The following is a 120,638-nucleotide window of genomic DNA, read 5'->3' as shown; positions in this document are numbered from 1 at the left end:
TCACGATCGTCCCAGGAAGATAAAGCCGAGGCCAACAAGGGGAGCAAAGCCTATTCCAGCACTGCGTTAGCATGCCTGTCGTTACTGTGGTCAGCCAGGGACGTCACTGTCCTTTGCTGTTTCCCCTTGGTGACCGAGTTAGCTATTTATTTTGGGTTGTTTTTCCCTAGTTTCTTGAAGTCTGTAGATCAGAGCCTGTGGAGCACTCGGCAGCATGGCTGAACTTTGTAATCTGCTCTTGAATGCTGCTCATTGCTAATTCTGGGTCTCTGGCTGGCATGCTCTTAACAGCGGATCGCAGTCTGGATCATGATTGACTTTGAGCTTTTATTTTTCACCTAGCCACTTGAAGTTTATTTAAAAGACTTTTTTAAAATCCACCACTGTCTCTGCCACTCCTTCAAACTTTGGGTAGTTGACTTTGGTTGAATTATGTTCTTGGAGGAGGGGTAAAGAAGTATTCCTACATGTCCAAGGAAGATGAGACTCGGTGGTTCTACCTGTTGGGGATATTACATGTCATACTTGTGCTATAGCTCATACAAAAATCCTTGTGTCTTCAGACTGCTGATCAGTAAAGCACCAAAACAAACTGAACTTTGGGTTCAGTAAAGGAAGCACCTGCATGTCGCTGATGTGGAACATGTTCCTTGATGGGAGGTGATCCTGTGAAGTCTCTCAGACTTATAGGTCCTTGCTTCTTCGAGAGCAAGCATGTGCAGAAAGAGGTACTTGCATTTCATGTGTTGAAGTCGAATGATACTGGGCTGGCAAACGTCTTTAACTACTTGTTCACTGCCCGAAGTCCGTGCTGCGTATTTGCAACGAGGACACTCCCTGCTCTGAAGGCTCCAGAATGAAGGCTTTGCTTTGGGCTGTTCACGTAGTTGACAGAGCAGTTGTGCTGTCTGACACGCAGCTTACAGAACTTCATAAATGATTGCTGTTGGGGCTTTTTTTTCTTGTTTTGCCTGAGTCTGTCAGTAAAGACCACTGCTGTGGCTGAGCTTGCTGCCTGTGTGTGCTGGTGAGCCATTGCGCTGGTCTGTCCTGGCATGTCCAACCCCCTCTGAACAGATAAGTGTCTCAAAAATGCACAAGGGATTTAGACCAGCAAATACTTGGCAAGCCAGGGAGCATGATTCAGGGTAAGAGTGTGTGTGTGTGAGTGCACATGCGCGTCCCTCTCCCTCCTCTCCGCTGACTACTAGGAGGAGCAGTCCCCTACTCCAAAGTGGTGAGCAGTACAGATGAGATTGCTGGGATGCTATTTAACCGCTTCATTACTCTCACTTAGTTACTCTTGGGTTACTAGCAATTCATATAGAAGGGAATCTAAAAATCCTGTCTGAAATAGCAGGGTAGAAACTAGAGCTTAGGGCAAAGAGCCTGCAGCTTGGTGCAGAAAGCATCTGAGCTGCCCCGAGAGTCCCCAGCAGAGCTCAGCAGCTTTGCAGCGCTTTTTCCCAGCCTCGCCAGAGCACGGGCCCTGGCTCTCTGTCGTCGTTGGTCCCCTCTCCTTTACAATGCAGCTTTATGTGCTTGTGCTTCTGAGTTTTCACAATCCCTCTGTGGAGTCAGGAAGGCGATTCCTTGGCACGGTCTCTCTTTGTTACTTTATCTGTGCGGAGGACGAGAAAACAACGTTGTTCTTCATTCCGGCTTCTGCTGTGCAAGCTGCAGTCCAAATTTGCTGAGCGTGTGGCAGGGCGGAGGAAGAGACCAGCACCCCGCGACCTGGGGACCACTGGTCTGTTTGCGTCCTCTGCCTTGCCCGCCAGTGGGTCGGGCTGCCGTGCCCCCCGAGCCGTGCTCCGCTCCTGTGCGTGGGTCACCAGCAGCTGCTGAGTGGGACCGGACTTGTGGGGTGTCAGGGGTGCTGGAAGCAGCCTAAGCTCATCCTCCTGCTGCTTCTCTCTCCCTGCTTTGCCTCCCCCTCTTGCACTCCCCCCCCCCCAAATGCTTTCGGGTGATAACCACCCTTCCCCACCACGCCTGACGTGGTTTTACCTTGCTTTAAAAGAAACAGCTTTTCCCAGATTGATGCTGAGAAATCACCTGAGGTGTGAGCAGCTCAGCAGTTTTAAAGGCTGCTCCAAGGGCGAGGCATTGGCAAACGGAGAAAACAATTTGGCTTTTAATGGGATCGCTCATGGCCCTGCCCAGGTACACCCCATCAGTACCAGTTTGGGGTGGCTGTGGGTGCCCACGGTGGGTGAGGACGGCAGCTTGGGGGGCTTCGCCTTGGCTAAAGCCCTGATGCCGCCTCAGTTGCCTGCCTGCTCCCAGCGCAGAGCTGGAGGCTTCCTGGGGCTGGGAAGATGGGATCCAGCATCATCTCCTGGCTGCCTGCAAGGCAGAGTGTGACCCTGGAGATCCCTGGGTGGAGACTTTGGTCAGTAAATCCTTTTTCTGCTCCGCATCCACTTCTGCTTGCAACTTCGCAGACCCTGTTTGTGCCTGGCCCTTCCCTTCGAGACGCCAGAACATCTGGGATAAAACCAGGGCAGTGCTGGAGCGGCCTTGGGGAAAAAATGCAGGAGCTGTAGGGGCTACTTAACTGGGAATTTTGAGGCAAAACACCCTGTCCTGGCCCCCCAGGGTGATGTGGAAAAAAAAGAAATTAGGAAAAAGGTAACCCCCTGACCGTTGGGACAGAACGAGCTGTTACTGGTTTTCTGAACGTTGCTCCCCCAAGCTGCACGGTGCTGCCCTTCAGCTCATGTCGTGACTGGCGGTGTTGCAAAAGGAGTTTGGTTTAGAGCTGCCGGTAATTAAACTGGCCACATGCTGTGGCTCCCGTCCCCTCGGCACGTCTGCAGGGATGCTGCTGCCGGCTCCTGGCAGCGTCTGCCTGCAGATGTGCTGAGTTAAGTAAAATCCACGGAATTTTTTTGCAATGGCTTTTCCTCTGCCCTTGCAGGATTTTTTTTCTCTCTGTGCATCACCGAGCTCGACCCGGGCAGCGCTCGTACCTCACGTGGAGCCCGGCTCTGCGGCCGCAATGCCTGGAATTCTTATTTAAGGGTCTCACAAGAGAAATAGTCCTTGTAGGGCTGAGGTCGTGGGGTCCGTGGGCCCTCTTGGTGCAAGGTGCTGGGGCCAGGGATGCTCCCGGTGAGCTGGGAGCTGGATAGACAAGGGACAACCAGGCTCTTTCCAGGGGACTTGTGCTAAATTTTGGAGGGAAGCAGAGGGAGCGAAGGGGATGGGGCTGTGGGAGGGGGAATAGGGGGGCCGGGGGAGCCCGGGGCTGGGCCGTGCCGTCTCCTGCGAGTGCCCTCGGCTTTCTTCTTTCTCGCAGAGAAGGATATTTTCACCCAAATGCGATTACGCTGCTGCTGCTGCCGCAGGCTTTCTGCCTCGGCGGCCGGCCCCTGCGCTGGTGCCGCCGGCAGCGGTTTTCGCTGCGGTGTCGCGGGTTGGTAGCTAGCAGGGGGAGTGGGAAATGGGTTTAGATAAAGCCAAAGAGGGAAAAAGGGAGAGATGGGGGGAGCGGGCCAGCCCCGAGCAGCCGGGGGGGCTGCAGGGAAGAGGGGTCCTGGCGTGGTGGGCTGGGAGGGACCTCGCTGAGCCCCTTGCTGGGAAACCCAGGGGTAAAAATAACCTCCCCAAAATAGCCGGGTGCCGCGGCCGGCCCCACCTGTCACCGCACGGCTGTGCCAAAACGAGAGACGTCTTCCCATCCCCCAGCTGGGGAAACTGAGGCAGGGCAAGGAGCGTCGGGACTCTGTGGCCCCCCCCCCCCCCCCCCCCCCCACGACCGGTGCTGCTCAGCACTGGGATGGACTGGTCCCAGTGGGACCCTTGGGCCGGGGGTTTGCGTTCACCCACCTCTCGCGGGGGGGGCCCCGCCGAGGGGTGCCGCAGGGTTCACCCTTCGTGTAGCTCAGCCCCCCCACCCCCCCCGTTTTCCCACCTTGGAGGCGACGCTAGCCCCCCCAGGCCCGACCCTGGCATCACGGGGAGGGGCTGCGGCTGCACCCAGGAGCTCCCCAGCACCTTCCCCCCCCCCTAGTTGGGGTCTGGGTGGGGGGGGCCCTCGCTCCTGCAGCAGCCGCGGCGGGGGGGGGGGGGGCACACACTTGCCTTCCAGCTTCGCCAGCCGCCTCCAAAGCCTGGGGGGGGTGTGTGTGTCTCCTCCCCCCCCCCCCCCCCCCCGCCTGCAGGGCCCCAGCCAGCCCCGCCGCGGCCGTTCCCCTTTAAGAGAGGCGGGTACCAGGCTGGGGGGGGAAGCCGGGGGGGGGGGGGGTCAGCAGGGCGGCAGGAGGCGGCCGGGCCGGGGCGATGCTCCGGGTCTTCATCCTCCACGCGGAAAATGTCCGCACGCCGGACGCGGACATCAGCGATGCTTACTGCTCCGCCGGCTTCGGAGGTGAGGGGGGGGGCGAGGGGGGGTTTGGTGAGGCTGGGGGGGGGGGTCTTCTGGGGGTGGGGGGGTTGCACAAGGCTCCGTCCCAGCGGCGGGAACGGCGCTGAAAGCGGCGTTATTGGGGGGGGTCCTGCATCTCCAGCCCCCCGCCCATCCACCCCCTTGCCCCCCCCCCCCGAGGGGTCCCACCATGCCCTCCCCCGTCGTCCCCCCCCGCCCTAGCCGATGTTCATTGTCCACGCAGCCCCCCCCGGGGAGCCCCCTGCCCCCCCTTACCGCCGGGGGGGGGGGGCATAGCTGAGCGGTGAGAGCACCAGCGGCAGCCGAGGCTATTTCTGGTCTTTGCTTTGCTCAGGGGGGACGGCGATCGCGGGGGGGCCAGGCACCAGGGGACACGGGGGGGGGGGGGCGGGATGCCCCCTCCCTTCCCTGTGACCCCCGTGGCTGAGGGGGGGGGCGGTTGCGTGTTGGGGACCTGCCTGACGTCCACCTTCACGGCCCCCCCACCCCGCTGCCTGCACCCCAACAGCCCGGCCCCCCCCCCCCCCCCAGCCATGTCCCCTTCCAGGGGTTTATTTCCAGCCCCCCCCAGGGTCACAACGGGCCCCATCCGGCTGCACCCCACGGTTGGGTCATTGCTGCGCCGGGCCTGGGGGCTTCACCCTGTGTCCCCGTGAGAAGACGGTGTTTGGGGCTGGGCAGGGTGGGGGGGGGCCGTGCTGGCCCCCCCCATACGTGTATGTCCCCGGTCCCCTGCGATGGTGACGATGGTCACGGGGGAACCAGCCTGCAACCTCCCGGGACCCATCCAGTGCCAGCTTGGCTCCCAAATCCTCCCCCCAGAGGGGTGACAAGGAGAAAGGAGGCAGCGTCTGACGCGTCACAGCTCATCTGCGACGCTCCGGGCACCCTTGGGATGAAAAAGCATCTTTTTGGGGTTTGGTGTAGGGGATGTGACAGCCGGAGAAGAGAGGCCGCGTGTCAGCGCTTGTGTGCTTGCGCCCGCATCTCCCAGGCAGGGGTGCCTGGCTCTGTGGCCGGGGGGGGGGGGGACCTTCCTTGTGCCACGGAGGTCCCTGTCCCACTGTCACGGTGTCCCCGCGTGTCGTGACGGCCGTGGGAAGCCCCTCGCCCGCTGGGCCTGAGCAGCAGCTTCTTCCTTCCCGTACGCCCTTGTCCTCGCCAGCCGGCAGCGTGCGGGGGCCGTGACAAGGGGTCGGCCCTCGCCTCTGCTCCAGGGGACAGGGAAAGGGGTGACGGGGGGAACGTGGACCCCCCCCCACCCCAGCCACCGGTGTCAGCTGGACCCAGGGGTGCAGGGGGCTCAGGGTGGGTGCTGGCTGCGCCTCAGCCCGAAGGGGGGTTTGCGGTGAGAGCCCAGCCGGGGTGCCGGTGCTGTGGGGTGCTCAGAGCCCCCACCCGGCAGTGGGACCCCCCGCCCCCAAGCTGGCGTGTCCCCAGTGGCGTGGCATCCCCGGGTGTGGGAGCTCCCCGGCTTGCACCGTCGCAGGGGTGCTGATGGTCTGCAGCCCTCTGGTGTGTCACCCCTGGGGGGTCCTGGTGCTCCAGCGTCACCAGGGTCTTGTGCGTGTGGCGTCTCCCATGTCCTGCTCCTCCAGCATCCCCAGGGGTGGTTCACCCCCGGCGTCTGCTATTCGGGCATCCCTGCAGCTCACGGCACCCCCAGGTCCGGGTGCTCGGTCACCCCGAAATTGCAGCACCCCCAGACGCTTGTGCTTTTGCACTCTTGGGGCTTGCAGCATCCCTGAGTCCAGATGATCTACCATCCCCAGGGCTCGCAGCGTCCCCGGGGCCCTGCGCTCGGGCACCCCCAGGGCTTGCAGCATCCCCAGTCCTGGTGATTTACCATCCCCAGGGCATGCCCGGGTCCTGGTGATTTGTTTACCAACCCCAGGGCTTGCAGCATGCCCGATCCCAGTGATTTATTTACCATCCCTGGAGCTCACAGCATCCCCAGATCCTGGTGATATATTTACCATCCCCAGAGGTCGCAGCACCCCTGGATCCTGGTGCTGGGGCATCCTTGGGCTTAGCAGCATCCCTGGTTCCCGATGATTTAATTTATCATCCCTGGAGCTTGCAGCATGCCCAGATCCTGGTGATGTATTTACCATCCCTGGAGCTCACAGCATCCCTGGATCCCGGTGATCTATTTACCATCCCTGGAGCTCACAGCATCCCTGGATCCCGGTGATCTATTTACCATCCCTGGAGCTCACAGCATCCCTGGATCCCGGTGATCTATTTACCATCCCTGGAGCTCACAGCATCCCTGGATCCCGGTGATCTATTTACCATCCCTGGAGCTCGCAGCATCCCTGGATCCTGGTGATTTATTTACCATCCCCAGAGCTCACAGCATCCCTGGATCCCGGTAATCTATTTACCACCCCTGGAGCTCACAGCATCCCTGGATCCCGGTGATTTATTTACCATCCCTGGAGCTCGCAGCAACCCTGGATCCTGGTGCTCGGGCATCCTCAGAGCCTGCAGCATCCCCCGATCCCGGTGATTTATTTATCGTCCCCAGAGCTCGCAGCATCCCCGGATCCCGGTGATTTAATCTACCATCCCCGGAGCTCGCAGCATCCCCGGTTCCCGGGTCTTTGGTACCCCCGTGGCTCCCGGCATCCCGGGTCTTGCAACCTCCGGAGCCGCCGCGCCGAGGCGCTTCGTGTCGCCTCCCGGGCACCTTCTCCACCCACCGGGGAGGGCCGGGACGGGGGAGGTGGCGATGGGGGGGGGACGACGACCGGATCCTGCCCCGGACTGAGCCCGGTTTGGCCTTACCGTGCCCTGCTCCATCTCCCAACCATGCTGCGTTGCTTAGTCCAACGAGCCAGCCATCTCCCCAACTTGGAGAAGGGGGACAAACAAAGCGACCCGGTGGCCAGCCTGACTTTCCGAGGTGAGGGAATCCCCAAATCTGGGTTGGGGTGGGCAGGATTATTGCTTTGCCAGACTCTTGTCTGCTTTTGCAGACCCCTTCTAGCAAAGCCCGGCTTCTGCGGGGCGCCCGGCCAGGACGTACGTCCTGGCCGGGCGCCCCACAGAAGCCGGGCTTTGCTAAAGCTCTATCCTTGTCCTAAATCCTTGCAAAATTCCTCCCCCTCCCCGCACCCCACTACCGAATGCGCCGTAGCCATCCCCACCCTCTGATGCATCCCGGTGCCATGCTCACACCGGCGTGTCCGAGGATCCCTGGGGTTGGGCTGTGAATTTTATTGCTCTTCCTCTATGATTTTGGGGTGCGCAGGGTCGTGGGCGACAGCGAGAAATCCCGTTGCCTCAAGGATTTTTCCCGTTGTGGGGGGGACGACGGGATTTGGGGACGGTCTCATTTAGCGTTGCCACCCAGTGTCACAGCATCTAAAATTGGTGGGGTGACAGGGGTGAGCCCCGGCAAAGAGGAGGATGCGGCTTTGCTGCAGGGTACTGCTGCCTTGGGTGCTCTCGATCGCTCTTGTGCTTTGCTTTCGTTACGGTCTTTTAATTACTAATCCGGGACTGATAAAAGTAATCCCTTATCTAGGGGGTTATCCCACTGCTGTGGGTACCGGAGGATGGAGGTCCCGGGAAGGGAGTGTTGCCTTTGCACCTCGAAAGCACTCACCGGAGGATGTTGCTTTTTTTTTTTTTGGCAGCCGTTTCCTGGCGGTGGAAAAATGTCCATTTTTAGAAAAAAAAAATAAAATAAGGAAACGAAAGGGATGAGTGGCTTCTGACCCAGCCTTTCCTGTGCTGCGTGGGGTGGGTGGGGGGAACGGTCCTGCCGCCGGCCCCTGTCCGGCCGGCTTCACTGGCCCCGGGACCCCTCGTGTGTTCATCCCACTGTGGGTGCTGGGTGCTGTCCCAGGGTGGGCTCCATCCATCCTCCGCCAAGGCAGAAGGCAGCTCTCGTCAGCCAAATCGTGGTCCCGAGAACGCAGGGGGAATTCCAGAGCTCTGCGTCCCATGAAGATGAGGCATAAGCAGGAGACGTGCCTTAAATCGAGGGTGTTTGATGTCTCTTGGGCTCGGTGACGTTGTCCAGAGGTGCCGTGTCAGGGCGATGGCAGCTCTGCCTCCCTCCCGGCCCCAGCCTGGCTCCGGCGGCCGCTTCAGCTCGGGGCTGGGAGATTTAGCAGAGATTCTTTAAAACCTGGAATAGGAAAAGGTTAATTTAGCAATGCTAAAATAAAAAAAAAGGAGAATATTTTGAGTGAGCGGCTTGGGCTCCCCACCAGCCCCGTGGTGTGCCGTATCCACAGCCTGGGGTACCTATATATATCTCTCTCTCTATAGGGACCTGCGGGGCGCCCGGCCGGTGTCCCCTGGGGTTTGAGTCACCGCTATTGTTTGGCTCTTCCTTTTCCTCTTCCCCCCGGTCCCTCCCGTGACGTGGCCCCTGGGGGCCCAGCGGGCGTTTGGCCAGATTTTGGTGTGACGTGAGGGTCGTGGTTTTGGGGTGCAGCTGGGGCTGGGGGGGGGCTCCTCGGGCAGGGCTGGAGCCCCCCCGGCACCGGGGCTCCTCAAGAGGTTGGCTTTGGGCTGCTTTTAACTGCTGCTGCCCGATTCCAGTCCCCTGGCTGGCTGTGATCCCGAGACTGGGTGACAGCATCCCATTGCATCGTTTGGGAGTGTCAGTGGGCCAACCCCCCCTCTTCGATGTTCAAGCACTTGACCCTTGTCACAGGGAATCTGGGTCCCCTCTGGGATTGTACTGAGGTTTGGGAGGAGGGAGGATGATGTCTGGGTCCTCCGTGGCACCTTCCAGCCCAAAAACCCACCCAGCAGCCTTTGGGAGCCTCCTCTCTGCCCTGCTCATGGGGAAACTGAGGCACAACCCACCAAGATGACTTGCCTGGGGTTTTCCAGCAAGGTTTGTGGCAGGGCTGGGGCTCGAAGCGGGGTCCCGGAGCCCATCTGTGCAAAGATGTGTGCAAGGAGCAGGGCCTGCTCCTGCTCCTGGGAGCTGCGGGTGTTGCTGGAGGCTCTCGACCCCACCTGTGCACGAGGGGGACTGGAATTTTGTTTTTTTTTTTCCCCGCGGTTTGGTGGGGAAACTGGTCTGACCCATGCGTGTTTCTCCCTGCAGGTGTGAAGAAGAGGACTAAAGTCATCAAGAACAATGTGAACCCCGTATGGAACGAGGTGAGCGTGTCCCTATCCCTGTCCCCATCCCTGTGGGGAACAGTTGGGGCACGGAGGGTGCTGTGGGTGCAAGCCCAGCAAGGTGCCCTTAGCACAAGGGGCTTGCGGGGGTCCAGTGATGCCTGGGGGTTGTCACCCCATGGAGGGTTTGGGGTCAGTCCTCATCAGGAGCAGCTTCGTATCCGAAATTCTGGGCACTGGCAGTGGAGGAGCGGGACCGAGCCAGCTCCACATGGCCCTTTGCTCCAGCCTCTTCCCCTTTCATCAAGACCTTATCAGGGCTAAGCACGCACATTAAAAGAAGCTGTTTAAAAATATTGCAGCTAGGGGGGAAAACAAGTGTGTTTTACTCATCAGTCTGGCCCAGGGGAGGCTATTTTTTCCAGCACCTTCTTCCTTCTAACCCTGACCTGTACTTTTGTGGGTCAAAACTAAAAGAAAAAGGGTTTTGGTGAGCAAACTAACACCTTTTTGGTGCAGAAACGCTGCGTGCCACCTCCCATCGTTTTGTCCTTCACTTTTAATCCATGATGAGGAGAAGGCCTTTGCCTGGCGCATATTTTTTCCGTGGCTGTGCCGGGAAATTTTGCTCAGGGCACACGTGGTGCCGAGGTTTGTGCCGAGGGGCCGGGTTGGAGTTGTCAGCACCGTGATGGTGAAGCCGGTCTGGCGTTTTGGTTCTCTTCCTCGAGCCCACGGTGGTGCCGGAGCCGGTCAATGCCTGCATGAGCATCACGGTCCCAGCTGGGCGCTGACCCTGGCTCTCCTCTCCTCCCCTCCAGGGCTTTGAGTGGGACCTGAAGGGAGCTCCGCTGGACCCGAGTGCTGAGCTCACCGTCGTCGTGAAAGACCATGAAACCGTGGGGAGAAACAGGTGGGAGAAGCGTCGGGTGCTGGGTGCGAGCCCCCTGCCCCGCTCCCATCACCGGCGCAGCCCCTGCACACGCGCGTGCATGCCCGAGGCTTTGCACAAGGGGGCTGGGGTGGGCGGCGAGGGGCATTTGGGCTCCCCAGGCTCCACGCATTGCTCCCCGGTGCCGGCTGCCCTTTGCGGCTGGTGGGAGGCGAGAGCCGCATTTCTGGGCTGCTTCGCTCAACAGCCGGGGTGAAAAACCAGCGTTTGAGGGCAGGGAGCACACAAGGGACCCTTGTGCCCGTTGCCTCCCCCGGGGTTGCCGTACCAGCACGGCCGCCTGCCCCGGGAGCGATGCTGGTGCCGCGAGGCCCCGGTGATGGGCACTTGGCCCGGGAGGTGTGAGACGGCGGCCAAGCTCCTTTCCCGAACACGCTTTGCCGCCGGAGCTGGGAAGGGCGGCGTTTGCAAAATAAACAGCCTGGGGCGGCTTCCTTTCTCACGGCAGCTCCTGGTGTCCCTCGCTCCAGTGGCAGCGGAGTTTTCCCCACGGGGACGGGGTCTCCCTCCTCGTAGCAGCTGTGGTAGGAAGGAGGGCGAGAGCAGACCGTGATGCCACCTTCAGCCCTGGGACACGCAGCCCGGCCACCCTCGGCAACCCACGTCTGCACGCGGGGCTCCTTCAGCTGGGATCGCTGCTTGCACAGGGGAAAAAAATATAGGAAGTAGTTTATTTTTGGGCAGCGGAGGGTGGGAACCTGCTGCCCTGCTCCGGCTGGGCTGGGGTGGACGGTCCCAGTGCGAAGGATCCCATTTCCAGGGCTGGAGATGATGCTGGATTTGCTCTTGGGCTGGAGGCCAAGGGAGGTGGAAACTGGGTCCGGTCCAGCTCGGTGGCGTTGTGCGTCTCTATAAATAGAGGAGGATGGGAGAAGGGTCCCAACTCCTGGCGCGGGGAGATTTTGGCTGTCTGTGTGGGGAGCAGCCGCTCTGCCACGGCCCACAGGGACCACGATGCTCTTGCGAATGGTCCCCTCTCTGTCACGAAGGCGATGGTGGATTTTTGCTTTTCCTTCCCTCGGGAGAAAATACCAGCCTGCCCGTCCACACGGGTGCTGCAAAGAGCAAATGGGGCACTTAACAGTGACAGGCAAGTAACGCCCTGTCTGGCTGCTGTTGCTATCTGAAATCACAGAATCACTGAACGGTTTGGGTTGGATGGGACCTTCAAAGATCATCTAGTCCAACCCCCCCTGCTGTGGGCAGGGGCATTTTCAACTAGATCGAGTTACTCAAAGCCCCATCCAACCCAACCCTGAACACTTCTAGGGATGGGGCATCCACAACTTCTCTGGGGAACCTGCTCCAGTGTCCCACCACTCTCATTGTAAAAAATGTCCAATCTAAATCTACCCTCTTTCACTTTAAAACCGTTGCTCTTTGCCCTGTCACTACAGGCCCTGGTAAAAAGTCTCTCTCTATCTTTCTTGTAAGCCCCCTCTATATATTGAAAAGCCACAGTAAGGTCTCCCTGGAGCCTTCTCTTCTCCAGCCTGAACAACCCCAACTCTGTCAGCTTGTCTTCACAGGAGAGGTGCTCCAGCCCTCTGATCATCTTCGTGGCCCTCCTCTGGACTTGCTGCAACAGGTTGGGGACCCCAGAGCTGGACGCAGTCCTGCAGGTGGGGTCTCACCAGAGTGGACTAGAGGGACAGAATCCCCTCCCTCGACCTGCTGGTCACAATTCTTCTGATGCAGCCCAGGATATGGTTGGTTTTCTGGGCTACAAGCACACATTGCCAGGTCATGTTGAGCTTCTTGTCAGCCAACACCCCCACATCCTTCTCTGCAGGGCTGCTCTCAATCCACTCACCCCCCAGCCTGTATTTGTGCTTGGCATTGCCCCGAACCATGTGCAGGACCTCGCGCTTGGCTGTGTTGAACTTCATGAGGTTTGCACGGGTCCACTCCTGAAGCCTGTCAAGGTCCCTCTGGATGCCATCCCTTCCCTCCAGCGTGTCGACCACACCACACACCTTGGTGTCGTCGGCAAACTTGCTGAGGGTGCGCTCAATCCCACCGTCCATGTCACCGACAAAGACATTAAACAGCGCCGGTCCCAATACTGACCCCTGAGGAATGCCACTCGTCACTGCTCTCCACTCGGACGTCGAGCCGTTGACCGCAACTCTTTGTGACCATCCAGCCAATTCCTTATCTACCGAGCTGTCCATCCATCAAATCCTTGTCTCTCCAATTCAGAGATGAGGATGTCACATGGGACAGTGTCAAATGCTTTGGACAAGCCCAGGTAGATGACGTACATTGTGCTTCCCTTGTCCACCAATGCTGTAACCCCATTGTAGAGGGCCACCTAATTTGTCAGGCATGATTTGCCCTTGGTGAAGCCAAGTCACCAGTCACCTCCTTATTTTCTATGTGCCTTAGCATGGTTTCCAGGAGGATCCGCTCCATGATCTTGCCAGGCACAGAGGTGAGGCTGACTGGCCTGTAGTTCCTCGGGTCTTCCTTTTTTTCCCTTTTTAAAACTGGAGGCTATGTTTCCCCTTTTCCAGTCAGTGGGAACTTCCCCGAACTGTCACGACTTCTTAAATATGATGGATAGTGGCTTAGCCACTTCATCTGCCAGTTCCCTCAGGACCCGTGGATGCACCTCATCAGGTCCCATGGACTTGCGCACCTTCAGGTTCCTTAGATGGTCTCAAACATGATCTTCTCCTACAGCGGGCAGTTCTTCATTCTCCCGCTCCCTGCCTTTGCCTTCTGCGTCTTGGGCGGCGTGGCTGGAGCCCTTGCTGGTGAAGACTGAGGCAACGAAGTCGTTGAATACCTCAGCCTTCTCCATGTCCCGGGGAACCAGGTCTCCCCTTTCCTTCCGGAGAGGGCCCACATTTTCCCTCATCTTTCTTTTATGACGGACCTACCTATAGAAGCTTTTCTTGTTGCCCTTGATGTCCCTGGCCAGATTGAATTCCATCAGGGCTTTAGCTTTCCTAACCTGATCCCTGGCTGCTCGGGCAATTTCTCTGTTTTTGTCCCAGGCTACCTGTCCTTGCTTCCAGCCTCTGTAGGCTTCCTTTTTGTGTTTGGGTTTGTCCAGGAGCTCCTTGTTCATCCACACAGGCCTCCTGGTGGTTTTGCCTGCCTTCCTCTTTTGTTGGGGTGCATCGCTCCTCAGCTTGGAGGAGGTGACCCTTGAATATCTGCCAGCTCTCTTGGGCCCCTCTTCCCCCCAGGGCTGTATCCCACGGTACTCTACCAAGCAGATCCCTGAAGAGGCCAAAGTCTGCTCTCCTCAAGTCCAGGGTAGCCAGCTTGCTGTGCGCCCTCCTCGCTGCCCGAAGGATCTTAAACTCCACCATTTCACGGTCACTGCAGCCAAGGCTGCCCTTGAGCTTCCCATTCCCCACCAGCCCCTCCTTGCTGGGGAGAACAAGGTCCAGCGTGGCACCTCTCCTCGCTGGCTTCTCCATCGCTTGGAGAAGGAAGTTGTCATCAACGCGTTCCAGGAACCTCCCGGATTGCTTGTGCCGTGCCATGTTGTCCCCCCAACACATAGGTACGGGGGTGGTTGAAGCCCCTGGAGGACCAGGGCTTGTGAACGAGAGGCTGCTCCTCTCTGTAGAGGCCTCATCCGCTCGGTGTTCCTGGTCGGGTGGCCGGTAGCAGACCCCCCCCGATGTCACCCGTCCCTGCCCTCGCTTTCATCCTGACCCGTGGGCTCTCGGTCGGCTCCTCGTCCATCCCCAGGAGGATCTGCTCCATGATCTCATCGTGCTGTTAGGACAGCACAAAGCGGTTTGAAGGCTTTCCTGGCTCTGGGCGAGGAGGAGCTGGGCAGCAGCGCTGGACCCGCTCCCCGGCCAGCCCTGGTTCTTCCCCGGGTGAGGTGGCACTGCTGGCTGGGGTGGGAGGTGGCGTGGCGCAGGAAGGGTTAACCAGAAGCTGAACACCAGGGAGGTGCTGAAACGCAATAGGGGATATATCAGTTTTATGGTGGTTTAAAGTCCTCCTGGATGATGGTGGCACAGAGACACCAGCCTCGGCTGCCAGCAATGATCTCACCCATCTCCAGTGAAACCCCCAACCCCTTGTGTCTCTCTTCTCCGCTGGCAAAGAAAAATCCGTCAGCGCTTCGGTTTATGGCTCCTGGTTCCTCAGCGTGGGCTTTTAGGTGCTTTTCCTTGATAAAAAGGGGACAAAGTCCCCAGAGATGCTTGCCCCTGGCTGGGTCAGAGTCACACGTTGCCCGTTCCCGTTCTCCCAGGGCAGCTGCCAGCCGGGGATGCTGGCGAGCGTGTCCCCCCCTCCTTGCCCCCCAGGTCGGTTGCTGGTGCCTGGGTTTGCACCAGCCGCGGCTCGTCGGCCCCTTCCCCTGTTGACTCCCCGATTGCTCTTCACCCCCAGGTTTTTGGGAGAAGCCCGAGTGCCCCTGCGAGATGTCCTGTCCTCCCCCAGCCTGGCGGCCTCCTACAACCTCCCCTTGCTGGACACCAAGAAGCAGAGCACCGGGGTGAGTCCCTCTGCGGGGACCAGTGAGGCCGGTTCAAGCAATATCCCTACCAGTTACAGCTCCCAGCTGGGGACCAGTCTGAGCAACGTCCCTACCAGTTGCAGCTCCCAGTTGGAGACCAGTCTGAGCAATGTCCTTAGCAGTTATAGCTCCCAGCTGGGGACCAGTCTGATCAATATCCCTACCAGTTGCAGCTCCCAGTTGGAGACCGCTGTGAATGCCGTTGCTACCAGTTACAGCTCCCAGCTGGGGACCAGTCTGAGCAATGTCCCTACTGGTTGCAGCTCCCAGTTGGAGACCAGTCTGAGCAATATCCCTGCCAACTGCAGCTCCCAGCTGGGGACCAGTCTGAGCAACGTCCCTACCAGTTGCAGCTCCCAGTTGGAGACCAGTCTGAGCAACGTCCCTACCAGTTGCAGCTCCCAGTTGGAGACCACTGTGAATGTTGTCGCTACCAGTTGCAGCTCCCAGCTGGGGACCAGTCTGAGCAATATCCTTATCAGTTGCAGCTCCCAGTTGGAGACCAGTTGTCCATCCTGCGCTTGACCACCCGGTGGCTGGGGCAGGGGGCAGCAGGAACACGCTCGGTCCGTGCTCCTGCGGGGACTCCTGCGCCGTGCCGGGAGACTCGTGTCCCTGCATCCCACGTGTCCCCCTCTCCTCCTCGCCCTGAAGCCTGGGAAGAGCTTTGCTGGGGACACCCCAGCAGCAGATGGGTCAAACCTCTTTGCAGGATGGATGTTGGCGGGGGCTGCAGCCTGTGCACCCGTGAGACAGGGGTGTCCTCGCCAGGCGGCCGGTGGGCTCTGCGGGGAGCACTGGGAGCACCCCTCGCAGCCCGTTAAATCTCGCCTCTCCCTTTCTGCAGCTCCCTTCTCCTTGAGCCTTTCCCTGGCTCTGCCTCGGCATCTCCCTCCCTCCTTCTCCCTTCCCGGCGGATGCAGCGTCCGGCCCTGGCTCAGCCCGGCCTGGGGCTGCCACCTAGCGGGATGGGGACCGGGTGGTAACCCCACTGGGACCCCGCACGTCCCTGGTGCTCCCGTGGGCCCTGGGACACTTCTCCCTGCTCTGACCCTTTTTCCCGGCGTTTGCGGAGTTGCTGCCGTTGTTTCGGCTGCATGCCCCACGCCTAGGCAGAACATCGTGGGTGGCATCCAGCACTGAGGCTCAGACGCCAGGAGAGTGTTTCTGGACACCCGTATAAAGATTATTTCCTTTTTTCCAGGCTTTCCTCATCCTGCAAGTGTCCTACATCCCCCCACCAGGAGCTGCCCCCTTGTTTCCCCCTCCGGCCCCCCCTGAGCCGGCACCGGCTGCTGCTGAGCCCGACACGGTCACTGGTAACCAGAAACCTTCACGTGTAGCACCAGGGGTGGATGCGTCCCCCCGTAGCACCACATTTTTCGCAGCCAGACCCCTCACCCTGCAGTCCCGCGAAGCCTGGCCCCACTTTGCTCACGTCTTCCATCTTCTTTCTCGCCCCGCGCAGAGACAGCTGGAGAGGAGGAGACGGAGGATCAGGCGGCAACGGGGGATGAGACGGAGCCCTCCTCCTCCTCGGGGCCGCCAGGATCCGAGCCCCCCTCGCTGCCCCGCAAGCCCCCCATGCACCACGTCCAGGGTTTGAAGAGGAGGAGGAGCTCTCCCAAAAAGCCTCTCTCCAACAAGCCGCAGGACTTCCAGGTGAGACGAGGCTGGTGAGGATGAGCTGCTCTCCTTGAACCCACCTCCCCAGGGCCCCCCAGCCTGTCCCTATGGGGGGCGGGTTCGTTACCTGAGACACCCCCTGAGGTGCCCATCCCAAGGGTAGGACTCACCCCAGTGACTCCCTGCCCTGTCCTCCCTCCCGTCCCAGATCAGGGTGAGGGTCATCGAGGGCCGGCAGCTCCCCGGGGTCAACATCAGACCCGTGGTGAAGGTGACGGCCGCCGGGCAGACCAAGAGGACGAGGATACGCAAAGGCAACAGCCCCTTCTTTGACGAGGTGAGGGGGGGGTGTCTCTGCTCCGGGTGTGCCTGGGGGTGTCAGGAAAGGCTCAGGAGCATAATGGGTTGGGGTCCCAAGTGATGGAAACCCCGGTGCAGCCCAGAGGCTGGGACGTGGCGATGGGGACTTCAACGGGAGAGAAGCTCAGACAGCAGCAGGGAGCCCTTTGGCAGGTCCAGCATCGCCTGCCTTCGTGCAGGGCTCATCTTGGTCACCTTCCCAAGGTGACTCATGTGTCCCAGAGCCACCAGTAGCATCCTGGTGGCATGCCCTGGGCAGGGCTGCGCACAGGCACGGGTGGGCAATGCAGCCGGGCTTGCAGGATGGGTACGCTCGGGCTTGTCCCCAAAGCAGATGCTTCAAGCCTGCCTTTTGGGATGTCCCCAAAGCCTGCTTCAACCTGCCCCTGTGCTTTATTTGGAGACTCCCAGGAGAGCTGGTCTGGATGTGCTTTTGTCAACCAGCCCAGCAAAATCAAACTGGAGGATATTGCTCCTCGGGGTGCATTAAAGTCACCCAGCACAGCCCCTTCGGGGGGGCTGTTGCTATTAATGGGGTGGGGGCTCTCCTAAGAGGAGGGGAAGAGGCTCCAGCCTGCGGAGTTGGGGGCATGGGAGAGGCTGGGAGGTGCGAACATGCCCTGGGGGGGAGGCTGGGGCAGACCTCCACCTTGCGCCCTCACCCCTCTTTCCTACAGACCTTCTTCTTCAACATCTTCGAGTCACCGGCCGAGCTGTTCGACGCACCCATCTTTATCACGGTGAGCTTCAGGAAATGTTGGTCCTGCCCATCGGGAGGGCTGGGGAGATGCTTGGGGCCATCGCCCTGTCCCCCTCCCCACAGTGCCCTGGGAAGCGTCCCCCCATTTCCCAGGCAGGCATGTAGCAGGGTCCTCCACCCTGGGAGGATTTGGGCTGTATTTACGGTTTTTCCTTATTTTCATCCCACAGGTTGTGGACTCTCGGTCTTTCCGGACAGACTCTGTGATCGGGGAGTTTCGAGTAAGTCCACCCTCTCTCCTCTTCCCCCCTGTTTTCTGCCACGCTGACCCATGGGGTGAACGCTGGCATTTCTTTTTTGTTTCATTGCACAGATGGACGTCGAGACCATTTACTCCGAGCCAAGTGAGCCCAGCGGGTGGTCGGGGTCCGGACCAGGGTTACCTCCCGTGGCTGGGTTGGGAATGCTCTGGGAAACCCTTTTTTTTGGGCCAAACATAGGGGATACACACACCCCCCACAGCTTTCTCATATATGAACCCAGACGTGTCCCTATATCCATCATCACCACCCATTTCTCCTCCCTTTCCCAAGATGTACGTCTTCGAGGCTTTCAAATCATTGTACCACCAACTCGCTGGCAGAAAGCCCCACCAGCACAGCCTGACTCAATGTTTTTTATCTTGAGCCCTGCTCATTATATCATCTTTTATTTTCTCTTGAAGATAGTTTTATCATGAAGATAAATTTCCTACCCTAATCACTGCAGAGAAAAGCTTGGTAATTTTAGCCATAAAAAATTAAGACCTACAAGGCAAATCTCTTCATAACGTGCTTTAACTTTTGGTCAGTCCTGAAGTGATCAGGCAGTTGGACTAAATGATTGTTGTAGTTCCCTGCCAGCTGAATCACAGAATCATAAATCATTTAGATTGGAAAAGATCATCGAGTCCAACTGTAAACCTATTCTATTCTATATAAAAGGAACATAGTATTTATTATAAAAAATAATAACCCAACAGCATCCTTGAAGCCATCTCCCTGCATGTCTGAGGACCAGCGCAGGGGTCTCAATCTCTTTTCTCCCCTAGAACACGCGTTCCTCAGAAAATGGCTGTTGCTCTCTGACCCAGAGGACTTCTCTGCGGGGGCCAAGGGCTATCTGAAAGTCAGCCTGTTTGTGCTGGGGCCTGGAGATGAAGCTCCTGTGAGTATTGCCCTGGCTGCGATGGGGGGACCTTCCAACCCTGGTACTCCGCTGCCCTGGGCCATCAAACCCCATAGCTGTTCCCAGGGAAGCTGCGGCTTTGATCTTCCTCCATTTTGGGGGCAAAGTGCTCGATTTTGGGATTTTGCTGCTCATTTCAGGACTTTTGGGAAGCGTGGTCATGTTTTCCTCTTGTCCTGTTGTCCCGCAGCTGGAGAAGAAGGAGGTCTCGGAAGACAAGGAAGACATTGAGGGCAATCTCCTGCGCCCCACTGGGGTCACCTTGAGAGGGGCTCACTTCTGCCTGAAAATCTTCAAAGCCGAAGACTTGCCCCAGAGTAAGTGTTTCCTTTGCTGGGCTGGAGCGCGCCGGATCCGGCCCTTGGCATTGTGGTGGGTTGCAACCTGCCAGAGAGGAGTAAGGGGACAGATAAGGAAACTTTATCCATAGCCTTGGTCCAAAGACCTTGCAGATACTGGTCAGTCGCAATGTACTGGGAGATAAATCTCTTACTGGTGCAAACTGGTATTTAGCCTCCTGACCATCCCCACCTGGCTCAACGGAGATGCGCAACCCGCATGGTGGGACAGCCTGCACGGAAAGCCGGGGCCATCTGGACACCATGTGCTTTCATGAACTTTCAGCATCTCTTTCCCCTCCCAGTGGATGATGCCGTCATGGACAACGTCAGGCAGATTTTTGGCTTCGAGAGCAACAAGAAGAACCTTGTTGATCCGTTCGTGGAAGTCAGCTTTGCGGGCAAGACGGTGAGCGGGAAGCCCCTCCGGGTCCCTGGGGCTGGGATGACAGCTGTGCACGGGGAAAGTTTGGTCCCAGCATGGGGAAAATTTGCTCCTTTGCTTTGCTGGAGCTTTTGCAAAGGTCCCATCAGTCCTTGTCGCACCCCATCTTCTTTCTCTCTGCGTTGCAATGTCCTGCAGCCCAGCTGGTGTCCCCAGCCCTGTCCCCACGCAGGCTTGGAGCCGAGTGGTGCTGCTGGACACGGCATGCTGGGCTGCACCGGAGTAATTTCTTTGTTGGGCTCTTCGTGGTGCTGTTGCACTAAAAATGGGAATGGAGAGGCTGAGCTCCTGGGGGAAGGGGGATAGTGCAGCAGCGGAAGGTTGTGCTGTTCTTGGCACTGCCTGAAGTGAGAGGCTGGCTGTCCCTACACCACCAAGTGTCCCCCCCGCCATGACCAGCCAGGATGTGGAGGTGGCTTTGGTGGCTTTGCAGAACCCTGTCCCACTCCCTTTGCTGCCGGGTGCCCTCCAGTGCCTTCGCCAAGTGATATGCCCACAAACTGCCACTTGTCTTTTGATCCGCAGCAGCGCAAAAGGGCTGAAAGTCTCCTCTGCCCATAAATCTTCCCCTGGGGACAGTGCCCGGGGTGGGGGGAACAGAGGCTCGGGACGGGATTCTGAGCAACCACAGTGGGAAAGGAGTGAGTTTCTGGTGGTCCTGGGCGGGGTGAGATCCCCGAGCAGCCCATAGCATCCTCTGCCTCCTGCCCAGATGGGGTTTGTCCGCACGATGCAGAGCCCCACCGGGCCACCCATCGAATGGAACCTGTATTTTGGGGGACCTGAATCTTTCCAGCTCCGTGGACGTGGCGTGCGGCAGCCCTGCTTTGCTGAAGCGCAGCCGTGAGTGAGCTGCAAGCGCTGGGGCAACGCTGACTTTTCATTCCCCGTCTCGCACCTCCAGCTTTACTCGAGGATCCTGGAGAAGAACGCCAACCCGCAGTGGAACCAGCGCCTGACGCTGCCGGCGATGGTGAGCGCGGGTGCCTGCTGCGCCCCCCCCCCCAGCCCGACCCCACCGCCGCTCACCACAACTCTCCCTCCCTCTTTTCCCAGTTCCCTTCCATGTGTGAGAAGATGAGGATCCGGGTGACCGACTGGTGAGCGGGGAGGGGGCTCGCTGGGGTGGGGACGGCTGAGCTGGCAGAGTGGGGTGGGCAGGGGGAGACCCCATGGGCAAACCCCCCCAGGTCCACGGTGCGACGGCATCACGGGTTGTGTTGCAGGGACCGTCTGACGCACAATGATATCGTCGGGACCACCTACCTCTGCATGTCGAAGATCTCGGCCCCCGGCGGGGAGCTGGAGGGTAAGGGTGGGGGCAGCAGGACGGGATTTGGGGTGCATGGCCATGGAGGAGCGCTGCATGCTCGTGGCTGGAGGTTGGTGTTGGCTTGGAGGATGTCACAGCCGGGATGGTCCCTGTCAAGTCGCTGGTGCTGGGGGAGACGTGGGATGGGGTGCTGGGGGTTGCTCCGTCCTGCGGTCTGTTTTTGGGCTGGATGTGGCCCCCCCGGTTTGTGGTTTTGAAGATCTCCAGGTCCTCCCGGGGGCGTTGGGCTGGGAAGCTGCAGGACCGTGGTGTGCCGGAGGTTTTGCTTCCTCTTTTCCTTGCTGAGCAGAGGTGGCTGTGTTCCCCCGTGAGGTTGGTGACGGGCAGTGCTGTCACCGGTGCCACGTCCCACCCATGCGTGCCCCCACTGGTGGCTCCTCCTCAGGTGGCATTTTGGGGGCTGTCACAGGGTGGGATGGGGGTTCAGGTCCAGCTTGTGCTGAGGGTGTTCTTTCAAGTCCCAGGGGCTTTCTGAACCAAAGGACCACCACGGAGGGGCTGGCAGGGCTCTGTTGGGTGACACCGACTGTGTCACTGGTGCTGAGCGGGAGGGCAGGGACCCGGGACACGGTCGTGAGGCTGCTGAGAGCCACGGCAGGGCCAGGAGCAGAGGTTGCCCTAACCTGTGTGAGCATCTCCTGCTGCTAATGAGCTTTGGTGGCATCTGTGACCCCATCGGGACTCCCCTCGCTCTGCTCCCTTTGCTTCGTGCATCTCTGAGGCTCTCGGGTTCCCTGCAAACCCCCACCTCATTGCGAGCTTCCCCACGCCGTAGGGACGGGACTGGTAGCAGCCGCCGGGGCTTGAGCTTGATGCAAAGCTGCAGCCACGTGTCCCGCAGCCCGCGTCCCCCCCCAGCGCTGCCTGGCCGTGCATGCAGGCATGGAGTTGGGGTGCAGCACTGGTCTCCACTGTGGTGCTTGTGTGTCCAGCCCCCACCTCTTCCCCAGTTAAAGTTTAGCTCCTGGACTGGTCTGGAGAGAGAGAGAGAGAGAGGCCGGGGAGAGAGGAGGAGGCTACGAGGGGTCTGCCTGGGACCAGGACACCCCACCCCACCCCTGAGACCTACTTGATCGTGAGGAGGTGCTGGGGAACCATGGGTCCCCCCTGCCCCATGGCTTCATCCAGCTTTTGCAACACAAGCAGCATCCTTCAGGGATGCTGAAATCCTCTTTCATACCAATCCCACAGGCTCTGGAAAGGTGATAGGGCTATAGAATCACAGAATTATTTAGGTTGGAAAAGACCTTTAAGATCACCGAGTCCAACCATAAACCTAACACTGCCAAGTCTACCGCTAAGCCATGTCCCGAAGCACCACATCTACACGTCTTTTAAATACCCCCAGGGATGGTGACTCCACCACTTCCCCGGGCAGCCTGTTCCAGTGCTGGGCAACCCTTTCAGTGACAAAATTTTTCCTAATATCCAATCTCTGTAACAACCTCCCCCTTTCTCTCTCTGTCTCTTTAGTTGGCACCAAAAGCCCATGAGAGCATCCACCCTCGTTTCCCATAACCCTCCATCCTTCTTCCACGCTCCTCTGCCAGCCTTTCCTAACCTCTCTCCATTTCTTTGTGCCTCAGATGAGTTTCCTGCTCTCGCGAAGCCTCTGAAAGTCTCAGACCGTACGTCCCCTTAGCCTCTCGGTTTGCAATCGCCGCTTGGTAATTGTTTTGCCGGTTCAGCTCCCGTTAGGGCTGCATCGTGCTCGAGCCTGGGACCTGGGTGGGAGGAAGGGACGGCTCCAGCTCAGCCTCCCCACTGCCCTTCCCCACAGCGGATTTGGGGTGCCCGTGTTGGGCAGCGTTGTCTTCATGGTCTAGCGCGTGTTGTGTGCTGAACCGGCTGTGTGCGGGGAGCAGCCGGCTCGGGAGGTCAGAGCAGGACCCTGCAAATGATTTCTGCCCCTCCGCTGCTCTTTCTGCTCGAGGTTTCATCAAAATGAGCGATTCTCTTCCAAGCACTCTCTTACTGTCTTAAGGGGAGTATGGGGCCAGCTCCTTGGCTGGTGTAAATCCCCTACGCTGGTTCACACCAGCAAAGCGATGGGGACCCTTCCTGGGATGGGGAAGCTCTGTGCCCCCCGCACAGCCCCACATCCACCTTGTCTTTCTCCTGCAAAAAGGTAAGCGGTTGTAGGACTCAAAGGGGGTGAAAAACTGCAGCATTTTGGTGGCCTCCAGCCGCATGCGTCTGGTCCCCATGGTCCTGCAGTGAAGCCCCGCGGGACGTGTCCCCGAGGTGCCTTCGGGACTCTCTAACGGCTCTTTTCCCCTGCGGTCCCCAGTGGACGATGGGCTCGGGTTCCTGCCGACCTTCGGTCCCTGCTATATCAACCTCTACGGCAGCCCCCGGGAGTTCACCGGCTTCCCCGACCCTTACGAGGCGCTCAATTTAGGAAAGGTGACGTCGGCTTCTTTCCAGCACAACCTAAACTAAACTACCACCCCTCCTTGCAAAACGAAAGCTGCTATTAACCCCAACTGGCTTTGTTATTAGGAGCCTGCACCGCGTTTTCTGCCCTGCACTGGCTATTCCTGCTGCCTAAACGCCTCCTGATATTGCCCTGCTGCCCAAACTCTCTCTACCTTCGAAGCGCTTGCAGAAATACTTTGCCTGATCTCGCTCCTCTGCAATGAAGCCCACTGAAAGCAAAGGCAGAGCTCGCCTGCGGGGAGGGGGGACCGGGGTCCTGACGCCTGTCCCTGGTCTACCCCAAGGGCGAGGGAGTCGCGTATCGCGGGAGGATACTGGTGGAGCTGGAGACCAAACTGGTGGAGCACGTGGAACAGAAGGTGGAGGACATTTCCGCGGATGACATCCTGCGGGTGGAGGTAACGGGGTCTCTGGGGGGTATCCGACCCCGTGGGCTCCGGGGTCGACCCTCCGGCAGCACGGCGTGCGGGGCACTAGGGAAGGGACGTGAGTGTTGGTCCGGGTGGGTGATGTCCTGTGGGTGGGGGAGTGGTGGGTGAGCTCCGGGAGGGTGTCTCCTGCTGCGATTCCCTCCCAAGGTGTCCAGCTTGCTCTCTCCGATCTGTTGCATGGAAGAGAGCAGACCATGGTGAACGTGGAGGAGTGGGAGATTTGCCTCAACTCAGGCGCTGTTGCAGATGTGCTCCTTCTGTTCCTTTCTCCAGGGTCAAACTGCGTTTTTTTGTGGGAAGTTCTAGCCGCCTCCTTTGTCAGTTTTTTTTCCTAAATATCTCACTCAAAATTCCCTTGCTGCAATGTATGCTTTTCTTCCCTGCAATAAACATTCCATCTGGGAGGCTTTGCTGGGTCGGCGTGTGCCAGGCAGAGTCTGTGCGCAGGAGAGCGATGTCTCCTTCGTTGACGCAGCCTTCTGCCTGTTGCAGAAGTACCTGCGCCGTCGCAAGTACTCCCTCTTCGCTGCCTTCTACTCGGCCACCATGCTCCAAGACGTGGACGACGCCATCCAGTTTGAGGTCAGCATTGGCAACTACGGCAATAAATTCGACAACACCTGCCTGCCCTTGGCCTCCACCACGCAGTACAGCCGCGCCGTGTTTGATGGTGAGCGACGCGGGGCTGACCAAGCGCGGGGATGGGTTGTCCAGGGAGGGTGTGGAGTCTCCATCCTTGGAGATATTCAAAACCCCACTGGATGTGGTCCTGGACAACCTGCTCCAGGTGACCCTGCTTGAACAGGGGTTGGACCAGATGAACTCCAGAGGTCCTTGTCCACCTTGGCCATGCTGTGAAGGGGTAATATGTGGCTGGGGAAGAGGGGGGAAGCCAGGACTACTCTCAGCTCTGTGCTGGCTTGAAGTGGTTTTTGGGTCCTAACAGTGGCCATTTCTCTTCAAGGAGGAGCCGGTGCTTTGGGGTGGCCTTTCCCTGGCTCCTCTGGGGCTCTCGCTCTGGCGTGAGATGTCCTCACCCCACTGGGGTTGTTCTGCTGGCTTCTGGCCTCACTGCTCTGCAGGGGCTGCTGCAGCCGTGGAGGTGGATGCACATCCCTTTGGGCCTTGGTGTGCATTGCTCTGTTGCGCATGGGTTTGGGGAACATAACTCCCGCCCTCTTGCTCCAGAAGAACCCCAGAGATGGGCTTCTGCCCAAGGCCAAATGCTGTACTGGCCCCCTTCATCTCTGCTCCGGTCCAGGGTCCTCCGTCGCCCCGATATCACAAGCTCACCAGTGTGCTCTGCCCTCCAGGCTGTCAGTATTACTACCTGCCCTGGGGCAACGTGAAACCCGTGGTGGTGTTGTCATCCTACTGGGAAGATATCAGCTATCGGACTGATGCCCAAAACCTCCTCCACCATGCAGCAGACAGGCTGGTGAGTGCCGCGGTGGCGAGGAGCTTTGTCCACCTCCTTTCGGCATCCTGCCTGGGGGAGCAGGGAGGGGACGGAGGCCGTCTCCAGGCTGGGTCAGGTTTGGGGTTTGATGACTCTTGTGCTGCGAAGGGGAAATCTGTCGGCGTCCCGGGTGCCCTGCTCAGCCTGTGGAGTGATGGAGGGAAAGGGACCACCCTCATCCCACCTGGGGTGGGAGTGGGGTATCAATGCGGTGCCCACCTGCCTACTGATGCAGGCACAGGAGGCAAGGACCTTCCTTCAGCTCCCGAGCTATTTATGGGATTTCTTGCCGTATTTTACTGTTGTTTCCCCTGGAGCTCCAACAGGAGCAAAAACGGAGGTGCAGAGCCATGGTGGGACCCAGGCTGGAGTTTTTGATCACGGGCAGTAGCTCCTGGCACTCGCTGGAAGGGTCCTGGACATGGGGTTCAGCGGGGTGCCGGGGGTTCCCCACTGTGCAGCTTCTCTTCCCTCCTACCGTGCAGGAAGCAAACCTGGAGAAGGTCCACCTTGCTCTCAAGGCCAACCGGTCGCCGAGTGAGCTGGACGCCCTGGGTGCCCAGCTGATGGATGACATCATCGCCGACTGCAGGTATTTTCTGCCAGTTTTGAATGTGAGCCTTTTCATGCCGTGTATTGCGAGAGCACTTATTTATCTTGGAAGGGATGACTTTTTTTTTTTTTTTTTTTACTTTTTTCCGCCCCCCCCTCTGAAAAACACCGGTCATTTGGTAATGTTTGCTTCAAAGGTTGCTGAGCCAAGGCACGGAGTTGAAAAGGTGACATTTAAGGCAAGTCATAAATTTCCAGCCTTCATGCAAGGGCTGCAGCGTGGCTTACCTGAATGAGCAGCATTGTGTTGGGGCAGGAGCCAGAGCCAGGCCAGCCCAGCCGGAGGAACGGTGGGGTTCGTGGAGTGAGGAGCCACCGATGGGGGTTCCTGCTTAAGTCTTGCGTGCACCATGTAGGAGGCACCCCTGCAGAGCACCCAAAGGGGTTGTTTGGCTGCGCATGGGTGTTGCGTGTCCGTCAGCTGGACCAGGGGGCAGGGATGTTGCAGGGCTGGATGGCACAGCCATCCCTCTGTCCCCATGGGCAGCACCAGCGGTATCTGCTGCTGCTTTGCTTTTCTAAGCACTTGAACATTCGTTCAAGGGAGGCTGGCAGGGTGCCACGGGCTTTCCCTCCACGTAGCCTGTTTTTAGGGACTTTGTGAGGATGAGGAACCTCTCCGGGGAGCATCGCTGCGGTATGACCACAGCATTTTATCCCAAGGACAGCTCAGCCCTCAGGAAGGTGTTTCAGGGACTGGCCTCATCAGGGTCTTTGGACCCAGGTATGCCCACGAAGATGATCTCCAAGTCCCATCCCATGCCCATGCCTGGCCACACAACTTTCCTGCAGCAGCTCCATGCCATCAATCTGGGGAAGGGCAATAGTAGGATCGTTGGTGTGTTTTTAGCCCTGGCAAGCCCTTACCAAGGGGAATTAAGAAAGCTGCCATGCCTCTTGGAGATTTCTTGCCTCGGGAGGCAGGCGGAGAGCAGCCGAGCTGTGGAGACAGCCCTGTACTGGGCTGGGACACCCCATTGGTGACAACCGGTGGCTGTGGCGGGTGGACCTCCTTGGCCACTGAGCTCGTGTGGTGGCTCTTGTTGCTTAGCCTCAGCAGAGAGCAAGAATTTGGCCTTCTTGCTTGTCCCTGAGGCCACCAAACCTGCTGGGACCAGTTGTCCCCTGCCCCTTCCACAAGAGCCACCAGCCTGCAGGACCATGTGCACTGTCTACCTGGGCTTCTGCCAGTCACCTAAGGTTGGGGAGATGGTGCTGAGCTTGCTGCCAAGCCCTAGGTCCCCCTTTCTGTCCCCCCTGCTCTTTGAGAGGCCCCAGGAGAGGTCATGGAGGTGCTGGGGTGCAGCGGGCATGGGGGTGCAACATCTCTAGACCCTTCCGTGACACCTGTGTGGGAACAGACACCTCCTTCTTTTGGGCAAGGAGACCTTGAACGAGCTGACCCTGCTCCGCAGACCTCCTGGAGGACACGCTTAAGAAAACACACGCACATACTTACAACCTCCCTATTTATTTGCTTTTGAGCCTCTTAAAGGAGACGTGTTTCACCCCCCCCACACGCTGGCTCTGCTGGAAAGGTCAGAGCCATCCCTGCTCCTGGGCACGCTGGACGGGACCTGAGGGATGAGCCACAGCTTTGGGTTTTCCAGAGATGCTGCGCCCTCCAAAACAAATTCAATTAACCGGGAGGGGAAAAATGTGGCCACGGGATGTGCCAAGCCCGTGGTTCCCGCTGGCTCCTGGCCCCGCTCCGTGCTCGGCTCCTGCAGGATGCGGCTCCTCCGTCTCTGCGAGGGCTTGGCGTGGGGACCGGGGCTGGCTGGCGAGGGTGCTACCCACAGTGGGGGCGGCTGGAACAGCCCCGATGGCTTTTTGGGGGGGTTTTGCACTCTCTCCATGCTCTCTGCCCAGGGAGGGGCCGAGCCGAGCCGTGCAGCTGGACCTGTCTGCGGGTCCCCCCATGATGCTGCCAAAGCCTGGTCTGCGTGCTCAGCCAGGGCAGAGGTCCTTCCATCGGGATTTTGGAGGGATGGGACAACCCCCTGCCGCTCTCCGGTGCTTCCCCATCCTCCTCCGGGTCCAGACCTCCCCATCTCCTGTTCCCAGTAGGAAAACAGTGATGTGCTGCCGGCATGGCCTTGCCCATGTCTTTTCCAGACCTTCGTGTGAAGAGAGGGAAGACAGCCCCACTCTGGAAAAGAAAAGAATTGGAAGTAGCATACAAATGGACAAGGTCAGGGAAAGATGAGTCGTAGCAAACCCAAGTCCCCAAAACGTTGAACTGCGGCCAGACCCAGGCGGCTCCTCCAGCTCCTTTGTGCTGGTGAGCGGCACTGCTGACCTGACGGGTGGGATTTGTCCTTCTGCTCCTGGCCCTGTCTCCCGTGGCACGAGCATTGCTCTGTGCTGGAGCTCAGAAGAGCGCTGCCTGTGAATTGACCCCTCCGCCGTTCCCTGCCAGAGCTGGGAGCACGGCAAAATATGCAGGGGGTGGCCAGAGAGCCCCTGCTGCAGAAGAGGGTCCGTGTTTTGGATCGTCCTTTTGGTCTTCCCCGTACTTTGTCCAATTCTGTCGCATCTTTCCCCAGCTGGAAGCACGATGTTCACATGAGGGTGCACCGGGCATTTATGTGCTGGCCCAGTGATGGTCTCAGTTCAGCCCTTTAGCTTTTTCCTAATAATCCGTGCCTGGAGTGGTAACAGCCAGCGCAGCACCCATCACTGCGGACAAACTCAATGCTCCTGTCTTTTGCCACCTGCCTTATAACCAGCTCTTTGCCCAGGAGGTGACCATCCTCTCGGTCCAGGGTGGCAGAGCATCCCTCCGCAGGGGAGCTCTCGGGTCCAGGCTGTCTGCCTCCCTGCTCTTCTCGTCTTAGTTGTGGTTTCTGCTAATTTGTCGGATGCAACTCAGACTTGCTGATGTCGGGTTCCCTGAGATCCTCCCGGGTCTCTTTGAGGTTGCCATCATGTTCCTTCTTCCAGTCCTCTAATCATATTAATAAAGCACATTAATCATGTTAAGCAATATTAATCATATTAAGCAAAAAGCTACAGATCGCACCCAACCGTCCAGCTGTTCCCTACCTGAAATGCAAACGATTTGCTGCTTGACTGATTTCCTCCCAGTCCTCTCCTCCCGGCTGCCAAGGTGGGATGGACCCTGCCCCGATGTTGTCCTGGCTCCCAGCTTTTTTTGCTATGAAAAATGCTGCTTCCAGCTCTGGCTCACCAGCACATGTTCCTCGTGTTGTTTATCCACCTGAACAGGGACAGTTTTTTGGGTTTTATGCTTTTAGTGGGGGGTCTTCCATCTTTTTGCCTTTTTTTTTTTTTTTTAACTACTTCACGGTATTTTTACATTTCATTTGGTGGAGTCTGTGGTCTTTTCCATTTTCCCATTTGAGCAAAATTTAACTTCATTTAACCGTTGTAGGTGTTACAGGTCTTCGACATGTGGCACATACCTCCAGGAACAAGATATCTTCAAACCGTTTCCATGCTGCCTGTAGGATTTAACCCTTTCCACTGCTCCTTTCCACACAGCTCTTTAACACATTTCCTCCTTTTTTTGCGTAGTTTTATAGTTTATCTTTCTGAAATGAAATTCAACTGCAGTGGGTATATTCAGGTTTTCCCCCCCGCTCTTTTTTTCTCCTGTTCCTGCAAGGATATTGAAGTACATCCTAGTTTCTGCCACAAAGTGGTGTTTGCTTGGTGGGTGAGCTCTGTCCTCCCCTGCACCAGTGGTAATGCAAGCCACGGCAAACGAGTGGGAGGTCAGCTTATTAGCAGCTCCCTCGTAATAAATACACAAATGAAGCGTGGACACACAAAACTGAGTTCACAGAGTGCAGTCAGTCTAACCATGGAGGGCTTAGGGCTGCAACCCCAACACAGTCTTTTAATTTAGCTCCTTGCACAGGATGCTACTGAATGGTTGGGCTAATTAGCAACACCCACAGTGCTTCGGCTCCCTTTGGAGATAAGAGTAAACCCAATTCTCTTTAAGAGAAATGAAAGAACTAAATTTCACCACCCCCATTTCTACCATCCGTCCCTCCTTAAGCCTCCTGTGACTTTGACTTTATGCAGAAAGTAGATATTTAATTTGCAGATTTGACCAGACCAGGTTATTAACCTGGGACAACCTGCACCGATGCCGTCCCGGTGCACGTCTGTCCCTGGCATGTCTTGATGAGCATAGCTGGGCAAGAAATGTTGTCCTTCTTATTTATCATGCAATGAAAATGGGGCTGATGGAGCCCAGTCCCAGCGCAAGGGAGGAACGCTGCGGCTGGCGAGGGGCCGCAGGTTGGAAGCTGGGAGCGAGAAGAGCATTTATAACAGCAGCACCGTAAATCACTGCATTTTACAGGAAAACCTCTAAATGGCTCAGTGCAGTGAAGATCCTCCCGGACTCCTGAAACATTTATCCAGCAGCTTGAATCAATTTATATTAAAATGTGTGTGTGTGCTCGTGTGCGGTGTGCACGGCTCAGCCAGGGCCCCATCCTGGCTGCTGTGGGTGGTGCGTGGGGGCTGCATGTGCGGTTTGAAGCTCCTTTGCTCTTGGCATTGCCGTGTTCCCCAAATGTATCTTCGGTGGCTTGTTAATCCTTCGGAAACTTGCTGAAAAGGAGAAAAAAAGATTTAAAAAAAGACAGCAAAACCCCCAAGAGAGGCTGAGTGAGCTGCTAACGCTGCGTCTCTGCCCGTCCCTGCAGTCTGACCCTGCCCGATGTCCTGGGGAGGCCGGCCAGCACCCACCTGGACCAGAACATGTACCGGTTTCGCAGCACCAACCTGGAGCAGATAGTGAAGGCAGCCCTGAAGCTCAAGCACGAGGATTCGAGCCTGTCGGCGGCCCTGGAGCAGGCAGAGGACTGGCTCTCCAGGCTGAAGGCCATGGCAGAGGAGGTAACGCTGCTGCGATGGTGGCAGGAGCTGCTTTTCACCTCGAGGCGGGGCAAATCTCATTTTTCCCAAGCTCGCCGTCACGCTGCTGTTTTGGTGCAATGGCCGTGAGCGCTTGCCCGGTGGTGGGGTGGGAAGCAGAGACTTCAGGCAGAGTCCCGGTCCCCCTGCGCAAGGGTTGGACCCGCGTTCCCCCCTCCATGACGTGAACCAGGTTAGGAAGGTGCCAGGTTTAGCACCCGGCCGTTGAGGTTTAGCCTCGTTCGTGGCAGAGCTTTACAGCACGGCCAGTAAACCCTCAACTAAAGCTGTTCTGCCCTCGCCAGACCAAGGTGGGATCTGGAGCTGCCGAGATGGGATTTGGGTCGACTGGTCTCGCTCCATGGGCTTGGGTCGGCAGCGGGACTCGGGGCATGGCTGCTCTCCAGCCTCCCGCATCCCTCTGCGGCTGATGCGCTAGTTCGGCGCACCCCTTCCCGGTCCGACACTACGGCTTTTGTGTTTTCCAGCCCCAAAACAGCCTGCCCGATATAGTGATCTGGATGCTGCAGGGAGACAAGCGCGTCGCGTACGCCCGCGTGCCAGCCCACGAGGTCCTCTTCTCCAGGAACATCTCCAGCTGCTGCGGCAAGAACTGCGGGAAGCTGCAGACCATCTTCCTGAAGGTACCTTGGCTTTGCGCGATGTTTATTTTTAAAACGTTTTCCCCTAAAAAAAAAGAGAGAGAAAATCAAGCAGGGAAACCTGAAAGCCCATCACAATGTTAACCCATGAGCACCTGGGGCTCCAGGGACCTCCAGCCCCGGTTTTGACCCTGTTGAAGCTGGTTCCTGCACGGTGAGAACCTGGTTGTTCTTCTAGTGGAGTTCAGCCCTTCTTACATGGATCTGCAGCAGATTCCCATGAATATCTTCATATTTTCTGCAAGTTCCAGGGAAGTGAAGATGGGTGCATTTTGGCTCAGATGGTGCCTTTTTAAAAAATATATTTTATTTTTTACTTTTTTTTTAAATGTTATTTTATGTTTTTCAAAATTCCTGACCCTCTGCCACCCCAGGAAATTTAAGCTGTGGCCTCCTTTGCCAGGCACTTACCGAGCTTCTCACATCTCAAATGATATTTCTTTGGCCTTTCGCTGCGTGCCAGCTTGGGAGCAGACAATCAGTGCTGAACAAGCTCTAAAAAAATAAAATGAAATAAAATAAACTGAATAAACCCCAAAACCCCAAGCCCAGCTGGCAGCAAAAGATGAACCAAAATATATTGGTTTTTTCTGTACTTTAGCTCTGGATGGAAAACTAGCATCACTTGAAGGGGAAAAAAAGTGACTGAGAGAGAGAAAAAAGGGCAGTGAGACATCTCCCTCTTTATTCTTTCTATTTTTGCTGAAGTATGTTGGCTGTGTCCTAGCCCTGAAGGGTGTCTCACCGAGACGCAGAAGCCCTGACCGCCGGGGCTTTGAAGCTCCTCGAGGTCATCACCAAAGTGCTCTGCACGCTGTCGATGTCCCCCCCCTTCCCGGGGATGCTCCGTGTCCCACCTCCCCCCCTGCCTCCCTGGCCAGGGCTACGGGGGCTTCGGACCCACCACCCCCAGCCTCCCATCCTGAGCATCCCCCTTAATATCCCCGGGGGGGTATTAATGGGGCTCTGCCTTTGGCAGTACCCCCAGGAGGAGGCGATGGGTCCCAGGATCCCAGCCCAGATCCGGGTCCAGCTCTGGTTCGGGCTGTCGGTCGATGAGAAGGAGTTCAACCAGTACGCCGAGGGGAAGCTCTCCGTCTTTGCCGAAACCGTGAGCATCTCGCAGCCACCACCCTAAAGGGGTTTTTTATTTTCCTCTCTGGTGTGGGCAGCAGCTCCACCATGGAGGGGTGGGGGTGGGCTGGACCAGGGGTGGGGGGAGTGGGGGGGTCACATCAGCCCCTACCAACTGTGAGAAGAAAGAGCTGTTTCCACCAGCATCCAGCCTGAAAGGCTGGGGAGAAGGTTGGTAATGAGCCATAAAACTGCATTTTCACTTCACATCTCCTCCTTCCACCTACTTCAGGGAGGGGGGGGGCAAAAATCTGGGGGTGCCCATGGGGGTGGCAGACTGGTGGGGGAGTTAGGTTCTTCCCAGGAGGCTCTGTCCTCAGGATGGGGCTCTACAGGAAGGAAGGGATTATTCATGGGATTTCAAAAGGATTTTTCATGGATTTTGAGCCTCTGATGCAAAACCCTCTCTGCTTTTGCTCCCCCAGTATGAGAACCAGACCAAGCTGGCGCTGGTGGGGAACTGGGGCACAACTGGCCTGACCTACCCCAAATACTCAGATGTCACTGGCAAGATCAAGCTGCCCAAGGACAGCTTCCGCCCCTCCACGGGCTGGACCTGGGCTGGGGACTGGTTCATCTGTCCGGAGAAGACGTGAGTGAGGGTTTTCTGCAAAGAGCAGAGCCTAGGTGGGCTGTCCTGAGCAGCCCAAAAACCTTAGCAGATGCTAAGCTGGTGGCAAGGTCACCCAGAAAGCCTCATGGAGGTCTGGCGTACCATGGGGCTTCCCCGTCTGCCTGCCCCATCCTTGGTAGGCAACAGCATTAATGCAAAAATGCATCATCTCGGCGCTGGGTGATGTCCCCAGGGTGGTGGGTGCTGCACAGGCGCTCACAGACGTGATGGCCCCAGCACCCAGGTCACCGAGGTGCCTGTGCAAGCCCCATGCTGAGGAGCTTCGGAGGTGGGATCCCAGCGGGGCACTGAGGGGATGGGAGGGGACCGGGGGATGCTCAGCTCAGCTCTGCCGTCTTCTTGCATTGGATTTCCAGCCTGGGTTTTGGGCTTCACCCGAGCTGAGCTGCTGAGGTCTTGTGGGAGCTCCGCTTGGTGCCTCTGGGGTGGAAAGCGGGTGTTGGGGTGGCACGGCTGGCCCTGAGAGGAGGGAGGAATGGGGCCGTGCTGCTGCCCACGCAGGGCTGGGAGGGCAGGAGGGGAAGCCCCTGATGCCGTCCGTCTCCCCGGGGTGCAGGTTGCTGCACGATGTGGACGCCGGGCATTTGAGCTTCGTGGAAGAGGTGTTCGAGAACCAGGTCCGGCTGCCGGGAGGCCAGTGGATCCACATGACCGATGCCTACACGGACGTGGTAAGGGCAGAGCGGGCAGGCGGGGGCTCAGCACCAACCCAGGCTGCGGTGGCAGGAAGCCCCGGGTGACTGAGGGGAGATGTAGGCAACTGCTGGGCATCGTTTGCTTGAAAACACCCCTGCGTCCCACAGAACGGGGAGAAGGTCCTGCATAAGGATGAGATTGAATGTCCTCCGGGCTGGAAATGGGAAGACGTGGAGTGGGACACGGACCTCAACAGAGCTGTGGATGAGAAAGGTATCGGACAACGGTTTTGGACATCTGTCCTGTTTTCATCCCCTTTACTCTGCCCATCGTGGTGTTTCCTTCCACGGTCCCTTCCAGCACCAGGGGTGATAACATCCCCTTCGTGGCTGTGGGAGCTGCCCCGCTGGCTTCAGGAGAAGGGGGTCAGGCCGTGGGGGTACCCTCTCCCCCTCGCTCTGGCTGAGGCTGGGACTGTGGGGTGCGCAGCCACAAAGGCAGCGCTTTCCTTGCTGCTGGGGATAGTCCAGGCTGTTCTTCTGGAAGACCTTACCTGGCTTCTGGTGAAAGAGAAATGGAAGGCATCAGGCCAGAGAGCATCCGAGATGGTCACAAGGGTTGGGGTTGCCTGAGGAAGGAAGGACAGAGAGGAGAGTCCCCAGGCTGTGACGTTGAGCCAAGGGCCGGTGGGACGCCATGAATCCATCCCCAGGGCATGCCCGGAGGGACACCCCCATCGGGTAGCAGCACGAGTAGGCAGCGCGTTGTGTCTGGACAAACCTTTGCTATCAGAGCTGTTCCAATCTGGATATGTGTGAAGAGAGGTCCCTGACAGGAGGCAAGGTGGGGGGGGGCTCTTCTCCCACCATCACCCAGGTGTTGCCTTCTCTCCAAGGCTGGGAATATGGCATCACCATCCCGCCGGACCGCAAGCCTAAGGCCTGGGTGCCGGCCGAGAAGATGTATCACACCAACCGGCGACGGCGCTGGGTACGGCTTCGCCGGAGGGACCTCGCGCAGATGGAAGCCGTGAGGAAGGTAGGATGGGGGCCGGGGAGGAGAGGGTGAGAGCGGGTCGGGGCCGTGTCCCTGTCTCTCCATGCGAAGGTGGAGATGCTTAGCCTTCTGCAGAGACCTGCTGTGCTTTGGAGCCCGGTCGCCCTGGTCTCCGTGCCGCAGCAGGCAGCAACCTCTGTGGTTTCCACCATGGTGAAGGGGGGGTCAACATCTCCCAGAGGGTGGAGACCACTCCAGGGGTGCTTGGTTGGGCTGCAGGGTGAGACTGGGACCTCCACCGGTGGGGAGAGCGGGACGGGCAGAGGTCCCCAGCCTGTCCCCTGTCCTGGTCCTGCTTCCCTCTAGGTGGTGCAATTGGACTGCAAATGCCACCGCAGCCCTGCCACTCTTCCCTCCCCCCTGCCAGTTCCCCCAGACACTTGCCTCCCTTTCCAGCACTTTTTTTCTAGATAATTGTGGCTGGAAAGCGTGGGGAGCCCCCGCCACCCCGTTTGCCAAAGGGATGCAATTGTCACAGGGAGGTGACACAGCTCTGGGGAGAAAAAGCCTTCGTGGCCTTGTAACCGATGCCCCAGGGAGAAGTTCTCAGTGGTGGCAGAGCCACGGTGGCCCTGGGAGGTGGGGGCAGGCAGTGAAGGTGGAGGCACTGGTGCTACACTGGGCTGGGCAGGATGCGGCCCCCTCCGTGCTCAGCACGGGCAGCCCAGCGACCCTTCTCCAAGCAGGGTTCACCCCAGGGGCTGGATGAAGGGCTGAATCCTCGGCGGTGGACGTGGCAGTGTTGGGTTAGCGGTTGGACTCGATGGTCTTAAGGGTCTTTTCCAACCTAAATGATTCTGTGATCCCAAGCTGGAGAGATACAGGGAGGGCACGGGGTGGGACAACCGTAGCGGGCAACAGCTTGAAGAGGCTGGACCCGGGTTTGGGTGGGCAAAACCTTGGTCCTGGAGAGCCCCATGCACAAGTGGCTTTACCCCTTGGCTGTGCCGAGGTCCCGCCATCGTCACCTGTAGAGGGGCTGTGGGGTGGTGGGACCGACCCCCCCCTGAGCCCCGGCACGTCCCTGCCCGGCAGCACAAGCAGGAGGAGCTGGACGGGGAGGGTTGGGAGTACGCCTCGCTTTTCGGCTGGCGCTTCCACCTGAAGTATCGCCGGACCGACACCTTCCGCCGCCGTCGCTGGAGGCGCAGGATGGAGCCCCTGGAGCGCACCGGGGCCGCTGCCGTCTTCGCCTTGGAGGGGGCCCTGGTAGGTACCCACCTTTCCCCCCAAAAAATTGTCTCTCGGGAGGGGGAGCCCGGTTGGGTCTGTGCCATCCCAGGGAGCGGACCTGGAGCAAAGCTCGTTATCTGCCCCTCGGTATCTGCCGCCTGCACCCACCGCTTTTTGTTGAGCTAATATTCTGGCTTTCTTAATACACTGGATTTCATAATCCTTTGGCTTTTCCAATAACTAAATGAGAACCAACCACAGCAGCACAAAGCCCCTATTATAGGGCTTTTTATTTTTTTTCCCCCATTTGGCTTTTTTTCCCTTCCTTCTCCGCTCTGTCCTTTTCCCTCCGTCCAGCGTTTGAACCCAGCGGCCCCTTTGGGACGCAAGCGGCTCCATGGTGTTTGCATGCATCAGCCCTGAGCTCACACCAGCCCCATCTCGGGGGGGGTGTCCCGGCTGCCGCCCACCCCCAGGGCTGCTGGCGGGACCCTGGCTTCTCCCCCATCACCCTGGGGCCTGTCGATGTGATTTTTTTCAGCCAGACTCTTCATCCCTCTGCATCTCGGCAGAGGCAAGCGAGGAGGATTTAGCTGGAAAACCCTGTAACATGGGGTGTGTGTCCATGCACACGGGTGCAGGAGCCGCCCGTGCCCTTCCCTGGCTCTGGGGGCGAGGGGAGGGGTGGGGGGGTGTCTGATGGGGCTGCCTTCGGTCTCTGCTCGGTCGTGCGGTTTTCCAAGGGACTCAGCCGTGCCCTCGTTTCGCCTTCGTTAGCCTGCAAATGAACTGGGTTTGTGAGCTTGGCTGCCGATGGACCCGCCTGCTGGGGGTACCAGGGGATGTGGGGGAGACCCGGGGGAGGAAAATCCCCTCCCCGTGCCTGTGGGGCAGAGGCTGAAGCAAAGGGGAAGAGGCAAAAAATGGCAATGTGGCAACTCGCCTGGGAGCCGCTGCTTGCTTCGCTCCTGGTGATGCTGACAGGGTGGCAGGGGGTCCCCGGTTGATTTAAGTGTTCCCCGGTGTCACTGGCATGCTGCTGAACCCCCCTGCCCCAGGCTGCCAGGGGCTGCCCCTTCCAGCCCTCCACCCCCAAAGCCTGTTAGTCCTGATGGTACCTACCATACGTATTTATTTTCCAAGCATTTCTTAGCCGTGTCAGTTAGCGTTGGGAGTCCCTAGTTCTTAGCAGCTTCCCAGATCTCTCCTTTTTCTTTATGCCAAAGTTACATCTATAACTTTTATTATATTATCATGTAACAAATCCAGTTTATTCTTTTGCTTGTTTTCTAACTGAAAAACAATTCTAGCAAAAAAAGCAGTGGTTCTGCCTTGCCTCGCTTTGCCTTGCCTTGCCATGCCATGCCTTGCATTGCCTTGCCATGCCATGCTTTGCAATGCCGTGCCTTGCCATGCCTTTTCTTGCCATGCCTTGCCTTGCTTTTCTCTCTCCTCCTTCCCCAGCAAACTCTGCCCTACACGTCACTGCTGCTCCTATATGACCCCGATGCAGGCATCCAATTCCGTCACACCAAGCAAAGGCCTGAACCACGAATTTTCCCTGCTTGAATGTCAGCAAAACACAAGAAAACCCTCAGCGGTGTCCTGGGTGACACCAGGGTCCCGGGGGAGCGCCACATCCCATTGCTGTAGGACCGTGCTGCTCCTGGGAGTTAAACTGTCGCCTGGGCAGGGAGATGCTGTCCGCCAAGGAGTAGTATTTACTTCAGGTGTGGAGATTTCGGGGGATGCTGTCCCCACAGGGTGACAGCTCAGGAGGGAACAGCCTGGAGAGTGGCAGGTGAATCCTTCCCCAGCTCTGGATCTGGCTCCCGGCAGCCCGGCGGGTGCAGGACCAGGCTGCCCGCCCTTTGGGCTCCGCTCACCGAATTCCCCTCCGCAGTAGGTCATTCTGGCTTGCCTTGGTGCCCTCATATTTGGGGGTTACTGGCCGCATTTTCTGTGGTCGCTTGGTTTTCTGTGGATTGCTTTATAAATGATCTGGCCATACTTTCTGGTTTTGCAGCTTCGTGCCTTTCCAGCTCTCCTCTCTCACTTGAATAACTTACGTATTTTTCCAGGATGCTCCGTCCCAAAATAATACCTAAATTTACATAGCGTCTCCTATCCAGCAACCCCAGACCCTCCGGACCTGCACAGGGTCAAGCCTTCCATCTGCTGGAGCCGCAAGCGGGAGGAGGGAGTCGGAATGACGCAGCAGAGCTGGGATCAGGGTGGTGGGGTGAAGTGGTGCCGAGGATAGGAAAATACGAGTGGGTGCTGAGGGCTGGGAAGGGTGGGCACGGATTTTTCGCTATATCTGTTTCTAACGCTTCTTGAACGCAGGCAGAGGGAGGCAGCTTTCGCAGGCTGAGGTGTCAGGGATGCCGAGCTGAGCAGGGCACCTGGATGGGGCAGCAGCTGGAGTTTGAGCTGCTGCCGCCGGCTCCGATCACGCCGAAGCAGAATAAAGATGCTGTCAGGAGAGGGAGCCTGGAGCATCCCCCAGCTCAGATTTTACCCAGGCCTGGGGCCAGGGCTGCCACTGGCATGCCGTGGGCTGCCAGAGCCTCCCGAAGCCCCTCCTGTCTGCTCCGTCCCGTTCCTGTTATCTGCCGCCTTCTCCGCGAAAGGCATTTGTGCAATTTTGTGGTTGTGGCACGGGTTGCCGTCCAGCAAAGGAGCCATATGGCGGTGCAGGGAAACCAAAGCGGAGGGAGGATTAAAGTGCAAAGTCAGACAGAACAAGCCAACACCCCAAGTGCTAATTCCCCGAGCTATTCGAAAGGGTTGGTTTCCAACAGGAAGATAATACCAAACATGACCAGCAGGAATGTGTCTTGGATGCAGGAATGTGCGGACGGTGCTCCTTTCTGGGCCTCCCTCTTCCCAGGGATGCTCAGCGTGCATCACTCTGGCCTTACCAAACCGAGCAATCCAATCCTTCTCATTAAGACGTGCTGAACCCCAACACCTCGGGGTCAGGGTGACCCGGAGCCGAGAGCAGCTGGAAAGGAGAGCCCCTGCGGGTTGCCCAGCTGCTGAGGGGGGTTTTGTAGGAGCTGGGTGCTCCTTGGTGGAGGCTTTCCTGAAAAATCCCACTCCATTGGTCTTGCCCCCCCAGAGCTGAGCAGCTGCAGCCCCAGGGCCGTGCGTGGGGCTCAGCATCTTTGCAGGGTGAGCTCAGAGTCTGTTCGGATGGACCCCGTGGGGCGCGAGAGTCCGTTCCCAGCCGGCTTGGCTCTCTGCAGTGGGAAGAGCCCGGGGGGACCTGCTGTATGACCAGGGCACCCCAGCTCCTGCCCCTCTGCATCATGAACACCCTCAGACCCACACATGCTTGCAGGCGCACGTGTGCATGATTTCTTTTGCACGCTCGCTCTCCCTAAGCATGTGCTTGCTCGGGCTTTTGCTCAGAGACTTTTATTTCACATGCTCACACGTGCTCCATCCTTCCCCTGACCCCAAACAACGGGGAGGGGAGGACGTCCCCCAGTCCCCCATCCCACCGGGAGCAGCATCAGGGCTGGGCAGCGTGGGTCGTGCTGCCCGAAGGAGGGCCACATGCTGCTGTGAGGGCTCGTGGTGCTGCCATGTGGCGCTGGGTTTCAGCTGCCTTGGGTACAATTAGCTTCATGGATTTGGGGTGCCTGTTGGGGTGGGTTGAGCTGCCTTGGATGTCGCTTCCCACTGGTTCACTTGCTTTCTCCTGCTGCCCCCAGCCATGGGCTCTCCAATGCAGAAGGATCGTGGCTCTTTCCTTCCTGGTATGCCGTTTTCTTGGCAGTCCTTGGAGCCTTCATGCAGCCACCCATGACTCGGGACAGTCCCCGGGTGTCTCAGGGCAGGACTCTGCTTAGGAAAGCAGACCCATGGTGAGCCCACAAGTGTCCTAGGCAAAGCATCCCGTCCACCGGGCCACCCCCTTTGCCCTTGCCATGACCACCCTGCCCTCTCCATTGCCTGTGATGGCATCGCCCTCTAACCCCAGGGACACCCACAAAGTGCTTATTGCTTCTCATGATGAGTCCCAGCTGACTAACAGGGAACTTGAGACCAAGAAGTTGGCATTGCAGAAGGCTTTTAGCACTCCCACCCGTACCTGAAATGCGGAGCCAGTGTAACACCGCTGTCTGCAGCGCTATCCTCTCATTTCCTCTCTTTTTGCCTGTATTTCCCCTGTGTATCCCCCCTGTATAAGCTGGGCAGCCTTCCTTTCCCTTGGGCTTGCTGGCTTGGCCATCACCTCCATCATCACCTTGTTCCTGGCTTTTCCTTTCTGTGACAGCACGTCCCAGCTGTTTTGGGATCTGCCATTTGGCAGCTTGCTCCTCGCCGATGGTCATTGAAAGAGAAACACCGCAGGACATGGTGTAGCCCCCAGGCACCTCTCTGCCCTCGGTCCGATTTCTGGGAAGCCCAGAGCCGAGCTCTGCGGCTTGAAGCCGTCTCCAGTTTCTGATGGAAAGCTCAGTGGCTCTGCCCTGGAGCTGTGAGCAGCCCTCCCACCCTGCGAGCCCCATTTCCTCCTGTCCTCCTCCAGAAATCAGCCGAGGGAAACCTTTGGCTGACTGAGAGCTTTGGGTTTTCCATGCCAGGCTGGAAAATCTTGCCTGTTTTCTGCTGGTGCTTACGCCCCAGCTTTGGCTCTGCACCAAGCGTGACTGAACCACCGGCTCCCCAGGCAGAAGAGCAGGGACGTGAGTTAAACCAGGGCGATGACAACCAGGGTGGGCACGTGGTGCCATTGGGGTTTGGCCAGGGTGGAAGGCACCGGTGCTGCAACTTTGTGCCCAAACTACCAACCGGGGGGGTCCAAGTGGGACCCCAGTGGTCCCCGCTGCACCAGGCGGGAGGGTCCTGGTGGGAAAGCCCGGTCGCAGAGGAGTCCTGCTTGGGGCAGAGCGGTGGGATGCCACCGGGACGAGGATGCCTCTGTCCCCCAGTGCTCCTACACCCGAGGCGAGTGGCTGCTACCGTGCGCGGGCTTCTGCTGCAGCACCCGGACCTTGGGAACCCCGCGGGGACGGGGCGAAGGGTGGAGGTGGAGGGGGTACTCCATCCTGCGTGGAGACCCCAACGGGTAAATCGCAGTCCTGAGAGACAGCGTTTGCCAGCTTGCCCTCTCCAAGGCGTGCTTTCCGTGGTGTTTTGGGGTGTGAGGAGCCCCCCTTCCCCGTGATGGATGGACTGGGGGGGTCTCCAAGCGCTTGCCGAGAGCTTCAGAGAGCAATCTCTGCTCCTGGTCTCCTTCGCTTTGCCCTTCCCCAGGCTGGCAGTGGGCGCAGGTCGGGGTGGGGGGATTGGGAGGACCGGCAGTCTGCCGGGCAGAAAGGTCATAAAAATAACTGAGGAGCTATTCAGCTCCTGCGGGGAGGGGGGGCGAGGAAGGGAAGGCAGTGCTGGAGGTTGCCTTGCAAACCCTCGGCGCGACCTCACCGCCGTAAATGCAGGGCAAACCCCAGGGCTTCCTCTGCAGACAATGTCACGGTAATTGCGATTCCTGCCTGGAAAGGCAAGGAGGGGTCTGCAGACCACCTAAGCTCCTGATGTGTTTTTTTGGACCAGGCGGCTCCGGGATCTGGAAACTCCATCCTGGACCCGCATTTTTTTTTTTTCTTTTCTTTTTTCCTTCTTTTCCTTTTTTCTTTGAACACCCCTCCTGTCTCTCCCTTGCATTCGATAATTGAAAAATATTTAAAGATCAGCTTTACGCTCTCCAGGAACTTACCTTTATGCTCCTTTTCCTGCTACTAAATATTTCAAGCCGAATGCAGCAATTAGGAGGTGATAAAAGGCCGGCTCTCGCAGGCGAACACAAGAAGAGGGAAGAGCGGCGGCCGAGGTCGGCCGAGGCTCCCCCCGGGCAGTGAATGGGGCATTTGGCTGCATTTGACACCGTCTGTATCACTGTTCACAAAGCTTATACTCCATTAATTTTGCTCGCAAGGGGACTTAGTGAAATTGCTTTAACTACTAACTACTGCTCCAAGAACGATGAACTTTATGGAGAGGCTTTTCCATGCTGGTGAGATGCTGGGTGGTGGGAGGGGGTGTGAGTCGGTGGCCCTGGGGCTGCTTTTGCTGTCCTGTCCTCTTCCCTCTGGGGTCTTCTCTGCCCTCTCTGGGACAGAAGAGCCTGAGGGTCCCTCTGTTGGCTGCCAGAAGGCACTGGAAACCCAAAATCCTCTTGGACACCTGTATGGATGATACCCTGGAGGACCCTGTCCCACGGGGAGCCCCAGCTGTGGAGGGGGTACCGGCATGACGGACCTTGCTCTGCTTTCTCTTGCAGGGGGGAGTGACAGACGACAAGAGCGATGATGGCAAATCCATCTCCACCCTCAGTTTTGGCGTCAACAGACCCACCATTTCGTGCATATTTGACTGTAAGGCCTGAGGGTCGGAAGGGAGGGTGAAATTCCCCTGCAGTGAGTCCTGGCGCAGGGTCTCTGCTGTGGGGATCCCATAGCCGAGCATTTCCCATCCTCTTCCTCTCACCCACCTTGAGCGCAGGTGGATGGAAAGGGGGGGTGGGCAAGGATGGGGCATGGCTTATGCCCCTGGGAACACCGACATGCTCAGGGCTCTGTGCTCTCTTGGGAAGCCATGGGAAGGATTAAACCAAGCTGCCCTCAGACAGGAGCCTGGGGCTGGTTAAAAACCCAGCTATTCACCCGGTGCCCTGCACCCATCCCTGGCCTCAGCTCTTAGCTGTTTCTCATTCCTCCGTGCAGATGGGAACAGATACCACCTCCGCTGCTACATGTACCAAGCACGGGATCTGATTGCAATGGACAAGGACAGCTTTTCAGGTAAGCCCAAATGCTCATGTCCACTTGTTTGTGCTTGTAATGACTGCTGTAATGAATGCTGGGGAGTAGTGGGTCTGTAAAGCAAATTTTGGGGTATTTATTGATGTGAAATGAGGGGTGTTTGGCAGCCAAACAAGAAAAGGCAGCGGCATGAGGCTTTCTCTAGGCAACCAGCCTGGTAGCTTGATTTCCCATCAGCAAAAAAATCAGAGTTTCAAGAACCCTTATGTGAGAAGCCAACCAGAAACCACAAGTTACCCAGGTCAGCTGTGAGTCAGAGCTGTTTGCTTTGCTAATAGCTCCTTCTCCCCGACCCGAGGTGACGCTGAAAGCCGGTGGCAAGGCCGGGTAGCAGACAGCTCAGGGACATGACAAATATAAACAGAGCGGAGGGCAGGGATGTTTACCGTGGCACATTGCCTCGAGCTGCCCCCCTGCACAGCGTGTGAGCTGGGGGATCGCAGGGAGGACGGAGGATGGAGCACAGGTCAGAAACCTCCATGAGATGTGCTCAGCAAAATTAAAAAGGGTGCAAGGATGTAATTAGGACCTCGGAGCAGACAGACACCTTCTTCTCTGGCATCCTCATGAATTTTCTAATCAGATTTATGTGCCCTCAGCATCTAGCATCCAGCTTGCTCCCAGCTGGTTGAATCCTGGCCAGCCCCTTGCCCACCCTTGCGAGGCGGTGGCAGGTCTCCTGGGTTTGGGATTTGTGGGGGGGGATTTGTCCTACAGTTTGGGAAGGGATCAAGGCTGAAGAAGGGAGACCCCGTTTGTTAGGAATGAAAGAATTGATTGAAAATATGGTTGGAAAGGAAAATACCTAACAGTGGCAAATCTGTAAAATGGTTCGTATTTGTTTTCACGACTGAACGTTAAATTGAGCTGCTGCTCCTCTGCTCTCCATCCTGGAAACTTTGCAGAGGGGCTGGGAGGCAACGTCTGGAGGGTTTCCTTGATGAAGCCAATGCCTGAACTGGGCATCCTTCAGATCAGACTAAAAAATGCCCCTTCATGGAAAAAAAGCGTGGTCCCAGGTGGAGAAAAGGGTGTCCCGGGCTTTCAGCAAGGACCTTTCCATGTCCTGCTGCTCGCCGCATCCCCGGCACAGCTTCAGGCACTTCTGAAACTGCTGGACTTGAGCTGATGTGGTCGGGACATCCCGTGCTGAGATCATGTTTTCTGGGTTAGGAAATCAAGTCAGAATAAGACGTGTCACTTTATCTGTTGGCAGCTCTGTTGTTCTTCGGTGCTGAAGGGTGCTTGGGTGTAGGTGGTTTGGTTTTAGGATCACTTCGTTTGCAGCAGAGGCTGAAGCGTGGCTGCAGAGGTGGGAGAACGTGCCAGGAATGGTCCTTTGCATTTGACCCCAGCAGGGACCAGCCCCGCCGGCAGCCGGAGGGTCCCACATTCTCTTCCCCATGGACTGGGCCATCCCAGCCAGGCGGCCCCACGGCTCTTTGGTGCTTGTGACCACAGCTGCCTTTGCCCACACCCGTTAATGCTTCGGAGGTGGGAAAGCAGGAGAGCGGGGATGTTGCTGACTACCTCTGAGTCAGAGCCGGAGCTGGGGCAATGCACGAAGTCCCCCGTCGGTTCTTTGCTATGGGCTGGGGACCACATCTGAGATGTGAGCAGGTCCTGGGACAGGTATCCCCGGAGCACCCGCACCCCTCCGCAGTGATGCCTGCGGGCAGGAGCCATCCAGCATCCCTCCAAGGTTGTCACCGGCTGTCTGCCGTGGGGATTTGCAGAGGGGCTGGGCGTGGGATTGCCCACCAGTGTTGGCACAGGGGTGACAGATCTCGAATGGGATATAGGGACAGACCCCAAAAGTGGTGCGGTGTGGGGACCTGCAGCGGGCAGCAGCCTGCAGGGACAGCTGGGCATCGCCGTGCCAGGCAGTAGGACCACGATCCCAAGGGGCTCCTGCTTCCCCCTGTATTTTGAAGCAGAGGGGCTTGGAGGGGGATGGGCAGAAATGCCCCGGAGAGGTGCAGAGCACCCAAACAATCACCCAGTGTCTGCACCCACCGAGGTCCCGTCTCCCCTCCGCCTCCACAAAGGATTTGTTGTTCGAAGCGGTGGGGACCGAGGTGATCTCATGGCCCCGATCGGCGGAGCGGGGAGGGGAGTCCCTTCCTTTGGAAAAACCTGGCCAAGGACAACATGAGTAACAACATGCCACAATGTGGAATTGTGATCTCCGCTGCCTTAACAAAGCATAAAGGAGTTCATTAAGGGGGCTTTACACAGTTATAAAAATAAACCTTCTGTGCACATGAGGGTCTAAACAAAGGGGCTTTATGGAGGCCTCCTTTAAAAAGAAGAGGAGGGGAAAAAAAAAAAAGAGCAAAAAAGCAAATCCAAATCCATGGTTTTTTTGTTTATTGTAACGCATTCTGCTTTCCTCTTACTGGAAAAAAGCGCGTAAGTGGAAAAGGTTCTTCCCAGCGTGAATAGTGCTCTCTCCAGCCGGCCACCTCGCAAACAGCCCCGGCTCATTAAACACGTCTGCTGCAGTCCGGACGCCAAGAAAGAAAATACACCCCCCTTGCCCCCCCCCATCCCTGGAAGAGGGGAGGGAGGGGGGGGGATGCCGCCCTGCTCAGCCAGCCCTGCCTTCAGGTGTCTGGGGGATGCTCCTCCATCTCCAGGGTAGGCAGGACGCCTTTTGCTCCCAGCACGAGCTCACGGTCTCCCGACAGTGCTGATGTTGGGGTTTGCACGCTGTTTCGCCGGGTGGGGGGACCCCTCCTGGGACCGTGGGGGCTTGCGCAGCGCCGAGCACTAAGGGTTGCGTTTGTAGGGTCTGCCACGCTCCTGGTTGCCTGTAGGTCTCTTGGGACTGGCTTTGGGGTGAGCCAGGTGGTACCCCGCTGCATGCTGGTGGACCCCCATACACTGTCCGGTGCATCTGTATCTTGTGGTGGCATGTCATGCTGGGTGCCAGGTGGAGAAGGTGGCCTGTGTCCTTCCAAAAAGGCCCGGGATGCCTCCTGCCACCGTGGAGGTTGGGCTTTGTAGGCAACCAGAGCTGAGGGGTCCACCTGGGACCGGTCAGGTGGGATGCAGCAGTCACGGAGGTCTAATCCCTGACAAGGACCAGTAGGTGCTATCAGGTAATGAAAGGTGTTCAGTCTCCATGGGGTCTTACAGTGTGACCCCATGGCATGTTTCAAACCTCTCACCCAGACCTTGGGTGATCCTGGTTCTGCCACCGTCTGTCCTGTCCCTGTGCCCAGCGCCACCGCTGGTGTGGGCTGGATGTCCACAGCAGGTTTGGGCCACGTGCTCTTTGAAGCTGTCTGGAAGGGAAGGTGTTAGAGAGGGCTCAGGTTTCATGTTTCCGTTGTTAATTGATCTCAGGCTTCCTGTGTTAATTGCTTTGGTTGTTAAGGGAGGCTACTCCTCGCTGTTTGTTGCTGCCTCGCTGTGAGAAACCGCTGGCTTTGTCCCAAATTGGGGGTGAGACACCTCGGTCCCAGCTCAGTGCCTAAGTACAGGGGTCTGGTGAGACCCTGGAGTACCCGAGGCATCTGCGTGGGGCTGGCAGGATGAGATGCAGCAGCCCTAAGGGAGACTCAGAGCTGTCTGGTGGCCAGGCGGGATAACCCCGAGCGCTGGGAACCCCAAACCCTCCCCAAGGCATGGACGTTGCCAAAGCTCACGCAAAGGGGCTGAGAGGATGACTCTGGCTGGTTGCTGGCTGCATCCTCAGCTCCTGTCCCTTCTGGAGAAGTTAAAAGACCCCAGGAAGGAGTCAGTAACGTCCCAGCCACCTTCTTCGTGGTCTGGTCTTCACAGCAAGGGGTGACCTGGAGTCACTGCTCACCCACACGTGCAGTGCTGGTACCTCCTGCATCTCCCCAGGAAAGACTGCACCGTGGAAACGGTTTGTGCTCTCTGCTCTGCTGGAGGACGGCTGTGTTACCACCGTGGAAACACTCATCCTTGTAGAGTCATCTTTTGGGAGAACCCCCCTCGCCTTAGGGCAATAGGTGAACCATTTGTGCTGCCTCACTGCTGGTGGACAGGGTGAGGGGTCACGAGGGGAACCTGGACCAGGACGGATCAAGTCAGGCGGTGAGGAAATTTCTAATGCTACAGCAGCGGAGCGCTGGGAGACGTGGCCAGGGAAGGTCACGGTGTCTCCACCAGCTGGAGCTATCACAAGCCAGAGGATAAGGTTGCTCTGGTTAATACGGTCTCATTGGATGGCTAAAAGGTTTTTGGCAAAAAAAATCCTTCATCAAAGGTTTTTAAGGAAAGGAGGCTGCTGTGGGATAAGAAGGAAGGTCTTCGCATAGATAGACAGCTAAGTTTTGTGGACCGTTGTGGTTGTCTTGTCCCAAAAAAGAGCTGGAATGAGCAGGGGTCTGGATTGGCCCTTTATGAGGAATAACTCCATAGGCTGAGACTCTTCAGCCTGAAAAAGAGATGTTTTAGGGTTGGCATGATAGAAACCTGCAGAACCCTAAGTGTCAGTGCAGGTGGGGCACAGGTGGACTGCTCCTTCTCTCCTAATGCAAGAACTGGGGAGCCTCAGATGGAGATACTGCAAAAAAACCATGAGAAGATGGTTCTTCCTGCAGTTTTGAGTCCTTACTGGAGGATATGGTGGGTTCAAGAGACACAGGGCAAACCTGTGGAAGACAACCCGCTTGCAGGGTTGCTAAACGTGCAGCCATCACACCTAGCTTGGGACGTACCTGCAAATAGCTGGTGTATCGGGATAAGTGTTGGAGAACTTGGCTTTATTCTCTTCTCAGTTGGAGTTGCCTGGGACATGATGGGAATGTCACTGCTGTTTCTAAAAGACCTGCAGCTCTTTCAGCCTGTTCACAGTCTTCCCCGCACAGCCCATTGGCCCTTGAATGACTATGAATTGCTTTCTCCTTCCTAGACTGGTAGCTCTAATTCAGCCTTTGCCTCTTGTCTAACATCCCTTGCAGATCCTTATGCCATTGTCTCCTTCCTCCATCAAAGTCAGAAGACAGTGGTGATCAAGAACACCTTGAACCCCACCTGGGACCAGACACTCATCTTCTATGAGATAGAGATCTTTGGGGATCCCCAGAACGTATCTGACTCCCCTCCCAACATCGTGGTGGAAATATATGACCATGACACCTACGTAAGTGTGTCAGCATGAGCTGGACCTTCACGGTGGGAGTGTGCTGGGGTAGATGGGACAAACGCATTGCTCCTGCCCTCTGGAGTGCAATGCTGTCACATCTCTGGGTGGCTCTGACATTGAGCTGGACGCTCAGAAGACAAAAAATTCAGCGAACAGCTCTGCTAGCGATGTCCTTGGTGGCCCTGCTCTAGTCACCAAGGCTGCATGTGCATCGTGTTTTGCAGGATGGCCCAATTAACCATATTTCCTTGTGGGAAAAGCTTGGGACAGGTTTTAAAGCAGTCACGCAAGTAGGGGACGATACACTGTTGTTTGCTTAGCTGCTGAATGGTATCCAAAGTGCCTTGCAGTGATGGCATTTGGGGGGCTGGTGAGATAACCTTTAGTCCTTCCTAGAAAAACTGGGCTGTAGCCTGTCACAAGAGCAGAAGGGATTTCAGACCACATGTAAGAGCAGTGCATAAGTAATAAGCATGTAGAATATGTCTCCGGAATGTCTAGGAACCTCTCAGGAACCCTCCTGCTCTCCCTCCTCCAAAAGAAGCCATCAGGAAGCAGCAAAGGCAACTGAAGATCCTGTTGCAGATCAGTGAATGGGATTTTTAAGAGCTGCTGATACTTAATACTATACTCAGAGCTCTTGCTCTGAGTGTGATACTGTAGGAATTTCACCTCCTGTTTAAGCCAAAATGCAGAAGAAAGAGTGCATTTCTAGCTCTAGCAGTTACAGGGAGGACTTTGAAAGCTTGAGTCTACATGGGCATCAAACCCATCTTTTTTTCTGAACCGGTCCCATACTGGTTCAGACATTGAGCCTGATTGTTGAGTGTCGGGGTTTCAGATGAGATGCGGGTGCATAGTGATGGACTCCTCTGGGAAGTGGGGTGGGAAGAAAGCTCCCTGTGCCTGTGATTGCCTTTCAGGGTGCAGATGAGTTCATGGGGCGCTGCATTTGCAAGCCCAGCCTGGTGCGCTCGCCGCGGCTCTCCTGGCACCCGGTCATCAAGGCAAACAGAAACGTCGGGGAGCTGCTGGCTGCCTTCGAGCTGATTCAGAGGGAGAAGGTGAGCTCCCCACCCGGACCTGATCCTGTCTCTAATTGCAATGCTGGCTTCTTCCCTCGGAGCCTCTCAGCACCCAGCAGGATCCAACCTTTGCCCAACGCTGAGTGACGCCCGCCTGGGCTCAGCAGCTCTACGCCTGCCCGTCCTCAGTTTCACCAGGACGGCTGCTCTGAGCAGACCCAGCTGCGATGCTCAGCGCTGGCTGCACCGCAGCCGTGCGATGGGAGGCATTTAGCGAGACCAACGAGAAGAGGCTCGGTGCCGGACCGAAACCTGGGCTGCTGGGTACCGGTTCGGGAGGCACAGCTGCCTGGCCGGCTGCGGTGCTGAGCTCGGAGCCTCGGCACCTTCACACCGCGGGAAGAGCTTGATGCATTTGGCCCCGGCTTGCTGCCCTTTGCTCAGAGTTAATTTCCGGAGGGGGTTTAATGAGAGCTGAAGCGGGCGGTTACTCCTGCAGCAAGCTTCTGCGCTCAGTGCTGGCCGTTCATGTAATGAGCCACGGGGGAAGGAGGCTGCTCTTCGGAGCCAGCCCGGGCAGGAGAGGCTCCTTATCGTGGCCCAGCGTGCTCTCGTGTGCTTTCCCAACCCTCCCTGTCCCCCTGCACGCACCACCCCCTCGCCTCTCTCGTCTCTGGCTTTTCCACTGGCCGCGGCGCCTGGCTGCAGCCCAGATGTGCCTCTATGCCAGGGAAAGGGGATGGACTGGAAGGCTCGTTCTTCCCTCCCAGCCCCGAGGTGCTAACTGGGAACGAGGATCCCGCAGCTCCCTCTTCCCTCCCTCCGCCGTAGGTCCCAGCTCTGTTCCCGGAGGGATGCTGCGCTCTGCCCACGATGCTGCTGCAGCCGCCGGGGTTGGATGCGCTGGGTACCAGCCTTGCCGCACCAGTGAGGGGCTGCTGGGTGGGGGTCAGGGGACGTCTCTGCTGCCGGGATGGGGCATCAGATCACCTGCACGCAGCCTCTCCTTCCTCCTCACCCCCGCAGAAGTTGCTGAACTGGGTGGGGAAGACCTTGGAGAGGAATCCCCTCTCCAAGGACCTCGTTTGATCCTAGCAGAAAGCAGCTGGGGGGATTTCGAGGCTCTGCTCGTGCCTTGTCGTCGGACGGAGAGCCCTGCCCTCTCGCTCAGGCTTTTTGGAGCCCAGCACTGGGCATGGAGGGGGCAGCGTGTGGCTATGGGAGGACTGATGTTTCTCTGCCAGATAAAGCTGTGTTAGCACCAGGAGTGCAAATGGAAAATGTGTGGGTTTTTTTCTCCACAGCCGGCTGTCCATCACATCCCTGGCTTCGAGGTAATGCCTTTCTCCTGTTTGCAGCTCCTGGGCTCTATGCTCCTCAATCTGTCCCCTTCCCTGCCCCAACAGAGCTGCTGGGTCCCAGCACCATCAGCTGCTCCTGCGGAGGTTTGCAGTGGACTCTGTGTTTGCAGCCCTGCTTCTGCAGGCAATTTGTCCATCCTGTCTTAGGGACTTGTTTTAGGATGAAGGAATCCCCATGTAGAGATGCCAGTTTCTTGCCGCTGATGGTGAATAGAGCTCACTTTTGACCCGTAAGACAGGGCGAATGTATCCCATTCCAGACGTAATTCCTCAGGTGTCAAACACACCATTGCCTTCCTGCCTTGCAATAACTTCAGCACTCCCATCATGAAGGGCTGTGCTTCCCAACAGCTCCGGCATGTTTCCTACCCTGCAGCCCAGGCATTAACTGATGCTGGATTTTAAATGGTTTTAAGTCACCTGCACTGATTTCTTCTTAAACCTCAGGGCGTGTGGTGTGCAGGAACTTGGAAAGCATAATTTTTCCTATTCAGTTATCAGCTACAGTTATAAGGTCTAGGATGGGCTTATGGATGAGAATTGCTCTAACTCTGTGCTCTCCTTCTCTTCTCCAGAGTGAGCTGTCCTCCAGCCTGGATGAGGTGAGTCTCTCAGATGTAGTTGTCTCTTCATCTTGGAGATTGTTAAAATTGTGCCTACAGGGGACAGCCACTTCTTCTCAGACGAGTCAAGCCAATAGCATCAGGATTTTCATAACACAAGTGATCATCAGCAGGACAGGGTAGATGGGCTCTGTGCTTAACCCAGGAATTGTTCCCAATGGCAGGGCATGTCGGGTAATATTTAACCTTTGTGGGATGTGTGTGTGCATGAGGTTTACTGGTGCTCAACCCTTCCAAACAAAGCATGCAACAGCCGAAATGCTGGGCTGACCTTTGGCTGGACCTCAACTGAAATCCCAGTTGAAAAGTTTGCAACTTTTCATGGGGAATTCACCATGAACTGTGCTGGACTGTTCCAGTTGCTCTGAAGGAAATACTCTCATCAGGATCCCCAGCTGCTGCTTGGGCAACCTGTCAAAGTTGCTACCCAGACCTTGTGCATCCTGCAGAGCAGATCACAGGCTGAACCAAGCAGTGTCAGGGTAGGCTGGTATCTTGGAAAACACAAGGCAGGGAGCTGACAAGGGGCACATCTATGTGAGTGTTGTGGTGGCCCTAGGAGCCAGTTAACCCCAAAGTCTGGGAGATCAGCTAGGAGGGACCTGGGGCATGCAAAGAGCCCGGCCACATTTCCATGAAGGGTTGGATGGGATAAACATGGTTTTGCAAGATGGGTTTCTTCCACCCAAGCAGCCTTTCCTGATGGTGTGGGGCTCATCTTTGTGCTCCGTGTGCGCTGAGATGGATGAGCTCGTGTAAACATAACCATCTCTCTGCTCTTTCTCCTCCATTTCTTGCTACTGCCATTTCTGGACGGGGCACTCCACAGCTCTGCACCCCTGCCTTGTTCTACGAGGGGCTCCTCCAATGGGTACCTTTTATGCTCAGACACTCTCCTCTGTTTCTCTGCCTGTGCCCAGAAACCAAGCAAAGTCCCAACAGAGACTCTCAGAGAGACCAGCTCCTTCAGACATGGCCTGGCCTGACCCACCTGCCCTGCAGAAACCCCATCCAGAGCAACCCACTGAGGCTGCAGCCAAAAGAGTGATGCCAGCCTGAGGTCTCCAGTGCCCGTAGCAGTAAATAACAAGCCTTATGGAGAATCTGGCTCGTATGTGCCTCATTCAGGCTCATGATGTATCTGAACAACCAGGCTGGCACCAGGCTTCCTTCTACTGCATTTCTGTTTGGTGCAAATGGGAGCAGCCTCTTGAGGCTAGATCCCCTCCAGGCACTGGGATTTACACCCCTCTTGAAACAAGCTGGCCCAGCTGCACACTCAAACTGGGAGACGTTTCCAGCCACTGTTTTGACTGGGCTGATCTGTGCTCACTTTCGCTCATCTCGCTTCCAACCCTGTATCAAAGTCAGGGTTGGACTAGATCTCCAGAGCTCCGTTCCACCCTGCTTCCCTCTGACTCGTCCTTGTTCGAACCATCCCAGCTGCCAGCAGACCCCACAGGTCTTTTCATGGCTGTCTCCTCCATCCGGCCTGCTGTGTCTGGCTTGAGAGCTGTGTCTGGGAATTGCTTGTTCCCCACTACCACCCTGCACCCTCCCCGCTCCTGCCTCATCCCCGGGACTCACTGCTCATTTCTGTCCCATCTGGTGAAACGTTTAATGCTTGTGCATTCAGGTGAGACCCAGGGGAACGACTGCCAAACAACCAGGAGAGCAGCAGGGATTGAGAAGGACTTAGAAACGGCTAGTGTTAACTGAAGACATTGCAGTGGTAGAAGCCAAGCGTGCACTGTTGGCTTTCAAAGCCGCTGTCGAACCTGGAGAGGACGGGGGACAGGCAGGAGCTCTTTCCCCAAGGCTTTCCCCTTTTCCCATACAGTTTTGCCAGAGGATAGAAGGATTGAAATGATCTTTAGTCCAGTGATGACAAGGAAATGCAACACATGATATTTGCATCAGTGAAGATTTAGGTGCCCTGATAGGGAAAAACCCCCTTCCTTTTTGGGAACAGACTGTGCGGCTGTCTCACAGGGGCTGTGTGGAGTTTGAGCCTGCCTTGGCGTTTGGAGATGGGCTAGGTGATTTCTGCATCTCTATTATGCAGCTTAAATGCAACTTGAGCACATTTAAAGCTAGAACTGAATGTAGGTCACTATACAAGGACAGACTGAGGCTCTTCTTGGTTCAGTCTGTGCTTAGGCACCTGATGTGCTCTAAGTGCTACAGGTCACAAAAGCTGGGATAGCTCTTCAAGGGTCATTCGGTCTATTCCTCTACCCCAAGGAAGGATCAGCTCATGCTGATGGTGCAATGTCTGAGCAGCCTGAAATTAAGGCTCTGGGTAAGTAGGTGGGTTACCAGAATTGCCGAGCACCCAAGCGATGCTGGGGACGGTCTGCACCTCTCCCTTCTCTTTAGGCACTCACCTCCCAGATAACCTTCCCTTTCCCTGCTAGCACTAACCATTTCTGCAAGCATGTGGGCCACTGGAGGGAGGACTGCCTGCCCCAGATTTACCGTCTGCCCCATGTGGGAACTCAGACATCTGCCCCGAAATGGAGTTACCGAAAGTCTTCAGCTAACAAGCAGCTTGATTCAGCAGCCACCAGCAACTGCCAATGAAAATTAAAGCTTAGCGTCTAGTATATCTAACATGCCACCATGAAAAATCCCTTTGTAGAGCATTTATATACGTACATATATAAACCTGAACCAATCCTATAATTGAAATACATATACACACTTAATTTAATGCAATAATACTCCAGCCTGAAAAGAATGCCGGTCTCCTAAATTGGTTCCAACTGCCCTTGGTTGAGGGTTGCATTTTTAGAGGTTTTGCTTTCATTCCTGGCTTTTTAGTGACTCTGAACTCAAAGATGCAGGTCAAGGAGAACCCAAAATCTGGGAGGGCTCAGAGCCCGTCCTCTGTGAATGGCTGGGGAAGTCTGGCTCCCTGCTTTCCTCCTCTGAAGGCAAATTTTGAATCCCTCACCTGCTGTCCAGATTTGGTCTTATCCTGAAGAAAATCTCCTTCTGTGTACACCGTGCATAGACAGCTTTATCTGAGCCTTGTCCTGTAGCCGGCAGCTTGGCGGCTGCCAGTTATGGTTTATAGCTGAGCTGTTGTATGAACGACAGCCCTTTCCTGCATCCGGAGGCAATGCCAACCCTCTGTCCCACTGTGCTGCCCACTCTGAATTGCTGCTTTTCAGGAGTTGGTCACAGCATCTCACTCTGTCCAACTCAAGGAGCTGTATTTCACTAATTAACCCCCTGCTGCTGCTTCGTCCCCTCTCCTCATCCCTCTGCATAAGTGTCTCACTGTGGTCCTGGTGTGGGATAGATGTGGTTTCATCCCCTCCTCCCCTAAAGCAGGCTGAACCTTGATGGAGGGCAGATCCCTCTTAGTTCCCTTGGAAAAGTCTCAGGGATCGCTCTCAGCAGTAGATCTTTGATCTTTTCCAGGGTCAGATCAATGGGAGAGAAACAGTTTGCAAGTACATTCATCCCCCCAGCCCTCATGTGCCCCTGTCTAGCTGTCTTGGACTTCTGGGGGGAGATGAATTTTGCAGAGAAGGAGACTCTGGGGGACGCGGTGTGGGGAGGGGAGATGATGGGGTTGGTGTCCCATCGTGGCACGATCTGATGTGCCCTTTGCATCTCTGCTCCCTTGCAGTCCGCGGATGCTGACCTGCCGTACCCCCCGCCCCAGCGGGAGCCCAACATTTACATGGTGCCTCAAGGAATCAAACCGGTCCTGCAGCGCACGGCCATCGAGGTGAGTGATGGGGAGTGCACGACGCAGCTCTCCCCCTCACAGAGTAACACCCTGAATGTGTGTCCTTAACGGGGGGGATGAGACCCAGAAATGGGATCGAAGCCAGACTCTGTGGATACAGAGTCCCACCAGTGCTGGGAGCTGGTTCTGCTCATGGGTTATCTGTCAAAAAATGTTGTCTTGCTGGGAGAATGAGTCTCACCAAGCAGTCAAGTTCTAGGGCAGAGCACAGCCCTGGACCACACTTGCTTTTTAGAAGGACGGTCTGCATCACACCAGGGTGATATTTGCCCAGAACAGAGATGCTCCATTAATAGATAAGCAGTTGTGGATCTGGTGTATTGGTGCGCACAGAGAAACGCTTACTGTATGACCTGGCTTCTCCCAGCACCAGCTGTCCTACATGGTTGATTCATCTCTCCTTCATGGTGGGCCAACTTTCAGGTTTACCTCCATGGCTGAGAAGCTCAGTGAGAGACCTGGAGGCAGACCTTTGGCTCAGTCTTTGCTGTTTGTTACCCTCACCCTTCAGATCCTGGCCTGGGGGCTGAGGAACCTCAAGAGCTACCAACTGGCCAGCGTCACCTCGCCCAGCCTGCTGGTGGAGTGCGGAGGCCAGCTCGTGCAGTCCTGCGTCATCAAGAACGTCAAGAAGAACCCCAACTTTGACGTCTGTGTGCTCTTCATGGAAGTGGTGAGGACCTGGTCCCCATCCTGCAGTGATGGGGTCATAGAAAAGCTGGTTGGGAAGGACCTCCCATAAAAAAAAGCATCCTACGGTGAAGCTAATTCTGTCCTCCTCCACCTCGATTCTCTTTGGGGAGGTGCAGAGCTGCTTTCCTCCCCACTCTGCATAGTTACATGTTCCCTCCCCTGTCCCCACAGCGTTTACCCAAGGAGAGCCTGTACAGCCCCCCCATCATCGTCAAAATCATTGACAACAGGCCATTTGGCCGAAGGCCCGTGGTGGGCCAGTGCACCATCCGCTCGCTGGAGGACTTCTACTGTGACCCCTACCGAGAGGAGATGGATGGTCCCCAGGAGCACTCGGGTACGTGCTGCCACGAGGACCACGCTGGCTGCACACCTGAGCCTTTCTCCAGGAGGAGCTGGGGGTCACTCTATGTGTTGCTTTAAGCTCACCCCAGCTGTAAGGTCTGATACAAAATGGCCAGGAGGTGCCAAGGAGGAATTTAGCTCTGGGGTTGGTTGGTGAGATGGGATGTCCCTTGGCCAAGCTGTTCAACCTGCACGAGCATGAGCTTTGGCTGGTGTGAAGGCTCTGGGCAAGGTTGAGATCGCTCCTGGAAGTTGATCCCAAGGTGGCTCGGCTTTGGGGTTTCTAACTGCTGGATGTCCTGGTCATGCTTGTGCTTGCTCTGATTGCAGATGATGTGAGCCTCACGCCCAGGGATGACGTCCTAATTGACATCGATGACAAAGAGCCTCTTATTCCTGTCCAGGTATGGAAAAAATTGCAGCGGTTGGGAAGACACTGGTTTCTTACTTTGCATGATATGGGGGAACTTGTGTGGGTACAGGGCTGGGGTAGAGAGTGATGCAGATGTGAGGTCATGTCTGGTTGTAACCTTCCTTCTGCAGCTTTCACCTCTGTTTTCAGCCCCTCTCCTCCACCGTGCCATGACAAACTCATCCTTCTCCCTTGCGTTTAAGATGAGGCATCAGATTTGCTTTTCTGGAGAAGAGACAATAGATTCTCTCCATGCCAGGCTCTTCCCTTCAGCGTCTCTTCCTCAAATGTATGGTTTGGTTTGAGGCTGAAGAAGGTTTGCAGTCACCCCCTTAGGGCTCTGCTGTGTGGGATACTCTCTTGGAAATGGCCTTCACTGCCCCAAAGAGCTGACAGCCTTGAGGGGACTTGCCCCAGCACTGGAGAGGGAAAACTGATGCTGGCAGATGGGACAGCTTCCCCAAGGCCACACTGGAAGCAAAGGTTCCCTGAGGCTCAGCCGTCCTTACGACAACCACGTGGGCAGGTCTCCTTTCCCCAGTTTTGCTCTTTGTTTGCAGGATCCACTGCTGCTTCCAAACCCACTCGCTGCTTTTAGCGGCTCCAGTTACTCTGCAGAGGGTCACGGTGGGGTCTGTGATTGCAGACTACCCCGTGGTGGTGGGAACTGGACATGCTGTAGCAGGGAAGGAGGGACGTGTTGCTGCTGTTGCAGAAAGCAAGCTTCTCTGTGTCATGAGTTTGACGGGTCTCAGCTGTCCCTTGTAGATGGGTCAGGCTGGGCATGCCACTGGGGTTGCTGTTCCTCCTTCCTGAAGCACAGCTGGAAGGTGCCTGGGCACACTGGTGACACTGGCCCTGCTGGTGCTTCACCTTTCTATAGCCCTGGGGTTTCTTCGCCAGCAGATGTGTCCTCTTTGAGGCAGAGACCTGCCAGTGCTGACGTGTGCGTGTGTGATGCACAAATCTGTAGGTGTGCCTGATGGCTCAGGAGCAGCTGAAAGTGTTGTCAGAGGCATTTGGTGGAGCTTTTCATGGTCTCCTAGTCCCTTTGGTGTATTTAACATGTGCTGGCATTTCCTTCCTCCCTGTTTTAAAGGTTGTGGGCGCTGCATGGTACCTCAGGCTAGAAAAGCCTGAGCTTTCTGTAAGAGATCTGCCTCTCGGGTATGCCTCTTGCCTCGCCTTTCACTGCCCATAAAAGCAAGATGTATAAGTTGTGCGTCGATGCTTCTGCTCTTTATTCATCTCCTTGGTGGCACCTCAGTGTTTCTGTTCAAGAGGACGTTATGATCCACTGATCTGTGCCATCAGATATCTGCGGTTGGGTCCCAAGGTGGGCTCAGACTGGGGTCCCAGCATCAGGCTGTCCCTGGAGATTCAGAGCTGGAGCTGCACGTCTCTCCTTGCTGCATCCCTCGTGCTAGGTTGTCTGCTTTGGGTTTGTGCCTTTCAAGTCCTCCCGGCGGCTGAGCAGGCATTGCTTAAGCGGGAGCGCGAATTGCATGCTGCAGCCTCTGCCCAGTTCAAGGCTTTCAGGCTTTGGGCTAAGGAAAAATCAAGATTTTGGCCAGTGCTCGGCAAAAGCTGTGGGTGTGGGACTCCAGCCTGTTGCGGTCTTGACTGCAGCTGGCCCTGCTCATGCCTACCTATCCCAAGCACTGATGAGATCCAGGTTGGTGCTCTCAGGCGAGGTCACCCCACAGTCCTTGCAGCGAGGAACATCAAACGAGTTGGCTTTTTGGGTTCCCCACCACGTTCATATGCTCAGCTCCCTGGCATGCTGGCATCTTGTCCTCAGATGCTTCAGCATCAATTAGGAACTGGACAGTGGAGTTTGAAAACATTGGCCCAAGTGAACAAGTGTCATTGAAAGGAAAAAGCAACTCCAGACAGAAAATACTACTGGCAACCTAATTGGCTTTCCATTCCCCTGCCATTTGCAGATTTGTCTTAATAATTTACAATTGTGCTTCATCTTGTATCAGTAAAGTAACTGGAGCATGTCTGTAAAAAAACACACCAAAAAGAGTCTTGGAACAGGAACCTTCACTTCTGCAAATAAAAAACCCCTTTTTCTAGCCTAGCGCAGAAAGCACTTGGGAGAAAATTGAGGGGCTCAGGGAATAACGTGTGTAGGAGGATTGGGGTGCAGGTCATGCCTTTACATCTGATTAGCTGCATGATGCTGGGCAAGCGATGTCCCTTTGCTGCGCCGAGGAAGCCGGTGGCACTCGGTGCCTCCCCCAATGCTGCAAGACCCTCTGCAGAGAGAGCTGTGGGTGGGGTGGATCCCCAGAAAAGGGTCAAAGCACCCCAGGATGGGTTTGCTGCTCCCACGGTGGTAGGCACAGACAGAGATTGTGTGAAGGATGGGAAGGTGCTGCTTGGGGGGCAGAGGCCAGGTGGAGTTTGCTTTAGCCACGGGCTAAGACCCCCGACAGAGGGGTTTTCTGGCCCCCTCCTGACCCACAGCCACAGATGGGGCAGCAATGCAATGTGTGGACTGGTTTTGCTTCTGCAGCTCCGGCAAGCTGTGAAGGCAAATTTCTTATTTTTTAATAGAAAAATCTACCCAACTTTCAGTTTGGTTTGACTAAATTTTCCCCCCCCCCATATTCTGAAATCTACAGTTTAAACTCTCCCCCTTTCTTTCTTTTTTGGTCAGTTTTCAGTAAAAGTGGTGATGTGTAGCAAAATAACAACCTGCAGCGCTTCCGATGCGCAATACTGCTCTTCGAGAGCATCAGAATGACCCTCTCCACACTGGTCCTCCGCTGCCTTATTCTGATGGCAAAACCATTTGTTAAATGCAACTGATTTTATGAAACGTTTCCTCTCCTCTGACCTTCATCTGCCAGCGCCATTTCCCACCCCTGATTTTTCTGTGCCTTTGCCTTCAGTGGGGTCCAGACCCGCAGTCGCTCCTGCTCCATCTCCTGTGACTTTGGTCGAGGTAACAAAAGGGAAATGCAATTCCCTCTGGGAACCCAGGGTTTTGACCCAAATTTGCTTTCTCACTGGGAGCCAGGACGGCTGGGGCTTGCGCTCAGCGCCGGCCCTGGCTGCCGCGACGCAGGACGAGGCGGGCACTTTCAGCCCGGTCGCTAATTACCCTTTTACTCTACTTAATGGAAATTCCCTTGCTTTGTTTTGCCAGCGGTTTATTAACCCGGTGGCTGCTTTTTTGAGGGAGGGGAGGAAAGTTTCCTCCCATAAATATCCTTTACGAGAGCCGCAGGCGAAGGCTCTGCTGAGTACAGAGAGGGGACCGCGGCCACCGCGGGACCCCGGCTTGGGGCTGGCGTGGAGCTGGGGTCCTCTGTGAACTGGCGCTGAAGGTGCCTGGCCAAGGTTGCGCCGGACGTTCGAGCTCTACGGGGTTGGTGGGACTCCCAGTTTGCTCCGTCACCTCTGCCTTGGCTATATGGGCAGGGTGGGAGCAGCACCCTGGGGTGCGCCAAACCCGTGGCGCAGGCTGGGGGGGACTCCCTGCCTGCAGGAGATGCCCTGCCGTGCCCACTGTCACTTGAAATGCTTTGATCAGATTGCCACGGCTTTTTAATGAAAAGAGAATTTTATAGATTTTTTTTCTTTTCTTTAGGTAGTTTCTTCTCTTTATTTTCTAGCAAGGAAAAATCAAGAATGTTTTTTGTGTTAATTTTGCAGCAGTTCATTCACTGTCAGTGTTTCCCCCGAGACCCATTCACCGTTTCGCTGTTTTTCCCCATTTTTTTTGCACCTGGAGGTGAGGGCAAAGCAAGAAAGAGAAACCCAGGGCTCACACTCTTCTTACATTTGCGCTCCAAAAATGGCAGAATTTCAAATTTCTTTTGGCTTCCACCTTTTTTTATTGCAGTTAGTTTGGAAAAGAAAATGAAAAATTGTTCTTCAAAGCTCTTTTTTTTTTTTTTTCTCCATCTTTTGATGAGCATTAACCGTGAACATGCTTGTTGGTGGCATGGGGTGTGCAAGCCAGAGATCATAGGTGCTGTGTGGACACGTGTGCATCTGCATCTAAGTAACCAAATATGCAAACCCCCATCACCGCTGAGGTGGCGCTTTGGCCCCGTCCATCGCTGGGGGACCTCTTGGAGATGCTGACCCGGAGGCGAAGGCAGCTGGGCAGGGTATTTTGGGGTAGTTTGGGAGGCAGAGCAGGATTGTGGGGTGCAGGGACCTCTTGCAAGCGCAGCTCAGCACCGTGCTGGGTGTTGATCGTGTCTGCAGAGCCATCGAAGGTGGCAGAAGGTGACAGGAGAGGTGGGAGGAGAAGGGTAGCCAGCTTCTCCTCCGAGCCCGTCCCGAAACCTGCTCCTCATTAGCCTAATTTGGAGTGAGGCTGGAGGCTCTGTTATTGTGTGTACGCAGTGCCCTGGCACGGCGGAGCTGTTGAAATTGCAAACAAGAATTAATCCCCTCCTCAGATGTGGTGGTGCATCGCAGGGCAACCGTCGCTTCGTGAGCCGCACCCCGTCACCGCAGGCGCCGCAGGATCTGGCCCTGCTCCCCAAATCTCCTCCCACCCCGGCACAAACAGCTCCAGGCAGGAGAGGGGCGAGGGAGGGCTGCGCTGAGGGCCAAGGGCACCCGTTTCAGACTCAGGGCTGGGCTGGTGGGTCGCCCACGAGCAGGTTGTGATGGGAGGAAGGAAAGTAGCAGTCCCGGACCCTCCTCCAGCTCCCATCCTTTCCAAAGCTTTGCTCTGGATGCTCTTGTCCAAACACATGTTCTGCCCCTTTCCAGTTTTTAAAGTCGGTGCAATAGCTGAGTGCTCCTGCAGAAGCTGTAGGCGCTTCTGATGGCATGCCAGATCCAGAACTGTCTATCCGTCTTTTGAATTACACCCTACCACTCATCCTTCTTTGGAAATTTGTGTGCTTTCTATCCAAATTCATGGAAAAACGTTGTTTCCCTGGCTCTGAAGTTCTTCCCTGAGACTTTGGGGTGCTCCTTGACCTGATGGAGACCCACACACCATGGAGGGGTACATAGATCAGTGCTTCATCCTTGGTACATCTGGCTCTCCATCCACTACTTGCTTTGAAAATTAGAACCGCTGTTGTGTCCACAGCAGGTTCGGATCCATCACGGGGACCTTGTGTGCCCCCAGCAGCAGGGACACAACTCTGCTAAGAGCTAGAGCTCTGCGACCCGGAGGTGGCCATTGGTGGCCCTTGGTGGCCAGGCTCACATCTGGCAGGAGGCAATGAGGTTTCCTACCAACCTGGAGGCAAAAGAGGCATTTTTGGAAGGGGACAACTAGAAAATGGGGCCCCTGTCAGGGAACAGAGGGTTGTTGGCAGCCGGATCCTCAGTGTTTCTCTACCACTGTTTGCTTCTCGGTGGAGGTGAGGACCTGTCACCACCCTGGAGATGCTGCCGAGTGAGGAGAGCAGTTACTGGGTTTGGGGCTGCAGATGGGGGAAAGATGCATCTTCCTGCAGCGTCGGTCCCTCTCTTTGTGCTGCTGGAGATACGGGCACGGAGCATCCTGGTCTGAGTCCCAGTGGGGAGGAAGCTGTGGTCCCGGTTGGTGTTGGGGTGGAAAAGTTGGTGATGGCTGATCTCCTGTGAGCTCCCCGAGGCTTGCCCCATGGGCTGCCTGTTCAAAAGCCCTTCCTGAGAGTTGCCTGCAGGTGATCCCGCGTATCTTTTCCATCTTGTTACTTGCTCCCCCAGGCAGCTTTTGGCTGGGATGTGCAGAAGTAAATCTGTCTGTACGGAAACCCAGCCCGTCTCCCCATTCCTGTGTGCAGACCTCGTCATTAGGGGACTCAGGCTCGGTCCAACAATTAGCAAAACATCCAGGAAGGCATTTATGGGCAGTGGGTGCGGAGGACAGAGGTGAGCGACCTTCTGGCCTCTGAGGATGCCTGTGAGGAAGAGGAGGGCTGTGGCAATAAGCGAGGGAGAGGTGGGTAAAGGGGGGCACCTGTGGCCTCTCCAAAATGAGGTGCCTCAGCCTTAGGCTGCAAAGTGAGGTGAGCTCTTGCTCATGTTTGACTTTCCTTTAACCAAAATAAATGACACCACGTATTGCATGATGTAATTTTTATTTTTTAAATGTCCAGCAAAGGTCAGAATAATATTTCCCTAGCAATGTCCCCAGACCTGAAGGCAGGGCCTTCTTCCCCAAAAATAGTCGTGGGCAACAGGAGTAATGAGCTGGGTTTCCTGCGGTGCTCCTGAGGCTGGTACATATGGAGCAGCTCAGCTCTTCCTTCATCACGATGTTACCAAACCTGCTCAGATCAGCCTTTTGGGGACAAAAATTATGGATGGGGACACAGACAGACTTTTATACAGGTGTACACAGTGTTTGCTGCTCGGGGGCTGCTGCCCAGCAGTGGTGGATTGGCACAGAGGTCCCAGAGGAAGGAGTGAGACAGAGGTTTGCAGCTGGAGGGACCCGGCTCTGCAATAAATACTTTGTTCCCTGGGGCAGTTTAAAGCCTATTGAAAGCATCTACAAACTCGGATCAAACTTGGGGAACCATTTAAACAGGAGGTAAAAGGGGAAGAAGGGGGAGAGGGATGTGGCAAAGGCAAAACACTCTGCTGCAGCGGTTTCAAAGTGGAAGGCTTTGACATTTCTTTACTGAAAGAAACATTTCACAAACAAAACACCCTGCAATGAATTGAATTATTCGGTTTGACCCCAGATTAATTCTTCTCTGTTTGTTTGTTTGTCTTTCACTTTCACCCTTTGTTTGGGGAGTGGAGGAGGAGAGAGCTTGTTCATGAAAAGCCAAGCCAAAATTCCCACCGTCTCCCTCCCTAACCTCTAAATTTTGGCCCTGAATGCTGTTCCTCCCATGGCCACACTCTCCTGGTGGCAGGCAGGGGTCGGGGGGACTTGTGCTTGGGTGGTCTGACACCCCGCAGCCATCGGGGTCCCTCCACCCCGCTCGGCTCCCCGCTGGGGCCAGGTTTGGAGGGTGAAGGAGGAGTCCCAGTCTGCAGAGGCCATCTTACTCCTTCTCCCTGGGAAAGGGGATGGATCCTGGGCCAGGAGCCCCTGCCCAGGGCTGCAGTCTCCGTACCGCGTGCTCTTCCAGTGGTGACCTTGGAAGCAGGAGCCAGGATTGTTCCTGCCCGTGCGTGTGTGCATGGGTGTGTTTCATTGTGTGGCTCCAAAGCCCTTCTCCCTCCTTGCCAAGCCTGGCTGTGGTCCCTCTTCTGATGGATGACTGGAACAAAGGATCACTTTGTTGTCCTCATCTGAAATAGAGAAAACAAACAGACACAAACCCCCTCTGCTCTGAGGTTGTTGAGTGTGTTGTCCGTCTCATCCAAGTGGGGTGAGAAGTTCAGCCTGAGGTCTGTTTAGAACAAGTCTACGTGCACATGAACTGGACACATCATGGTTACTGAATGCGAAGAAAAGAAGCTTCTAAAATGCATAGGAAGGCAACTTTTCTGTAGCAAGGTCTCCTAGTCTAAGACCTTCTAGTTTGCTTCTCCGGGAGATGCACACAGAGTAGGGCTTTGCAAGGACCCACAGCCTCCCCTTGTTCTCCATGCTCTTTGCTGCGTCCTCATCCCCATGGGAAGCAGCTCAGGAAGGACAACCGTGAGGTCCACCTGCAGCCCCAGGGGATGAGCAGGTATTTGTTCCTTCTACTTGTTGATAAAACAGTCACAGAGGAGCTGTCTCTCACTCTTCTCCTATTGTTGCATGGGCGTCCTAATGGGAACTGAGACCAGGGGAATCTCTTCCCCATGAAGCAGCTGTAAATGCAGTGTTTTCACCTTGACCCAAGGTCTGATGCAGGTCTGGTTCAATGGGATCAAAAGCAGTGCATTCAGGGACCAGCCCGGGCTGGCGAGCAGCGGGAGTGCCGTCAGGCTTGGCCTGATGCTCAAACCCAGCTATTTTCTCGTGAGAACATCTAATTTTCCCCCTTCTCCATCTTGAAGGAAACACACCTTGCAAGAAAGAAGCAGAGCTGCTGCTTGCTGCCCAGGGCAGGGGGAGGTGATGGCAGCTTTTGGTTTGCCAAGGACAAACTGTGCTTGTGCTCGGTGTTTTGTTTGTACCAGATCTTGGTCCTGAGCTCTCCTAATCCCTTTCTGTTAAAAACAGCCTGGGTCGGATCCTTCCCTGGCTCCTGCGATGAACTTGGCTCACTGTGTTTGCAAGCCCTCAGTGTCTGCAGGAGGAGATGCTGTCCCGCACTGAGAAATATTAACAGCTTTTCTGTAATGTGGGGTTTTTGCGGCAGTTTCCCTTTAGTAGCCCATTTATTCTCTGCAACCATTCAAACACAGTCCCATTTGATGAACATCAGTGAAAACCCAAACCCTGCTCTCGTGCCAAGGATGCCTTGTGTGGGGAGACCTCAACCTTGTAACCCAGGGGAGGGGGAAGGTGGCACTGTTCGGGTTCATTCATTTTATTTCTCCTAAATTGTGCTTTTGCTGATATATGTTAAACATTGTTTCTCTAACCCCATTGATAACCAATCATTTTAATTTGTAGCTTGCAGAGGGTCTGACCAGCTCAGCATTAATTAACATACCAGCTTCTTGGGTCCAGCCTCATGTATGTATTGCTTAATTTCTAACTTACTTGCTTGATTAATGTTTTTTTTATGGATGATATGTGTGCATATATATATATATTTAAAAACTGCAAAAATTGAGGCATTTCCTTTTGTGAAAGATCCCTTTGCTGTCCCAGAAAAATGGCAATTTCACCTTGCTACAGGTGTGTGTGCATTTCGGCAATTGTTTTCCTTCATGCCAAAAAAAAATGAGGTCGGTTTTGGGAGGAGGGATGAGGAAGCTTCCTCCCTCTCGTCCTTGCGGAGCCGGCAGAATTACGTACGTGCTCAAGGTCAGATGTCTTCCCAACAGCCTCTGGCTTCTCTGTGTGTGCCAGCAGAGCCTGGTAGCTCAGTGGAGATGGTGTGTCCTGGGTGGCTGCAGTGGCGTGGTTGAGGACTTGGTGGGACTTCTGTGCTCCTCCGTGTTCTAGCTCGGGGACCGTGACAAGTCCTAGGCATCATGTTGGCGTAAGTTGAACTAAGAAGGTGTTGGCCTTCCATGAGGAGAAGGGTTTCACCCCAGGGAAGGTTTCATCTCATCAGCAGGACTTTGCACAGTCCTGGTTCTTGCAGGTATACAGCCTGGTGCCCTCAAAGCGTGGGGATGAGGGAGATGCTAGGCAGCACCTGAGCAGTGACAGATCCCTCCTTGCAAAGTGTCTCCTGCTCCCTTTTCATAAGAAATTCAGATGTTTGGGATGTTCCTGGGTTTGTAAGAAGGGCAGTGAAGTTGCTTTGCTTGGTCAGGGCTGACACTCCAGAGGAGCAGTTCTTCTCCATGCCCCAAATTCATCCCTGGCAGGGTCGTGACCCTGGGGGTCTTCACCCCTCTTAGGTCCCTCTTGATACCAGCCCATGAGTTACAGGACACGGGCTGTTCCTGCCAAAACCCGTGCACATTTCTCCTGCGTGTTTCAGGCCAGACTCTGTTGCGTTGCTTTCCCCTTCCTCGCTGCAATAGACAGTGACTCCTTCCCACGGCCGAAGCCGGAGCGCTGCCCGTGCGCTTCAGCCCTGGGGTGTAAAACACGGATGAGTCAGCCCAGACCTTTGGAAGAAGGTCAGCTCAAAGGTGTTATTTATACTGTGTCTTTGAGAGGAATAGCGTCCCTTTGAGGTCTGACCATGCAGGATGGAAGGAAAGATAAATTGGGCTTTCACTTGCTGAAAATAGAGTAAAAATCGAGCAAGCAGAGGACGTGAGTAAGAGACGAGTTGCAGCTTCATGGCAGCAGAAGCCCTGATGGGAACCTTTGTAGGTCTTGGCATACGGTTGGAGGCATGTTTAACGTCCAGCCTGTCTCTCTGTAATATATAGATATGTGCTTTGTTGGCCCTACGTGCATCTCTCCAGTACCCTGTTTATCCTCTGTACCCACATAATATTGTTCACTGATGCGGCTTCCTTTGTTGCACAGAGCAGACAGATGGGTAGCTGTGCTGGGATGCGGAGTATGGAAACAAAAGCTCCATAAATAGCCTCCCCTCTCTCTCTGTTCATCAGCATCTTTAATTTACGTGAATATGTTTTTGTTTTAGTTCAAATAAAATTTTGAAAAAAAAAAAAAAAAAGAAGAAAAAGAAAAAGAAAAAAGCTGCAAACCATTAATTTAAAATAAAAGCAACAGAATATTAGGCAGTAATAAACCCATTCTCCTGGCCTTCACCAGGACCCTACAAGAATGTGATTAAATATAATAAACCTCACGTCATGGAGAGCTGCTGACGCCTCCTGGGGGAAACCATCCTGTTTTGGAAAGCAGGTCACCGAGACGGCCCATGCACGTCTTCCTTCCCGTCTCCTTCTCCTTTATAGCTGGGGAGCTTCGCACGAAAGCAGGAGCTGTGGAATGAGGCATAGGGGCTGCAGCTGGTTAAATATTAGGAAAAAAGCTTTTACGGCCAAAAAAATCCAGCCCAGTGTTGGAGTGTGTGAGGGAGCTCCTGAACTTCGCTGGGTTCTGCCTCCGACCGTGGCGTTAATGACCTGGAGGAGGGGGAGCTTGATGGGAGATTGTGGGCTTGCCCCTCATGGAGAGCTGAGCCTGTAGATCAGTCTGCCCATCTCATCAGTGCAGTCCACAAGAAGTGGTTTGGTTTTTTTTTCCCTTCATCTCGAGCGTGTGGGTTTTCTGCCTCCCCAGCAGCATGGCCTCAGTGTGCTGAGAAAACCTTGAAAAAACCTCAGACCCAGAAACGGCTCTGGAAAAATGGGGTAGGCATTGCCGGGGGGGACCCAGCGAGCCACCAAGGAGGGCGATGGGCATCACCTCTGCTCCCTGTAGCAGCAATCCCCAACGCCTTCCCGGGGTAAAGGCTGGGGAGAAGTGATAGTGTGGCGGGGACGCCAGGTCAGGGCTGCCAGAGCTGATGCTTCAGGCTCTGCCTGGAGCCTGCACGGATCCAAGCACTTAATCTGCAATTGTTTATAACCTAGTTCGTAAACCCTTTCTAATCTGGCCTCTCTTCACACTCCTCTGGTGCTGCTGTTGCCAAAGTCCTCCTAGACAAAGTCAGGAGCTGGCCCTTCGTCCCTCTCTTGTCCCTCCTGAGAATCTTTGGCGCAAGCAAAACGAGGTGATTTTGCAACACCTATGTCTCGCAGACGCACCTCTCTGCTCGAGATCTGTCCCCTTCCCACCACACCGAAGTCCCGGCTCATTCTTCTGGAGTTCGCGTGATTCAATCACGTTCAAAGGGTGAAAGAGAGACTCATGACTTCTTAAAATGTCAAAATAAGCTCTTTCATGAGCCATTTCCCCCTCCCTGCTTGGGAGGAGCACTCTGCAATTATCCACAAGATCCCCTCCTTGTTGTCCTGTAAATCCCCTTTTCAAACTGTCAAACCATCCCCAGAGCCTCACCTGGGCTTGGCCAGTGTCCCCTCGAAGCTCTCCGAGGGTGGAGGTGCCATCGCCCTCCGTGTCTCTGCCACGATGCCTGCCAGAGCCGACCTGAGAGTGTTCAGAATGAGATCCCGGTGACCCTTGGGGTGTCAGTTTGGGAAAGCGCAGGGGACTGCAAGGAAAGAGGAGAGCCCGTAGACGTCACCAGCAGAAGGTGCAATACACCTCTTGCTAAGATCAAAGCCTGTGTTTAGTCAGCTGAACCATGGCTAAAGCTCATGTAGATGTAGTATAGATGCCACCACCAGAGCTGGTCACACCAGGATCCCTTTACAAACAAGGGACTGTAAAACTCTATGCTTTTGGCCCGGTTTTGATATCTGTCTTAAAAGCAATCTTTAAACGGAAACTGTTCAGGGCAGTTTCCCATCCTTCTCTCTTTCTGCAGAGCACAGCACAATGGGAGCCGAATCCCGAGCAGGGTCCCTGTGTGCCAGGGCAGTATTAGTGATAAATAAGAGTGTTATTGATTCATTGTTACGGGCCAGAGGAAAATACAGAAATGCTTCTAAAGAGTCACTTTAAAACGGCAACAGATACAGCTGGGAATTACCAGAAAGCTGCTTGTGCAAGCAAAGAATAAGGATGGTATATTTGGCGAGGATACGTGGCATTTTGCAAAGCACCTGTTTGCCACCAAGGGGCTTTGAGGGCCCTAATCCTCTTTGGCAGGGTGTCCTTGTCCATGTCTCCTCCACACTGCTCAGGACTCAGGATGGAAGGGGCAGGCAGGCTCCTTCTCCTGAGAAGTACAAATGAGCTTTTGGGTCCTGACGAGTGAAAACATGAGGTTAGTGTGAAAGCACCGACGTGGGTGGCAGGCGGTGGGAGTGGAGGGACCCAGGTTTGCAGGAGAGGTGTCCCTTTGCAGAGGACCCCCCATGGTTAATGCCCCAGCAGCTCCTGCATTCCCAGCTGTGAAAGGGTCTGGCAAGATCTCCTCTCCACCAGCCTTCTCTTGCTGGAGCAGTAGCAGGAGTCAGGCGGTTCGTGAGCATCTCCCAGAGAAGAGGAGCTCACGAGGAGCCCTCAGACACCTCTGAGCTATGAAACTGCAACGAGGAGCCTCCGTTCTCCCCTGAGAAGCACTCGAAGGTGCTTTCGACGCAGTTATTCTTACCATTATTTTGGCTTGCCATGCTTTGGTTGTAAGAAATACAAATAACCCATCAAATGACAAGTTAGCAAAGCTAACCCAAGCCAAAAACAAAAAGTCAAAATCTGTAAACTATTTGGAATAATTGGTTATTTGCTGTGTTTGCTAGTTCCAAATCAGAGCACATATTTTACGGCTTATCCTGTTACTGTTAGTTGGAAGAGCTCTTGGTGTTGGATATCTCTTGCTGAAAACGGTCGCCAACCCACTCTGCAGCCCCGTGTTGCCCCCCCGGCGCGTTCCTGCCGTCTTTTTTTCTGCCGGTGTTTCACGCACGCTCAGGGGACAGCCCACGGCACTGCCACGGGCGATGGGTGAAAGCCCTTCCAGACCAATCTGGATGCACGTCAAGCTGGCTTTCCACCAGCCAGGGTTGCAGGGGAAAGCATCCCCAAATATAAGCCGCAGGACAGAGGAAAAATGGTGGCAAGAAGGCGCGTGGGTGGCTGCCTTCAGGTGAACATGGCTAATTGTAGGCTGATTGAACAGGATGAAAAAAAAACCCCACTGCAAACAAACAGTTTTGTCCACTTCTGAGCAAAATTAACATTTTTGTGGAAAAAAAAACCCAAAACCCAAACCAAAACCAACCCCAGTGAAACAGTGCTAAATGGATAATTTCTCTTCATGAACATCTGACAGTTCACACCTTGAAGGGTTAAAGGAAGGATAAGCCGTGTCCTCTTGCAGCCTCTCTGCATGGATGCATGTGGTTTTCTCCTCCTCCCTCCAGCCCTGCTTTCTGCACGGTGCTGCTCAGAGCTGCGGCAGGTCCCTGAGATAGGTTGAAGGAAGCAGGCGAGAGGACCAGGTTAACCCCAAGGATAACCCAAAGACGAGTCCCTCTTGGGGAAGAGGTTGGAGTTCAAGGACCTGGGGGGTTTGTTAACACGAAAAAGGTTTCCTCTGGCTCCCAACGTCTGGTGGGTGCGAGGTCCCAAGCCCAGCTGGTGACACCTCCACCCCAGCGTCTCGGGCAGGGCATGGCCTCCTAGCAGGAAAAATCTGATTTTTTCCTGCCTCCCAGGCACTTCTGCAACTGCTCCTGGTCTGCATTTGTAGGTGACGGAGTTCCCCGTGGGCAGCAGAGGCTGACGTGCCTCCCCGGCGTGGGGTAGGTGGCACCTTGCTTGGGTGGTGGGTGGCTGGTGGCTTTGTCGCTGCCGTCTCCTTGCAGAACCGCCCCGAGGATGCCTCCTGCAGCAGCAGCGAGCCGTTTGGGTTCCTGCCTGGGCATGCCGACCTCTGGAGCGATGCTAGGCGGTGCAGCAAAGGGATTTAGGATGTGGTCAGAAAACCCCGAGGAGTGCAGCTGCGGTGTTTAAAGACATTTTTGTGTTCCCCAGCTGTTTGCCATGGTTCTCTCCGCTGGAGTTTTCTGTGCCCGCAGGAGGACAGGGCTGGGCTGGGTTAGTTTAGTCGGGTAATGAGCTGAGCTGACCAGGCTGCCTTTGCACTGGAGCAGATGAGGATGCTAATACCACCCGCTCCAAGGCTGAGATGCAGGGTAAGCGTGGTAACAAACAGCTGGGGAGCTGCCTCTATAAATGTCCAAGCTGTTTCTAGAGGGATCTTCTCATCCCAGCTGCAGAGCTTTCCCATAGCAGGAAATCTGCCTCCCAGATGTGAGGTGCGAGTACATTTGAGACTGAGGCAGTGGGTTAGCTTCTTTAGAGGCAGTATTTATTATTGCTATAATTATCTATATTCCCACAGGGAAGAGCGTGTAATCGCTAGGAGAGCAAGCATGAGTAGTAAGACTTTGGTTGTCTCATGCCTGCTCTGCTCTCCTGGCTTTGCTGTCTGGACGTTAACCTCTCCGTGCCTCAGTTTCCCCAACCTGTAAGGTGCCGATGATAAGGACTAAATTTCACCAGAAGCCAGTATGTCCGTTGCATGGCAACTTCTCAGGTTTCCCTACCTCCTTTTGCTCCAGACCAAAATGGCCATTTCAACATATTTTGTGAAAATTGGGTTACGCTGGACAAGCCCAGACTCCTGCTGTCCCCATCTGGGAACGCACCCGATGGGACAATCTCGCAGTTGCAGGAAACCCTGGGCGGTGGGGAGAAAATCGCTCTGGCTCAGCATCCCTGGCAAAACTGAGGTTAAAACTGGTGCATTCCCCCCTGGGTGAAACAAAATGAGCTTGAAAGCACCCCTAGAGCTGCCGGGACGACACAGGTCTGCATTTCGGGGTCCGGGGGAGGGGAGGATTTCAGTACCCTCAACAGCAATGTGCACAGCCCTGGGTGAAAGTCCTACGTGGAGATCAGGCACAGCTCAAACCTCCTTCCCTATTATCTGAAGGTGGTAAGTAAACGGCAGCTGCTGGCTCTGCTGAACCGAAGGCCTGATCCAGAATGCCCTTAAGGCTGCGTCTGAAGAGCCTCATTGACTTCAGAAGGATTTGCACACTCGATTGAAGTTAAGCATGTGTCTGAGTGCTTTTGCTGTGTCCAAGCCATAATCCCAGAAATGTTTCAAGTGGGAAGTTGCAGCCTGATGGTGAAATTCTGGTTTTAAAGGCATTTTTTTAAAAAAACTGAATTTCTTTATTTTTGGACACGCCATACTTTTGACCATACGGCATTCCTCTCTTCTGGGATGTGCCCCTGGAAGGGGTTCTCCCGCTGCCCCTTTCCTGGATGCTCACGGAGCTGCTGGAAACTGATGAAATGCTCCCATTCAGGCTCTTGCCTGGTGAAATGGTCCTGGACCCTCCTCCGCCGCTCCCGTGTTAAACGTTGACCTTCCCATTTTAGCAGAAAATGCCAAAGCTGGGCACCCGGGGGCTTGAAAGGTCGTGACTTTATGTCGGTGCGGAATAGGAAAGTGTTTGCAATCCTGACTCCAGCCTCACGGCATTTGGGATGCAGGTGCCAGCCCACATTACGGTGGTCCCTGCTCCATGGGAGCTGCGGTCGTGAGGGAAGAGGGAATGAATGGGGACGGGGAGACAGCAGATCCTCTGATAACCATGACAGCGGCTCACCGCGTCCGAGTGGGCTTCTCCCTAAGCCAAAATGTTAGCCGTCTGTCGCTTGATGTGAAATTTACCCACCAGTGATGCTCACCCGTGGGGGTGTGCCCCATTGCAGCCCCGTGGGGTCCGTGCAAAAGCGGGAGAGGGCATGCAGGACGCTTGAAGTCCCTCAGCCATCTGCGCCAAGGCTCAGGGCACAGACCCCGCCTCTGAGGACCCTCCTGTACCATGTCCAAGATAAAACACTGGAGATGATTTTGGCTATCACCTGGTCGCTAAATGAAATCCCTGAATTCAGTCACTTGTGCAGTGGAGCCATTGCTTTCCCTGGCTTTCCCATTTGCAGGCAAATGGATTAATCTCCTTTGCTATTAACATTCCAGCTGCTCCCCTTGCCTCCTCTTTTCCCCCCCCCCCCCCCCCCTTTTTTTGGAACATCAGTAGAAATCAGCAAAAATATCTAACCAAATTCTTTGTTTTGGGGCTGCAGAAGATACCATGGGTAAGTCGTCAGATTAGTTTAAGTGCTTTCTTTGTAACTCAGTACCTGTGGAATGTCGTAATAAAGCCATGATGGTCAGAGTGTAGCTTTTTAAACAATAAAACAGGGGAAGCGATGAAAGGCAAATTTTTTTATTTTTTTATTTTTTCAAAAAAAGGGAGGCAGCAGAGGCCTCGGAGTTAATTTATGTAATATTTCTATTAAAAACAATGTCTATTCAAGACATCAATTTAAAGCCTGCACCGTTGGCTTAAAATATAAATCCAATAAACCTCTATTATGATTCCTCCATTAGGTCAGTGTGATGGAATTTTGTGGACTTCTAAAATAAGACATCATTATTTTTCAGGAATGTTTCATGAATCACAGTCAAAGCCCCTTCATCTTTGCTTGTATAAATTTCAAAAATGGTGCTCTTATAAAATATATACATTTGCTGAAGCCGGCAGCCGGCTTTCTTCTTGGAACAGCATCCTTGGAGCTGAAATGCAGTTTGCATAGCAGATGAGGCAAATGCTCCTTAATGGTGTTGTGGCTGTGGGCCGTGATGTTGTGAGGCTGAGGTTGTGTGAGATTTGCCCGTTTCTTTGTATAATACCAATGAGAAGAGAGTTACGCTCTTCCTGAGAGAGGTGCAGCACCTGAGGACCATTTGGTTTTAGTGGAACTGTATGCATTTTATGCATTTATTTGTTTGCCCATGTGCTTTGTTTGGATGGGGAGGTTGGATGGTGCTGGGACACAAACCAGAAAGGCAATCCCCATCCCAGAAACCCCCAAACCTTCCAGGCAAAGCCTAAAGCAGGGGTTGAGTTTAAGAGCGGCCCTCACATCCTCCCCGAATTTCAGGCTGTCAGGACCATGTTAGCATGAGAGTTAATTAGTCTCATCCCCTGTGCGGTCCTGCGCCGAGGTTCTGAGAAGACCACCACCCAAATGGCCCAAATCTGCCCCTGGTCTAAAAAGTTTCTTCTTGTGAGCTCTGCCTCCTCCTCCCATGGAGAATCATCCTCTCTGCTGACAGGTCCACGTCCCTGGTGTTGCTGTGGCTGCAACAGCTGGATTTGGGCTGGAAGCATCCCCAAAGCCCCTTGCAACCAGGGAGTGAGGAGCCGCAGGTTGGGTTCACGATAGCTTCACAGCCTCTGCAGGACAGAGACCCACCAAGCCCCGGCTGTGCCCTGGCGTTGGTGTGCAGGGCAGAGGTTTCAGGACATGGTTTGGTGGGCATGGTGGTGTTGGGTTGACGGTTGGACTTGATGATCTTAAAGGTCTTTTCCAACCTAAACGATTCTATGATTCTATAAGTTCACCTCTAGCAGTTATGGGAGATGCTGCTGTTGTTGATCGCGGGGGTTTGCTCGTGGAGATGTGTAACTTTGGTATCCCTTGCCGCAGGAGGAAGAATTCATTGACTGGTGGAGCAAATTCTACGCTTCCACAGGAGAGAGGGAAAAATGTGGCTGCTATTTAGAGAAGGGCTTTGACACCCTGAAGGTAAGTGGCCTCGGCTGGTTCTGGCTCATTGGACCTGCACTTCCCATGATGTCTTTCCAGAGGCTTTGATGTTTTTGAGGGTTTAGGCTTTTTTTTTTTCTTCTGGGACAAAAAAAGAAAAAAAAAAAGATAATTTTCCTGTAAGAGCAAGTACTTTTGTTCTAAAAAATAACTGTTTTGAAAACTCAGTTTTCTTTATAAAATCCTTTCTGGTAACTTTCCACTTTGCAGCCTTCACAAAATCGTCACTTTTCTAAGTGGCAGAGGAGGTGGGGAACTGCCACCCTGAAAAGTGTTTGGGAACAACAAGGAATGCTAGAGATTGCTTAGGGAAGAGGGAGATTTAGGTACTCTGTTACAAGAACTGCTAAAATTAACACAGGAGCCCAAATAGAATAAAATGGGGCAGACCTGGCCTGGTCTTAAGGAAACCGTTCCCAGCAGGAAGGTCTCTTTGGCTGGTGAAAAACCTTCTGCAACACCTAGGCTTAGTCTGGGTCTTCTGTGACGTGCTGTTATTTATTGTAGGGTTGCTCAAGGTCTGTTCTTCATCACTGTCCTGGGGGGGCAACAAGGGTGACAGGTCCCAGGACTCTGTCCCAGGGGGTGGTATTTCCCCCAGACCGAGGAACTTGGGTCAAGTCTTGTCCCAGATCGGTGGGGACATGCTGCTGGTCCCCTTCTGCCCCCGCCTTGCCCCCCATCTCTCCCTCCCCAGGTCTACGAGACGGAGCTGGAGAACGTGGAGGACTTTGAGCATCTCTCTGACTTCTGCCACACCTTCAAGCTGTATCGTGGCCGGTCACAGGACTCGAATGATGACCCCTCGGTCGTGGGGGAGTTCAAGGTGTGATGGTCTCTCTTTCTACCTGTACCCGGGAACACGCGCTGCTGGGTGGAAGGTCTTGCTGCTGAGTGGGGTGACGCCAAATGACTGTTTTTGGGTAGGACTTCAGTGAGAAATAAGTTATAAAAGTAGACCACTGGTCCCAGTCTGAACAACCTGCCTGTGCAGGTCTGGCTGCTGTATTCCCAGCAGCGAGTGCTTTGCGTGCTTCAGACACGGGCTAGGCTGTGCCGTCATCCTCGAGCAAAAACCCATCTGAAACTGATGCTGGATTTAAGTGATGGAGCATCTTCTTCCTCTGGGGCAGTGGTGGGAGCATGGGTGAGCACTGGTGGTCTCACCACGCTGGTGCTCAGAGCTCTCCCTTTAGAGGTGTCTGCCCAGTGCAGAGAAGCGATGCATCCTTTGCTTTTTTTTAACCTTTAGGCTATTTGCAAGAGAAGAGGGATTAAAATTTTCTAGCTTTTTTTTTTTTTTTTTTAAAATCCCACTCTTACCCAGCACTCTCCTCCCCCAAACAATACCCAGAGACTGATTCTGCCACTTCACTGGGAGGAAATCAGCTCTCGTGTATAAAATAATCGTAAATGTTTGCATTTTCTCTCTCCTCCTCCCATCCCTCTCTCAGGAACCAGCTGCCTTGTTCAGGAATCCTCAAACTGTCCCTGAAAGTCTCAGCCTAAAACTTTTGGGGGGGCTAGTTGGCATTGGGAGCAAGACCCCTTCACACCTCTTTAAGAGCTTGAAGGCTCAAACAACAGTGAAGCAGAAGAGATAAAGGATGAACAGGCGAGAGGTGCTCTGTGCAGGGGTGTAGCGGAGTTTGCATCGATGTTCGAGCAAAGGGGTGAATGATACAGGGGCTCGCCAGCCTGCTCCTAACTCCCTCGCCCGTGAAGGGCCTGGCAGGACGTGGTCTGGTCTAGTAGACAGAGGAGGGTCAGGATCTGGGCTCTGTCCCCAGCATTGTAGTAGTTGTAGGTGCCCCAGCCCTGGAAACATTCCAGGTCAGGTTGGACGGGGCTCTGAGCAACCTGCTCAAGCTGAAGATGTCCCTGCCCATGGCAGGGGGTTGGACTAGGTGACCTTTAAAGGTCCCCCCAACCCAGACTATGCTGCGATGCTATTCAAGCATCCAGACTGTCGTTGCAAGCCTGCTCACACAAGACCCGTCCGCACACGTGGGTGTGCAAGCGCAGCTGAACGTGTCTGTCCTTCACAGGGTTCGTTCAAAATTTACCCTCTCCCCGATGACCCGCGAGTCCCAGTGCCACCTCGGCAGTTCCACCAGCTGCCGGCCAGAGGACCCCAGGAGTGTCTTGTCAGGGTCTACATCATCCGGGCCTTCGACCTCCAGCCCAAGGACACCAATGGAAAGGTATCCTGCTGGGGCAGGCTCTGGGGGACCTCAGTGTCGGCTCGTGGGTTGGGCTCTTCAACAGGTCAGCCGTAATTGAGGAAAATTTACATATCGGGCTTAAAATTTAGAAACAACAGTGACAGCAAAAAGGAGGAAATTTACCCCTTCTTTCTGCCTCCATTGCAACATCTGGGAATCCCAGGAGCCAACTCTTCTTCCATCCTGAGGGATTTTTCAGTAGGGCTAGTTAAAATAGCTAAATGAGTTGGGTTTTTTTTTTATACCTCGGTGCCAAAGGAAACAAAATTATGTCTTTCACATGACTGCTTTTTGCAAAGCTTTGCCAGCCTGAAAGAAAAATTCAGTCAAAAAGAAAATTGTGTTGGTTCAAAAAAAAAATGTTCATTTTGTTTCACTTTGCAAAAAAACTCAGGGAAAAAAATCCTTCTTAACTCTCTTTGTTCCATTGCAAAGCAGGGAAAAAGTATGGGAAATATTTTGACATGAACAAAACAAAACTGTTTTTTTAATCTGCCCTGTTTTTGAAAATGAACTTGGAATGAAGGTTTTCAATTTCTTAGAACCCCCCCATAAGAGACTCCTGTAGAAGAAAAAAGATGGAGAAGAAAAAATGCTTTTTTGACGCTGAAAACCAAAACCAATCCAAGCTTGACCCACAGTCTTTCCTTCTATGCTGTGATGTCTCCTGAAGCTCGTCCCAGTCAAGGGGAGACGAAAGGAGAGCCCTGGATGCCCAGTCCCAGCTCACACTGCAGACCTTCCCTGAGCACTGCTTTTCAATCCTTCGCTTCTTAATAAAATCTGCAGTTCAAGGAAAAGTGATGAGGAACTTGGCCTGGGTGTTTTTTCCAGGGTGCATAACTAGCCAATATCTTTCCCATTTTCTTTTGGTGGTTTTTTTTTCTGTTTGTTTGGTTTTTTGGGGGTTTGTTGTTTTTTTGGGTTTTTTTTTGTTTGGGTTTTTTTTTTTTTTCATGCAAGCTAAGATGGTGAGACCTCAGGTACTGGACTCAAGCTGGGTGAAATCTTTTAGGTGAAGTTGTTTTTTTTCTTTTTTTTTCTTCTTCCCCTGGTAAAAATGCTGACTTGTGTAAATTTAACCACTTTTCAAATTTATGCTGGTTTCCCAGAATAGTTTTAGTTGTGAGAAAGAAGCTTAAAAACTTGCTAAAAATGTAAAAATATCTGATATAATTTTTAGATGCACAATGAGGCTTTATGTTAAAATATGCTTCCTTTATTTTTTTTTTAAAGTTGTTGCACCATCTTGGAAATGAAAGGTTTTAAGCCATATTTTTTGAAACAAAATGTTTTTCCTTTGACATTTCAGTCCCCTGCATTTATAAATCCTTTTTTGAGTAGACCTCAAACTTAAAAAATGATGACCTCTATGGAACCCCAAAATATGTGACTCAGATGAGAACGAGAACATCCTGTGGACTTCAGAGCAAGCCCAGTCCATCGAAGAAGCCATACGTCATTTTTTTCATGCTCTTTTATTGCTTTTCCATCCCATTGGGCTCAGAAGGTCTTGGACTCTTGTCCCACACTGCTAACTGGTCCTTCGGTCATCCTCAAAAAGGAATTGCAGTGCAGGTAGCTCTTGCTGATGGTCACAGATTTGTAGTAGATGGTCAGACTGCCCTATACTTGAAAATAGGCATTAGTCAAGGGTAGTGGAAGATCCTGCTTGCTGGGACAGAGAGAGGCAGAGTTATTCCTTCGCCATCACTATTGCTGTGCTATGACTCTTTCTTGCATTTATTTTCATGCTCGTCTTTAGTGTGATCCCTATGTGAAGATTTCAGTGGGAAAGAAATCCATTAATGACCAAGAAAATTACCTTCCCTGTACTCTGGAGCCTGTCTTTGGAAAGTAAGTTTTGGTTCAGTCTGAACTCTGTGGGGTTTTTTAATGTCATATTGAGGGAATAGCGCCGGGCCAGCCAGAGCTTCCCATTCCAACCTACATTCCAGGTCAGGTTGGACGGGGCTCTGAGCAACCTGATCTAGTTGAAGATGTCCCTGCTCATTGCAGGGAGGTTGGCCTAGGCGACTGTTAGAGATCCCTTCCAACCCAAACCATCCTGTGGTTCCCTTGGCGTGCTCTCGGCTCATGTCTGACCTTGCTGAAGTGAGTCTGGCCTTGGCTCAACCACCGTCTTACCCACCATGGCTCGTGTTCATCTTCTCCCTGGGACTTTTGAGCTGTGGAGCACGGACTGGGTCTGCTCTGTCATCAGCAGAGACAACAGGAGGGTTGTTCAGACCTCAGATTCCCTTGGGGAGGCATCTGCCTCATCCCACTGAGGGTAGACAGAATCTGGCGAAACTGCTTCTCATGTAGGCACTTTGGTTAAATGTCTGAAGAAAGGACATGATGGATGGAGACCTGTTTGGTTAGGCTGTGGCATGGGGCACCTCAAAATCAGATGCTCTGAAAAAGAATTATCTATAAACGCGATATGGACTGCTTGAGTTGTTTGCCTCGCAGTAGGGCCGCAAACTTCTGATAAAAGGCAAACGATGATGTTGTTTCCAGAAAAGGCTATTTGTCAGAGCTGGAAATACCATAGGGACCAGGCAAAGCGGTGGGAGGCAAAGGAAAGCCTGGTGCTCAGCCTCCACGTGTCGATAGGACTTTGGTCTCCCAGAAGAGCTGGGATGAGATGTAGGGGGTTATGCTTCAGCACAAAGAGAGTTCAAGCTCTACTCCATATGACATCTAGCTGGTTTTCTTAGGCGTCTCTTGCCAGGTCAGGCTGTCAATGCCACAACACCTTCCCAACAGAGCAAGATGGAGAGGGAGATACGCCATCTGCAAGGATGGAGGAAAAGGGAGAGGGATGGCGAGGGTGATGCTGGTGAGACCTCGGAGACCACAGTGTGCATTAGACGAGCCCTTTACTCCTCCTCTGCCAAATGGAGACGGCAGCTCTGCCTTTCCTATGGCGAATGCAAAGCGGTTGCTCCCCATCTAGCACGAGGCAGCCCTGGTCTCCGGTGGGCTAGGACCTCCTGCCCCGTCACAGAGCCCACAGCCAGACCCCGGTGAGCTCTGCTAGGCTGAGCAAGTCCCGCTTTGCGAAGCCTGGCTCCCGGCCAGAGGCCGTCTAGACAGCGTGCTGCACCTCCCACCCGGTCTTTAAAGCAAGATGTAAAACCGAGGTCCTGGCTGCTGGCGGCTATTAAACCTCCCGTTTCACGAGCTTTTCCCTGGGCGGCTGGCTGCCGTCCAGCTTTAGCTAATTACTTTCTGCTGACCCCAGTTCCTCCTGCACTCTTAATTGGTGGCATAATCACTCACTTCCCCTCCTTAAAAGCTGCTGTGGGGTGGGTGCTGGCGGTGGGAATGGGCACCGGGTTTCTCCCCGGCATTGCCTGCCTTTCAGCAGCAGGTGGAGGGGTTCCTGGTAGCACTGGGTCAGACCGGGACCGTCCTTTTCACCCAACCGTACCACCTTCCACATCGCCAACATCCACGAGCACCAGCTCGGTCTGGATCGGAGTGTTGTGTTTTGGCAGGGTCTTGGTGCTTTGTCTCTTGCCGTCCTTTATTTGAGGAGGGAGAGGAAGGTTTGCTCTTGCTTTATTTTATGCCAGTATGTGGACTGCGGTGTAACGACGGCAGAGGAGACAGCACAGAATAAAGGTGCTTAGAACTGGAAGGAGAGGACAAGGAGGCTTTGAGGGTGAGCCTCTGACCACAAGCTTGGCCCAGGCAGGCTTGACTCCTGTTTTGGACATTTGCTCTTTGTGCTCACAGAGCAGATGGTTTTCCAAAGCTGTCATTTCTCCCCCTTTCAAATTCCATAGCAATGATGATTCCTGACTCTCACCTGCTGCTCTTTTTCCCTGGATATTGCAGTGACCACCGTCATGCCTAATTAGCAGACAGAGAAACTAAGCAGGGGCAAAGTTTTCTCGAGGATAATTCAACCAGGCAAAAATAATCCCAAGGCATGCTTGCTTAGTTGCATTTCCACGTGCTAAGCCAGTACAACACAGCACCAGTAGTGCTGGACCAATGTGACAAAGATGCGCGGCGGGTGTACTGTCCTTCCCGGCACTGGTGGGTTGGGATGGTGTGTGGGTCCGTTTCCCGTGGGGCTCTCGGCAGCCTGAACCTCCATCTCATGGGTATTTCTTGGCTCCTGTTGTGCAGGATGTTCGAGCTGAGCTGCACACTGCCCCTGGAGAAGGACTTGAAGATCACACTCTACGACTACGACCTCCTGTCGAAGGATGAGAAGATTGGGGAGACCGTCATAGACCTGGAGAACCGGTTCCTGTCAAAATACGGGGCGCGCTGTGGCCTCCCTCAAACCTACTGCATGTAGGTACCTCTGTGGGCTCGGGCAGTGGGTCTCTGTATGTGCCAGGGCTGGGCGGTGCTGAGCTGGCCATGGGGACCAGGGCGATGTCTCAGCCCAGGGGTCTGCTGTCCCACGGGGACCTGACCGGTGCTGTCCTTCACCGCAGAGTTATGCCTTGAGAAGATTCACACCAGAGAAACCCCACATTTCAGGAACTTCCCTGAGCTCTGGCTCTCCTCCAGAAGCATGAAATGCCTCAAATAACATAAGTGTCCTTGGGGAGATCCTGTTACGGCCCTGATACCTCTCGGGCACACCGTGGTGAGGACCCTCCCCATGCACAGGGCCAGCTGAAAGGTGACATGATTGGTCTGGGGGGGCTATCAGGGCACCCCAGCGCTGCAAGCTGGGGCTAAATGGGCTGTGGGACATGCAGCTCCGTTCCCCAGTGAACACGCAGCAGAGCGAGCTGCACCTTCCTCAGACCAGTGCTCTTTAGTGTAACGCTGTTGCTGCCCCTTGTTGAGGCTGGAAGATGTTTTCTCATGTGTCGAGCTGCTCTTTTCCCTTCCGTTTGGTTTCAGCTCTGGACCCAACCAGTGGCGAGACCAACTCCGTCCTTCCCAGCTGCTTCACCTCTTCTCCCTGCAGCACAACTACAAGGCTCCCACCTACAAGTCCGACCGGATCATCTTCAGGGAGCAAGAGTACATCCTCTCTGAACTGGGTACGGCAGTGGGGGTGCTTCAGGGTAGCAAATAGCTTTCCTTTATCCAGAGCAAGGGATGGACTTGGAGGTCATGAACATACCATGGTGGGGGGTATCATGGAGGCCAGGACTGGGTGATGAGCATGTCCCCGTCCTCCCCACCTTGCTCTCCAGGTTGGCTCTGCACTTCTTCCAAGCTTGGCTCTGCCCCAAAGACTACAGGTTGCAGCTGGATCTGCACCAAACCCTGGGGTCGAACCCAGACCTTCAATCCAGCCACGTTAACTCTGGCCTTGAGTGACTGTCCTTTGCTGCTTTGCAGCAAACCAAATACAGGCAGGCTGGGAGCAGCAAAGTCCTTCGCAGCCGGAGAGGCTCCAGCCTGATCTTCCAGCTGCTGCTTGGGCTGGTTGGAGGAGCGGTTGTGCCTTTTGCATCTCTGCGTTTTGGGGCTGGAGTCACTAGAGGGAGACAATATCATACGCACAGTGCCCAGCACATCGCACCATGGCTCATGCCTGGGGGGGCGAGGTGTGCTCCAGCTGGAAGTGCAAAATCAGCCTCTGAGAGCAAGGAGAAAATATCCACCGAGTGCTGGGGAGGCATTTTCTTGTTTGCACACCCCCCCTCCAACACTGACACCTGTAATATCCTGGGCATCAACTTGTGCCTGTCTAACTGGCATCCTTAGGGCAGAAGTATGCTTTTCAGAGAAAACTCTGCTTTAAAGCATGGAAGGAGTGTTTTGGCCCAGGGAGGATGTGAAACCCTGCTGTACATGGCCCAGGAGCTGCAGTTTGACTTTACTAAGGCCACTACAGTATTGCAGAACCATCAAGGAGGACTTGGCCTGCGGAGGCACGAGGCAAGGCACAACCCAGGACTGATCCCTCTCTGCTCTTGGGAATCAAGGCACAAATTCACGGTTAGGAGGAGGAGGAGGAGGAGTGGGGAAGCAACGGCTCCTTTGCAGCCTCTTGTTATGTGAAAGGTTTTCAGCAAGGGCTGGAAAGGTGTTAAACCGAGCGGGGTCTTCCCCCCTCTCCCAGCCCCTGCCTTTCACCTTCCTCTGCTTTAATGGCAATCAGTTCAAAAAACAGAACAAAGTCTGATGCTTGACCTCAAGGAGATCTGGAAACCAGCTGTGTTCGCAGAGCAATGTCAGATCTGAACCTGGCGGTATAAAGTGAAGCTATTAAACACGAGAGCATGGGTTTTACAAGCACTGCACCCGGACCATTATTCCATAACCCCCACATTTGTTGTTTTCTGAGAGGGGCTTTTTCTTTTTCCTGTGCATACACACACACACACACACACACGCACACGCACGCCAGGTTTCCACTGCTTGGGAAATAGCCCATATGTCTGAAGTTAACCACTTCAAGATATTGCCAAGAAAGGAGCTGGGATATATCACCTGAAAGTTGCAGAGCTGTAATAATATTTATGGAGCACATTTCATTTCAAAGGTCCTCGAAGGTACATGGCCTTGAAATGCTGTGGCTGAAAGGGAACTGTCTCGGGGGTGATGTCCTCCACCAGCCCCAGCATGGCATGTGGGATGGGGAGGCAGGAGCGGGCTCAGCCAAGGCCAAGTTGGCCATTCTCCATCCCTGGATGGATGTAACAGGGACCCTGAATGCTGGGACAGAGAAGGGAAGAATGTCCATTACAGATAGGTCTTGTCTGACCTATTTGTGAAGGAATTAGGGTCTCATGTGGAGCGGGTTGAGAAGGCGGAGATGGTTTCAGGTCTACTCACGGATGGCTCGGCGTTTGCTGCGGCTGTCGTGCATTAGCCTGTTTGGATGAAAGACCACAAATACCCCAGTGGGAGCAGTGAGGACCAGAGCAGCGACTAAGACAAGCCACTGAGCTGTGCTGGTGGTGTCTGCCTGGCCCTCCTTTTCCTCTCATTTCTGTCTTTCACCTGAACCCAGCGGAGAAGAAGCGGGACCCCGTTGCGAGCTCAGTCCCGCCGTACTCCTCTCTGCCCAGCTGAAGACTCTGGATGGTTTTAAATGATGGGATTTAAACAATATCCATCACACGAGTGCTTGCAAACTGCACTGGAGCAGACCCTTTCATCTCCCCTCCCTGAAGAGCTTTGATCACACGTTAGATAAACCTCTGCTGGGGCTGGGAATGGCAGCAGAGCAGCAGCCTGGGCTGGAGGGCTGCTGGGGACCCTGCAGCCCCAAGTGCTCTGAGTTTAGGGGGCCTGGACCCTCGAGCAGGGTCAAAGACTGGACTCTCCCTTTTCATTGCTTCAACTTGGTCCTTGCAGTGTTTCACTTGCTGTGATCTGGGGGGGGGACGACTTGCACAAGACTCCCTGCAGGTCCCACCGGGTGGATTTGCCCACATGTCCCACTGGGAGCGGGTTGCCCTGTGCCCAGGAGGGTTTGTGATGACAGCGGATTTGCGAACCAGGGCTGTGCTCCTCCTGCTCGCTCCTGGCTGCAGCGAGGCTGGTGGGCTCCTGCTTGCTCCCGCCGGGCGGTCAGGATCCGGCCCCGCACAGCCGTGGCGCGGCGTGACGCCGCTTTTTGTCTGCTCTGTGGCAGAGGACGGCAAACCCCTCAACCCCCACCTGGGTGCAGCGGAGGAGCGTCTCGCCCTGTACGCCCTGAGGAAGCAAGGGCTGGTGCCGGAGCACGTGGAGACCAGACGTCTTTACAGCCCTCTCCAGCCAGAAATCGAGCAGGTGGGTGGTGTGACGTGTCCAAGGCAAGACCGAGAGCATCATCTCCTCTCCATCCAGCGTTAACCAGGTGGCTGGCTCGCTGCGGAGCTGTGCTGGGGGTACCTGCCCCGGGCGATGGGCTGTTCCCAGGGAGGGGAGTCAGCCTGTGGGACAGAGCGGAGCGCTGGCTATCAAACACAGGCTGGAGCTCAGCTCCGGGACTGACTTGCTCAGGGTGCTTGGGAGATCGATTCCAGTCTCCTGTGCTCATTTTCGTCAGCATTTGCTCACAAATTTTTATTTTTATTTTTGTTGTTTTTTTGTTGTTTTTTTTTTGGTGGGAATGCCATTTCTGATCTGAAAGTCTTAATGCAGAATTCTTCTACAATGGTAATGATACCGCAGGCTCCTTTGGCAATGCAGCAGCATGATTTCTGCAGCACGAACCCACCCTTGGAGGTGTAAAGTGTTAGTACTGTTGCAGACTGGATGTGTTTAGGCCAAATGAAAACTAAATGGGCTTCCATCCAAAACCAATCAAAACCCAGGTATCTGTCCTTGGCCTAACCCCTTTTCCTTGATTAACACACATGTGTACTTTATGCATTTGGATCAAAAAATGCTGCTTCCTGAAGAACAAAATGATTAATTATCATCTGTCGTACATGTTCCAGTTGCATTGCAAAGGCAGTTTCAAGAGACCGGCTCTGCAGCTGCTGTAAATGTGCACAGCCACTGATCTGCACCGCTTCAACCTTTTCCCTTCTGTGGTTCATTTTTAACCAGCCCACCACTCCAGCGGTGGGAGAGGAGGGTTGTCAGCAGAAGTAAATGCACTGGCAACTACTCTAATATCTTTTCGTGTTAATTCACCCAGTGAAAATGATGATTAGAGGCAGGAGGTGGCTGCTATCGGTTGGCAAGTGGGTCTGTGCTGTACTTACAGGTACAGGTGTCATGGTCTTGTTGGACCAGCCATGGAGAGTAGGAAGAATTCCTCTGTGACATGGGGTTGCATACGGGCAGAGCGGTCGGGGTCTGCCCTGCACCCGTGCTTCTAACGAAGAGTATCCGTGGGGGTGATGCTGGGTCCAGGGTATTAACCTGTGTGACTCAGTAGATGCTGCATTCAGGGCAGTTCCCTAAAGCATGGCTCTGACCTGCTCCAAAGCCACAGAACAGGCTGGCTCTGTCAGGCTGTTTGTAGTGAGCTAAAAGCCAGGTTGGGCTTTTAAAGTTTTCTGCTGAAATGGAAGATTTTTTTGCCAAAAAGCAAGCAAACCACAAACCCTTCTGTGATGGGCTGATTGTCAAAGGATGGCTTTTTTTTTTTTTTTCTTTCAACCCTCGAGACTGCACAATAAAATATTTTATTGGCACCCATTGGTGTTTTACAGTAAAAGAGACCACCTAAAAACACCCCCCCTGAGATTTCAGCTGCATTTCTGCTGCTCTCTCCCTGGAAGTATTTTGTGAATGTGGAATTAGATTCCCTTCTCCTCATCCCATCCTCCACCGCCATGGTCAGAAACCCATAAACCAGCTGTCCAGCTGGTGACACCATGGAAGACAGGTGAGCTGCTTGCTTCTCCCATGGAACCTCCCACGGACCTAGTCTTTAGTCTGTCCCTATCTAAAGTCAGTCAGCCATGGAGAGTGCACCTTCAGCTTATCCACACCAACCACTTATATATTGCAAGCCATTAACATATACCCAGCTATCACTAAAATAATTTTAATATAATACTTAATGACATCTTTCCATTAAGGAAACTTTAGGTTTCAATGAAGGAACACTGGAGCACTTGATATTTTCTCTCTCCACTACTAGGTCTTACTGAGGAGGTGAAGGTAACCCAGTTAGGAGGCTCACCAGGCTTTATATGTCTTTCCTTCCATACAGGGAAAGCTGCAGATGTGGGTGGACCTGTTTCCAAAATCTCTGGGTCAGCCTGGCCCCCCTTTCAACATCACGCCACGCAAAGCCAAGAGGTAACTTGTTTTTCATTTCTTACTCAGTGCGGTGCTGGTTCCAGCACTTTCTGTTTGTGAGGGTTAAGGAGAGGGCTTGGAGATGTCAGATGGGGAGGGATTCACCGACCCAGCTGAGAAATGTCTATGTGGGCTCATCTTCAGAGAAAGATGAGTCACGTCTCAGCTCTTTCAGCTAAATAGCTGAGTAGCACAACCAGGCCGTCTAGGTGGGCTCTGGATCAAGATTTCCACCCTCTCATGTTGCTTTTGTTCCCGGGACTGTCCAGGTTCTTCTTGCGCTGCATCATCTGGAACACCAAGGACGTCATCCTCGATGACCTCAGCATCACAGGGGAGAAGATGAGTGACATCTACGTCAAAGGGTAAGCCGCCACCCTGCTTCTGCGTCCTCCGGGTACCATAGCCCGAAGGCACAAGAGCAGCAGTGAAGGCGTTAACGTGGCCCTCGCGTGAACATTACTGTGGCAGACACGAAGCCGCACTGGGATGAAGGGACCATTCACACCTCTCCAGTTATGGATCCACCTTCTTGGCAGACTCGTCTCTGCTGGGCTCATAACTGCTTCACGCCGTCAAGTTTTTCTTTGCGTCTCTTGGATGCTACCATGACAATATTTACATTTAGAGAGATAAGATGTGGGGAAGCAGCCTAGCCATTGGAGAGAGGGGCACATAATCTGCATTTCCACTGCCGGCTCCTTCCCAGCTCCTCTCCTGGGACAGCCATGGGCTTGTTCCACATACACAGGTTGGCTTGTTTGCGTTGCTGCTTTTTTTGGAATTCCCTTTTTTTCCTTGAAACACACAAAAATGTGGCAACCAGCGGTAACTCCTCTGGCACATTCCCTTCTCTGCCTGACTCCATTTATGTTTTATCTTGTGTAAAATGGTGCAATCCCAGCCAAGGGACTTACTTATTTTGTGCGTTCTTTGGATTTATGGACAGGAAGAGGTAGGATTTTGAAACAGACTGTAAATCCCTTTTTTACAATCCCAATTTTCCTCCTGTAAATCCAGAATGCGTGCTGCTTACCTGGTATTCACATCAAGTGCATTGTTATCAGCTCCAGCTAAGCTGCTCTGTGCACTTTGGGGCTCTGAAATAGTAGTGCTTGCAGGGTGTTACCGGGAAAGCGAGAGCATCCAGCGCTTGCTGATAGCCCTTGCCTGGCTTTTAGCATCCCCAATGACCAAGCAAATCTCACAGTGCTGCAAATGAGTTAAAAATCTTGCTCAACTTCCTCGTCTTCCCCCCTAAGTGGCTGCATCACCAGCATCTCTGGATAAGGCCTGCATAATCCTATTGAGAGGGGAGGCAATGGTCCTTCTTGTGCTTAAGCATCCGTCCTACAGACAGGGTGTCCGGTGGGCAAAGGGACCTTCACCGCCACGGCGTGGTGTTGCTTTGCTGGGGACCTTTCCTTCCATCCGCTGCTGCCTCCTGAGCGGGGCTGGAGCCTACTTTAGGGTGAACTCAATGGATAAGGAGCTTTTACCTGTGGCTTTCCTTCGGAACATCTCACAGTGCTTCTCTGAGGAGGCTATTGCCAGTTCATTCTCCATTGTACCCATTAGGCAAGGCCAGGGCTGTAATCTCAGTCTCTTGGACATTATCTTCTACATAATATGTAAATTATTGTCCGTCAGTTAGGTGGGTAAATGAAAGAGGAGCTTTTCTGTTATGCCTGAGGCAGTTGCCATTTATTTTATTTAATTTAATCAATTATTTATTGATAGTCTTATAATAGCATGAAGAGGTCTCAACCAAGTTTAGGTTGTGCAAGGCTGAGTTCAGAGAGACCTTCCCTTCCTAAAGACTTGTGCTGTAGGCATACAAAAGGGTGGTAGCGTGGGGAAATCATATTCATTAGGAACTGAAGATGGTTTTTGGAGTTAACAGCCCTCCCTGTCACTGTCATAGATGGAGGATATTTTTGTATTGTTTTCATAGTCAAATTTCCAAATTAAAAGTTTTACTTTACCCAGAGGATGGACCAACACTGAACCAGGTCACACGGGAGGTGGGAAGTTTTCACTCATCATCTTGCAAGTTTTTTAAGACATTTCAAGGTAAAACCAGTATTGCTTTGACCCAATTGGACTCCCCTTCCAACCAACCACCACTACTCAGATTTATGTACTGTTATGTGGCATCTTTAAAACTCACCTGCGTGCCCTTTTGGGTTCCTAAATAAAAGGGTGGGCTGGGTCCTCCAAAATCTTACACTTGTGCTGAGCAAAGAGGGAGGTGTGCTCCTTTTGAGAACAAAGTTGCCTCTTAGATTTAAGAACCTAACTTTGCCTTTGGATATTGCAGATACCTGAAGTTGCATGGATTTAAAAAATACTGGGTGAATTAATGGGCTAAAAATACACCCAGTGCTGTTAAGTACAAAAACATTCTGCATAGCTCAGAAAATCTCTGACCTGCAAATTATTGCAGTCTGGAGAGGTGTGTCGGGAAGGTATCAGGATGTGTTTGCTCCAGTCTCTTACTCTTACCTGGGTGTCTGCTGTTGGCCCTGGTCAGAGCCAGGATACTGGGCAAGATGGACCTTTGGTTGGTCCCCATGGCCTTTCCTACATTATGTTTGTAATTCTGGGGCACCGTGACTTGAATGCTTTTGATTTCTGTCATCTCCTTCCTGCAGTGGGGAGAATGCAGCAAATTCTGCAAGAAAAAACCAAAATGTGTGCTAAAGAGGCATCCAAATCAAGCCATTTATTTGTCCTTTTGTTTGCCTGCAAGGAGAGGGCGCTCACACTGCATCCTCTGAGGGGCCCTGCCAAGCTTTGAGGGATGGGGATAAATACACAGGCTTGCCATTTGCATCCTATCAGATCAAATCAAATAATCCAGCCACAGTTGAAGTATTATTAGTGTAACCTCATCACACAATTCCCACTGCCACCAAGCCCTGGCTATGCGTGTAGCACATGTGCATGTGATGTGTACCGTAGGATGAACTTGAGTAGACCTCTCTTCCCTGTCTCCCACAACACATTTGGGGTGGATTATGTGCTCCTCTCAGGCACTGGAGAAGAGGGAATCATTTGTATAGCTGGGCAAAAAAGCCTTATTTTCAATTTAAGTGGAAAACAATCAAGCAAGATAATTGTTTTCATTAGAGATTCCCTCTGAATCTTCTGGCTTTCCTCCAGAAGGGCTCCAAATACACAAATGGACATGTTTTATTGTTTTGTTTTGTTTTGTTGATTGCTGAAGACTGAAAAATCTTGGACAGGGAAAGAGGGCAGAATGAAAACCCCACAGTTGCAAAACTCACAGCTGGAAAAAAGTAGTTGTTATGGAAAGTTTTCCCTTTGCCCCTGGACTGGTTGTGGAGTGACCACCGCAAACTCTTTTAGACCAGGAGGGAAACTGTGCTGCGAGGAGCTGCCTCTAGCAGGAGCGGCTGGGAACCACCCTGGCCACATCAGGGTCTGGCCTCTCTGGGATTTTCCCGGGGAAGAACTTCTTGGCCATTTAGGACTTTCACATAATATGTCTCAGAAGTTGACAGAGAACGGAGCGAAAAAAATGGCCCTTTGGTCCTTTAGCGTGGTTGCCTCATCAACAGGACTGGTGTAGGGGCTAACTACAAGGTCAGTCTGGTGGGGTGGCTGCAAAGGGGAGAGGAGCTCTCACCAAAGCAGGTTAGAAACTGATGTGTGCTTATGGATGGGTAAGTGACAATTTCAAGCCAGGGCTTAAGGTGTTGTTGAGTCTTTAAAACACCCATAAAAAACAGGGGAGGGAAGCGAATAGATTGCAGAACTGCTCAGGCTGCTACCACCAGCACCGGTTCATCTCCCAGCACTGCAGGGACTGTTGCATTCCCTCTCAAGTCTCCTATGGGCTCCAGGTTACCCCTACAGATAGCAGCCACAGGGATGAGAGACACTTTATTGCCTGCTCGTGGCCTCTGGGATGTTGAGCAAACTCCAAAATCCTTGGCGTGTTTCTAGTTTTTCATGCAAAGCGTTTGCATTTTGCAGCTGGCTGGTTGGCCACGAGGAGAACAAGCAGAAGACAGATGTGCACTACAGGTCTATGGGAGGAGAGGGCAACTTCAACTGGCGATTCATCTTCCCCTTTGACTATCTCCCTGCCGAGCAAATGTGTTACATCGCAAAAAAGGTGAGTGTCCCCGGACAGACGTTTCTACCTTCTCGTAGTAACTCTGGGGTGAAATGTGCTGCATGATCTAAGACCTGTCCAACTGCAGCACAAATGGAGCTATGCAAGACTCAGCCTCACCTTTGTGTTATTTGAAACACAAAGTTGTGGACAGGTGGGGAAACTGGTTTAAAAAAGTCCACATTTTGAATACAACATTTGTGGGGTCAGAATTAGAGGTGGCTTTGTGTAAAGAGTCTGGAGAGACTGACCCCCCAAGAAAGACTCCTCTGGACTGGAGGCAGCTGAATATTGGGGCAGCAGCGTCAAAGTACTCTCCGGTTTCCATGGGACTTCCAAGATGCCTATTCAACAACATGGTTATTCCAAAGATGGAGATGGCATTTCCATGGGGATGGTCGGGTATGCACCTCTGGTCTCCAGCACAGCATAGTGGGCATCGTGCTGTACAGTAACTTCACAGAAGGGCTAAAGAGGGGCGAAAGGAAGGAGCTGCCTCCAAGTGCCTGAAGGGATAAGCAGGAGGGACATGTAGGGGAACATGGGTTGGGATGTACCATTGGTGCAGAGATGGGAAGAAAAGCTTTGGTTTGGGATTCAGATGCCTTTAGTCTAATGAGAGCTGTGTACTCATTTGGGGAGCTAAAAGTGGACGTGATTTTGGCCCCCTCATTGCTACATCTGTAGTTGGCTGTTGCTTTTAGTGTTCCTTAGATAAGTTAGTGCAATGTGATGATCAGATGTGGACTGGGAGTCGCACAGAGGGAAGGAAACGGGGATGGAGTTCGGGTGCCTACATGGAAAAACACTGGTGAAAATTGGACTGGCTCTCAAGGAATGCTTTAGGGGAGGGGGACCTATTCACTTAAATTTCCTGCTCATCACCTGGAGATTAAGAGGAGTATTGTTGGATCTGTGTGTCTGCTTTCGAGACTCGGTCTTGTTTTGTGACACCTCCCTGAAAGCTCAGATCCCTTCAGCCACCCAACCCCGAGTCTTTTTCCCTGCTCCCTGCTTTGCCGCTGTGAACTCAACGTCGGTGTTCGTTCGAATACAAAGACACCTCGCTGCAGTGGGACCATCTGCATCCCCAAGGCTCACCTGGGACCCCCATCCCAGGTTCTTTTGTGGGGCTGGCAAGGTCCCAGCAGAGCCTGGGTTGGAACTGGAGCTTTGTTGGGGAAGATGCTGAGTGAATTCCCCATCCCTTGAGCCAGACTATCCCCGCGAGGAGGCCTGGCTTCAAAATGAATCGCTCGATAGTTAAACTGATTGACAGAATCATAGCTGTACCCATTTCACGCTTCATGTTAAACAAATCAAAAGTACAGTGTGTACTACATTCAATTATCCCCCTTTGAAAAAGCAAAGACCCCCCTATAAACCGTTTAAGAAAATACATCCCACTGTGCTGATATTGATTCTCCTCCGACCACATGTCTGCCAACACTGTATCAGAAAATAAACAGCTTGTAAAACCTCTCTGTAAAGGAAAAAATAATGAATGAAAAGCCATGCTTTGTATTTGTGGGACACATTCCGCTCTGGCAATTTTTGATCTCGCCATGTGCTGTTTGAACTCCAGGTTCATTACTGCTGCTGTAAAAGCCCATGCACCGAACTTTAAACGCAGGCGATGGAAAGTGGAATTTAAATCAAAACGGTCAGATGGCAAATTCTGAGCTGCTAAAAGCCACCTGCACCCAGCCTTGCTGGTGTTGGCCCTCGGAGAGAGCACTGCTGGGAGAAAAGCAGCTTTCAATTTACTCTCCTTTGTTTGCTCCACTCGCGGGAGCTCCCTTTGGCATTGCAGGATGGACCGCAGGAATGGGTCACCCCAAACTGGATTGCAAGTATTCTCCCAAAAGAGCAAGGGTGTCCCTGGGCAGCCGGGTGTCCGTGATGTTTAGTTCTGGTGTGCACGTCTGGGGCGAGCTGGGAGCCCGCAAACCCAGGGAAAAATCAGGTGCCACGTGGTGGAACTGGACCCTGAAGCCTTGGGATGGCCAGCAGTAGCCAAGATGGTTTAATCTTTGCCATGGCACTGGAAGTTTTGGGAACTTCATCTCCAAAGCTTCGAAGTGCTGGGAGTGCTTGGGGTTTCAAGGCTTCAGTCTTTCCATGGGGCACCTCCAGGGAAAGCAGGAGCCTGTAAATCCTGTGAGCATCAATTCAACTTACAGATTGGAAGCATAAGCTCTTATTCCTGCTTTTCTAAACATTTTAACCGTTTCAGAATGTTTTTGCATCCATATCTTCTCTTGCTGCAGCAATGTTATAAAGATTTTGCATCTCCTTCTGAGAAAGGAATTTACCCCATTCTGAATTTCAAAAAAAGTCCCACGAAAGTGGAAGTCCATCTTTGGGATGGCTCTTCTGAAAATATGTAAATGCATGTTTCTTTACATCCTCTCTGAGCATTTATCCAGAATTTCCTTCTTCTGTTCTCGCTTCTTTTTGTGCCATCTTTACCTAGCAGACACGGACAAGTCAAGCCACATTGTCTGCATGGCCACAGCACGCTTGCAGCTTGCCGAGTCCTGCAAGAATACAGTTTCTTAGGTTGCAAATCATGCAGTTGTTTTGGTGAAAGGGTCACCTTGCATGTTGGAGCACTGTTACTTCACAGGGGGAGCTAGGGTAGAAAGGTAGATTCAGCCCCTCTGTCAGGTTTGCATAAAATTGCGTATTGACTTAAGTAGGGGAGGAACAGGCAGGTCCAGGTCCCAGATGAGTACGATGCTCTGCTGCCAAGCAGCAGAGAGAAGAGCAGATGACTGCAAGGTTTAAACTTCAGATACCCAGGTCTCATCCTGGCAGGTCTCGACTCTTGCAGACAATGTTATCAGATGGTCATGGCACAACCGGAGTCTATCGAGAGCAATGCCGAGATAGACTAGATGTGGATCACGTTTCACTGGGCGCCCGGTCAGAGAGGCGCTCAGCTCCCACGTCTCGCAGGCGCTGTGGAGGTGGAAAATGCATGAAATTGATTTTGAAATGTTCAGCTTCAAGTGCCAATTACAGCGGTAGCTGAATATAGCTGCCAAATCTGAATTCTAGATGTCCTCTAGGGCAGAAAAAGCTTGACACTGCATGTCTGAGCAAATGTCATCTGCATAAATGAATTCAGGGTAGAATTTCAAGTGCATCTCAATACACAAGTTAAAAACTATTGGTGCTCGAGTGGACCTGGTAATAAACCACTAGGCTGGAGCTTCCAAAACCTGGCTGGGTTGTTCATATGCCATCTGAAAAGTGTTGCATAAAAGAAACTCCAGGAGATGAACATAATGAGTATGGGAGCACTGTTGGCAATTTCAGATCCATGTCATGCCATGTCATTGGCAGAAACCAGACCAAGGAACATAGCTGTTGTCTTCATACTTGTTCTGTTACTAGACTTCAGTGTTAGGTGTCAGCAAGAAAATGAAGTATTGATGCCAGAAGACAAAATACTCTGTTTTGCAAAGACAAACAGAACCATTGGAAGAGAACCCATCCCACTACTGTAGAAGAGACTGCGAGCAACTGCCTGGTTTATTCAGTGGGAAGGTTGGGGCAGTTGTGGGGAGGCTCTTTTTCAAGGAGCTCTACATTCATTTCGTTTCTTCCACTTTGTGCTTTCAACTAAAGGGACCCATCCAAGTTTTAAGCAGATTAATTGCAACCTACCTAGGCACAAAACCACACTGACTTTGAGTTAGAGGTCTTTTGACATCTGGCAGTGGTGGGTGCATGCTGCTCACATGGCTAGAAGTAGGTGGTCCTGTAGGATAATCTCAGAATAACCCTGTGGCTGTGAGATATTGGTGATGCTTGCACATCTCTCTCTCAATAATTGAGACCCTGTTTCTGCAAGGGGAAGCTGAAGTCTCCAAGTTTGCTTGCTGTGACATTGAATATAACAACAAACCTGACATTTGGAAGGTTTTTTTTTCTATAACTGATCAGCTGGTGGCATCCCAGAAATCATACTAGAGAGAGGTCTTCAGGAGCGATACGAGAAAGAGGGAGGTTTGGTGTCTTAAACCCACCTAGAGAGAAAAGTGCAAAGGCATTTGAGAAAAAAGCAGGGAAGAAGGGGCTGTAACTCGCAGCTTGTTTTGTTCTATTGCTGAGTGGAGCCGAGAATAAATTCCTCCCTCCCTGGCGCTGAGGCTTTCCCAGCTCCATCTGGTTTCATCGAATCTGGTTACTTTGTCTGCAAATTCACTGTAGTGGCCTGACATCTTCTTGGTACTGACAGCTCTGACCTGCAACAGTCCAGACCCTCACCTGGGGTGGATCAGCCGGTGCATTTTTCCACACCCAGCAGATTCGCACCAGCTGGGAATGAGGAGCCGGTGCCAGCGGTGGGGCATGCAGGGACGTCCCCGTTGCAATTGATTTTGCATGGGGGGGCTCACGCTGTGCAGTGGTGGCTTGTAACGCGATGCTTTAAATCACCTGAGAGCTCACGGGCAGCCTGGGCTCGGTGTAGCTGTCAGACAGGGCGAGAATTTACCCTGCAGTAAGTGTGCAGCCTCTCTGTTGTTTAATTTTTATAAAAAAAATAGGCAGGTGTGTGAGGTTTCTGCAACCGCGTCCCTGTTTCATCCCCTTGTCCTGTTACATCTGTGGCTGAATCTCCAGGGTGTACCAAGAAATCTCTGTGCTCTGTCTGGTTTTGGTTTGAAATTTTGCGTTTGAAGCACTGATTTTTGTTAAAAAACAGTTACTATTTTATTAGATTGAAATTTTGATTCGTCTTTGGTGCCAGAAAGCTAAAAAAAAGGCTATTACCTTTTAATTTTGGACTTTTTCCTCTCCTGTTTCCTGTCCTTTATTGTGTCCTTCCCTGTTTTTCTTGGTGACATCAGAAAGCAAAGCAAAACACAAAGTGTTCCTTTTCCTTCCACATTTAGCCAAAATGCAACATTTTGAAGGGGCTCCAAGTACATTTTTTTTTCAGAGGAAGGCAGAGTTAGACAAGGCAGTCATATATTATGCATTTTAATGGGACTGCAACAAGCAGATAGGACGACACAACAGTCTTCTGTAATAGGACAGGGGCAGCAGGCATGACCTGGGATGCACTGGCAGCTTCTCTGATATTCAGACAAGAGTCACTGTTGGGAATTTTCCTTTCCAATGGATGTATGGAGAGGGATGAGCAAGGCATGGCTGTGTTGAGAACTGAAAGTCCAACAGTGTTGTTCACAAACTGGCTAGGACCAGGCCCCCAAGTCTTGGAGCTCCCTAAATGGCAGCGGGATGGCCCCATGTCCCTGGAAAAGCCTGATAAACTCTGCCAGAAGGAAAGCATGGGAGGCTGAGAAAATAGCATTGCAGTGAGTGATTCCAGGGACCGAAATGAGAGTATGTGCCCCAAGGCAAATATGACTCTTTCTCACACTTATGGTGTGGTGACGCCTGGAGTGTTCCTCCAGGTATTGGCAAGGCTGTGCCCGAATGTGCAGCAGATGCTGTACGCTTGGGATTTTGCTCAGCTGCCACCCTGATCAGGGGAGGATGCAGAAAACCAAGTGCCACGAGACCTGCGATGCAATTGTCGGAGTTGGCAACAGCAGGGAGATCCAAGAGGCGAGTCAGTCCAGTAAAAGTGCAATTATGAGCGCTCTCAGCCGTCTGCTTATTACGAATACATGAAGCGTCCCAATGGGATGAGGTTCAGAGAAGCAGTTTCTCCACACCTGGAAGGATGGCCCTGCAGGGCGGCTCGTCCTGGCGCCTGCAGGAAAGGAGGCTTTTCTTGCCTGACCTCCAAGGGGGGTCTCCTGCGTGGCCGGGGCTCCCCGTTGCTGTGGGATGAGGGACCTGATGCTCTCCCACATGTACGTGCTGAAACGGGCCAGGCTTGCTTGGGTGTGAACGTGCTGGGGCTTCACTGCCTCCCCGAAAAAGCGGGGTTGCTTCTTACTTTGTATTCCTTAGCACATAAGCAACCCAGAAGAAATGCAGCCCTGTCAACACTTTCCTAGTGATATGAGCTTATTTTTTTTCCTGACTCCCCTGCTGCATTATTCATGACTGTAAAATATTCACCAGCCTCCCCTCTCCCCCCCCACTGCAAAACAAACCCCCAAACAATAATTCAAGCCCCCTTCCTTCCCATGTCTTGCAAAAGGCTAGGAAATAAATTTCTTGCCGTGGGTTGTTTTTATAGTGAACTTTCGTAGCTAGATTTAATCACGGAGGCAAATTTCACACTGACTTGAAATGGACCCATAAACTTCGCTCAGCATCAAATTCCTCCTTCCCCAGCCTGCCCTTCCAGCTCTGCTCCGCCGTGTCCCCAGCTTCACGGGGCTCTGAGGAGGAAAGCTTCGCCACCAGCCAAACCACATTTACAGTGTTTTTCCACAAGAAAGGCCAAAGCTGTACAGATCGTGCTAGCGTTGTACGAGCTCCGCGTTGCCACCCGGAAAGGGTCGAATCCTGCCTGAGTCATCCTTCATCAGGCAGGGAGTCCCTGGAAAGCCAGGGCATTGCTCTCAGGGGTAGAAGTGGTGCTGGGGAGGCAGGAGGATGCAGCGAGCGTCCACTTGGCCAGGGTATGGGTTTTGCTGGCTTTGGGCATGGGCAAGTCCTTGGGCATTGCAATGGGGAGGAGGGCAGGTGGAACCCCAGAGTCCTGTATGTTTGCCAGCAATTGCGTGGTCAGTCCTGGGGGACACTTACCCAGTTAATGTTCTACTGTGTGAGAGATGACCGTAAGGCACTGCAGCACCGGGTCCAAGGTGCTCTCCTCCTGTCCCAGGACAGCTCGGCCAGCGCTGCAGATGGGGAAGGAACCCACCAAGAGAAGGGGGATTGCTGCAGCAGCTCAGAGACCGGGGCAGTAATTTGGGTCTCACAACGGCCTGCTCCTTTTCCCGGTTCCTCCTCTTTCCCCATCAGGACACCCACGGGACTTCCAGCAGGCAGTACCTTTGCCAGAGGGCAGAGCTGCCATCCCCACACTCCCTTTCGGAGGGGCTGCTCAGGTGCGAAGTGTTGCTCACTTTCAACTTCAGGTGGATGGGACGGTGCAAAGAGAAGGTCCGACACGTGCTTGGAGAGGTGCTTCAACCCAGGCAGCAGCACAGCAATGCTCCCGGAGCATGAACACGTCTGATGAATGCAGATGTGGTGAAATCTGCGTCTGAGCCAGGGACGTTAGTTATCCCTGGAGAGGAAGAGGCACCTGTAGGACACGTTTCATCCTCTCCCAAGCTGAGCATAGATGGGGATGCCTGAATTGCCCCAGCAAGGGGCAATTAGAAGGAGCCTGTGGTGTCTGTCCGTGGTGCTCACCATGGGAGATGGGGCTTCCTCCATCTGGCAGACCCCAGATGAACCTTTCCAACCCATGGGGAGGTCATCTGGCCGCCTTCTTCTTTAGGCATGGGTACGTGGTTCCCGGAGGCTTTCTTCTCTGGATGACTAACAACCCTTCTGCAGTGCAGGACCCAACCAATATATGGGAAAGGGAAGAATCCCCATAAGCTCTTTCCCTTTTTAGCAGTTTTAATTTAAAATGACTTATTAGCTGGGAAAACATCGCCCCCCGCCTTGGATAAACATACATTTTAATACATTGCAGTGAGCAGAGGGGCAGAGATGGAAGTTTCCATTGACTTTATTTTATTTTTCTAGATTATAAAATATTTAAAATGCATAAATAAAATGCTCCATTGCAAAAATGCTGGCATGTTTTTCCAAAGCAAGGCGGGGAACGGAGCTAAATTGAAATATAACCGTCCAGGGTGATCTCTTAAAGTGAAACCAGTTTCAATGGGATTTAAGTGCCCACAGTCTCCCTGCTTGAATATTTATGTTCTTATGGAGTGTGACACATTCTTTTTTTCCTCCTTTTTTTTAATATTGCACGATATAATGAATCAGAGTCTTGTAGCCACCACAGTGAATTTATGGTGCTACGTATGTGTCATGAATAATGCTGAAGTTTCCTGGTTTTAATTAAATCTGTTCCGTTTATGATACTGCCATGTTGCAAGAGTGCGGCAGGAGGCATTGCCCACAGGACACACCTCTGAGCCTGTGCTGTCAGTAGACACCGGTCGTGACTCTGCCTCCTCTTTGCAAGCCTTGGCTGGAGCCAGAAATAACAAGACGTCGGCTTTTTGGGCGTCTCTGTCTCTCTCCTTCTGTTCTAACACCTCTTAGTCCTAACTCTCAGGCATCTTGTGGCATCCCAAAAGCGGTATTAGATCCCTGTTGGGAAATATTCCTGGTTGCAACCACATAAATAGCAAATTTTGTGGCATGGGCACATATCCACCATATATTATAATGATGTGACCGCAAGCTCATTGTCACAGTAATGGGATTCAAACCCTCCTTGTTACAGAAGTCTAATTTAAGTGTTCCCCCTTACTGGCTTTTTGGGGACTGCTGGTCTGACTATCCAGAAGGCAGACCATCTGCCTTGCTGTTGACCTATCCACTGTAGTCACCGGGCCGCTGCAGTTGCAGACTTCTCATGGGTGAGTGTTTTCTAAATCATCTCCTCTGCAGATAGCAGAAATCGCTGCCTCACCCTATTGCTGAGCTCCCACATGGATGCTGTCTCCCAGGCAGTGTCTATTCCTTGTTCCTGTGGCCAGGTTGCAGAACTGATGGATGATAGCTCCTGCACTGCACAAGGGCTTGGTAAATGATGATAATCGCAAGGGATGCTCACGGTGTAATTTTTATTCCAGGTGCTTTGCGAATAGGCTTCTGGGACCGCTGCAAAACCTTTCCACAGGTTGTCACAGCAGCTCTAGTGGCAGGGAATAGACAAAAAATTGCCCATCTAATAGAAATGAGAAGGGCATATAGACAGTGACAGATCTCACGTTATAAGGACAGAAATCAGGTGTCACAGTGCCACTGCTTGATTGGTTTACAGGGAGCCAGGCTCTGGTCATCACTGCTCGCTGGTGCTCTGAATCTCTCCTTTCTTGAACTTCGATGTACTAATAAATATGCCAAGCATGTATGCAGCCCAGTGTAATATTAGCAGCAGTTTTACTGGGATACCACGTCCAACTCTAGCATTTACCTATCCTGAGAATGAAAACCTGGGAGATGTGCGGAAAAGATGAACAAAGTCGTCTGAGAACTGAGGAACCCACCACACAGTGAGCTGCTATGAAAGCACCAGTCTCTTTCTTTACAAAATTCAAGTTTAGTAAGTAAACTTGGGAGTCACAGGTTACCTACAGGTGGTAGAGGTGTTCGCTGGTCTCGAATTAACAAACTGCTTACGATAGACCTGGCAGCAGATCAGAGCATGGCGGATCCAGACTTGTGTGGGGGTCTGGCTGCTGGCAGAGCTGGGGTGAGAGGTGGGCAGAAGGGGAAAGGATGTATTTGAATTGCCTACCATAAGTGCTAATTTAAGTGTTTTTCCTGTACTTTTCCATTAATTAAGAGGAAGGTGAAGTTTGGCAGCACTGGCACTCAACACTTGTTGCTCTCTTCACCTTGGAGAGTCACCCTCATCTACATCATGTGAATATGATGCTGTCACTCCAAAAGATCCTACCTACAAGCTCACAGTGCCTGTTTGCTGAAATAGTCACTAAATTAAGGCACAAATAGATGCCAACTCACCCTCCAGAAGCATCTTGGGTTTTCCACTGAGCATCCTTGTCCAAGAACTGGGCAGAGCCAGTGCTGTCCTCCTGTGGCTCTGGCCCTGCAGAACTGGAGCAGGACACACCAAGAGCTTTATGTTACAGGACTTCCACTGCTGGGAGATGAGAGTAGCCAGGCTCTGCCCACTTCCACTAACAAGCCTTTTATTTTTCCTTGGTTTCTTTTCCGGTGTGATTTTAGGAGCACTTCTGGAGCTTGGACAAGACAGAAAACAAGATTCCACCACAGCTTATCTTCCAGATCTGGGACAATGACAAGTTCTCTTTTGATGACTACCTGGGTAAGTGGGGAGAGGTTTTTAGCTCCATCCCTGCTGATGCAGACAAGGAGGAAAAAATTATTGAATCCTTTCAGGATACGAAGAAAGTGTAACAAGACCAGTTTAAGCCACTGACCAGGATTCAGTGTCAGCATAAGCTCAGGACTGATGATAAGTGGTTTGTATTAGGCAGATTTCCAGTCTCAGCCTGCAGCAGCCTGTTCCTGGGCTGACATAATGTCGAGCGCATCATCAAGTCCAACAAAGCCACCACCTTCCAGGAAGGCCCCAATTCCCCGTGACTCATCTGAGTCTGTGCTGGAATGTGCTCATCAGGGCTAACTGTATTTTTGCTGAGAGCACCAGGCAGGATCACTGACCTGCCTTGCCTTACCTGGGATGTTTAGACAGGAACACAACTCAGTCCAGCACTTGTCTTTTTCAGTGCTAGCCTCATTTATCATCCTCAGAAATCTAGGTTTAGGTCAAGAAAAAAATAAAACAAAAACTTCTGACAGGAATGATAGCAGAGCCATACAGCAGATCATCTGCAGAAGCTGGAGGCTCCAGCATTATGGGTTTTTTGGTTGGATCTTATTTGACCTTTCTTTTTGCCACTAAAAAAAATTCAAATATCAAAAGATTCACTGAGGAAGTATGTGATCAAGATCCTTTTAAATCCTGTCTTTGATTAATTACCTAGGCTGAGTGCCGAAATAACTTCTCCAAGGTGTGTTTTCTAGCTCTGGCTCTGTACCTCAGGAGCTCTTGACTGCCAACATTAATTCTCTGCAAATTCCAGCAAATAGAAGTGGTCTTTGGCTTTTGTAAAGCACTTTTCATCAATGGACTTCAAAAGTGTTTCACAGCAAACCTGATCTGTGCTGTCATTGTCACTAGTTGCAAGAATCTGTGGCACAGAAAAGCTACAAATACAAGCACGATATTGAATGCGAGTCGTCCACAGCAGCGTAGAAAGCTGCTGTCCCTCAGCTGAGCCACAGGACCAGACTTTGTGTACATTCTTGGCCATTCCCAACTGTAAGGTAGTTTGGTGTAGCAATGTAAATTAAATGCAGGCACTTTCAACTAAATCTTGGAGAATTGAGCTCAGATTTCCTGAAGGCTAGATAAATGTGCTAATTACTGGATCACTCTGTCTGAGAAGGAAGCTACCAATTTTGTGGGATATCCTTCTTGTATCCTGCTGCAGTTACTCACCTGGGTGGGCCAATAAAGTAGCCTGTTTGGAGACCTGCAAGCCTCCTACCCGATGTTCTTATACTGACTGCGCTCTGGGTGTGTACAATTTGGGTTTCATGTAAATCTCTTAGTCTGCATTAAAAATCTCAGCCTGCCTAGTTGACTTCAGTGCAAATCATCCAACGATATAGTTGCATAAGTCAGCAGATATTTTGCAGCATCTTCTAGAAGGACTTCATGGCTCAGGTCTTCCTAAGCACAATGGTGATACCAAGAGCTCAATTCCTAGGAAGAGCCACTGGCTAAAACCAGCGCTACGCTTGGAAATAGGGCCACACTTGAGCCTGTCTCCCCTTTGCTATGTGGGTGTCTGCCCAAGCTCCCTGAGTGAATGTTTCTTCAGGGAAAGAGTCCACCTTTTAAGGACCTGTTACACCAAGATGTCTTCCCAGTAACGTCCCTCCTTGCAGGCTCCATTCAGATGGATCTCAACAGGATGCCCAAACCTGCCAAGACCGCTGAGAAGTGCTCCTTAGAGCTAGTAGACGAGACCTTGTCTTCAGGTCGCTTCGTGTCACTCTTTGAGCAGAAAACTGTCAAGGGATGGTGGCCCTGTGTTGCTGAGCAGGATCAAAAGAAGATCTTGGCGGTAAGGGGGCCTCTTCACGTCTTCTCTTGGGGGACTCACTCCAAGTATTGAGAAGGGATGTGGCTGGGCCAGGCACATGCAGGATGCCATGGTCAGGGCAAGAAATGGAGTCTTGGGCTGCAAATTTTACAAACTGGACCAGCTTTTGTCAGCTGTATGTTTTCCAGGATTTGTCCAGCACCGTGCAGGTGCCTCAGAAGAAATTATTTGTTCTGTGGGATTTTCGCTGTGGTTTTTGGAATGTGCCACCTAATTTGACTCTGTATTACATCTATTCTTAATGATATTGTGTTGTGACAAGTACCAGGAAAAGGTTCCAGCTGTCAGACTGATATATTTAAATATAAGTGTCTGGGCTCCTGTTCAGGTCTTTGGCAACTGTTCAATACAGGTAAGGGAGTCCAGGCAGTGAATTAAGTCATTCGACAAAAGACCCCTGAGTTGGTTGGCTAAACTTGGGTGTCAGCGACATTTGAGATGTCCTGGAGTATCAGCTGAGAACATTGTAGTGGGCAGGTGAGGGATCTGTATGAAATCCACTCTTACTGGGTTCCTCATGGTCCTTGTTGGTAGTGGTTGGGTTATGCTCAAAGTAGTTTTTCTTTCCCCAAACAGTATTTCGCATCATACATTCATTTCTCACCTCTCCCCCACGGCCTTTTTTTTGTTGTTGTTGTTGTTTGTAAGTTTGTTTTTGTTTAACCCACACAGGGCAAATTGGAAATGACTTTGGAGATTGTGGCAGAACAAGAGCATGAAGAGCGGCCAGCTGGCGTGGGTCGGGATGAGCCAAATATGAACCCCAAGCTGGAGGACCCCAAGTAAGAACATCCTGAATGGAAAAGTAACCACCAGGGCACAGAGTTCTCAAGGGACAAACTGAAAATCTGGGTTCCCAGTTTGAGGTCTGCTGTCTGCAATGGGCTTCCTCCCGTGTAGGCTCTGTTTCTGAGCTGCTGCTGCTCAGATTGTATGAGCTGAGACAACCCAGGGTGGCTGGGAGGCTGGTCGGGACCACCGAGAAGGCCATTTGATATGGTCCCCCCGGAGGGATGTGGGTTTGCAGGGTGAGCAGCCAGCTTGTTACAGCAGGGCATACTCATGGGGTTGCGGGTCCAGGAGGGTGAAACCACTGTGAAACGCAGAAGTGACCTCAACTTTGTTTGGCTCCAGGCGGCCGGAGACCTCCTTCCTATGGTTCACCTCCCCGTACAAGACCCTGAAGTACATCTTGTGGCGGCGGTACAAGTGGGTGGTTATCCTGGCCATCGTGCTCTTCGTTTTGCTGCTCTTCCTGGGAATCTTCATCTACGCCTTCCCGGTACGACGGGTGTGGGAGAGGACAGGAGGGCTCACCAAGGTCTTAGGTGTTCCCCCGGGTCTCTGTGGCTGTCTTGCCTCTCTGGGGACAGGGATGGTCCCAGGGCGCGTGGCTGCAAAGTCCCGTGCTGGTCCCTGAGGAACAAGCGGGTAGACCATGGTGGGTCAAAAAGAGCGTCTGCATTTCTGGTCTCTGCTACAGACTCACGCCTCTTTGTGCCCATTAATTGTGATGTTAATTGATTGTTTTCAAAGAGGTTCGAGCTGCTGATGTCAGAGGTCTTGCAGGGCTGGTGGGAAAATCCCTGACAAACAGGCAGCCTAATTAGAAATGCAGACATTTTACAGGGCTGAGTAGTGGCAAAAAACGCATCGGTCTGTAATTGTTTAAAGATGCAGGGAGTTTAGAGGTGTTTGGGCAGTCCTGTCTCTTGTTATCAAGGCTTGGAGCACGTTATACCAATGTAATGTCTGAAGTGAAGGGGAGGGTTTTCGCCTCATTAATCAAGAAAGTGGCTTTTTCTTGCCTTACTGTCAGTTCCACTGACAAAACAAAATAAATAAATAATGGAGTCCTGGCCTTCCAGTTTGGCTTAGGATGGGGTTTTGTATCCTCCTCTGTTTCTACAGCACTGGAATAATTCATACCAGCTCTTGGATGCCATTTCCCCTCCTCTCAGACTGATAAGAAAAATGACCCGCCTCTCACTTTCCAGCACTTAACAAATTCTGCTCCTTGTATATGACTTTTTTTTTTTTTTTCATAAAATAACTCATTGGAGTAATTTATAACTTCATGTGAGAGAATGTGGCTGCCTTTTGCAGATGGCTTTGTGTGCTTGCAACGTGCAACCGAAAAGCGAGGTGTGGAATTTCTCCTCGCCATCGTAATCACTTTCAGATGATTTGAAGTCGTGCACACTCGTTTGTTCCTGTTGAGAAAAAAGGGGATGGGATTAGATCATGGCTCTCCCCATCTCTCTATCCTCGTATCCATGGGAAGGGCTGGGATACTTCTGCTGGAGAAATGATTCCGGAGGTGCTAAGTAGTATGAAGGAGGAAATAATTGTGCGAGTGCAGATTCGTGCTGAATTGCCTCCTCCCTGCCCTGTACTCTGAGCCATTCCTGGAGACTCCCCTTTATGTCAAGTAGCAGAAATGAAGCCTTCTTGACCAAGAACTCAGTGTTTCCCTGAAGATGCAAGTGGCTTTGCCTTTGTTCCAGTGGTATCATATAAAAACAAGATTGAGAGGAGAAAATATTCGCAAACTATAAATATTGATTTACACTCATTATTACTTAGGATTTTTCCCTGTTTCCTAGCTAAATGTTGTTGCATTTAATTTCATTTTGGTCGGGTCAATTTTTAGTCATATTTTGAAAAAGTAAGGCCATGTTTCATGGAATTTTTCTGTTTTTATGTATTTGGCCAGCTTCCCTTAGATTTTTGAGGTCACTGGTTCTGTATCTACTTGGAGATTTAGTTCCTTACCCGTTTCATCAGGCACTAAATTTGGCAATTGTGCTGGTGATGGCTTGCTATGAAGGATGCCCCTGGCATCCTGACCTTTGGCAGGGCTCACCGTTACAGTCCTGATTAAATGCATGGAAAAACAATCCTTCCTCACTTCTGTTCTGATTTGTGTGCCAGGAGCACCATCAGGTCCCGTTTAAAATAAGGACCTTGCTGCATTTAGCACTGTATATGTAATCTTGCCACTACACGTGCAGTTTTGAGGTCCCATGCCGCAGGTAGAGGGGTTTTATGTGTCTTCTGCCCCTCTCATCCTGGGCAAAGGGATGCGTCATGGGAGGGAAGCCTCAAGGGAATCCTGTTAGGACACATGGACCATCAGTCTGAGCAGGCAAAGGGTAAGGAACAGGGATACAGGGGTGCTAAGGGGGGGCAAACAGAGGTGAAGTTACTATTTTCCTGCTTCTGTTGCCCTTTTAGCTATGGCCTAGCATGAAGAGCTCTTCCACAGCTTTCTGCTTGTTGGGACCTCCACTGGGACCTCCAGGGTCCTCCTGGTCATTGCTTTTCAGCAGCTGGTCCTTGGCTCAGCAGGAGCCTTGGGACCTGCCTGCAGGTTGAATGCCCCTGCCTGCAGGTCGAATGTCCCTGCCTGCAGGTTGAATGCCCCTGCCTGCGTACAGGCTCTCCACCTGGGAGCATTGCGTACCACGTACGAGATGCTGCCAGAGAAGTCTGAGCCCTGGCCCCAAATCTTATCCTGTTTGGACTCTGCCTGAGGATACCGAAGGAAGAAATCTTTTACCTGAGAAATATCTGTCCACAATATGCCCTGGGAAACTTGACAGTCCCATGAGCTGAGCTAACCCTGTGCAGGTCACCCTCCATCACAGACAGACAGGAATCTCCCCTGAAAATGAACCCGGGGCATTTTCATTGGCTCTAGGTATAAAAATGGGATTTTTTTTTTTATTTATTTCTATTCCCCATACAGTGCCAAAAGCTTCAAACCACAGTCCCAGCTTTGTGGTCAGAGTAGCTGGAGAGTAAGAGCAAATGTTCCATTTGAAAGTTGTGTGCTTCCACCCGAAACGGCGAAGGGCTCTCTGTGGTTCCCAACAGTAGTGCCCAAAAACATTGGTTCCCAAAAGCTCAGGCTTCTCTGTGAATGAAGAAGCCAATGGCTTGGTCTTGTTCAGAATACCTATTGAAAAATGCTTTACACCCCTGGGAGGTATTTTCTAGAGGCTATATTGCAGAATATTCTGCAAAATAGCCTTTAGAGCTACTTCATGGAATCAGAAACCCTTGAAGATGTGGTGCCTTTGTGCTTCTGCTGTCCTCAGGACACAGAGTACGTGTGATGGATCATGGGCTGGAATAAAGATCTTCCCATTCCTCCTGTTGGGTCCTCTTCAGAATCTCTTTCCCAGGAGAGCTTTGTGCAACCAGCAGTTGTTTTCCAGCCAGGGAATGTGCTGTGGCTGCCCCGGTGGGACCTGGGGTCCCTGGGAGGATCAAGGGGAAGCCTACAGAAGAGGGGAAGGCTCTGGAAGTGCTTCAGGATGACGCGGAGGTTCATCGGGATTTGTGGGGAGCTGGGAGTATGGCAGTATAGAAAATTTAGGCACAAATCCATAAGAAATCATCATTAGTGCAACTGTTTACAAAACAAGTTGTTTCAGTGGGTGAGAGACCATTTCCAACTGAAAAGCCTTTTGGTTTTGGGTGGAAAACTGCATGGTATTGCAAATTTCCATAAAAAAAGTTGTCTAGTTTTACAAAAATGGGAAAAAATGTTGAAAAATCTGATATTCTGAGGTTCTTCATTTTTTTCCTTGGGCTCTTCCACCCAGTCTTAGTGTCAGATTACTGGCTGGTTTGCCTTAGCTTTCTTTGCAGAGTGGTTGTCATTATGGTCTGTACAAGCTAGGACTCTGGGAACAGCATTCCCTGGATATTTCCTATATGATTTCCTTAGACAGTCCTTAGATTTAACTTGACATCAGAAGACTCCTTAAACAACAGACGAAAGTATAATGAGATCCAGTAGCTGGATGTTGAAGTTAGAGGAACTATTCCAGTGGAAATAGGATGCTAATTTTTGAGAGGAAGGGTAATTAACCATTGGAACAATTTGCCAGAGGCTGTGGTAAATTCATCATTGCTCGGGGCGTCCACGTATCGAGATTGAATGTCTTTCTACAAGATATGCTCTGGTTCCACCCTATGCTCCTGTCCAGCGGTGCTCATTTATGGCACGCTGTGGGGCTTTTTGGAAAGGTCCAGTGGCTTTGATGGACTTTTCATCTGACATTGCCATAGCTGATAAGAGCTCTGCCTTCTGCTATGGGAACGCTTGAATGAAAGTCTTGGGCTAGACACAAGGTCAGAAGAAAAGGTTATAAAAGCTCAGCCTGGGTTTCTGCAACCATAACGCATAGGGAATACGGCGGTGAAGTTATCTCCCTGAAGCAGTGATTATTGTAAAGATTTTAGTGGCTACCACCATAGAAAAATGTAACGCTGCTTCCAGCTGGAGTCAGCTCTGCTTTGCAGCACCATGAAAATGTTTACTACCTTTTAAAGCTCTGTTTGTGTTCTGCAAGCCCAGCGTTGCTTCCATTGCCATTAATTCTAATTACAGCTCGCGTTCTGCGCTGATTGATAATCCTGCTTGGCTTTCAACACTTTGTTAATACAAATTCATAGCTGGACAGAAAACTTGCTACCCTCCAGAATGCAACCAGTCAAATCATAAAAAAAAAGGGAGTATTTTGGAGGATAGACTCTGAAAGACAAATGGATTGGTAATTAATTTGAAGGTTATATGTCACTGGAGGCTTTTCTAATGACTTCTGGTAAACTGCCCTAACTTTGCTTGCTTGATTTATGGCATTATTAGAAATCCTCAGTTGGCAAACTGCCTTATCATTTGCTACACGTTGTAATTTATCAAGATGCCTTTGGTCAGACTTTACTTTTGTTGTGTTTTGGCTTTTTTTCTTTTTTTTCCACGGTTCCTCCAACGATCTTACTGGTAACTAGCACTATGCTTTGTTCCAAAGTTGTTTTTTTCAAGTGACAGAGCGATAGAACATCCTGTACCAATTAAATTCAATATGCTTGGGAGGGACTTCCAAACTGGCTAGTATGTGGTCGTGGGGGTTTGAATCAGAGCTGCATTAAATATAGCTCTCTCCAAATGACCTAAGCATGCATCTCCGTCTGTATTTTCATTGTGGTCTTGATAAGCAGCATTTACACAGCTTATTCTTTTTCACAGTGCTGTCATCTTCTTTCAAAGAGGGAATTGCACGTATAATAAGCTAAAATACTGTGATGCCTCATTTTCCATGGCAGCCCCATAGTTCGCCGTGCAATAACAGGGACAGTAGGGATCCCAGAAAACAGGCACAGGAAGGTCTTCCCTGGGGTGTCTGCTCCTGGGAACAAAACCCACACCAAATGCTGACGCTGAGACAGATGGCTGAGGTGTTAAGGGATGCGGAAAAGGCAGAGAAAAAAAAAAAAAATCAGCAATAGGTTTGCCTTTCTTGATTGCCTTTGGCAGATTTTTTTGGAGGTAGTCCATGGACCTGCAGGCTGGGTTTGCACTAAGCAACTAAATCAGGATGGGGCAGGGCTCGAGTCCTGTCCTGGTGCTGTTCAGACCAGGGGATGGCTGGTGTGATCCTGGGCGCAGGTTTTGGCCCGTGGAAAGCAGAGCTCTCCAGAAAACATCACGGCCCAGCTTGGTGGATGCTCGGGGACCAGGGCCCCTTTCCAAAGGACCCAACGCGACAGGCAGAGCAGAGGAGGTCACCGGTTTTTGGGGGGGATCGTGGAGAGAAGGAGCCATAAGGATGCGAGGTCAGGGCATAGGTAGTCAGTGCAGCCTCAGGGTTTGTGGGGGAGCGGCACGACGAGAGAGCGGAGGGGAAGGGGCACGGGGAGCCGGAGGGGAGGGGGAGGCTGCAGCAGCTCAGCAAAGAGCTGGACGCGTCTCCTCACCTGCAAGAAAAGCCTGTGGGCACGGGGATGGTGCTGGTGGGGAGGTGCCAAATTTCTTACGAGGGTATGAAGAGGTGGAAATTTATCATCAAACCTGGTGGCAGGAGCAATCAAAGTCCAGGAGTGACTCCTGGTGCTCACTGCTTGGTGCTTGTGACCAGTAGCCTCTACTGGAAGAAGGCAAGACTTGCTTTCTCACGTGTCTTGGGCTTCTACTGTCCTTGCTAGTGGGAATGCACTTTTTGCTTGCCTGCCTCTGCAGACCGGGGCTTGGAGCTTGGCCATCATGCCTGTCCTGAATGCGGCCCCGTCTGCAGTTCTGTGCTATGCCCCCCCCAAATCCTTTAACCTCCACATGCCACCCTGCTGTACCTGCTTCAAATCAGCTTTTTTTTTCTCTCCTTGTTTTTCCATCCCTCTAGAACTATGCTGCTATGAAACTGGTGAAACCTTTCAACTGAAGCTGTGCTGGAAAACGCCTGAAAGGTCCGGTGCCTGCCTGGGGATTTTGGAAAAAAGTTGTGGCTCTGCACTGGATCACATCTGCAGACGGAGATGGAGAATGAACAGCCTCGCTCAGGCCCTAGGCTGCTGCTAAAATGAAGATACCACTTACCCTGATGCAGTATGCAGAATCCCACCTACAGCACTCACCTCGGAAGCAGCATGTAAACAAATACCTACTCTGAAATATTCCTTATTTTACTTCTTTGTCTGTCTTTTTTTTTTTCCTTTTGTTAAGCTGCTCTGATTTGTAAAGCTTGAATACCAGTGCAAAACTGAAAAGGGTGGGGGAGAAAAGGGCCTTTTCATATATAGTCTGTGAGTGTACAAAGATGCTGCAGACATTAGCAGAGGAGTTGCAGGCTGCTGGCATAGGCAGCACGTGCAAGCCAAAATCTCTCAGGTTCTGAGCACACTTTTCTTTGCACTCTGAACAAGCCTCCGTTTTCCTTTGCCGTGCAATGTGTATTACCTGGTTTCTTATGTATAAAGTCTACTGAGGACAAAACGTGCTGCACAGCCTGATACCCTGGGCTGATACGTTGCCTTTCCAAAGAGAACAAAACCCACAAGATACAGGACCCAGGGAAAAGGCCGAGATGCAAAAACTGGGCAGGAGTTGGTGGTAATTTCTAACTCAAAACTCCTATTGAATTTTGCACTCATGAAGGACTGCGCAGTCTGGCTCATGTTTTTTGGAGCTCGGTTTCCCCTCTGAGCTGCACTTTCACCTCTACAGTCCCACATGCCTCCCTTCAAAACCAGTGCTGTAGTGGCAGAAAGCGGAGTTGGGCTGAGCCCTACCCTGAGAGCGATCCCAGGAGCAAAGCAGCGCGCGTGGACTTTGCTTTTCTCCTCTCCTGCTATACGCAACCCCTGCAGCCACAGTTCAGTGAACGTAGTAGTCTTTTTTCTCCTGTGCTCCCAAACATGCTTAAGCAAGACAGTACAAACCAGACTGCAATGTAAGCCGCAAAACTCACTGCTGCTGGGCGCTAATGAGGCAGATAACCTGCACCTTTGGAAGCAGGCTTGTTTGCTTTCTGCTTTGCAAACAAATTATGATGAGACATATCCTGCAGGTCTTGCTCAGCCTCCCACAGAGAAAACGGCAGCTGTGACAGGACCGGGGTGGCAATGTTGGGACATTTCTGCTGTTTTCTCTTCCCTCCTCCTGTCCGTCTGTCTCTCTGCCGCTGCAGTCAGACGGAGCGGAATGGTCTAAGGGGATTTCCAGTGTTTTGTAGTGCTGGCTCATGTCATGAGGGGATGCTAATCAAAACAGCATTAGCCTCAAATTTTCATCCTGCATCCATTCATCCTGCAAGGAACCATCTCCCAGAACAGGGGCATCAGGCATGAAAGCAAATGTCCCTTTGAGAGACAGCTGTCCTGCTGCTCTGGCACCGCATGGCTTTTGCTATGGTCCCTCTGGCGATGAACTGATCTTTCCCCACTGCCCTTCAGCAGGGTGAGACACGTCTTCCTCAGTTTCATTTGTCCCCTGGCGCTGTTATTACTCAGCATGACATGTGAGAGCAAGTAGCAGCGAAAAGTGATCCTGGGGGATCGGCGTTTTTCAGGACAAACTGTGCTAATGTAAGCTCCTGCCCTGCTCCAGCAAGGCACTTAAGCCTGTGCTTAGCAGAAGGCAGGGAAAAAAAGCCCACGCCTAATTGCTTTGCTGGATTGGGATGTAATGTGTTGAGCATTAAATCCCTTGTTATTCAGTACTGTAACAGCACCCAGATTGCCCAGGGCAGCTCACTGCCATGTGTGAAGAGGGTGTCTTTGACATGGAGAACATGCAGCTATAAAAACCTGTCCTTGCTGCTGATGTTTGGCTGATCCAGCATCCCTTTCCCAAAAGCTTGAGCGGTGAAGTCGGCTCTGGGCTTGCACGCCCTGGGCTGGGTGTTTCATTTTACCGGCACAGTTAAATGCTTTTTTTTCGCATTTGTTCAGTTTTTCCCTAGAAGCCTCCCAACCTCATTTGCATCCACACCACCATTTATTAGCCACTATCAAACTACCAGGTCTTGCTCAAATTTTCCGCAATGCTTTCTCCCTGAGGATCTGATGAGCTGATGACAAAAGTTGCTTGTGTTTGCACCTTAATGAGTTTTGGGGTTTATATTTTATGAAAATGTTGGTGTGGTTGGTCCTTGCACCTCTTCCACCGTGACCTAGCTCTGCTGACAGAGGTGTCTGTCTGTCTTGCTGAGTGCTGGCATGCCTTGCTCTCCTATCCGCAGTGGGAAATCAGGGCCGTGATTTCACTTCCCGGCTTAGGTTTGCAGAGACTGTGAAATTTCCCATCTTGGCATTATTGCTCTGTGACCCCCACCTATTTCAGAAACAAGATCATGGTGCCAAGAGCCCCAAAATGATGAGTGACCCATGCTTGAATGCTAAACGCTGCTTATATCTGGATGCTCATGACCCATCCTATCACAACAACCACTGTCTATCCCAGCAGAGGCAAGCAACCCTACCAAAACACATTCATGTGTTACCTCTCCAGAACCTCTCCCAGTGAAAAAACACATTTTATTCCCCAGCAGCTCTTCCCTGACAAACCAGTGATGGGAGAGCAGGACCCAGGGCATCCAGCTGCCTAAGGAAAAGGTTACATCCCCACACGCAGTCCTCTGGGCTCCCAGTCCAGGCTGCAGGGCCAATTTTCATGCCAAGAAGACTCCGTGGCACTCTGTGGGTGGGTAAAAGCAGGTCTGAGCATCTGAAAACACCAACTCAATCCCATTTGCATCTCTGCTTGAACAGCCACATCCACCCGTTTGCCTGACTGTGGGCCCTCTGTAGCTTGGTTATGGCTCTCCACCAAAGCCAGCCGGGAGGCAGGACCTATATAAAGTATTCCCTGTGGCTCCCTGTTATTCAGGGGTTTGAAACGGCTGGAAGATGTATGTTATCACCTGTCTACGCCTTGCGTACAATAATGCAAAATGCACTGTGGTTACAAATGAAATGCTCTGAAACGTTCTTCCTGGTTTGTTTTATTGTGTTGGTGGAATTACAGCACCTTCTGCCTTGGGTGTGGGAATGCAAAAATACAGCTGGAAGGAACAGGACAGGGAAACTGCAGTTGCTGTGCTCCTCTTTTCTCACCTCTGCTGCTGTTGCAAGGGAGCAGAAGCGGGAGGAGAGAACAGAAAATGTGGAGAAGGGAGGACAGATGTGGGACTGGGGCTGCAATGCTCACAGGTAATGCAGCCGGTCGTGCCTCTGCCAGTTGCATTTTGCGCCTGAGACGCTGCATTGCAGGACAGTGAAGTGACCCAGCTGTGATACGTGCATGCTCCCCAGTGCTCTTGTGAGCGGTCCCCGGACCCATGACACCGTGCAGGATTTATGTGGAGGTCACACACCTCGTCCCGTGAGCTGGGAGTCGGTGTGCGCCGGCTCTCAAGGCTAATGTGTGAGCTGGAGCATCCCGTAAGCCAGGAGGAGGCACAGGCGTGGGAGCGGGGTGGGTGAAGGAGCCACGGGAAGCTTTGTGCCCTGTGGCTTTGGGGAGCCAACCTCCAGCGTTTCCCTGGTGAGTCACTCACAAAGAGGTTGATGCCTGCTTCATTTATAAACCTGAACACCCCAAATGTGCCCACTGAAAGCCAGGAGTGGCTGGAGAGGAGGTGGGTGGCTGGGGAATGGGAGAGGGCAAAAGAATCCTACGTATTTCAGCCTCCTGTTGCAGTGGGAAGGCAGAAGGAGTTCACCTGATCCGGCTGCTCTGTGCACGTACGCACATCTCTGCGCAGATGCTCATTAGGATGGGCCTGAGCTGCTGGAATGTGAATGAATGCCCAGATCCTTCTCAGGACTCAGCCACGGCGGCTCTGGCCCAAGTGAAGACCCTTCCCCTGCTTGTCTCCATTCCTCTTCTGTAGACATTCGTCTGATCACCCCGTGGGACTCGGCACAGGGTTCATCATACCCTGGGCCACAGAGCACTGACACCAATATGAGGATGCTGCAAATGGCGTTTATTCAACTGCGTCACGCCCTTATATACTGTCTGTCGGTCATCCCGCCTCCTTTAACCCTTCTCTTTCCGTACATCGCGAGATCTTCCGAGCGCCAATCCCTACACTCTTCCCATTTCTGGACTTCACTCAAAGAGCAGCACGTCCCTTTGGGTCTGGAGGGAAGGACTCGTCCAGCCAACACAGCCGTCATCTAGAGTGACCTGAGGATTAATTCTCTGACACCTTTTTGGAGCTGTTCAGCACAAACAGGCTGTGTCAAGGAGATGCTTCAGGTGTTCAAAGACATTTTCTGGTGAGATTGGGGCTGTTTGTGCCCAAATCCCCAAATACCTTTCTGTTGGTCTGGAAGGGTGCAGATGGGCGCTGCCTGCTTTGGCATAGGAGCTTCCCTCCACTGAGTCACGTTTTGGGATGGTGCCTGGGATCTAGGGAGGCAGGGGATGAGGAAACCTGAATGTCCTAGACTTCATCTGAGGAAGACGCAGGGGTTTGAGCAGGCACTCTGAGCTGGCATCGTCCAAACCCAGTGTGCCCAGCCTCACCGCAGCCTCCCATACCCCACACATCAGTGGGAAGTCCCAGTGGGGCACCGGCCGTGTCACCATGCTGAAGGCACGAGAGAGATGGTCCGTGCTGGGGAGGAGCGGGTGGCAGGAGATGAGGGGACAGGTCTTGCCTGGATGCCTACACCTGCCCGTGCATGGGTGCGTGCAAAAGTTAATTGCAAACTGTTCCGCTGCTTGAACACTTTAATGATGCTTGTTTTTCTATTATTTCCTCAGCCTCCAACTTGATGTTGTGAATAATTTAAGGCTGGAGTTATGAAGTGTGTGAGCTCCTTCGGGGATGCCCTGACAACACCCCGTTGTGTTTCACACCGCCTGGGCTCAGCCCCGTGAGCCGGAGGACAGTGAGACGAGGAGCTGGAAAGCTGCCACCCCACAGAGGGGCTGAACTCCCTTAACTTCCAGCAGGCTCACTGGCACATTCGAAAAAAACCCCTAGCAAAACAGCTGAAGTGATTTTTCTCGTCAATCATAACAATTTTGTATTCATTGCCTGGTCTTATTTGCTCAGAAGAGAGGGGTTTCCACCCAAAAGGGTGGCTTGCAATGAAGCGGTTTGAAGGGATGGAAGTGGTGCAGGGCGAGGGGGACACGGGGTGGGAGCCAGGTCAAGGCGCTGCCGTAAAAATGCTTTGCGAAGCAGCTTGCAGTCGTGTTTGTTGGTTTAATCCCTGCGGACGGGGCCTGCAGTAGGTTTCGCTCGTTACCTGCTGACAGGACGGGAACGTGCCTGGTCCGTGGAGGCCAGGAGAGCTGACCTAACGGGATGATCTGTAGAGAAGACCATTGTGGCCTCCTGGCCCCAAAGTCCATTAATCTTCAGATGGGAAGGTGGAGATAGCCCAGGCCTCGAGTGAAACAACTCATTTCAGTCTTAACTTGAGGTCAACCGCTTAAAACACTCCCAGACACAGAATGGCATTTGCTGGTCCTGGAATGTCCTCCCTGGTAGACGCAAGCATAGAGAGGCTTGTGATGAGTATAAAGGCTGCTCTGTTGGCTCTGGAGCTCCTGGACTGATAGTTTGAGCTTTCTGTCAGTCTTCCCCATGGATAGCACGGTGCCATCACTGCCAGGACAGCCGCCAGCCTCGTCCGTGTTGCTGCAGTCTGTCTTCATCCCAGACAAGCCAAACACGATGCGCTTGGGGGATGATTTGTGGTGATCCGTGCATCGCGCCTTCTGGGCTCTCCTCAGCACCGAGTGAGGATGGAGACACCCAAGCAATGGGGTGTGAAACTGCTGGGTCTTCAACTCCGCCATGCATCAACTTCCAGAAGGAAAGTGAGCTTTTTTTGCCCCGTCTGCTTTTCCCATTCACATCCCAGCCTCCTCAAATAACCAATGCTTTAAACACACTTTGCAGCAGAGCAGGCTCAGTGCTGTGAAATGTTCTTTTACCTTCGAGTGCAACTTGGTCTCTGCTTTGGCCTTCGGGCTGACTCCAGGGAGACCCCCAGGCTGCTTGGCTCCCTGGCACTTGGCTTCTCTGTCCCTGCCTTGGAGCAGTGTCAGGGCTCCTTGTCCATCAGGAAGAACGCCGTATATATTTGTACCGACTACCAGGCGTGTCGAACAGGGTCCCCTGGCACTGCGCGGTGGCTGTCCCAGCTTCTCCTCCTGCAGCTCCTGGGACAAGAACAGCCTGCACGTCCAGCTGCTCTCCAGCACTGCTGGTGAAGTCCATGGTTTGCTCAGCACTGCAAAGCTGTGAGGTTGGCACAGGGGTGAGAGCAGGCATCTCTTACGCTGTGGATGGCTTAACTCTGCAAGTTCAGGGTATGAGAGACTGTTTCTACTGAAGCCTTTGGGTCCTGTACAAGTCCCTGATAAGGCGAGGAGGCAGAAGTGCACCTTAACCAGGTTTTCTGCTGGAAAGGTGCAGATCAGAACTACTTGAGGTGATAACTACTGGGCACTTAAAATTAATTTTTACAGTTATTGATGCTGTGGTAACAATACAACCAATAATGCTGAAGATGCTGATGTTACCAGGGGCTCATTGAGGAGTCAGGCATCTATGGTGCTAGGAGCTGCACACACTGCAGAAAAATGGTCACTGCTGCCATAAAATTAAAATAATCTATTCCTCTCAGGCAATACTCTGAGTGGGGACTGGAGTAGCACAGTGGCACAACCATGGCTTTTTTTCTCCACATCGGTATTAGGTTTTATGGGTTATATGTCTTCTCTCTGCTCCCAGTGGCACCTTACAGATATAACGATGCTGCCAGCTCTACCTTGGCACCATCTCCGGAGGACCTTCAGCAAGCAACCAGCTGTGTCTGTGCCCTCAAGATCTGGTGCTTAATGTTTCTGCTCATCCACCCTGGCAGCAGGAACCTGCTGTCCCAGGCAAAGTCAGTGTCTCACAGCTCCGACGCTGCCTGGATTCAAAGCTCGACTGCAGAGCAGCTCAAATCGACTGACACTGCAGAGAAAGCTTTAGCAGTTTTGCAGTGCAAACAGAGCCCGTTGTAGTCCCTCTCAATGCTGAATTACTTGCTCAAGATTTAAGGCTGAATTCAAGGTAATGCGGCGCTCAGTAACTGTGATCAGCACCAGGAAAACCCACCAAGGCTCTGTGCTCTCCTCCATGCTCTGCCCCTTCACTGTCCCCTTGGTTCCCAGGTGTGCTGGGCTGGCAAAGAGCTGTTCTCCATGCAGTATGCTTTTAGCAACCAGCCCATTTTTTACTGTGACTACGCAGGCGCTCGTCCCTCTTTCCGTGGGCATCTGCTCACTCTGACATCTCACACACCCCTACCTGTGTGCTTAGATGTCTGGCATTGGTTTCAGGCCATGTGCACAATCATCCAGACTGTGAGGTGGTAAAATAATCCCAGTAAAGGGTGGCTGTGGCTGCTGCTGCTTCGCTGAGCCAGAGGAGCCAGGATTGAACAGCATTGCCCAAACCTTGTCTTTCGCCTGAAGTACCGGGTGCAGACAGACTGTCTGCTCCCTTGGCTTCCAGGGAAGGGGGGTCAGCATCAGGAGTGGGGACCATATTGCCTCCTTGCAACATTTGCAGCATTCAGCTGGTGCAGGATCAAGACATCAAAGTGTCTTGTCCTGCCTCACAGTCCTGGAGGAGTCATTTTGTGTTCAGTCTTTGGGAGCTGATGGGATCCAGCTGAGATGTTTATTTGTGGTCGAGTGAATCCCATCAACAAGTCTGGAGAACACGAACTGAAAATTTCTTTTCCTCTCAGACTACAACTCTAGGATACTATAGCAAACATGACTGTGATCCAGGTTGGCATGTTTGCACCCTTGTGTGTACTTGTAGCCACAGGACAAAGCAGAGTCTCAGGACAGGACCCTGAGTGGGGCTGAGCATTTCTGTGCAGAGCAAGGACTTTCCCTGTTACGTTGCAAACATAATGCTAAATGATTGCAAAACAAGTTGTACAAGGGGACCAGTGATTCAGGGTTTAACATGCCCTTTGTCACTTCTCTACCCTCTTTCTGGATCAGAGGCAGGAGAGGAGAGCAAATGGTTCCTCAGGCCTGGATGGTGCTGCCTACGTGCCATGTCGTGAAAGAATTGTGTAAAGAAAACATGGATATCAATGAATGAAGGTCGTACACTTTGAACTGAATCAATACCACCAAAAGGAGAGGTGACTTGTGCTCTCTTTCCATCATGCCCACAGGGTCTGAAGGCACAGAAAGGTCTCAGCCACATCTGTCTCATTGTGGTGGTCGTGGCATCTCCTCTCCTTCTCTTCAGCAATGTCTGCCCACTCAAGGGCCATGGGCTTTCTGCCCACACTCCGGGCTACAGCTGTAGTACAAAGGGTCCGTGCTGTGCCTGGGGTAGGATGAACCAGGCTTGTCCTCATCTCAACCACGTCCACCCAGTCTGTGGGGAAGAGACTGAAGTTCTCCATGTTTCAGCTCCCCATGGCCAGAGTGCTGGGGTTTTCAGGTTCAGGCAACATTTTAGCAGTGGCCTGAAGACCAGGAGTGTGGACAGAGGGTCAGCCTGGTCTGAGGGTTGAGCTGGGATGTGTACTGGGCTGCAGGAGTAGAGACACCTTCAAATCACAGGTCCAGTTGGTTGATGACAACAGAAGCGTTTCTCCAAAACGTGTGTGGCCAGGCTATACCTTCCCTTTGCTTTCCCCCTCTTTTTGGTCTTTTCCCCCTCTCCTCCATCCTCTCCTTTTTCACTTGTGGTTTGCCATCAATTTGTGTCCAGACCTCATCAAAGACTGCCATCCCAGGAGGAGTGGAGAATTACAGCCTCCCAAATTAGGAAAGCCCCAGCTCTCTCAAAGCCATCCTCCCTCTCCCTCTTCGTCCTTCTTCTCAACATGTGTGAAAGAAATTCATCTGTTTTCCTACCTCCCGACGATGGGACCTTTTGGTGGTTTTCGCTGGAAACAGCATAATCCCATGTTTATGGAAAGCATGAAGCCAGGGCACTTAAACTGGATCGAGTGCCTGGGGCTGGCTCGGCAGCCGGTGGCGGAGGCAGCAGCCTCTTTATCCCCTTTTTTTTTTGTCCTTTGGAGCAGACTCAAGGTTGTACTTCTTTCTGAAGCAAATAAAGACAAATAGGATTTGGTGGATATGGAAAAGGGGGAAAAAAACCCAAACAAGCAAGAGATTTATGATTGCTGTTTGCCAATGAAAACACAGTGGGAAGAGTCATCTGCTTGCAATGTAGATGGCTGTAGGCTGGAAAACAAAGCCTGAATTGATTGTCTTCCTCTATAGTCAATAGAGAACAATTGGCACCTGTTGGGATGAGTCACTGCAGCTGAAGACATTGTCTCAAAGTGGTGGGCTGGATCTGTCCGGGGACTTGGAGCTGCCTAGTGACTCTAGAGGGACAGGAAGGTCATCGTTGTGGCTTTGCAGTCTACCTCTTCAGTGCTTGAAGTTCGGCAAGATGCCACCCAGCCCAGGTCTGGTGGAGCTCCCACCACTGTAGCATGCTGTCGCCCATCCCTTCTTTGTTACCCTGGGGACTGTGAGCAATCTGGAGTCAGGCCCCTCAAAATTATTACTTTTTTAGAAGTTATGCAATCGGAAGAAAAGAAAATAGAAAGAATAATATAAAGGCTGTTTCCCCCCCGCCTTTCCTAGCTGTCTGAGTAATCAGGGATTTGAAATTCCAAGATTTTCTTTGCAAGTCAAAAACCTAAAAATACACATATTTTCATATGAGAACTGCCATTCTGACACTTCCTTCAACTCCAGCACCAGCTCTTTTAAGAAGTCCCAGAAAACACAAATCTTATGGGCAATGGAGACATCTGGTATCATCTTCCTTGTGGCTTGAACACGGGAAACCACACAGTAATGTTGGAGACCTTTACTAATCCTCAAATGGTTCATAAAGAATGAAACCTTGAAAGGTTAATCCCCTCCTTTCTACCTCCCCCACCCCTCTCAACTGGGTGATGGGGAGAACTAGCACAAACTGGGGACCTGCCCCAAATGTTGTCCATTCTGGGCAACTTCAGCCTTCCTGCAAAATGGGAGGGGAGGGAGTCAGCCAAGGACCTGGAGCAAATGCAGGGAAGAGATAATGAGGTATCTGGGAGAATGGAGACTCCTTGTAGGAAGAGGCTAGAAGACGTAGGCTTGTTTAGCTCAGCAAGAAGCAGACTCAGAGGACTCTGTCTGACAACCACAAAACAGACTGGAGTAAATCCCAACCAAGGAGAAGAGCTAGAAGAAAACGTTCTCCTAAGAGATAAAACAGAGAGAAAATGGCTGTGGATACATTCAGGCTTTTATTGCAGCTAGAGCATCAGTTGAGGTCGTATTGGGTCTTGACCTTCCCTTGAGGTTGGACCCTCCTCCATGAAGCTTCATCCCTCTGTGCCTCAGGCTTTCCCCCACAAAGGGGTGGCTGCTTGAGGCCCAGCTGTGATCCGCACAGCCCTCAGCTCCTGCTGGGTTCACCCAGTGTAACAGGATCTGCTTTTTAGCTGCTCAACAGCTCCAGCTGTCAGTTTGCTTTTCAGCGTCCCCGGGATGCTCATTACTGTCTCCAAAGGAACGATATTCTGCTAAACGTGGACATGCTCACCATAAATCTGGTCTCAAGCATGCAACAGGATTGGATAAAAGAAAATTTAACTATGTGCTCACCTCCTTCTAGCAAAGCGGAACCTATCAGACACGTCCAGTCTGAAAACCAGCACACGGATGGTTCGGGTGGCTGTGACTGATTGAACTGGAACCAGCCCCACTGTCTTTATTTCACCCAAACTGAAAGACCATGGAGGACTGGTGTTGAAGAGTTTGTTTCATCTGTCTCAAGTGAAGTTCGTGAAGAACTAAAGCCTGAATTTGGACAGTTCAGAGCTCCGCTGGTGAGGGCAATTGTCCATTCTCTCCTCACCTTCATCACGGCACTGGGAAAATTCCCTTTGGATAAATAAGCTCTGGGCTCTTCTGAGCTCCTGCTCTGTGGACCCAAGCGAAGCCACAGGCATCACATTGGGCCGTGCAGAAATTACAAGCCCCTGGGTCCAAATCCTATCCTGTCTCACCGTGCCAAGGAGAAGGAGAGACTAGAGAGGGTCTGTAGCAGGAAATCCATTTCTGGTATGCTGGCGGCTGTATGAGACATGCCAGGCTGCCTAATTCAGTGAGGTCTGCTTGCTATTAAAGTGCAGGAGACCAGCTGAAGCACTGCAGACCATTAAATGCTACTTTTCAGTAACAGGCTTTTGAAACCGGCTGTTTATTTTTATATACGGTGAGCTGCGCAATGAATGCTGCAGAAGAAATAAAAGCAAAGAAAAAGCTGCTAGTGGGTTGCAGGATGGAAAAACATCAGACTATCGAACACGTCTTCCCTTCTCCTACATCCCCATCGTGGAAAGCCCCTTAACAGATATATCAGCTTCTTCATCACCTCGAGATAATGCAGTATCCAGACTCTGTGGTTGAAATGTCAATAATTTGTGCAGGGTGAGATGTGGTTTTTAGCTTACCTGGAAAAGATTGCCTGGAGAATGGCTGACAGTAGGCATATGGATCCTTCAACCAAGCTTGCCACCTCTGAGG

The 120,638-nt window shown here is 53.0% G+C and overlaps 1 protein-coding gene across 8 annotated transcripts; it reads left to right on the top strand.

Annotated features, from left to right (window-relative positions):
• Positions 1-4,277: 4,277 nt before the first annotated feature.
• Positions 4,278-112,033, top strand: DYSF (dysferlin). Of its 8 annotated transcripts, none has more exons than XM_049795774.1 (57): positions 4,278-4,375; positions 9,471-9,526; positions 10,309-10,400; positions 14,808-14,913; positions 16,139-16,253; positions 16,403-16,596; positions 16,769-16,897; positions 17,598-17,660; positions 17,851-17,901; positions 17,994-18,024; positions 18,711-18,826; positions 19,038-19,164; positions 19,491-19,594; positions 20,535-20,603; positions 20,687-20,730; positions 20,857-20,939; positions 22,550-22,591; positions 23,254-23,369; positions 23,687-23,800; positions 24,326-24,503; positions 25,147-25,271; positions 25,778-25,884; positions 30,593-30,785; positions 31,292-31,447; positions 32,445-32,576; positions 33,025-33,191; positions 33,790-33,904; positions 34,037-34,142; positions 34,765-34,907; positions 35,961-36,134; positions 42,394-42,487; positions 42,836-42,913; positions 47,872-48,053; positions 48,980-49,120; positions 50,386-50,415; positions 51,018-51,044; positions 51,895-51,936; positions 54,706-54,807; positions 55,340-55,501; positions 55,693-55,858; positions 56,197-56,270; positions 64,764-64,826; positions 73,779-73,877; positions 74,596-74,724; positions 75,947-76,102; positions 77,889-77,980; positions 80,270-80,440; positions 81,005-81,147; positions 83,700-83,839; positions 85,722-85,810; positions 86,080-86,175; positions 89,813-89,954; positions 99,786-99,885; positions 101,538-101,716; positions 102,428-102,537; positions 102,890-103,037; positions 108,949-112,033. In XM_049795774.1, the coding sequence occupies exons 1-57, from the start codon at positions 4,288-4,290 to the stop codon at positions 108,985-108,987; spliced, it is 6,330 nt and encodes a 2,109-aa protein (XP_049651731.1). In that variant the 5' UTR covers positions 4,278-4,287; the 3' UTR covers positions 108,988-112,033. The 8 variants fall into 8 exon arrangements, with proteins under 8 accessions (XP_049651731.1, XP_049651754.1, XP_049651783.1 ...); XM_049795768.1 differs by lacking the exon at positions 4,278-4,375 and adding an exon at positions 7,166-7,301; XM_049795797.1 differs by lacking the exon at positions 22,550-22,591.
• Positions 112,034-120,638: the final 8,605 nt, after the last annotated feature.

Source organism: Accipiter gentilis, chromosome 3 (genome assembly GCF_929443795.1).
Source record: "Accipiter gentilis chromosome 3, bAccGen1.1, whole genome shotgun sequence".
NCBI lineage: Eukaryota > Metazoa > Chordata > Aves > Accipitriformes > Accipitridae > Astur > Astur gentilis.
The sequence above is the reverse complement of the archived record's forward strand: the minus strand, read 5'-3'. Positions and strand labels throughout refer to the sequence as shown.

Coding starts and splice junctions, on each gene's coding strand:
- DYSF (XM_049795768.1), top strand. CDS start 7,208: ATGCTGCGTTGCTTAGTCCAACGAGCCAGCCATCTCCCCAACTTGGAG. Junction 24,504..25,146: donor CAGCCGCGCCGTGTTTGATG/GTGAGCGACGCG, acceptor TCTGCCCTCCAG/GCTGTCAGTATTACTACCTG. Junction 42,488..42,835: donor CATTTCGTGCATATTTGACT/GTAAGGCCTGAG, acceptor TCCTCCGTGCAG/ATGGGAACAGATACCACCTC.